This window comes from Capra hircus, chromosome 5, assembly GCF_001704415.2.
Source record: "Capra hircus breed San Clemente chromosome 5, ASM170441v1, whole genome shotgun sequence".
Taxonomy (NCBI): Eukaryota; Metazoa; Chordata; class Mammalia; order Artiodactyla; family Bovidae; genus Capra; species Capra hircus.
This window is the reverse complement of record NC_030812.1, coordinates 64,035,150-64,157,045: the sequence shown is the minus strand read 5'-3', so window position 1 is coordinate 64,157,045 and position 121,896 is coordinate 64,035,150. Positions and strand designations below refer to the sequence as shown.

General features: G+C 38.2%; 1 protein-coding gene across 12 annotated transcripts; it reads right to left on the bottom strand.

The window, feature by feature from the left end:
* On the bottom strand, positions 254–101,495 carry MYBPC1 (myosin binding protein C, slow type). 12 transcript variants are annotated; one of them, XM_018048164.1, is made up of 35 exons: positions 101,346–101,495; positions 81,697–81,738; positions 79,300–79,341; positions 78,175–78,216; positions 77,335–77,376; positions 67,793–67,831; positions 67,234–67,269; positions 65,467–65,577; positions 62,764–62,912; positions 62,307–62,424; positions 61,019–61,070; positions 58,890–58,946; positions 52,838–53,004; positions 51,769–51,901; positions 49,744–49,868; positions 48,665–48,770; positions 47,012–47,178; positions 44,798–44,960; positions 43,599–43,705; positions 43,136–43,269; positions 36,839–36,998; positions 34,871–34,975; positions 33,948–34,136; positions 32,965–33,099; positions 29,752–29,805; positions 28,437–28,604; positions 24,439–24,527; positions 21,606–21,801; positions 16,997–17,136; positions 14,077–14,236; positions 12,941–13,077; positions 11,065–11,251; positions 9,163–9,230; positions 7,599–7,641; positions 254–560 (listed from the first exon to the last, which is right to left on the bottom strand). In XM_018048164.1, exons 1-34 carry the CDS (start codon positions 101,368–101,370, stop codon positions 7,636–7,638), a joined length of 3,651 nt encoding a protein of 1,216 aa, XP_017903653.1. In that variant the 5' UTR covers positions 101,371–101,495; the 3' UTR covers positions 254–560; positions 7,599–7,635. The 12 variants fall into 12 exon arrangements, with proteins under 12 accessions (XP_017903653.1, XP_017903654.1, XP_017903657.1 ...); XM_018048165.1 differs by having other exon boundaries at positions 9,172–9,230; XM_013964021.2 differs by lacking the exon at positions 254–560 and adding an exon at positions 5,727–6,416.

Here is a 121,896-nt window from a genome sequence, read left to right as displayed (position 1 = left end):
TATTAAGTACATAAAAATAACCCCACATAGAGAGGCTCTGCCCCTTCTTGGCAACCTCCACCATTACCCCACCTGCCTCCAACTCAGCGGTATTGCCCCACACAGGAATGAGAACTGAATTTTCAGTGACCCCCCAGTGGACATGCAGGAATGAGGCTAGGATGATCACCCCAGGGGCACTTTATCCCATATCCTGCAGGGGATACATTATTTGGCTCTCTAGTGCTTGGAATTTTCCAAATGACCACAAGACTCCAAATCAGCTTTGGTTTATTTTGAAACATGGCTCCCTTCCAATCACTCCTTGTCCCAGTTGTCCAAAAGGGATGCCTTGCAGAGTTGGAAGAGTGGCTCTTTCTTTGTCACAGTGTTGCTGGTAACTCCTGTTTATTTTTCCTTTCTTCTTTGTGTTTTTTTCCCATTAACTTAAAAAATATTAAGCCAACATTTTTAAATTTATATGTAATGTCTTTAAGATATTTTCTTGGTCTCCAAGACTAGGATGAAGATGAGAGGAGAAGGCTGGAAGGAAGAAATCTCTTGCCTATGTAACTGCTTACCTACAAAGAACAGAAAGATTTCTCTAAAGCTATTGCTTGAGAGAAAAAGAAGCTATGGTCAATCATGCACTTGAGGGGAAAGTTTTTGCCTTTAAAGACATGAGTCCACCAATGCCCCAAGCCACATGCTGAGTGACCCCTTTGGGAGTGTTTAACTCCTGCCACCTGCCTGTCCCTAGCAATCAACTCCAGATAGAAGAAAAATCTTTATCTAGGCCAAAAGTTTCTCAAGTCAGGGCATTTAAGGACAGAGAGAGATCATCAGGTGAATTTAAGAGGGTGATGACTGCCCCCAGAATCAGGAGAATTGGTCATTCCATTAGTGGGTTTGTTTCTCTAATCCAGTGTAAGTTATCAAAATTCAATTATTGATACAAAAGTGAAAGTGAAACTCGCTCAGCTGTGTCAAACTCTTTGTGACTCCATGGTGTATACAGTCCATGGAATTCTCCAGGCCAGAATACTGGAGTGGATAGCCTTTCCCTTCTCCAGGGTATCTTCTCAGTCCAGGGATCGAACCCAGGTTTCCCACATTGCAGGCGGATTCTTTACCAGCTGAGCCACAAAGGAATTTTATAAATAGCTACGCATAGCAATCAGCCGACTCTTTGGTACAAGGATGGTAATTAGTGCTCCAGATAAAACAAGGAAATAAAGGCAGAGCGCAGTTTAGGGTCGAGGAATGTTATAAGAGAGGGTTGGTGACAAGACCGTCTGGTTTTCTTACTCCTTATTCTACTCCTGGGCTACCCTCGTAGCTCCATCAGTAAAAACTCTGCCTGCAATGCAGGAGACCCAGGTTCGGTTCCTGGGTCGGGAAGATCCCCTGGAGAAGGACATGGCAACCCATTCTAGTATTCTTGCCTGGAGAATCCCATGGACAGAGAAGCCTGGCAGGCCACAGTCCATGGGGTCGCAAGAGTGGGATGTGACTTAGCGACTAAACAATGAAACAATTCTACTCCTACTCCTAGGAAAAGAAAGCCAAATTTGTGTTTTGAGGATTCTATTCAAAGGAGCTGAAGTGAGGAAGGAGATGGGTGGTTAGGCCTGGAGTCGGGAGGGAACTGGTGATAGTGGGGAGGTAGGAGTGATGTGGGTGGTGGGGAGAGGGAAGAGGGGACACAGGAAAGGGAACGAAGGGGGCTGGGGGCAGGCTGACCCCTCATTTTTATAGCTCATATCCATGAATATAAATCTAATGAATGGTTAATAAAATGGTTGTATCCTCCAGTTTTCTCAGGGGGATACCCTCATAATGACCTGGAAGTCTAGATTGTTTTAAAAAAATTAACCTTATTAAATTATGACAATTGGGTACACGTCCTTGTTTGCATTTATCCATTTATTTATTTGGCTGGGCTGCACAGCATGCAGGATCTTAGTTCCCTGACCAGGGATCAAACCCATTCTCTCTGCAGTGGAAGCATGGAGTCACAACCACTGGGTCACCAGGGAAGTGTCAGAAGGCTAAACTGCATGTTGGATTATCAGTCTTCAAAGATACTTGCCAGGATGTTGTGTGCTTTCCACCCTGCTCTCCCCTGCACCACGAGGGGTCTCAGGGACACACATGCAGATGCCCTGCCTCATGTGCAGCCTCAGTCACACCCTCCACATCCCAACTCCCTGAAAAATAAGCGTCCCTAGGCTCAGACGGTAAAGAATTCGCCTGCATTGCAGGACACCTGGGTTTGATCCCTGGGTCAGGAAGAACCCCTGGATAAGGAAATGGCAACTCACTCCAGTATTCTTGCCTGGAGAATCCCATGGAGGTGGGCTCCAGTCCATGGGATCACAAAGAGACAGACAAGACTGAGTGACTTCACTTCACTAGGCCACCCGTTGGGCCTCAGGATATATATGCTTGCCAGTTCATTATTCCTTGGGAGTAGAAAAGGAAAAGGCCCACAAAGTCCTTAAAACTGGACCTGGGTGCAGGCTACAGGGAGGGAGGAAGGCTTGTAAGGTTTTAGGTATGCATGCCCCCTTGGGTCCGTGGCCTCCCTGCTGTGTGGAGGGAGATACGGCTGGAGGAGGGTCAGAGGGAGAGGCTTGAGCATAGACGGTCCTCTTGCCCAGGTCCAAGTCTAATATTAAGTGGTAGAACTGTCCAGTCTCCCCACAAACAACGTCTTTAAAAGTAGCAGGTAAAGGGAATTCTGTGGTGGTCCAGTGATTAGGACTCAGTGCTTTCACTGCCAGGAGCCTGGGTTCTGTCCCTGGTCAAGAAACTAAGGTTCTGCAAGCAGACGGTGTGGCAAAAAAAAAAAAAAAAAAAGATAGCAGGTAAATAGCCAAGCTCTGGCCTTGGAGGTCAAAAGACCCAGGTCCACACTTGTCAGGAAGTTTCTGCATCACTTGTCCTTGGCTGGACTATACTGGGTTGGACCATAGGCATCTCTGCCATCACCAGTGTAGCCTGAAGACCAGAGGCCTTGCCTTCTCTCCATCTTCTAGGCACCGAAAGTCAGTTGACCCAGACCCAGAAGGAAGACAGAGAGATCCTCTCAATCTCTCTGGCTAGTGGGGAGATTAGAGTCTTATTTAATTTGATTTAGAAAAATAAAATCATGTGGCATGTCCTGCATGCCATCCTAATGTGATACATACATTGATAATAACAATTACCTAAATACATTATTTGACTTCTGAATCCTTATAGTATTCTCTTATACCTACAGTCTGCCCTGTTTATGTGCTTCCCTTTGGTTACCAGTCTTGTACATTATAAATTTCTTGAAGGCAGGAAGTGGCTTATTTCTCGTTGAATTCCTAGCTGAGTCCAAAACAATGCCATGCACACATCAGACATTCAAAAACTCATTCACTGAGCTAACGAGAATGTTTCAGGTATCAATTTAAAAATAAGTGGTTAAGCAGTATGGTACTGACGCAAATACAGAATTATAGATCAGTGGAACAGAATTAGAAAGCCCAAAAATAAGCTCATGCACTTATAGTCAATTAATCTATGACAGAGGAAACAAGGCTATACAATACAGAAAAGACAGTCTCTTCAATGAGCAGTGCTGGGAAAACTGGCAAGCTATATGTTCAAGAATGAAATTAGAACATTTTCTAACACCATACACAAAAATAAACTCAAAATGGATCAAAGACCTAAATATAAGACTTGGCACTATAGGCAGAACACATTTTTGACATAAATAGCAGCAATATCTTCTTTGACCCACCTCCTAGAGTAATGAATTTACATTAAAATTAAAATTTCATTTTAATGAAATTAAAAACAAAAACAAACAAATGGGACCTAAATTAAACTTAAAAGCTTCAGCATAGTAAAGGAAACCATAAACCAAATGAAAGCCAACCCACAGAATGGGAGAAAATACTTACAAATGAAGTGACCGACAAGGGATTCATCTCCAAAATATTCAAACAGCTCATGCATCTCAGTATCAACAAACAAATAATCCAATTTAAAAATGGGCAGAAGGTCTAAATAGACATTTCTCCAAAGAAGACATACAAATGGCCAACAAGCACATAAAAGGATGTTCAACATCACTAATTATCAGAGAAATAAATGCAAATCAAAACTGTAAGAAAGTATCATCTTAAACCAGTCAGAACAACCATCATCAAAAAGTCCACAAACCGTAAGTGCTGGGGAGGGTGTGGAGGAAAAGGAACTCTCTTACACTGTTTGTAGGAATGTAAATTGGTCCAACACTATGGAGAACAGTAAGGAGGTTCCTTAAAAAACTGAAAATAGAACTATCATATGATCTAGCTATCCCACTCCTGGGTACATATCTGAGCATGCCCCCTAATGTTCATTTCAGCACTATTTAGAAGGAAACTAAATGTCCATCAACAGAGAAATGGATAAAGAAGTTGTGGTATGTACATGCAATGGAATATTACTCAGCCATAAAAAGGATAAAATAATGTTATTTTCAGCAACATGGATGGACCTAGTCATTATCATACCAAGTTAAGTAAATAAGACAAAGACAAATATCATATGTTATGACTTGCATGTGGAATTTTAAAAATGATACAAATGAACTATTTACAAAACAGATATAGACTTACAGATATCAAAACCAAACTTATGATTATCAAAAGGGAACTATCAGGAGGGTGTGGGGAGGGATCAATCAGGGGTTTGGGATTAACACACACACACTATATATATAAGAAGGATAATCAGCAAGGACCTACAGTATAGCACAGGGATTCTACTCTATATTCTGTGGTAGTATATATGAGAAAAGAATCTGAAAAAGAATAAATATGTGTATATACATAACTGAATCACTTTGCTATACACCTGAAACTAATACAACATTGTAAATCACTATACTCCAATGAAATTAAAACAAAAATAAAAGTGAGTGTTTAAGATTATATTGCCTTATTCCAATGTTTCTTGGAACTAGAAGGGTTTTTTCCTACTTCTGCATTAATCTAGATATAAACATTCATCAAGCTTTCTTTTAAAGTGACTAAATAAAAATAAAGTGAATCAATAGTGTAATTCTTTAAAAAATTTTAATGAATGTTTCATTTCCCAAAAGAATTTTTTGTAAATTCCTGTGGTATATCATTTTTCTTTAATGGAAATTTAAACAAACTTATTTAATGGAATTTAAACAAATTCAATGGAAATTTAAACAAACTTACAGGAAAGTTAATAGCAATGACAGCTTCTGATACTCTGTTCTTTGCAGTTTCAAAATGGACATATTCTTCCTTTTGGGAACTTTGCAGTGTATAAGTACTCTTAATATGAGGAGATACCATGTGTAGGAAACAGTAACAGTGTGGTACCTTATCCCCCTCCACTCCACTCCCCGAAGTGAAAATTTCTCTGCAGTATCAGGAAAGTGAAGGACATTGTGTATAATGCAAATGTTTCTTGGCATCTAGATTTTGGAAAAGGCTTTCATCAATTTGAATAGATGCCATTAGCAAACTCTGAATCTGTAACTGCTCTGTCGTCTACAACAGCTCTGCATCACTGTGACGAAAATGCATCACTGAGGCATTTTGGCAGGAACCCTGGTGCATTTGGCCAGGATGCTGTGCCAGAGACATGACTTGGGTCAGGCCTGAGTTTGGCAGCTTCCTGACCCGTAGCCTGTGTCCTTAGGTCTGTCTGATCATGCAACCCCAAACACATAAACGAATACTGTATCATTTCATCATAAATAGTTCAGATTTATTGTACCATTTATTGAATACATTTTCCCTTCTGTTGAGAAAACTTGTCTGAAAGACTTTAACAATGTCTCGTAGTGAATTTAAATAGGGAAAAGGGCACAGATCCACTGGAATTAAGTAGGGTTGTGGGAAATAAACAACTCTTCTTTGCTTAGAAAAATTTCTTAGATCTAGAGAAAGATGGGTTTTAAGGTTACATTGCTGTTTATTGTGTGTGTATATATATATATATATATATATATATATATTTTACTCTAAGGGAAAGAAAAGCTTTCAGAGTCTATTATGTTAAGCTAAAATAACTGTTTCTGCTTATTCTATAGCTTGCATTTTTTGGAAAGTACAGTGACCAAGCAAAGACAACAATGACCAAAATGCTAACTTCAAATGAGATTTTGTTTGCAATTTTTAATTAAGCAATCCGTGCAAACATTTTTTTTTTCTTCAGCATCAGAAGGGAAAAAACCGACCACACTTGGGAGCCTGGTGGAAAAACAGAAATGCTTTCTCATTGCAACCCAATTTCAAAGCAGTGGCGTGCAGAGAGGCAATGCCCAGGCCCTTAGTATTCCTCAGGGTTGCTTGAGTGCAAGTCTCGCAAATATGAATCAATTATGTTAGGAGGCACACCTTGCAAGAGGAGCCTGCAGAAGGAAAGGCCACCTAGAAAGGATAAGAAGGAAAAAGCAAAGTCAAAACTGTCTACACGTGAAAAATCCCTGAAACAAGACCTCTTGACTAGCTGTCTGCAAATGTGACTAATTATGTTTCAGTTAGTTACAAAGATTCATTCAGTCCCTACTTGGAAATCTCTCCGGTTTAGTACATTTAGAATCTAAAACACTCTGCATTGAGAAGGAAAAGCAAGTTCCCTGCAGACGCATAGCAGTTTTTTTGTTCCCTACTTGGTTTAAATTCCTAACTAGTTGGAGAGTGTTTATTGCCCTTTGCAAGGTTTTGAGATTCCTCTATATAATTTCAGTGTTCAGAATGAATGGCAGAATAAATGCAAATCATGTTATAAGTCAGTAGGAAGAACCTTTTCCAGTTTGTTAATGTTCTTTTTAATTAAGCACAAAGAGTTCCCATTGAAGCACATGGGATAAGAAAAAAGGGACTACTCTTTTAACTTTGGCTATTCACACATTGTCAAAAGTGCAAAAATTGGAAATATAGTAAAATCTGTCCAAGAGTAAAATCTGTAAAATAATAAAATAAAAATTAACAAAATAGTAAAATCTGTCCAGTACATCTGAAGGTGAGAGAAACACCACTTAATATTTCATACTTACCATCCATGGTTCTGAATTGCATTTGAAAACTAAAAGTACCTTTCATGAGAGACCCCATGAAACCACGAAAATTCATGGTCCTTTAGAAAAGTGTTTTACTACTTGCTAATAAATTCACGTCCAGACAAAAACAGCATGCCATTTGAACATTCTTAAAACTCCTTTAATGCAAATTTGGAAAAAATCATTCTCCTTTTAAAAAAAAATCAAGTCACATATTGGTAGAAATGATGCCACTTATGTACATGTCCATTCCTTGATGCAAAGCATTCAGAATGCTTGGGTATCACTCATTTTCATCTACATTAAATGCTTTAATTCATGCTCTACTGCATTCAACAACTTGCTTCATGTCAACAGAAGATTGTTGTGATGAATAAGTACTAGCCGTTAATGTCAAGATACTGAAATGCACATTACAGCTACAATGTTAGAGATTTTAAAGAGTCTGTTTTCATTGGATTACATAATGAAAATCATGCCATACTCCACAGGCTTTGTATGGCTTATGACAGTCATAAGCTTCATATGCCAAAATCATATGAAAGCTTACCTTAGATGATAATATACATTCAAAAATCCTTACTGTGCTACAACTAAGGAAAAGAGAGAGAAAGAGAGAGAGAGACGTTGTAAGCATTAATAAAGTGCTAATACCAAAGTTGAGTACTTGTTGGAGGAAATTATGGTCACGATTATGATGAGGTGATTTCATTAATCCTTAGTCAGGTGAAAAGTACAGGAAAATAGAAGCGCACGGAATGAAGGGCAGGGATCCAGTCACTTCAAAAGGATCATTAATAGGTAAAACATTTATTAATAGGCACAACCACTTTGCCTGAACAGGTGGCAAAGCCAGTTTGACTGTAATGTGAATAATTATAGGAACAGCTTCCAAACCATTAGCTAAAAAAATTTAAAAACCCTACAACATATATATATTGTGTTTTTCAACAAAAGAAAAACAGGGACAATAGACAAAGTATTAGTGTACATATATATATGTTGAAATTCTAAAAGGCAAAATTATCAAGTGGATTTTAAAATTATTCTATAACACTATTCTGAACTGACTATATATTGGTTTGGACAAAAAGTTCATTGGGTTTTTCCATAACAGCTTAGGGAAAAATCTGAACAAACTTGTTGGCCAACCCAATATGACTGCTCTAAATAAACACAAGGCTTAAAAAAAAAAAAAAAAAAAAAAAACAGGCTAGAAAGTGACTATACGTGCAATCTACAAAACTTTAAAGAAAGAATCCTAATTCTTTCCTCTTTTGAAAGCTGACATTATCTCTAGGAATTCAGAAAGCTAACACTGTAAACTCAGGCATGGGTCGATGTCATCAGAGTTTACATCACATTGCTCATCTAGCCCTGGAGAATTCCTTGATTCACTCTTCCAAATGGGGCCCAATCTATATATATACTGCAGGACCCATTTACCACTTAATATATTAAGTAATGGGGTCTAGAATTTTCTTTCCTAAATTCATGAATATATGAAATAATCTTGGTCCCATGAAAATATACAAAATGTTCAACAGGTAGATGGATTACAGATACTCTACTAGTATCTAGAAGTTTTCATTGGACAATCTTAAATATGGAAGTTTCCAAATATTGGATCCTAATATTCCAAACATTTTTTATTTGTGTCCTTTCCCCATCGCAAATACACAGAACACTTTTTCTACAGCCTAGCAACAGAAAAATGTTCAGTTTTCTGAACTTCAACATGAATCTAACAGACCTACACTGGATGCTATCTTAAAGGAAGAACATATCTCTCTGCACTTGAAAGTATTAAAGAAACGTCATTGGTTCCTGAATTCTGGTACCATTTAAAATGAGGACATCATCTAATGTGGCTTTTTGGCTTTATTTATGGGAACCTGTAGTATGGTACTTGGTTTTCCGACAAAACATATTCCTACATTACCTAATATCCTTGAATAATTTGGCCTTCCTTGTTCATGGCATAACCACTGTATGCCATGAGCTGCTAAGAAATATAATTAAAAGCAAAAGAGAAAGACAAGCTTTACATGCAAAGTGCGATTTCATGTAAGAGGAATGGAACAGAAGGAAGAAATATCCAGTGGGATATGAACTTGTAAAACCTGTTGCTGCCCCTCCAGGAAGACTGGTTGTCCAGGGGAATTTACTCCTTGATATATCACTGCAGAATTAGAATATTTGCACCAGTATTTATTTATTCTCAGTTGACATTCTTACCTTTTTTTTTGTTTTTTTTTTTTCACAGCTTAATTTGATTCAAGTCACATATTATCAGATAACAATCTGATGACAAACAATCTTGGCTTTACTTTTAGGACCAAAAGCTTTTGCCAATATATCACAGTTGATAGCTTATTATGAATTTATATACTAGAACATTATTTATGTTACAATTTATTATACAATTAGCATAAAATATAGCATTTATAGATGCATAAAATTATTCACTTATGGGGGACCCCAAATGTTGAACCATTTATGAAACCATCATTTTATATCATTAGCAACATTCAGCTATTTTCAGAGCATGCAAATGTAGTCTCAGGTTTTTGATTTTTAAGTTCTTGTTTTTTGGGCATTGGAATGTAAGTAGCAATAATACCTTGGAACTAATTAGGAGTTTAGAAATCAGATGTGTTTGCATTGTGACCTTCATTTGCATTTAAAGCTAATAAATAGCTAAAAGAACATTTATCCACCATCTCAATAGAAAAGTTTAAAATTTTCTAAGAATATTATATGTTTTACATTTGAGAGGAAAAAAAGTTTTTTTTTTTAATTTCTATCAATTGTGCATCTACTCTCCTGTATTATCTGAGGATGGACAGAAGTCAGAAGAGAAAGAACACTGATTTTTTTTAAAGTTAGAGAAAGAAAAAAGTGTTTCAAGAAGTTTTTCCACTATATTTACACTAGATTTAGGAATTAAAAAACTCTTTCATTGTTGCTATTATTTACATAAATACCTTAAATATTTACTAACATTTTTTCTAAAACATATTTATAAAGTCATATCTGACTTTTAGATTATAATTTCTCCATTATAGAGAGGTAGGAAAAGTAAAGACTTTGGTTGTTATAAAGCAGCAATATAATACAAGAATGAAAGAAAAGACATTAGCATCATGTCACCCATTAACTCCTAACAGTGACTCTGACAGGTATATGAGTCTTCATGGTGTCCCAAAATAGATACTGATTGTCAAGAAAAAAATTTCAGCATAAAACTTATCTTCAATTAATATAAAAATTGATTAAGATGACAATTACACTGAGACTGTTCTACGACATCAATTTTTATGTCTTTTCTTGGCTTACAATTAGTTGCAACACTTTTGAAAACTAGTATAAATGAAATATATACCTCCAAACGGAAATTCTCTAGTGAGATTTTAAAAGAAGTGGATTATGTGTATGCTGAATTCTACATATGGAGAAGGAAATGGCAACCTATTCCAGTATTCTTGCCTAGAGAATCCCATGGACAGAGGAGCCTGGTGGGCTACAGTCCATGGGATCTTAAAGAGTTGGACACGACTGAAGCGACAGAGCAAGCACATTTGTAATATTAATTACTAAACTAGCAAATTTACACATATAGTTTCACAAACATAGTAAACTAGCTAAAAATAGTGTAAATTCCTTCATTGCTTCTTATCAGTGATTTTTCACATTTATCTAAGATGGACTACATCACGAAAGTAATACCCCTTGACTTGAGTCATTGTTACCATGCTGTGCACATAACACAGTTCACTGAAATTAACAGTCCTTTAGATAACAAGAATTTCAAGAGATGAAAATAAGTCTACTTAAAAAATCAAGTAGCCATCACAAATAAAGTGAATGCAGAATGTAAAAATGTCCTCTCCTTGAATCTTATCCCCCCCTTCCTAACCTATTCCCAAAATGCTAGCAAGCAATTTGGATTAGGTAGTAAAGATAGTAATTAAATTATTTTCATTTCGGTCTACATGAGATCTGGGATGTCCTACCTTTCACCTCCAGTTTGCATTCGATCTCCACTGTCCCAAGGTCATTGACGGCTTGGCAGCAGTAAGTGCCCCCGTCATAGGGGCTGGGCTTGCGAATCTCCAGAGTACAGACCCCTTGGTTGCTGAACATCCTGTATCTTGGATCATCCTTAATAGCAACTTTGTTCTTCATCCAGGTAATTTTGGGCTGAAGATGGAAACAAACTAGGTCAAAACATATCTGTACTCGGCCTGGGGTAATAGACGATCCAAGCCAGTGACAGAATGTTAAAATGTGGCTTAGAAAGAAAACACTACATCTAAGAAGAATCCATGTCAATTTAGGCACTAATTCTCTTCAAATTAAGTTCTACGTAATGCTTGGCCAGGAAGCAAATGAGCAGTTTCGAAGAAACAGCCAGATTTGTTTAGAGGACAGCCCTGGGGCGATCTTCCCAAACAGATTCAATTACATTTAAATTCCATCTACATGTCTATGAGATTGACTCATCCAGGAGCATGTATATCGCTCAATGTTTTTCAAAGAATCCCTGTAAAGTGTCATCACCGGTCAATTTTATTTACGTTTTCCCTGATACGCTATTCTAACTTGTTACGGGCTGCTTAACCCTCCTCACTATTTAATCTCTTCTGACATCTGTTTTCATCATCTGGTGGCAATGGATGGACCTGCTCCAATCAGCTAATCCCAGATCAATAATGATCCAATCACCCAGGAAGGCTACTCCATTCTGCTGCACCAACACTAACTCTCCTTTCCATTCTCACACTGTCTCTTCTTCCTTTCTGTAAACACACACTCTTGCCTCTATCTCTTAAATGATTCTGTCTTGCTCAAACCCAAAAGATGGCACTTCTCAGTGTCCTCACTGTCCTCTTTCTCCTTCCACCTTTCAAATGGGCATATTCCCTGAGGCTCACATCTTGGTCCTTGACACTTCACTTCACTTCTCTCTTTCTTCTGATATTCCTTTCTAGAGTTTCAGCTCCAAAGGGTGGGATGCAGCAATTCCATGCTTGGGGCACCCAAACCAAGAGACACAGCCCCTCGCCTTTCTCCCAAGCTCCGGTGATGTTCTTCTCTCCTCCTGGTCATTCCCACTTGCACGTACTAACATCACCTCCAATTAAATATAGATTTAGCATCTTCTTTGCATCCTCAGTTTGGCTTATCCCTTTCACTTCTCTATTTCTGCTCTTGGTATATGCTGGAAAAATATCACCGTTTGCAATTTTTCCAAATTCTAGGGCACATTCTTTCAGCACTACCCAGGGATAGACAGCTCTGTGGGCAACATTCATTAATGTGTTGTTCTTTTCAAATGCCGACAACATGTAACCTGTTCAGTCAGATGCCATCTCTCCTTCCTGGTGCTCTGTACCTTTATCACCGAACATTTTGTATTCTGCCTTGCATCATAGTGTCATCATTTGCTTTACACTATTACAGGAAACTTAATAAATCAGTGTCACCTGATTTTTCAGATGACACAATATTACTTCCATCTCCTTACCTCTCAGTTCTTTTTAAAATAAGTGGTTTGTTTTTTCCTTAGAAAATATTCCTTAGTTAGTAAAGAAATATTTTATACATTTAAATAGTGTCCTTTATTACCCACCAACATCATCACCCTGCATGTCCCATCTCTCTATCCCAAAAAATACACACACATTGAGCAGTTGGAAAGTCAGCTAATATTACTGTAGGGTTGGCCAAAGCGTTCGTTTGGGTTTTGCCATAAGATGTCATGGAAAAACCTGAATAAACTTTTTGACCAACCCAATACTTACAATTATAACATAGCAAATATAAAAGATGGAGTTTGGAATTAATTCTTAAATTTAATTTAGTGTGATTAAAGAAAAAAAATGGTACCTTAGGATTTCCTCTCACACTGCAGTTCAGGGTAGCATTGTAACCCGCTACAGCATAGGTGTTGACCAATGGCTGAGTAAACATAGGTGCCTCTGTGAAATCGAAGTCTTCATACACTGGATTTTTGTAGATTTTGCCTTAAAAACCAGCATTAAAAATAGGTTAAAAATAAAAATATTATTCTTGGCATAGTTGACTACAATAAAAACTTCCTTCAGTTTACTGCATGCTCACGCTCCCAGTCACTCAATTATGTCTGACTCTTTGCGATCCCAAGAAGTGTAGCCCACCAGGCTCCTCTGTCCATGAAATTTTCCAGGCAAGAATGCTGAAGTGGGTTTTTCTTTGCTATTGTAATATTATTTGCTAATTAAATGTTTTAGTGAAAAAAAAAAAAAAGGAAAAGAATACAGGTGTGGGTTGCCATTTTCTTCTCCAGGGGATCTTCCCTACCAGGGATCGAACCCAAGTCTCCAGCATCTCGTGCATTGGCAACTGGATTCTTTTCCCACTGTGCAACCTGGGAAGCCCCTCTGAGCTTAGAAAAACATGTAAAAACATGAACAAAGGCATTCATTTGGGAAGGTACCAATTACAACCAATCTCACATGGGACAGAAAGCCATAGAGCCATCTGGAACCCAAATAAATATTGGGAAGAATTCAGTGTCTGGGTGTCTTGCTCAACAATGTGTTTTAACCTGAATGCAATGCGGAAAGGCTGGAAGGACATGATTTATGAGGAAACGAAATGACAGGGGTGGAATCCAACTTCTCCTTTCATTACAAAATGGCTCTCATAAGTAGCATCCTCGAAGGCGTCCAGGAATAGAATAACCCAAGCTCTAGAAGTAAATGGCGACTTTTTCCTATCCCTGTGATGCTAGTCACTGAGAGACCCACTGTCCAGACGTTGGAATGAATGAAATTATGTACGTTAAAAAATATAATCATAGTACAGTTTCCCTTAAGATATTTTACGTGTAAGATTAAAATTTCAGTTGGACATTCCTACCACAGGTTTGAACGGGTGTTTATGATTTCTCATTCATTTTGCCCCATCTCTTTTTCCTTCTGTCTTCGCTGCCTCATCACTTAGAACTAGGCTCACGGATGTCCAGCCCTCTCCCAGCTCACCGTCCTTGGCAATCACGGCACTCTCTTTTGTCATTGTTGCATCTTCGCTGAGGCCACACATGTTTTCAGCAAAGACCCGGAAGTAATACTCGTTTCCAATGACCAGTTCAGTAATGGTGGCACTGGTTCGGTGATAATGCTCAATAACAGTGAACCACTCCTAAAGAACAAACCAAGATAATTTAAGGAAAATCACTTCAAAATACACAGCTACTTCAACTGTTAATTAGAATAAACAACAGGGATGTTTCATTAACTAAAAGGAAAAAAAAGCACTAATTTTTACATTGAGGGTAACAGAAATGTATATTTAATTTAATACTTTATAATTAATTTATACCTGATGATGTAATTTAATATTCGTCTATACATTAGATTCATTTACCCGAGATGATGATGGAAGAAACTTTCACATAATGAGCTGTGGGGATGTCATTCTGGCTTCTATGTGGTTTAACTTAAAATTTATACTAACTAGAACAGTCTGTTTTGTGGCCTATTAAACATACATTGTACACCTGCTTTAACCATTTAAAGAAAAGCATGTATTGCCTGGAAGTAACGAGTGTCTCTTTTGAAAATCCAGATAAATGCCTCCCTTCCTGGGACATTAATGCTGGTATACGTTCCATGATAAAGCTCCCTTCCCAAGCAGAGTCATACTGATGCTAAATCACGAGAGAAAAGTTAACATCACCCAATCAATTTGCCTATTATCATTATCATAGGTTCTTTCAATTCTTTGTTCAATTATTAATTATTACCTCCTCCCTGTTTACCCTCCCACCACTCCACTCAGGTCATAGTTTTCCACCTTGACCTGGCTTGGTTTTCTTCACAGCACTTGTTACCTTAAATATATCATGTACTTACTATTTTACTTGCTTTTTCGCTACTTTCCCCATTGCAATGGGTGTACAGTGATGGTTAAAAATGTACTTTTCTTCTCACCCCTTGTGTCTCCAGGGCCTTATCGCAACACCTGGTATATTGTGGGTAGCATGAACAAAACTGAATACTTGAATGACTGAGTGAGTTAAAGTTATGTTATTCTTTCTTTTTTTTTAAAATTTTTCCTTCACCATGTCAAGAAATAAAGTGGCTTCAAAGTTTATCTTGCCACTAGTAAAAAACCACATTGTACTACATATATTTAGTACCACTAATTGAGAAAATACATTTCCTGACCAAAAAAATCTTAATGGAAAAGGATTTTTCTTGCAATGTTTAGGTCCTCTGACCTCTGTTTTAAAGACACCCAGCAACTGTAGTTATGTCCTCCTTAATTTCCAAAGCACTTCATGCACACCTTAATTCCAACATTTATTATATATATATATTTTTAACATTTGGTTTATGCCTTTCTTCTTGCTTATACTATGAGTGCTCCCAGAGCATGAGTTGTCTATTTGTTTTTGATCCAGCAGCTAGAACAGCACTCAACAAATAGGAAATGAATGAATACATGAATGTCTTGGCATACATCATGGAAACAATGTTTATGGAAGGTATAAAGGACTACAGGAACTTAAGTGAAAACAGCATCTGTAGACACAGTGAGACAGTGGTGTGGTGAGCTCCTGGGAAGTGCACTGGGCACAGTGAGCATCTTCAGGTCTGCAGGTCTGCTGAAATGCACCAGAAACACAGCGGTGCGGTGTTGGGTTCCTCCCCTGTCAGCAGGCAGAGCTAAGACACGTGAAGCAGCAGCAAACTCCTGGCTCACCTGGACTTGACTAGATATCTAAGACAAATGCTGGGCAGTGCGGTAGGGATGGGGCACCGGAGGCAATGCAGTGCCCCTGGATTCACTACCAGTATCCAGACAAAGGTCCAGGGAAGAGCCCTTTTTGCTAAGGAAATCCAAAATATTCAATACTTTCCTTGCAAAGTCGCCCATTGATCTAGCTCTCAAGCTGTCCGGGTTTGGCTAAAAGATGTTTCTTTAAATGCCAAGTCTTATTTTGTCATGTAGCACCCACCCAGGAGTGTGGGGAAAGACAGGATAGAAAAAGTTTATGAAAAGGAAAGACTTGAAACCCATTCCTGTTACTTAGGCTGCTCTTTTCATCCCTCTCCCCTTCTATGAATCCAGTGTAACCTTATAACCTGAGTTCTTACTGAAATCTACTAGGATAAATGCCTAAAGGCTTCCTGTCAAAATCATTCAGTATGATGTTCTACTCGTCCTATGAGAATGGATAGTGGCTCTGTGACATTCCGTGTGAAACTTTCACTTATTCATTCACCGACTTACAGGCAGGGGAATGGTGGGTGTAGTGGGTGTAGTGGATTGATTCTGGTCAGAATGACCTAGGTTTTAACATTTTAAATCTGGTGATTTCCAGCAATTCATTTACTCTTTTGAGCCTTAATATCCTCATTTATAAAGCGTAGGTAATAATAATTCATATTCCAGTTGATCTGCTTCTTGAATACTCTAAGCTCTTTCCCTCCTCAGGACCTTTGCATATGCTGTTCTTTCTTTTCTAACTGGCATCTTTTTTTTTTTTTTTTAAGACATCAGTCTACAAAGAGAAAGAAGTTGCATGGGTGCAAATCTGAGCCAGAATTCAGAGTGAGTAAATATTTGCTGAATGAATAAATTTAGTGAATTCTATTGAGCATTCTATTGTCTTAGCCTCTTGAAAAACAAGCAAGGTAAAGTTCACTGTCTTTATTTTACATATGAGGGAAATGGAAATCAAAGAGGTCAAGTGACTGTTCATGTATATGTGGTCTTAGGTGGAAATTCAAGTCCAACTCTCCATGGCTCCTAAGGCCTTACCTTTCCCACTGTGCCGTGTCACTTCTCCATGACCCTCATGAGTTCCTCACCAAAGGGGACTTCATGCCTCCCCCTTAGCTTCTGATGAACTATGATTTTGCTGCTGCTGTACCAGAGAAAGCCAGACCTTACCATGCTCTTCTTATCAGCCTTCTGGATCGTGTACCCTGTAATGGCAGTATTTCCATCATCCCTTGGTGGGGTCCATGATAGAGCAACATTCTCTCCCCAGACATCCTCGATCTTCACAAGTTGGGGTGGACCTGGACGGTCTGTAGGATAAATTCATGGTGTCACTGTGAGGTCACTTTCCCCCTAATCTAGACCTTGTTGTAGGAGGGTATTTAAAATGTCCTTTCCTTCCCATCCCAGAGAATAGCAAGGAGAGATAAGAAAGCCTTCCTCAGTGATCAATGCAAAGAAACAGAGGAAAACAATAGAATGGGAAAGACTAGAGATCTCTTTGAGAAAATTAGAGATACCATGGGAGCATTTCATGCAAAGATGGGCAGAATAAAGGACAGAAATGGCATGAACCTAATAGAAGCAGAAGATATTAAGAAGAGGTGGCAAGAATACACAGAAGAACTATACAAAAAAGATCTTCATGACCCAGATAACCATGATGGTGTGATCACTCACCTAGAGCCAGACATCCTGGAATGTGAAGTCAAGTACCTTAGGAAGCATCACTACAAACAAAGCTAGTGGAGATGATAGAATTTCAGTTGAGCTATTTCAAAGCCTAAAAGATGATGCTGTGAAAATGCTGCACTCAATATGCCAGCAAATTTGGAAACCTCAGCAGTGGCCACAGGACTGGAAAAGGTCAGTTTTCATTCCAATCCCAAAGAAAGGCAATGCCAAAGAATGCTCAAACTACTGCACAGTTGCACTCATCTCACACACTAGCAATGTAATGCTCAAAATTCTCCAAGCTAGGCTTCAATAGTACGTGAACCATGAAGTTCCAGATGTTCAAGATGGTTTTAGAAAAAACAGAGGAACCAGAGATCAAATCGCCAACATTTGTTGGATCATAGAAAAAGTATTCCAGAAAAACATCTATTTCTGCTTTATTTACTACACCAAAGCCTTTGACTGTGTGGGTCACAACAAACTGTGGAAAATTCTTCAAGAGATGGGAATACCAGTCCACCTGAACTGCCTCCTGGGAAATCTGTATGCAGGTCAAGAAGCAACAGTTAGAACTGGACATGGAACAACAGACTGGTTCCAAATTAGGAAAGGAGTATATCAAGGCTTTATATTGCCACCTGCTTATTTAACTTACATGCAGCTTACATCATGTGAAATGCCGGGCTAGATGAAGCAGAAGCAGGAATCAAGATTGCAGGAGAAACATCAATAACCTCAGTTAGTCAGATGACACCACTCTTATGGCAGAAAGCGAAGAAGAACTAAAAAGCCTCTTGATGAAAGTGAAAGAGGAGAGTGAAAAAGTTGGCTTAAAACTCAACATTCAGGAAACTGAGATCATGGCATCTGGTCCCATCACTTCATGGCAAATAAATGGGGAAACAATGGAAACAGTGACAGATTTTATTTTCGGGGGCTCCAAAGTCACTTCAGATGGTGACTGCAGCCATGAAATTAAAAGACACTTGCTCCTTGGAAGAAAAGCTATGACCAACCTAGAGAGCATATTAAAAAGCAGAGACATTACTTTGCCAACAAAGGTCTGTCTTGCCAAAGCTATGGTTTTTCCAGTAGTCATGTATGGATGTGAGAGTTGGACTATAAAGAAAGCTGAGCACCGAAGAATGGATGCTTTTGAACTGTGGTGTTGGAGAAGAGTCTTGGGAGTCCCTTGGACTGCAAGGAGATCAAACCAGTCAACCCGAAAGGAAATCACTTCTGAATGTTCATTGAAAGGACTGATGCTGAAGCTGAAACTTCAATACTCTGGCTACCTGATGCAAAGAACTTACTCATTGGAAAAGACTCTTTTCCTGGGAAAGATTGAAGGCAGGAGGAGAAGGGGATGACAGAGGATGAGATGGCTGGATGGCATCACTGACTTGATGGACATGAGTTTGAGCAAGCTCCAGGAGCTGGTGATGGACAGGGAAGCCTGGCGTGCTGCAGTCCATGGGGTCACAAAGAGTTGGACACGACTGAGTGACTGAACTTCCTTCCTTCCCATATTTCCACCCACAATTCTGTATTCTTCTTCTCCAGAGAAGTGCAATGCACTCCAGCTTAGCTTATCTACAAATGCTTGACTTTCATCTTCATGGAAAGAAAAAGTGTTTGTAAAGAAAACTTAAATGAACCTTCAAACCTCATTAACCATCCTCCAGGGGCTGAAGACTGGCGATGAATCACAGGCTACTCTGCCTAATGGAATGGTAAGCTGACACTGGACTTGAAATCTTAGAGTCTACCTGGGCTGTGAAAGGCCCAAAACCCACAGCCTGTGAGAGGGGTTTCCTGCTGTACTAAAAAGGCATCTTTAATGGGAATGAGGAAAACATGCTTCCTCTGCCATCTCTCCCTTCAAGATTCATTGGTATTTATCAAGTGTTTCCATTTTATGGAAGTAAAATGCATTCATGAGGAAGTACAGTCTTTCTTCACTTTATTTCTGCATCATGAATTTCTGTGACCTCTGACCTTCCAGTAAATGGCAGTAACGTTCAGAAAGGCCAAAAGTTAAGAAAACTAAGCTTTTTTTTTCCCTTTGAGGCCCCCTAAAAAAAAAAAAATCTTGCACAGAAGTGCAAGAAAAGACAATAATAATATGTCTTTTTAAAGACATAATTTCTTCATTTTTTTTAGGGAAATTTCACATCTGTTATCCTCTGCAATACAAGCATGATCCTTTCTGTCCTGAAATATTCTTCAGGTATTAAAATGCAATTATAGTTATTTCTGTTTGTTTTTAGTTGCTAAGTCATGTCCAGCTCTTTTGTAACTCAATGGACTATAGCCTCTGTCCATGGAATATCCCAGGCAAGCATACTGGAGCAAATATTTACCATTTCCTTCTCCAGAGGATCTTCCTAACCCAGGGATCAAACCTGTATCTCCTGCATTGCAGGGGGATTCTTAACATTGAGCCACCAGTGAGCTGAACTTCCTTCCCATATTCCCTATAGTTATTTTTACATGAAATGTCAGACTGAAAAGAGTAAATATCAGAGTGTTTCCTGGTCATGTTTTTCTCTTTTAATCAACATTTAACAAGCAGTCTTCATGGGCTCCAGGAAGGAAACCACAGTGACAATCCCTGCTTTCTTTCTACAATTACCAAAGACAAGCCTCTACAAGCACAGTCTTTGACCTCCTGTTTTCACCCACTTGACCTACAGACAGCCGGCTTCTCTAAGTTCAACCTCCCATGTGTACTCATCTGCTTTGTCTTCAGAATTGGCGCTGACTTTTCAAACACTTGCTCCCCAAGAATAAATGGCATTGTTAGATTTTTATGGCCATGGCAGAAACATAAATTTGGGGCTAAAAAAAGTAAGTAGGATAATCATTGTTACTATTTACACTCTGAATGTGTGAGTGATGTGCCAGGCACTTTTAACTACCCGGTAAAGTAACTACCTGTCAAAGTAGGAAAAATTAAAAAGTCCTTCCCCAAGTTTCAGAGGGTAAGCCTCTTCCAGATCCAACTACAAGAGCTTCTATTAAAATGGAGCCAGGCCAGACCCAACGGCACACACAGCATCCTCCATACTCTCTTCTACTTAACAAAAATCAAGACAATTTAGTCAGTGGGAAAAGAACGTTTAGTTTAAAGGACATGACCTAAGGGAAGGCTTGCCATAGGAAGTTGCTCTTTTGGTTAGAGAAACTGTTGTTCTAGCACATTTGCTAAACTGTACTAATAAAAATGATTGGAGACAAGGATTCTCCTAACTTTGCTCTTAAATTCATTTCTTGACACTGCAAAAATTATAGAACAATTCAAGCAAAAAGAGTCTATTTATAAGAAATCCTTTCTCTATCACCCTGACTATGGAAAGAAGCAAGAACTAACCTTATCTGGACAGGTAAATATCTAACTAGCCCTGCACGACCAACCACAGTTCAGTCTTTAATTGTTTAACTCTGTTTGGGTACACCTTTCTTACATTTAATAAAAATCTTTCATTCTCCATTAACTTTGTGCTAAATCACTTCAGTCGTGGCTGGCTCCTTGTGACCCTATGGACTGTAGCCCATCAGGCTCCTCTGTACATGAGATTCTCCAGGAAAGAATATTGGAGTGGGTTGCCATGTCCTCCTCCAGGGGATCTTGACGAGCCAGGGATCGAAGTTGCATCTGCATTAACTTTACTATTAGCCAATTGTAAATGAAGTAAGAAACATGTTATATCTACATGTTTTCTTGTAGAAAAAAATCTAAAATCGACAATGTTTTCTTAATGCAAGAATTCAACACAAGAAGTAGTTTTACCATCAAAGAGTTAAGAAACAGAGTAAGAGAGACCTAGATTGTCAAACAGTACAGAGGGCTTTCACTAGAAAGTACATATATTTATTTTATTTAATATATCTGCCCTGTTTCTCATGATTAGTCCTTTTAATCAGTGAAAAGTTACTCTAACAAGCTAACCAATTTTACTAATTTATCTTTTTTCTTAATTCTAAAAAAAAGAATTTTTTGTAGAGCCAACCTAACAGAAATTCTGACTCTTTCCTTATTGACAAGGACAATTTGTCTCCATACTGCATAGAATATTCTAGTTTCTTCCTCCAAACCTACCAATAACCCGGATATCGATGGACGCAGTTTCCACAAATTTTTCCACTTTGACCTGCAGATCATATTTCCCAGAATGGCTCCTCTCTGCTTTTCTGATAAATACGATTGTATCAGTCTCAGAGTTGCGAATGTTGATCTGATTCTTATCGATAGGTGCACCATCTTTTGTCCAAATTAATTCTGGTCTTGGCTTTCCCTTAAAAAAGAAGACAAAAAGTAGAGGTGGAAAGGGATCAGATTGTCTCCAGATTTTCTCAGCATTAATAAAATGGTCAGTGGCTTACCCTATCATTGGCAAGATTGGAAAACTCTCTGATGCTGGGCAGTTATAGCAGTAATGTAATATTCACTATTGCCCATCAATTGCACTGGGTATGCAAAGCACTGTTAGGTACATGATATTTATAACTTCCTTTAATCTTCATTTCACAGTAAGTATCATTATCTTCATTTATTTATTTTTGGATAAAGGTATCAAATGACTTGCACAAGGCCTTGCAGCTTAAGTGCTGGAACCTGATCTTCAAGCCAGGTGTCTTCAGCTCCAAGTCCTGTACATCCCAGCCTAATGGTTCAGAACATAGGCCCCGAGGCCCCAAAATCTGTATTTGGATCCTGGCTCCGCTGCTTGAGAGCTATGTGACTTTGGGCAAGTTACTTAAACTCTCTGCTTCAGTTTCCTAATCTGTAAAATGGAATGAGAGTAGTACCTATCTCACATTGTGGTTACCAAGACTGAAGTTCTAAGCTTCTGCGCATTGCCTAAGTGTTTCATTGACCATCTCCATGTTAATGATTATTATTCCACTGTAAAATGTTGCTCATTTTAGATTTGTCTGTAATTCTCTCTCTGATAACAGCTGAAACTATTTTTTAAGAGCAGACATTGGTAATTATAATGTCATTCGAGGACGTGAGTTTCAGTTTACATTACAAAGGAACTTCGTAGGATTCCTGAGCCTCCAGGCTCAATCCACAGATAAGAACCAAGTGTCTGGTAAGGCACAACCTTCCCGAGGGATCCTAATGTAGCTTGTTGATAGGTTCTGTTAAGGAATGTGAGAGACACATATCAAACCCCTGCCCACAGGCCTTGAAAAAATGGACAGGGTGCTCAGATGTGCTAGTAGGAAGTTTAACAATATTGTTAAAGATGGAAAGTAGTTCCAGGTCTCATTTCCTTAAACTGCAATTTATTACCAACTACTAGGGGAAAAAATTGAGTTCTCTGATAAAACATGAAGTGAAAAAAGCACTGGATTTAGTGTCTGGAGACCTAGACAGTATTCATGGCACTACTATTTTCTTGCTGTGTGACTTTGAGCAAATCACTTAACTTCTCTGAATATCAGTTCCTTCCTTTCTCAAAGTGGGTAAGGAAATCTGCCATTCCTGCCTCTCACATGGGGCTCACATGAGGTCTCAGAACTCCAGAGGCTACATAAATAAATAAACATGACATACTAGTCTCACCATCCCTCTCCTGGTAGATGACCAGCCCCTAGGGATGCCATACACGTGAGGCCCCTGTTCTCATGCTCTTTCCTCCCCAAGACCCAGTGACAGAAGCTGAATCCACTGCCTCCCCCTACAAGATCCAGAACTGGAATTAGCCCCAGTTGTCAACATGGTGTGGAGACTAGAGGGTTAATTCAGTCCTGGTGCAGAGCAGGGTCTTAGGTGCCTGCCTTGTGCAAACTCCTAGTTTTATTTAAGGCTGAGGAAGGAGAGAAGTGGGAGGAATCTTGCCAAGCCATCTCCTTCCTCCTCTGCCATGTTTACACTCACTTCCTCCTTGACTTCCGTTCTGACTTCACATACTATATAGAAAATAACTTCTAAGGCTGGGCCCCAAGCGCAATGAGAATGGCCCGAACTGACTGTCCCTTTAGGTTAATTTTCATGGAAGCCTGAGTTTGAAACAGCTGTGGGTGTATGTGTGTATTCAAATGTGTGCAGAGACCTAAATTTTAGTTCTAAGGCTGTCTGATATAACAGCCACAAGCTAAATGTGACCATTTAAGCTAAAACTAAGTAAAATTAAGGAAAATAAAAAATTCCTCCATCACCCTAGTTCCTAGCTGCTCTTTTTAAGTTAATAGCCTCATCTGGCTACTGGCTACCATATTGGACATTGCATTTACAGAATATGTCTATCGTCACAGAAAGTTCTATTGAACAGCATTGTCTAAGGCATAAAAGGAATCAAATGAGTAAGGAGGTAATGGTGCAGTGTGTGTGTGTATGTGTGTGTGTGTGTATGTGTGTGAGAGAGAGAGTGCAAAAATGATTATTGTATGCAAAACCTGGTTAAACTTATAAACGACAGATTCTTCTTCAGGAGCAAGGATTTAACAATATTCATATACTTCAGTTAGTGACTTCAAAATTTCAAATTTCAGTTATCCCTCATTGGAACCTGGGTAATTTGAGTGTGGTTTGGGATAACTGTGGGAAGCAAGCACATGTTGTTTTCCTGCGTGTTACAGCAATAACCTCACTTAAAAAGAAGATCATTTTTACAGATGGATAGAACCAGAGAGATCTTTAAGCATTTCTTGTTTGGTGTCTCCTTGGTATTTGCTGTCTGGCCCACTACAGTCATTGAGCTTCGGACAAGACGAAGTCTCATTTGGAAAATCTATGACAGTTTTATAGACTTCTGTACGTCTAAAGCAGGAGATTGTTAGTCATTCTCCAAATCTGGTCCATCACTTCCTACTTTTCCTCTGAGGAAATTGAATCATGAATAACATAAATGCTGAAGTATCTCCTTTTACTCCTTAAACACCCCAGCATTGTAAAGAGAAAGTGAACAACCCTGAATTATTACCTGGAAAGGAATAACCAGATTGATGGCTTCTCCAACTCTGCGGATATAGGTTTGCTTCAGGTGCCTTGGGATGCGAATCTTTGGAGCCTCTGAGATAGAGTAGAAAAGCATAATTTTGTAGTTAGTACCATACACTGGAAGCACCCTTACATGAGTGTACCTGGCATATACTCATCAGGATTTCCCTGTGCCTATGTCTCTGCAGTAAAATCTTAGATGGGCCACTAATAGATTATATATGGTAACTTTGGTTCCAAATGTTACCTTCAAGAAGAGATGTTTAACAGTTTAACTCAACAAAATTTACCCTTGACCTCTTTCATTTTCTGCAACTTCCTATTTTTATTGTGTGAGAGTTGGACTATAAAGAAAGCTGAGCACCAAAGAATTGATGCTTTTGAACTGTAGTGTTGGAGAAGATTCTTGAGAGTCCCTTGGACTGCAAGGAGATCCAACCAGTCCATCCTAAAGGAAATAAGTCCTGAGTGTTCATTGGAAAGACTGATGCTAAAGCTGAAACTCCAATACTTTGGCCACCTAATGCAAAGAACTGACTCATTTGAAAAGACCCTGATGCTGGGAAAGATTGAGGGCAGGAGGAGAAGGGGATGACAGAGGATGAAATGGTTAGATGGCATCACTGACTCAATGGACATGGGTTTGAATAAACTCTGGGAATTGGAGATAGACAGGGAGGCCTGGCGTGCTGCAGTCCATGGGGTCACAAAGAGTCAGACACGACTGAGTGACTGAACCGAACGAACTGAAAGCAAACACTAAAGTTTCTCCTAGGGCCTTATATATATTTTTCATAGTTTCTAAAAGTGAGTGTATTCGCCAATGAACAATCGATAAAAGATCTATAGTCACCACATTAGCTGGTAGGACTGACCATTTTTTTCTCACCAGAAAATAATAATAAAAAAAATAGCTTTATCCAGCCGAAACTAACACAACATTGTAAACCAATTATACTCCAATAAAAATTTTTTAATAATTAAAAAAATTTTTTAAAGTTTTAGTACCTAGCACTTACTGCTTATGTAATTATGTTAGAACTTGATGGTAACTTTCTCCCTCTATGGCTATGGTGAAGTATGTAACATGCAGCACTAACCCACTGAATATTGATATTCATTACACACCACAAAGGTATTAGGACATGTGGATATAAACCTATCAAAGGCAGAAGAAAATTGAGGCTCATGGCTCACAGAGATGAAGTGGGCTCAATATCATTTGAGGGCTCAGTATGGAATAGTAAATGCTTTTCATGAAGGGACCAACTTAACCCTCACAGCTACCTTTATGGCAAAGGTATTCTTTTTACTTTATAATAAAGAAACTAAAGCCAACAAGGGTTTAAGTCACTTGCCCAAGGTGACACAGCCAGGATTAGAACCTGGAGTCAGCCTCTAGTACCTACGCTCTGCTTCGACACACAGACTGCAGTGTCAGAGAGATCTGGGTTTGAGTTCTAGATCAGACAGTAGATCTGATCTCAGCCTACTCCACAAGATCTAATTCACAGCATTGTTGTGAGGATTAAATAAGGTCATCTAGATAAAGTATTTAGCATACTGGCTGAGAATAGAAAGTGCTCGATAAACTCAGGAGATGATGATGATGGTGGTAGTGGTGATTACTGAATGCTCCAGCTGGAAGAGAACTTGAGGGATCCTCTAACTCCCTAACTTCACAGAGTTAAGGAAAAAGAGACTCATTGAGGTTCCATAGCACACTAAACCATCATCGTAATAAAAGCTAGCATATACCAAGAGCTTATTGTGTGGCAAGCATTTCATTAAGCAAATAACAGGGATTAATTCATTCAGCCCTCACAAGTGCTTGAGGTGGTAAGTCCGATTATTGTCTCTGTTTTGCAGATGAAGAAATTAAGGCTCAGGAAAAGCAAGTCCCTTGCCTGAAACCACATAGCCAATAAATGAAAGAAACAGAACTCAGCTTTCATAGTCTGTCTCCAGAATCAACTAAGAAAATTTGCATTCTTCACACTTTTTTCCATTCATTCATCCCCTAACCTCCCAAAAGGTTTCAGGCAGTCACACCGTAAGTCTGTGGCTCAACACAATCCAGATCTAGATGCTCAACCACTTTCCAATATTCTTTGCCCTAGAGCAGTGATGCTCAAATTTTTGGTCTCTGTATCCCATTACACTCTTAAAAACAATCAAAGGAAGGTCCTACAAAGGTTTTGTTTATATAGGCTGTATCTATCATATTAACCATATTAGAAATTAAAACCAATATATTTTGAAATATTTATATACTTACTTGAAAATAACAACATAAATATCATTTTAATGAAAACAACCATATTTACATTAACAAAAACTTGTGATATGAGCTGCATTCTTTTCTGTTTTGGCAAATCTCTTTATTGTCTGACTTTTAATCTATTGCAGTATGTTGTTTTGCTTGAAGTACTTGAAGAAAATTTGGCTTCACACAGAATATTTTAATAAATTTTTTCAGACAATTGTGAGTATTCCTTTTTGATTCTACACTAAAACATGAATTGTAATTTCTTAAGGGTTAGCTACTTCCTGGTGGCTTAGACGGTAAAGCGTCTGCCTACAATGCGGGAGACCCGGGTTCGATCCCTGGGTCGGGAAGATCCCCTGGAGAAGGAAATGGCAACCCACTCCAGTACTCTTGCCTGGAAAAATCCCATGGACAGAGAAGCGTGGTAGGTTACAGTCCATGGGGTTGCAAAGAGTTGAACAGGACTGAGCCACTTCACTTTAAGGGTTAGCTACAGTGTGGAATCTAAAACCATCTATGAACTTTTCATATTCTGTTACATTAAAGTCCATTGATCTACCTTTCATTTTGAATGTATCTTACCCAGGCATGATTTTTAAACTTGCATTAGTCTTCTGGAAAATATAGCTTCACTGAATTATGCGGATCATTCAAATTTTGAAACACTGCATTCATTATTCAGTATCAAAAAATTGCATTTGCTAGTATAACCACCTACTTTATCAGAAAAGATCTTAAGTATTAGAAAGCTGTCAAGTCAATGATGGTGGATACCAGTTTTCCAAAATTCTAATTTTTGCTTCGAAGATTAAATTTTTTCATGGACAAATTGACAACAAATACTGTAAACTGTTTTCCCTGAAGTTACAGGTTCACTCCATTCATTTTCTAGAAAATGTCTGCCAAATACCCAAACTCGACTAGCCAGAGTTTGTCACTGTCATTCTTTCAAGGAAGAATGGAGTTTCCTGGAATAGGGCACTAGTTTAGGCTCTTAACTCAGTTGCAGAAATAGTTTTCCCTAGAGACAACAATTGTACTAGGGTACATAGCATAAAATCTTGACATATACTTTGCATTTCACTGTCACATATATAGGGAAAAAGTACTCAAGAACCAAGGTTTAAAAATGATTAATTTTTTATTATTAATCATTTAAATAATCATATTAAATGATTATCAATGACTTTTATACCTCATCAAGAACAGTCTAAGGCCCGTTTGTTTTAATTGGGAGTGCATGGTCGTAAGGAAGAAAAGACTGACCAGACAATTTGGGGGCACGAATATGATCTGTGCTAAGGCACCAGCAGTTTTACACACCATTGCTTTTGCACCACCAGTGCAAAGGTCAGACATTGAAAAGGGAAAAGAACTATGAAAATGATTTTGACCTCACAGACTCATTGGAGCCATTGTTGCTGCCATACAGATTGTTTGAACTGTTTCTTCCCCCTTTCTCTCTCTCCATTATAAAAAGGCAGCCCAATCAGATTTGGCTCATGCAACCTGGTATACTTATCTGGTCCTAATACTAGGTTAAAAACTGGGAATTGACCTCCCATACTGCCTATAAAGGGCTCTTTTGTTCATTTCTAACTCCCAGGAGATATTAATAAAATATCAAAGGAGTGACAACAAGAGAGGAGGGTTTCGGAAAGAAAGCGGTTAAAAAAACATGGAGACAAAATTTTGAAAGCGTTGCCACCTACCTATGATTTCCTTCACAAGGATGGGCTGAGAGTAGTACTTGGGCTCGCTGGCACCGGCGGCGTTCACAGCCTTCACACGCACAAAGATCCTTGAATCCGTTGGCAGACCTGTGATGGTGAACTTGGTCTTTTCGATCAGTTCTGTATTTGCAACTATCCAGTCGTCAGCTAAAATCCATTAAGGAAAAAAAGAAAAGAAAAAATAATAGTTAGTGAAAGAAATCATCTTGTTAAACAATTGACTCCAAACTAGTATTTTACTCTAAATTAAATCATTTTGAGGGAATATGACTTTGCTTTGAAATCAGACTACATGGCTGGGCTTTTATCATATTTAAATGAAAAAATGGCCTAGAATGGCTAAGGTAAAAATCAGGAATGATAGTTAGATTCTGCTATTTCTAAAAAGTCTCTTATACACGATACTAGGGTATCCTGAAGGATAGTGACTGTTCCAGGAATTTTGTAGTAATTCCAATTTGGTTTTACAGTATACATTTTTTACAATTGATATTTATCCATCAATATACATTAAAGTTCAGGGGAAAAGGAAAACGCTATTCTTATGAATGAGAGACCCTGACCTTTACAGTCATGTGAGCTCTCCATTTTATCCTGGCAGGCTTATGATATAAGACAATAATATGGCCATGGGAAGTCTGGAGTAAAGTGAAGTGAAATGAAGTGAAGTGAAGTGAAAGTTGCTCAGTTGTGTCTGACTCTGCCACCCTATGGACTGCAGCCTGCCAGGCTCCTCTGTCCACGGAATTCTCCAGGCAAGAACACTGGAATGGGCAGCCATTCTCTCCTCCAGGGGATCTTCCCAACCCAAAGATCGAACCCAGGTGTCCTGCATTGCAGGTGGATTCTTTACCATCTGTCACCAGGGAAGCCCATGGGAAGGATTATGCCCCCAAATATGAAGAAAAAAAGCTTATATCCACAGTAAAGAGGAAACACAGCTCCGGAGCCAAGACCTCATAGAGAACTGGCATAATCTTTCACTTCAGTCAAAAGTTCTGATTTTTTAAAATGTTTTTGGTAGCTTTGTCTATAACATCAAGAAAATTTAAACCCAGCATCCAGGTTTTACAAACATTTCAAGTTCTAAAAGTTTACATGCATTATTATGCCCACGGGGGAAAAACAAGAAAGAAGAAGGCTCAGTTCCCACCTTATTAACTCATGGCCCACCCTCCCCCTCCATCTCTAAGGGCGTTTTGTGTGTGGGTGTACTTCATGCTCGGTCTTGGAACATTCCCAGAAACTTTATCATACAGTAAGAAACTTTGAGATCTTTCAGAGAATACTTTACCTGGTAGATCATATGCAGCCTCCCCATTTTCATCAGACTGTTTTGCTGATGTACCTTTGAGAATCCGTCATTAAAATTAATTAAAGACACCCACTTTCACACCAGAAGAATATAGTATCAGCAGTCAGCATTCTCTGTTAGTAAAGTGTGCAAAGTATGCAAAGATATTTGTCTTCAGAACAGTGACGGAAGAGACCAAACACGTTAGAGGAGAGGGGAATTCCGCAGGAGGGGCACAGCCTGCTCTGTCCAGACTGTGTGTGTGTTGTTGTTGTTTTTTTTTTTTTTTTTTTTTGGTCCTGAGGCACCTGCCACAGAGAAGAGGAGGAGAAAGGAGGCTGGGACACCTCCAACTCTGGGAGCAAGAAGTAGAAAAGAACAAAGCAAGACCCCGAAGACAAAAGCGGAAGCGATCCTAGACTCCATAGGGGAGCAGTCTGCAGTGGAACAGTCTCCCCTTGCTCTTGTCCCTGCCACCTCAGCTGGGGAGGGTCTGGTGGGTCCTCAGGGAACGTAGTTCTCCCTCTGTGGGGCTCACACGTCAGAGCCTGGGAGTGCGGGCACTTGAGATAAGGGCAGCCCTGTCTTACCAGGAATTGGAAGTGTTCTCCATGAAAACAAAAACTGCCCTCACAGCCCAAGAGGCAGCCCCTGGTTGTCATGACAACAAGCTCTTGGTCTAGCAAACAAATTAAGCTATCCTGGGTTCCTGCATTCCACACAGGGGGAGGATGCTCCCGGCTCACAGAGGGGTTGTGGGTGTTCCCCCAATGGTTCAGAATGATGACCATCTAGGTTATGAGGAAGGGAGCAGGGGAATGGGGATTCTTCTTTCTCTTATTTCAACCCTTCTAGAGTATTAGGGAGAAGGAGCAGCAAGCCAGAATATCTTGGTGGCTAGGAGGGCATGTGAATGATACAAATTACTCAGGACTTTGAAAAAGAGAAACACCTTGAATTCAATGGTCGGTTTGGGAGCTACCATGTTGATATTTCATAATGAAGAGATAATCGATGAGAACATGAAACAGGAGACTGAGAAAACATGCATGAACGAGTGAAGAACTAGGAAAGAAGAAAATTTCAAGAGGAAACAGGACAAAGAAAGATCAGAGAGAAACAAAAACAGCTTTTCATGTTGGAACTACTTGAGGGAAACAGAGAAAGAAATTGGTGTCCAGGGGTTGGGAAAGGAATGTGAAAGTTATTTGATACATGAGGAAAAGTTTTCAGGAAGAAAAAGAACCAGGGTGAAGGAAGAAAATGAAGAGTAAAATGATGCAGGCATTACAAAATAAAAACCAAGAGAAAGACAGAGTCCAAACCAACACACGATCTTATAAAAGAAAGAATTCTCTTACAGAGTAAAACCTGACGTATCTAAAAGCATCAAACACTACAGAAATTAGTCTGGAGGACAACAGCCATTAAAAGAGAATGGAGAATAGGGCAGCCACAGAAAGGAAGTAAGAAAAGACTGCAAGAAGAAAGATAAACACGTTATGAAAGAACTTCCATAGAAAGCTAATTCCAACACATTACGTGGCAAAATATATACATAATAATGACTGTGTACTTATATATATGTATAGGGGGTATACATATATATCTACACAGACCACACACAAAATTATGTAAAATACACTTCGTTGTATTTTATCTAAGGTGGGTAACATCAAAATGACAGCCATCTATCATTTTGCTGTATCTTCTCACTTTTTAAACCTATCAGAAAGAAAAGAGTAAAGAATTTGCTCTGTTTCATACATACACAAAAGGTTCACATTCAGCAGCCCCATCACATAGAAGACTGGGAAATTCTGCCAGCGGGGCAGTATAAATAGCAGAGAGGAGGGCTTGGGGGGTGTTCCAAATAGGAGGGGAATGGAGTAGGAATAAACCATAGTCTGAAATGCTCAAGATTTTATTTGTTGCCTGAGTGACAACACCCCCTCCCACACTGGGATAACTCTGGGAACTGTTTTCCCCCCATTGTTGTTTTGGTTAGTGGATTTCTAAGCCCTGGAAAAATCAAGCACAGTGCTCTGTGAGTGAGTGCATGTGAATGGAATGGAGTGTTACCAAGATTCTCTATTTCCCCTTTCTCTTCTACCCTCCCGACCAACTCAGGTTATTTCCACAGGTGCTCCCATCCAGAGGACTGGGGCTTCTTTTTCATCCTTCTGCTCTTCAAAGTTTCTTCTTCATAGACGTTTTCCTTCTGTTCACACTCTTGTTTTCTCAAATGTGCTCTGGAGTCTCTCTTTCATTCATGTAAGAGTCATGTTAAAGTTGCAGGTCCAAAGAATTTTCTTAGAGGCTATCTTGGCCTCTCATTTGTCAAGATTTGAATAAACTTCCCTGGTGGACTGTTTACCTACCATCATCTAGAATGGAGCCTGAGTTTAGAGCTAGAGCAGTTTTATTCACCCATCTCCAAACCAAGACAAGTAGGAAATCAAAAAATACAAGAGGCTTTTAGTGAACTGTACTTTTTTTTTTGGTTTTAGATATACTCCGGCCCATATTATCTTGTGTCATTTTTTATTTTTTATTATTTCTATCAGCAAGAGGGTTTTTTTTGCCAGTTTCTAGTCACCTCCTAAATGTAAACCATGAAACCATTAACACTTTATACACTCATGTCCTGAAACAAATTACTGCCATTTGTCAAATCTATTTCTTACATTCTCTGGTGGAAGATTCTTTACTGATTCTTTAAAACACTGAAAGTTGTTCTTGATTATTCTTTTTTTTTTTTTTTTCCTGTAAGAAGGCAGGAATTGATCACCAGATAGTCAAATATATAATCTCTCCTTACCTAAAAATAGGTAGCTCTGCTGATAACTGACCTCTGCTCAGTATAGAGTTTAGCATTTCCAATTTGCTTTATCCTAACTAGACTTTTATTTTGCTTAGGCACATTTTGATTCCACCAATTCAAGAAGAAGGGATCCCTGAAGTTTGGTTAGAATCCTTCCTCCTATGTCCTAGATCTATCGTGTGGTCAGATCTGGGAGCCCATCTGGATATTTTGGAGATCTCAAATGATTAATACCAATGAAGGGCTGAATTCTTTTCCATCACAGAAGGATGACCTTTGGCTTGTCATTTTCAGTAGGCAGGAGAATTCCCAAGACAGAAACAAAAGAAAGGGGGGGCATATCTCACCTATTGATGACGATATTCGTTTGAATTATGAGTTGTACTTACTTCCTTCAAAGCAATACTCTAGCACATAGCCATCTAAACCTGCTGCTCCAATCTGGTCTGGGGGCCGCCACTTCATTGTGACTGTGGTGTCAGTTACAGAGTCAACGGTCAGAAGCGTAGGAGGGCTGGTTACAGCTTTAAAGATAAAAAAGACAGAAAAAGCAGAAACTATTACTACAGAATTATGGCACAGAAACTGTGGTAAAATGAACTAGGATACAAATAAAAATGCACACAGAAGCCCCCACATCTTAATAAAATTCGGTGAAGACTTCTTGAGTATATGCTGTGTATATGGCAAAGATTTGCCAGGCATGAAAAATATTTTAGAAATGCTGCCACACTTGCCCTCTACTTGGGAGGCTGGTGTGGGATTCTGGGAGGCCCAAGGCATTTGAAAAAAGTCAAAGTTTGAGATATAATGATCTAGTGTAAATTTCCCATAACTTCTTAATTTTCAAGTGCAAACTCTTCTTGAAAATTACATTTCTCCACTATAAGATGGCAGAGACATCTTATCTCTTTCTTTGCCTTTACTGAATTGACTTTTTTGGTTCATAGATAACATTTAAAGTGTAATTGTAAAGCAAAGAGACTAGCTTCCAAGTGTGCTTGGTTGAATAGATCTCAATTTGTTTTAGTTATGGTGTCTAAACTAAGGTGCTGGCTTACACTTTCTAAAGGTCAAATGAGGGTAGTCATGTGTCAACAGGCTCAACCATGTTTCCAGTGAGGAGGGGCAACAGAGCCACTCACAGCTGTCTTTGGAATGCCAGTAATAAATTCCAGGGCCTACATTATGAAGGCATTCACCTCTATCACATTGTTTGTAATTTCTTAGACAATTGTCCCTAACAATTTCCAGTTTCTTGCTCTGGCACCACTCCAAGAAGCTTCTAGGTCTGGTTTAGTTAGAAGTCAGAAGACAGCAGTCACAACCTGGGACAATGACTTTCATGACAAAGACACATCTCTCGACTCACCCAATGGAACAAAAGGCTTGGAGGGCATACTGGGCTTAGAGATGCCAACAGCATTGACAGCAAAGATGCGGACCTCGTAGGCCACACCTTCAATCATCTTCTTGGGCTCAAAGATCGTTTCTTTGCAGAGATCGAAATTCAGCCTCATCCATCTGGAGCTTTGTTTCTTTTTCCTCTCAATGAAGTACCCTGAAGGGGACACAAAATGAAAACAGGTTTTTCCTTGGCCTCTAAAATTAAACTTTGTCAGATATTATAATTCTCAAAAATTTATTAAATTCTCAGTACTCTAAGTGAAAAAGTCATACATATATTTTCATCTTATTCCATCAGTTGTTTGAGAGAGATTATAAGCAATACGAATATTAACATCATGGATATAGACAAAAATAAAAACACTCAAAAGTTAAAGTGGTGCTAGGAAGAGAAGAGGAAAAAGTAGACCACAGATATGTAGGCCATAGAAATTAGTACAGTGACTATGAGTCCCAGCAATGTACGTAAGAAGGCGGAAATAACCAGTTTTGTAAGTTTCATTATTAGCAAGTAAAAAAATGCTCTTGTTCCATGGGGAAGTAGATTCTTCTAAGTATTTAACCCTAAATGAAACTGCTTCATAGACATAATTCTCTGGAACTGGGCATTTACTGACCAGAACAAAGTTAGACTTATGATTGTTTCAAAATTAGATACTGAATAGAAATGTCAAAAAAAAAAGAGGACAGGAAATCAGATGATATTCATAGGAGCTATTTAAATCTCAAGTACTTACTTAAAGGACATCCCCCACTATATTTTAATTTGAATGGGTATTTAAAGATTTTCTTCTAAATTCAGTATTTTAAAATGTGTTTTGTGCTAATATGCATAAACAGCACATCAACTCCACTGGCCATTCCACAGGTGAACCAACACGCAGTTACCTAAGATCGGGGACCCTCCGTCGTAGACAGGAGGCTCCCAGGTCATGACGCACCAGTCGTCTCCCACGTCTGTCACGTTTGGTGCCACTGGAGGATCAGGGATATCTGTAACAGACAAACAGGTAGAGTAGAATAAGATAAAGTTGACCAAAAGCACAAAGAAAAGTGTTCACTGGAGAATATGTTTTGGGGTAATAATCACAGAAGCAAGGCTATTTCTGATTATTTTTCCATGTTTACTGAAATGCACTGACTAACTAGTTTAGGCATAAGGTCCTGTTCCCTGTGGAATCAGGGAAGGTGAGCCCAACACAAAGTCAAATGACGTTTCCAAGTCCTTTAAGCTGGTGTCACATTATAGGACCGCATGAAATCCAAGACTTGCTGTTTGTCTTGAAAATGGTGACTAAGAAATTAAATTATTGCCTAAATATTGGATGGGATTTTGTTTCTTAACTACAAAGTGAACTTTCAGCAGAACTAAATCAAGGACTAATTATTGTACATTTTACATCAGTTGGAAGGTTCAAGATGTTGACTGGTAGAAATCTAAGTCAAAAATGGCAAGTTAGGGATTGCCTGGTAATCTAGTGCTTAAGAATCCACTTAGCAATGCAGGAGATACAGGTTCGATTCCTGGTCAGGGAGCTAAGATCCCACAGTCCTGGGAGAAACTAAGCCTGTGTGCCACAACTACTGAGTCCACATGTCACAACTAGAGAGTCCATCCAACCACAACGAAAGATCTTGCAAGACGCAACGAAGATCTGGCATGCCGCAACAAAGACCTGACACAGCCAAATAAATATATATATATTTTTAATGTCAAGTTACCATGTCTTCTATAGTTCAATATGTAATAAAGTGACCTTAGCTTTGGATCAATTTGAAATATGTTTCTTGAGGGAAAACTAAAATGGAATGAAGAAATCATGAGATCTTGGTCTATCAGTAATTTGCTAGACTCATTTCACTTGGTTTTGGGAGCTGGAAAAAAGTATTTAGAAAGTCATCTAAGAACCAAGGCAGGTCTTATTCCTCTATGCGGAGTCCTGCCCCAAGGCCACAGGTGCTAGGCCTTGCACTAAGGCCACGGAAGTGGAGCTCAGAACCAAGGTCACCTCTGGAACTGACTGAGCCCCTTTGTAAACATTGCCAAAAGCCACCCTGATCTTTAATTATCAGCAGACTTCCTGATCCCAAATGAAGCAAAAGTGCCCACCCTGGTAGTCACCCTATGGTGCCCTAATCAATCACCTAATGCCAACCGTCCAGCGGGAATTTGCTTTGTCTTGAGGCTATAAAAATTGGCTGCTGCTGTTGCTAAGTCACTTCAGTCGTGTCCAACTCTGTGCGACCCCATAGACGGCAGCCCACCAGGCTCCCCTGTCCCTGGGATTCTCTAGGCAAGAACACCACTAACCCATAAAAAGCACTGACTCTCCCTGGTATGGTAGGAGGTTAGCCCGCTGCATTTGCAGTGCCCTCATAATCTCTGCTCTTTGTTCTTAATAAACTCACTCCCTTCTGAAAAGCTCTGAAAATTCTTTTCCAACCTGCGCTTGCACTGCCTCGGGACTCTACAATGAATGTGATGCCGGAAATTATTTAACAATTGTGTGTCAGTGACTGTGGAAGACACTGAAAGGGAGTGTGGCAGCAGAGAACTCGGTCAGCAACCCCAAAGCCTAACTTTAGCTATTCCTTCTTGCAACTAGTCCTCTAGGCAAGAAAAGAGATGAGAAGAGAAGGGAAAAAAAGAAAAGAGGAGAAAGAAAAGAAAAAGAAAGACATATAAAGAAGTGGCAAAGACAGAGAAAGAAAGGCAGTGGTTTATAAAGTACAGTTATAGTGTGAGTTTCTTTGTCAGCTACCCAGAAAAGCTGAGACACCCAAGAGCTGAGAAAGTCTACCTAGGATCTAAGCACATCAGCTTGATCCTAGAAGTTTGTTGACTTGAGGACTTACCCACAACTTTAATCTTGATGCTTGCATGTGCTTCCCCGGCTTCATTTTTCAGATTTATGTGGTAAACACCAGAATCATCTTTTTCTGCTATGTCAATAACAAGAGTGGTGCTGTCAGGGTAATTTTCAGCTCTTATCCGGCCGCTGCCCTCCATAATAGCCTAGGGAGAAAGGAAACATAATGCAGTATGATCTGTGCAAACAATGACACCTCCAGAGTGCCTGGGCACTTAAGCTGGAAATGGTGCTAATGCCTGAAATGCATGTTCCTAGTTTTATCCTCGACCAGCTCTAAGGACAAACATACTGTCATCCCATTTTACACATCAGAAACTTATGGCCCAAGGCTGCACGGCTAAGAAGTGGTAGAACTGGGATTTGACTCCCAAGTTCACTATCAGTTAACTCCTTAAAAAGAGAAAGTTGGAGGACCAAAAATATAAGCACAAAACTGTCATTCGAGGAGAAGAGTTTCTTTGTACATTAAACTAGAAATATTTACGCTCATATCAGAAACTAAATAATGATTTGTTCATTTCTCTAAATGTCTTGAAAATTTTTAAATACTGAAAGGGGTTGAAGAAGGACACAGTGGCAATTTCCCAATTTGATTTTTCCCTTCCGGTGGGACATGAAAGAATGAACATCTAATTCCTAGAGTAAAGACAGAGGGAAGCTGAGATGTCTATTATATTTTCTTTCTTTTCTCCTTCTCCCTTTTTCCCCTTCTTATTTTCCTTCATTTCTCCCCTTTCTTCTTTCTCACACCAGAAATTTAAAGTGACATTACATTTTTCTGATTTCCAGGTCATATCTTCCATGCAACAATGGGCAGCCAATACACAAAGAGGAAAAATAGAGAAGGTCCAGGCAGTTAAGAACCTGCGTAATTTGCCACTAACTATTGTCACTTCTGCTCTTTAGGGTCTGGATTAGGACTTGCAAATCTTCAATAACATAAGATTGTGACAACAGTAAGAATATTTGAAGCAGCTTTCATGATTCTTATTTTATGATAAAACAAAATATCCTCATTTTAGCCAAATCCTTACCTTAAGATTGTAAAAGATGTTCTGCTCTTTTTTTTTTAAATGTGAAAAGAAAAACGATTTACTTAGGGCAGTGTTATATTATCCATTTCATATTTCCATATTTTATTTTGTTCACTGTGCTATAATTTACATAGAGTAAAATTCATAGCTTTTAGATATATAATCCATGAATTTTGACAAATTTCTGTGATTCTGTAACCAGTACCATAATCAAGATACAGACTATTTCCATCACCTCCCATAGTGTCCTCACACTCCTTGGCATTCAACCCACTAAACCCTGGTCTCTGGAAATCACTGGTCTGCTATTTGCCACTTTAGTTTCTTCTTTTCCAGAATGTCAAATAAATGGAGTCAAACATTTCAAGTGAAATTTTTTAGATTGCTCCATTTTGCTGTGTGTATTATGAGCACATTTCTTTTAATTACTGCGCAGTTTTCCATTGCACATTCCATGTGCAGTTGGTTTATCTATGTACAAACTATATCCTTATACAATTGAACTTTTGAGTCGTTTCCAGGTTTTGACAATTATGAATAAATCTGCTATAAACATTCCTGAACAGGTTTTTATGTGGACATGTGTTTCATTTCTTTGGGAAAAATACCTAGGAATAGCTTTTAGTTGTATCAAAGTATATGCTTAACTTTATATTAAAAAACTATCAAACTCTTTTCCAAACTGGATGTACCATTTTGCATTCCGACCAGCAATGAATGAGACTTTCATTGTTCCATATCCTTGCCATTATTTGGTATTGTCAGGTTTTTTTTTTTTTAACGGCTTCTTAAAATGGTAGTTTCTTTCACTCGGCATAATTATTTTGAGATCCATCCAAGTTATTGCACTATATCACTAATCCATTCCTTTTTATTACTGAGTATTATTCCCGTGTATGAATTTTATTTATCCATTCACTCATTGATGGAATCTGCATTTTTCTCAGCTTTTGAATATTACAAATAAGGCTACCATGACTATTTGTACTAGCAGGTTTTTTTGGGTGTGTGTGTCGCTTATATTGGATTTTTATGAAAAATCCTGAATGAAATTTTTGGCCAAACCAATACACCAATGGTTATGTCAACTGTAAATAAAGAGTTCTTGTTCCTTTCCAGAATGTATGTCTTTCGCTTCTTTTTCTTGTTTGATTGCCCTGGCTATAACTTTCAGTGCAATGTTGAATAGAAGTGGTAAGAGTGAACATCTTTCTCTTCTTTCTGATCTTAGAGGAAAAGCATTCGATCTTTCACCATTATGTAGGATGATAGGATTGTTGTAGGATTTTCAAGGATGTCTTTCATCATGCTGAGGAAGTTCCTTTCATGTTCTGGTTTGCTTTGTTACTAGAAATGAGTGTTTAATTTTGTCAAATGTTTTTCTGTGTCTATTGAGATGATCACATTCTTTCCCTGGTTTGTTAATATGGTGAATTATATTTGTTTTTAAATGCTAAACCCACCTTTGCATTCCTGGGATAAGCCACCTGTGGCTATAACATATTGTTCCTTTTATGTACTTTCGGATTTGCTTTGCTAAATTCTGTTTAGAACTATTTTTGTCCTATGTTCAGGAGTGATACTGATTTGTAGTTTTCTCTTGCTGTAATGTCTTTTTCTGGTTTTGCTGTAAGAATATACTAGCCTTCAAGAATGTGTTGGGAAATATTCCTATCTTCTTTTCTTCAATTTTTTCTAGAAGTTTATATTAAATTTATATTATTTCTTTATTAAACACTTGGTGGAACTATCCAATAAAGCCATCTACATGTGAAATTTTCTTTGTGAAAGATTTTAAACTACAAATTCCATTTCTTTAATAGATGTGGATGTTTTAATAGGGATGTTTCTTTAATAGGGATGTTCAGTTCTGATTTAGTCATATTTCACAAATCCTGATATGTAGTGTGTTCATAAATATTTTCTGGAATAAGAAATGGCAACCTGCTCCAGTATTCTAGCCTGGACAATTCCATGGACAGAGGAGCCTGGAAAACAGTTAGAAGCAACTGACCACATAAATATTTTCTGATTTTCCTTGTAATTTCTTCTTTGATCCACGAGTTATGTTTTTTCTTTTCTATTTAAAGAAGCTACTCAGCTTCTAAATATTTAGAAATATTACAAATCTTTCTGTTACCGTTTTCTAATTAGTTCCATTGTGGTCAAAGAATATACCTTGCATGACCTGAGTCCTTTTACATTTATCGAGACTTATTTATGGTCTATTTTGGTAAATTTTCCTGTGGGTTTTAAAATAATGCCCATTCTGCTTTGTTTATGGAGTGTTCTATAAATGTCAACTACATCAAGATGGTGGATAGTATTTCTTAAACCTTGTATATCTTCACTGACTGCCTCTCTTCCTGTTCTATCACCTATGGAGAGAAAAGTATTAAAATCTCCAACTTAACCGTTTTTCTTTGTGATTCTGTCATCTTGGTAGCTGTTTTTTTATTGGTCCCCTTTGTTCTTTCTGCCTCTTTTTTTTTTTTTTTTTCGCCTTCTTTCAGATTCCTTAAATATGGTTCCATGATTCCATTTTATGTTCTGTGTTGGCCTATTAGCTATAACTGTTTGTTTTAGTATTTTAGTGGTTCCTTTAGGGTTTATAGTATAGTCTACTTCCATGTGGTGTTATAATATTTTATGTTTAGCAAAAGAAACTTACAACAGCCTACATCCATTTCACTCCTTCTAACCCTTACTTCTACTTCTCCCCTCCTGGTCTTATGTTTTCATCATCATAAACTTTACTTACACTGATGTTTAAAGCTCCACAGTGCATAATTATTATTTTTGTTTAAACAACCAATTATTTTTTAAGATTTAAATAATTAGAAAAAATTCTTAAATGTTTACCCATGTAGGTACCATTTCTGGCGCTCTTTGTTCCTTTGAGAAAATGCTTTCATCTTGGTATCACTTCCTTTTTCAGTATAATATTTATTTATTTTTAGCTCCGCTGAGTCTTCACTGCTGCTCGAGCTTTTTCTCTATTTGTGGTGATGGAGGCCACCCTTTAGTTGCAGTGTGTGGACTTCTCATTGCAGTGGCTTCTCTTGCTGTGGAACATGGGTTCTAGGGTGTGGGCCTCAGTAGTTGTGGCGGATGGGCTTAGTAGTGCTGTGGCATGTGGGATCTTCCCAGATCAGGGATGGAACCCATGTCTCCTGCGATGGTGGGCAGACTCTTTACCACTGGGCCACCAGGGAAGGCCAGTATCACTTCATTTTGACTTAAGGACTTCTTTAAGCATTTCTCATACTGCAAGTCTTCTGGAGATGACTTCTTTCAGCTTTTGCATATTTGAAAATAACTTTATTTTGCCTTTGTTTCTAAAAATTATTTCTACTGAGTATAGAATTCTAGCTGACAGTTTTTTCCCCCTTTAAATGTTGATCCACTGTCTTCTCACTTGCTTTGCTTCCAGAGAGATTAGCTGTCATCCTAGTCTTTGTTCCTATAGATTTAATGTGACCTTTTTCTCTGTCTCCTTTTAAGATTGTTTTCTTAACCACAGGTTTTGAGCAATTTCATTATGATAGTGTAAATTTCTTAATGTTCCTTGCGCTTGGATTTTATTGAACTTCTTGGATCTGAGATTTTATAGTTTTTATCAATTTGAAAAATTTGGGACCATTAATTCTTTATATATTTTTATGTCCTACTCTTTGGGGACTCCAATTACACATAGATTTGACTTTTTGAAGTTGTCCCATAGCTTAACAAAGCTCTTTTTTTTTCTCTCCAGAAAATAGAAAAGGAGGAAACAGACTCCGACTTCCTTAAAAAATAAATCGCTTTTGTAGAGCAGCTTTGAGTTCCCTGCAAAATTGAATGGAAAAGTACAAAGACTTCTCATATAATCCGTATTTCCACACATACACAATCTTTCCCACTATTGACACCCCCACCAGAGTAGGTACATTGTTACAATGAATGAATCTACACTGATACAAGGTTATCATTGACAATCTATTGTTTACATAGACCCTTCAGTTCAGTTCAGTCCTGTCTGACTCTGCAGCCCCATGAATCGCAGCATGCCAGGCCTCCCTGTCCATTACCGAACTCCTGGAGTTTACTCAGACTCATGTACAGTCAGTGACGCCATCCACCCATCTCATCCTCTGTCGTCCCCTTCTCCTCCTGCCCCCAATCCCTTCCAGCATCAGGGTCTTTTCCAATGAGTCAGCTCTTCACATGAGGTGGCCAAAGTACTGGAGTTTCAGCTTTAGCATCATTCCTTCCAATGAACACTCAGGACTGATCTCCTTTAGGATGGACTGGTCGGATCTCCTTGCAGTCCAAGGGACTCTCAAGAGTCTTCTCCAACATCACAGTTCAAAAGCATCAGTTCTTTGGTGCTCAGCTTTCTTCACAGTTCAACTCTCGCATCCACACATGACCACTGGGAAAACCATAGCCTTGACTAGACGGACCTTTGTTGGCAAAGTAATGTCTCTGCATTTGAATATGCTATCTAGGTTGGTCATGACTTTCCTTGGTGTTGTACATTTTATGGGTTTTGAAAAACCTATGTCATATGGGTTATGTGGGTCATAATGTCAATGTTATAATGACAGGTATCCATAATTATAGTATTATGTGGAATAGTTTCACTACCCCTAAAACATCTAATGTAGGAAGCCCCAGAATCACACTTGAGCTGGCTCCACTTGACCACTCCAATCTTATTGATTATTCTCCTTACTCACTCTGTCCTGGCCATACTGGCTTTCTTTTTATTCCTCCAGAAGGTCAAGCGTATTTTCTCTTGTTCTTTGCTCTTGCACTGGCATCACCTGGAAATTTCTTTGCTCTTATATTCACATAATGGCTCCCTGTTGTCATTCATACCGTAGACGCTCCATGCAGTCACTTACTAATCATATTACCTTTTTTTTTTTTAAACTTCATAGCACTCATTACTATCCAAAGGGACTTAATTTATTTAATAATTCATTATCTGTATCTCTTCTACTCCATTCTCTGATACCCATTAGAAGGAAAGATAGAATCTCATTCACGGCACATAATAACATTCACTTGCATATGTTCACATAGTAGGTAGTCAGAAATATGAAAAGCAAATGAACAGTTATTGTATTTGCCTAAAAATCAGTGATCTTTATTTGCTAAGGTAATTATATCTTTGCCATACATTTATCTGCTGCCTCCTTTCATCTGCCTTATGGAAGGAAGGGAGTAGGGTAGGGTGTGTGTGTGTGTGTAGAACAAACCTTATCTGCTCGGCTCCAAATGGCTTTAGGAGGTGGTTCCCCACTGATGGGAATCTCTAGACGAAGCTTGTTTCCTGCAATCACCGTCACTGTATTGTCATCACCAAGACCATCCAGGTTGATCTTAGGTGGATCTAGAATATTAAACATGGCCTTTGTTATCAGACATTTATTTCCATGTGATTATATGGGTTAGGTCTTGTCTAGTGTTAAACACTGGTAATAACCAATATTTTATTTGGTCAAAAAAGATGTAAGAGGAGTCAAAGCAGTCGGTGCCAGTACATTGCAAAACTATTTTATTGTTAGGACCTCTTAAGAATCAACTATTAATATTATGCCTAGTGATTAATACCAATTCATGTATTTTTCTTTACATATCACATTTTGAATATAATTCCAAGGTAAGCAAAACCAGAAAAACAAGAATACAACTCTGAAATGATTTCTTTTATCTACTCACCAATAACATGAACTTTGGCAGGCAAAGTAACAGAATAGGCATCTGGTGTGAATACATAATCACCTTCATCCTCAACGAGAGCATTGGCTATCACTAATTTGTGGATTCTAAGGAAATGAAAAAACATATTTCTAAGACTGTGCAAAGATTTAGACTGTATAAGACTCAAACTGAGGAGACACATGGTTTTTATCTTAACTTGCTTAGTGCAGCCTGCAGAGAGAGTGAGAATAATGTGAATACTTAATTAGCCTATTTTTTGATCCACATTCAGTATTTATTTTGAGCTATATGGAACCATCTCTACAAATACAGCTTATTTACTATGCAAGAATCTCTTCTGCCTTTTAAGAATCTCATAGCTTAAGAAAAGAATAGAAGATAACACCTCACTGATGCCACTCTTTAAGATTCAAGAAATTACCAAGAATAACCTTGACCTTGTTTTTTTTATGCAAACCTAAAAGCAATAGTTCTTTAAAAAAAGAAAAAACAACTGAGGCATAGTTGATATACAGTATTCTATGTTTCCCATATAAAACATAGTGATTCATGTTTTTACTCCAATGATATTTAAAAATATTGGCATAAGGACAGTAGTTCTTAACTTCATTGGCTTCATGCATCAGTGAATATCTGATGGACACAATGGCACCTCAATCTGGAGAAAAACAAGTATTTTTGTATACAGAGAATCTGCTTACAATTTCAGAGGACTTGGGGCGGGGGGGCCTGAAGTTCATGGGTCTCCTAAGAATCCATGGATCCAAGTTTAAGAACTCTTGGACTTGCCCTGCATCTTTGCTAGATTCTAGTATATTAAGCAACCTCCCCAGTAGTGGGAAAAAAAAAATGGAAAGATCATGTGACATTTATTAGTTAGGGACAGTGAATCTAATTTGACCAGTTCTTCAACTTAAGTATCATTCCGCTAAGTTCATGTTTATATGGAAAGACTCAATCAATGGATTCCAAAATAACATAGCACCTCATTGTAAGGTCCAGGTACCAGGTCACAAGTATGACATGATGTACAGCAGAGAAATCACCTATTCTTGCTATTTGGAAGCAAAACACCAGAAATAGATACTCTCCTTATGACTGCTCTCCAAACATCCTTACCAATCATCTAATTTAGGAAGTAGAAGAAGCCAATATGGGGACCAGCCCTCACTCAAGGATTGCCCTAGCTTGCTTACCTTCCTTTGTGAACAATCTTTAGACGGTCACTCTCCTGAACAGGTAGGCCATTTTTAGTCCATTTTCCTGTTATGTTCTCAGATACTTCACACTTCAAGCAGATTTCTTTCCCAAGGTTTACAGTCTGATCAGTCAGAGGTGTCAATATCTTCAGAGGTTTTACTGCAGAAATAATAGATAGTTATAAGCGCCAAATCCAAATTTAAGGCAGGCCAAGATGGTGTTGTTTCACAATGATACTGTTTCACTATAATGTTTGTTTTGAAAATGAGCATTTGTTCCAATGCAACTGAAATATTCCAAGACAATTAGAGCATAACATACATTTCATGTTTGATTATCCATTATTTTATTCATGAGAAAGACTAGAAGAATCCAGAAAACTGCACCCAGTTGAACTGAGCCAGGTAGGATTGTGCAGAACACATGCATACACCTGAAATATCGACCAGTTACTTTAGTTCACCCTGTTAAATGAGCCACAGCCATGCACATCTGAGACTACAACTCTCCCAATGTCAAATAACCTCCTTCCACTGATTCCAATAGATCACAAGCTGCAATGTTTTTAATCCCACTTTCACAAGCAAATTTCAGATCTTTTTCAAGGTCAAGTGCCATATTCATTGCAGTATTTACTAGACATGTATAAAACTGTGCTGCTGATTTTTTTATTAGGTTCTTATCATTTTATGTATTTATTTATTTTTGGCTGCACAATGCAGCATGTAGGTATTTGGCTCCTAGACCAGGGATTGAACTTATGTCCCTGCATTGGATGTAGGAAGTCTTAGCCACTGGACCATCAGGGAAGTCCCTCACTTCACTTTTTAAAAACTGGGTCCCTGAAAAAATTACTGAGTATTGTGTCTTTAACCCACATTCCCCATTGGACCTATGATTTTCACTGCATGACTTTGTACAGCATAGTAATTTTTAAAAATGCATATGTTAATATTATAGCAGGACTAACTGTAATTGCTTAAAGGAATGTAAATATCAGTAAGGAACTGCCTATGGTTGAAAAAACTTTTTTGATATTACACTATAATGACCATTATTCTACAAAACGTAAGGAGTGTACTGCGATTACTTCCAAATAATTCAATGGTCATATGAATTGCAACTGGACTAAGAAATAAGAACAAGATTTTGCCTTCCACCTATTACCAATCTTCTTGTGAAGTTTGCTATTCTAATTTTCATGGCTAACTGGAAGGGACAGGCTCTGTCATTAAGAACTTAGTACCATCATGGGGCATTTGAGGAAGGCCGTGAATTCTCTCACACCTCTAAAGCCTATCAGCGAATTAGCTCTTACAGTCTTCTGAATTGAGGCCCACTAGTTTGAGTAACTTCTCAACCCAAATGTAATCATAGAATGTTGAATGTTTATTGAATAGATAGCAAATTCACCTAGGGATTAAGCAAACAGGATATCTGCATTTCAGACTCTTTTGTTGACAATGATGGCTACTCCATTTCTTCTAAGGGATTCTTGCCCACGGTAGTAGATATAATGGTCATCTGAGTTAAATTCACCCATTCTAGTCCATTTTAGTTCACTGATTCCTAAAATGTTGATATTCACTCTTGCCATCTCCTGTTTGAGCACTTCTAATGTGCCTTGATTCATGAACCTAACATTCCAGGTTCCTATGCAACACTGCTCTTGACAGCACTGGACTTTACTTCCATCGCCTCAACTTCCAACATCCACAACTGGGTGTTTTTGCTTTGGCTCTGTCTCTTCATTTTTTCTGGAGTTATTTCTCCACTGATTTCCAGTAGCATATTTAGCACCTACTGACCTGGGGAGTTCATCTTTCAGAGTCCTATCTTTTTGCCTTTTCATATTGTTCATGGGGTTCTCAAGGCAGGAATACTGTAGTGGTTTGCCATTCCCTTCTCCAGTGCACCACGTTTTGTCAGAACTCTCCAGCCATGCCCTGTAGGGCCACTCAAGACAGGCGGGTCATGGTGGAGAGATCCTTCTAAATACTGGTACTCTATTAAACTGAGTAGTGAGTAGTAAGTTCTTAGAGACTCTGATTGATATGATATAGACACTCAGCTAGAATGGAATCTAAGTTTACAAATATAAAATTGTCACAGGTCGAAGTCAAACAGATTGAAACTTTTCTAAAGCTGAATTAACAAACACAACACACTAGCAAAACAAGCTGGGAGACATACAAGGAAGTCTTACTTACAGTCCACACTGAGTTTAGCAGATGACTGTCCTCCTGTTGTCATTACAGAATATTCTGCAGTATCAGCCTTTGTTGCTCCTTCTATGACCAAAATGTGCTTTTTGCCTTCAACTCTAATGTGGTATCTTGATTTTGGACCAGGGATGATTTCCTCACCATTCTTAAACCTGAGTTAAATAGATGATTTGAAAAAAAAAGGTTTATAAAAAATGCTTCAAGAGGTAGTCACCAGACACTCAAGAACTGCTTGTTGAATTAAAGAATGTATGGATCAGTCTCTATCAATAGATGAATACTGTAACAAGTATTATCTGAAAATTACATTAAAAAAAAAACAAAATTCCATTCCTTTCATTTAAGATCAATTAGATAAAGATGCTAAGAGTGGATATTACCCATGTTTGGGCTCTTGGTGCACACTACTGAGAACAGCATTCTGATTCATTTTAAAGACAGCTACGATTCTAGGTTACAATGAACAATCTATTCTAAACCAAATTACTAGCGATTCCTACTGCAGAATTTACTCTCTCAATTAAGATTTTAAGATTCCGGATCTTCTAGTCTTTAACTTTGAGGTTACTCCCAGTGAACTTGAGAAAACACATCCCACCTGACCCCCAAAATACGCTTTTTATTTTTAAGAAATGTTCAAGTAATTTGGTGATTCTCAGTCTAAAATATCTTTCTGAGATACTGTGACAATAAAGTGACTAGGAGTAACATAAAAAAAGTATTCAGTTCAGTTCAGTTGCTCAGTTGTGTCTGACTCCTTGCAACCCCATGCCAGGCCTCCTTGTCCATCACCAACTCCCGGAGTTTACTCAAACTCGTGTCCATTGGGTTGGTGATGCCATCCAGCCATCTCATCCTCTGTCGTCCCCTTCTCCCCCTGACTCCAATCCCTCCCAGCATCAGAGTCTTTTCCAATGAGTCAACTCTTAGCATGAGGTGGTCAAAGTATTGGAATTTCAGCTTTAGCATCAGTCCTTTCAAAGAACACTCAGGACTGATCTCCTTTAGGATGGACTGGTTGGATCTCCTTGCAGTCTAAGGGACTCTCAAGAGTCTTCTCCAACACCACAGTTCAAAAGCATCAATTCTTTGGCTCTCAGCTTTCTTCAGAGCCCAACTCTCATATCCATACATGACCACTGGAAAAACCATAGCCTTGACTAGATGGACCTTTGTTGGCAAAGTAATGTCTCTGCTTTTGAATATGCTATCTAGGTTGGTCATAACTTTCCTTCACCATCTTCAATGATTTTGGAGACCAAAAAATAAAGATTGACACTGTTTCCACTGTTTCTCCATCTATTCCATAAAACTTGCCATCATGGCATAGTGAGAGCATACATCGGAAAGAGCACCCATGGGCTTTGGAGTCAAATAGACATGAGGAGCCTTGAAACATTCATTTACTAGTAAGTGCCTACTTCCTTATATCCTTATCAATATAGATATCTGGATCTTGTTTTTCAGTCTCACAGGTGAAAAAAGCCAATATCTTAGGATAGTTTTAGTTACATTTTCTACTAACACAAATGAGGTTGAGATCCCTTTCATATGTGTAAAAGCAATTTCCTATTCTCCAAAGTATGAAGGCACTTTTTAGTTTATTAAAAATGGACGGACCTCAGGATATCTATTTACCATTTTACATTGGCATCATCTTCAGACACTTCACATTCTAATTCCACTCTCTCCCCACAATAAGCTTTTGTATCTTCCAGCTGTTTGGTCACCATAACTGGAGGCTCTATTGTGGAAAAAAAAAAAAAAAAGAAAATCAGAATCATTAAATGCCCCCAAATCTGCTCATGACCCTGGGTTTGTTCACAGATGAAAAACCAACAATAAGAAAGTGTGGTTGATCACAGAGTGATGGTTAGATGGTGGTAGTCAGAAGGTGGATTTTTAAATGACTTTTCAAGGCAAAATAAACAGTTGGCAGCCCTGGGTAAGTTTTACATAATTTTGCAAGAACTCTTCAAATCAAATAAATGATAGTTTTAGAGAGCAGACAAATTGTATCAAATAATCTTCTTTGGGCAAATAAGAAAGCAGAAGATAGACATTTCTGAGGAAGGGAAATATCTAACACTAAAAATTTCTACTTATGGTTTTAGACAGATGATAGAGATTATAGAATTGTCTTTAAACTTTTTTGAATTGAAGTATAGTTGATGTGCAAGTTTACAAAGCTGTCAGCCGCAGGTCCTCATAAAGAAAATAGATGCTTCATGGCTTCACTGACACCCTCCAGCTTTTTCACTAGTAAATGATGGTCTTCAGCGATCATTGTGCCAACCACTGATGAAGTTTACTAACGAAGCTGTTTTAAGGGAAATCGATTTGTGATGAGCTGAATGTGTGAAATGTTTATCCAGTAGACTTTGTTGGGTTTCAAAAGCTATCACTAGAGCAATTAAATCGCAAAATGCTGCTTACATGAGCCAAAACTACAAGGCATTTTTACTCAACAGTTTTTGTTCTCCTGTCAGCTTTTCTAGTCTTCAACAAACCTGAAGATTAACTAGGATACCCAATAAACACCAGTACAAAGATGCTTCAAACCAGAGCCAATCTAACACTCAAGCTAAACCGTCTCGAGAGGTACTATATCTCTGCTCTGGAGCTCAAGAGCTCACTTCACCATTTTCAGTTTTGATTATTACCCCTGAGAGGAGAGCCATTGGCTCTTAATGGTTATGTTAGAGGTTTCACTTTACCTCTCACAAAGAGCTCAGTGGAACATTTCTCATCACCAGCTGTCACATAATACTCCGAATCGTCTGTTAGCACACAGTTATTGATAAACATTATTCTTTCACATCCTTTATGTTCAAAGATGTATCTGTTTTAAACAGGAGGAAGATAAACAGAGTCCGTGAACCCAATTTTATTCTTTTCTTTATTGCCAGCAAATTTGGCTTATAATTCCATAATATCTGAAAGTCAGAAATAGTCATTTTGATCTGCAATTTATTAGCTATATCTTGCATAGTTTGCTAAACATTAAACATGAAGCCAATTTCTATCTTTATAACACAAAATGTAATACATATGCATGCTGCTAAGTCACTTCAGTCGTGTCCGGCTCTGTGCAACCCCATAGACGGCAGCCCACCAGGCCACCCCGTCCCTGGGATTCTCCAGGCAAGAACACTGGAGTGGGCTGCCATTTCCTTCTCCAATACATATGCATATGCATATGTGCATATAATATTTGTCACTATTTTCTTTTATATATGACTTTTGGGCTTCCTAGGTGGCGCTAGTAGTAAAGAACATGCCTGCCAGTGCAGAAGACATAAGAGATGCGGGATCGATCCTTGGGTTGGGAAAATCCCCTGGAGAGGAGAATGGCAACTCACTCCAGTATTCTTGCCTGGAGAATCCCATGGACAGAGGAACCTGGCAGGCTACAGTATATAGGGTCGCAAAAAGTCAGACACAACTGAAGCAACTTAGCACACATATTTTTCATTCCAAACATAAAATCAGTACTCACATATTTACCAATGAACAATTTTTAACCTGTTGTTGGAAAATACGGTAGGCTAAGATTTTTAACTCTTTACATTTTTTAAAGTGATCAATTCATCTACTCTATTGTGGGAGAGAAAGTTTATATTTTTCATTGGTTTATTGAATTCATTCCTTGCTAGCCCAGTGACATTTGATTTGGTGAATAAATGATTACACAATTTAAGCAATAATATGAATCGAATCATTAATATAGATGGTAATTCTATACAATGTGATATTATCTTAAATGAGCTTAATAACTAGTATTATCATATATATCGTAGTTATCATCTACTGAAAAAGAACTTAAGTGGAAACAAAAACCTGAAATCCAGAAGACTGCAAAATTTGATTATCTGTGATCTTGATTATGCATGGGCATATTAGGGCATTGTAACAGATGAAAAAGTTCTTACTTGGGAAATTCTCAAAGACTTTAAGAACAAAACACTAAGCAACATTTTTCGAGATAAAAATAGCCAAGTAAAATTATGTTTTTGGTAAATTCAGGCTGCGTTCAAGAGACTTTTACCAGATATAAACATTATTATCACAAAGTCACTCTGAGAGCAGGACCACATTAAGAAATTGGAAACTACCTAATTGTTCCACAGAAGTGACAGATTTTCAGGATTAAAGCCCTTTATAAATATACACATGGTTCCTGTTAACTTGAAAAAATATGTTGGAGTTGAAAATCTCTCAGACTGAGAAGGATCTCTGTAAAGTAGTTTCCTAATTGCCTAGCAATATCATCAGATATCAGGGATTAGTTTCTTTCCTTCATTTGGGAAAAGGGTCAAAAATAATAAAACATAGGCTTTAGATGCTATTCTGGAAGAACGAAAGTTATTTACTTATAAGGTGTGATTCCCATTACAAGCTGGTATATCAAATACATATTTCAATTTTTCTGAAATTTTTTTAAAAAAAATTGGGCGAAGTTTGGCAATGCTCTGAAGTAATCACATATAACCTACAATGACACAAAATCATAATTACAAGTACTTAAAATAGTTTATATATAATTAAAACATGAGGCAAGGTCTAATTTATATAGCACCATACTTCAATGGTTCCAAAATACATAAAAAGTTTTTGCCGTCCCCTCATATGATTTTGCATTATACAAATATAACTAAAAAGTACTTTCAGGCATAGAATATCAAATCAAATTACTCTTTGATTTATACAGTTACTACTGATTATTTGCAAATTTGACTTACTTTGTACTGGGTCGAATTTCTTGACCATTTTTATACCATTTCACCTCCAGCTTTGGATCTGCCAGTTCCACGACAAATCTTACCCTGCCTCCTTTATCAACCTGATATGCAGGATCAAGAATTCTTGCAAAAGCTAGTAGAGAGAAGACACAAAACTATGTTAATATGTAGATGCATATGATATGAATTTAAATAGTTAATCTGAAAACCTAAAATTGAATAAATTGAGACAAAAAGAATAGGAAACTTTTGAATTATCCCTCATATTTTAGAAATCTGCATCGATTTATAAATAATAAGATGATTTAAAAATTTTAAGAGAGTCCATATGCTTTTGGAAGAAACATAAGTAAAGAATTATTGAAGAGGCTTTAAAAATGATTGTCTTCATTCTTTGGGCAATGTATAATACAAAAATGAAATTTGTACTTGAAGCACATGCTTATTCTCCTAAAATGATTATTTTCAGTTTCATTGGCATTATCTGTGTACATCTATCTCACAGACAGTTTTTTTAATCATAGAATTTATGAGATACTTCCAATGACTCATGAGCTTAAATGGAACGCCTACGACTGATTGAAACAGTAAGCTTATCATAGTTTTTGTACTGTGGAAATCTGCGCAAATATTGACATGCTTAAACACTGGGGTTACCTTAGCAGGTGTGAGACATGAATTCCCCACGACGCATCAAATGGGTGGAAGAATGTAACCGTAAAACAAACACAGAATCTACTCTACCTAAATAACAATCAGGAATCTGAGAGGGACGGAGAGATGCGGCGGATGGAGAAGGGCTGCTGAGAAATTCCCCAGTAACACAGGAATATTTAATACTCCAGTGTACATTGTCACTGTAATGTACTTTTGTTACCTTAAACCTTCAGCAGCTGTCCACTACCTACTTTGCTGGAGATGTGCGGGGCAGTGAACTATTTCACCCGAAGCCAAGTTAACCAAGAGAAGCGTAACCCCTGCAAATTCCACTACAGCTAGTCAGACCTATAAACCCAGTACGAAATGGGGAGAATTATCGTCTCCCCTAGGAGTGCTCCGACGTCCTCACCTGCACTCTTCTTTTCCACTCTGCGCATGCGCTTGAGCCGCTTGAGCATACCACGCAGGTCGGTGATACCGTACTGGAAGGCGATTTTCTCGTACTCGCTGGGTTTCGCATTCTTCAGCAGCTCCCACACGTCTACCTCGGGTTGTTCCTCCTGCTGCTTCACCTCCCTAACCGGGGAGAACCATTGCCTGGTTTAATAGCTGCCCACTGGCCTTTAAAAACCAGGAAAGTCGGAGTATGGTACCGATTTTTTGGTTCAGCGCTAAAAGCTCTGTTTAAAGCCTGAGTATTTAAATAGCCAAGGAGAAAGTCTACTTTGCATGAAGTTTCAGCGCAACTTCTAGATAGTCAAAGGTCAGATCCATGCACCTGCATTAACGCTTTCGTTTTTCTAGTTAAAAATACAGTATTAAGGAGATAGAAGGATTTCAGGAAATATCCTCAAGCTATTTTTACTTATTTTAAACCTGAAAATCCAAATAGGAGATGAGATTTTGAGAAACTTAAAAGGTCAGTTTTCATCTAGGATTTAGATATTGAAATAAGGTTTAAGAACCAGAGATTTTAGGTGTTGGTCCATGAAAGAACAATGCTCTCTGCCTTCATTTGTGTGCATACCCTAACTCTGCATGGAGACGGTACAAATAGCAGTATTTCAAATCTTCAGATTTTGCAAATAGCATTTTCCCTACCACGTTAGTAAATGTGTACATTAACGATTTTTTGCTGTTTTTTAATACAAAAAATATTTGAAACTGTGACTAAGCATTTGTTCTTAGTTTCTGTTTTTTTGGTTTGGTGGTTTTTCATATGATTTTTGTGTATACATATAATTTTTTTTCCCTAAATTGTCAGAATGAAAATTCTCAAAATTCTCTCATATTTCATCTTAAAGTACTGTCCAGAACTTTTTTGGAAGCAGAAACTGCTTCGAATCATAAAAATATAAATGTGAAACTATAAAGCAAGTCATAAAGGGTTCCATGAACAAGCTGATAGTAACTTAGTGTGATTATCAAAATCATGACTCTAAATTTTGACCACTGGCAAAAGAACGTATACAATATATAAAGAACATATATAACTACTGTATACCACACATACATAGGATTTAAAGTACATACACTTATCTGTATTCTAAAACCTAAAAGTGAAATAAAACTCAGGAATAAACACTCTTCAGGGAAAGAACCTTAGTTGCAAATGCTAAATATAATTTAAATTGATTTCCTTAACTAGCTAAGAAGTTCTAATTCAGTTTAAGTTTAGTTGACTGTTTTTATTGACTAAGGTTAAACTGGAAATATTTTAGTGACTACTTACTGTGAATAATGCTGGTTTGGGTATGATTTTTCCAGGAAAACTGGTCAACACATCTTAAACATCAGTGTGAAAACAGATGCATGCTATCATGATAGCAAATAATGAGTTACATATGTTTGTACTGTCATATTAATTATACCCATTTCAGAATTTCTTGAGGAAATACTGGGTTATAATCATAGGGAAGGGTAGGAGAATATAAACATAACTTAGAGTTTAGGGTGGCATTAGGCAAGGATGGCTTCTGCATATCTAATTTCTGTTGTCATGTAAGTCTTTTGCACAGTAAATGATGTTGAGGCACATCTGGATAATGGAAGAAAGTGAAAGGTCATTGGTCCCTCAGCGACCTTTGTGGGAAGGACTAGAAACACCCTTAGGAAAATGTACTTCTTAAAAATTCGAGATGCAACTCTTCATTTCACTGAAATGGTAACTAGGCCCTCTAATGACATAGGGAAATTGAAAAGCTTAAGAAAAGTGTCCTGAAGTTGAAATATCAGTAATAATTTGTCTGGTCTACTATATCTATTGCCTGAAAGCAGTCTACATTTCAAATTTAATATTTAAATATTTTGTAGGGAGTCTTGGAGAATTGCCATTAAATGTATATCTGGGTATATACATTTTTTCCCCCTGTGAGACTTTCCTCAATCCACTTTATTATTGCTTTATTTTTGTCATATTAGCCTGAATCCCCACACTGTAAAATTATCCCATTCCACATTTTGTTTCATTTGTATCTCAACCAAGAATTACCCACATATTTCAAATATCCTCTTGACATTGGCGAAAAGATTTAAAAGATATCAATGATAAAGACAGATTAAAAGAGCTAACAAGAGGCACAAAGCAAACACTGAGAATACCCAGATGTATAGGTGAATGTTTACATGAGGAAGTCACTAAGTAATAAAGACCATTTTCAGCGTGATTTCTTGAATCAGTTTTGTTGATAGATTCATAAAACTGATCATCCTCACCATTTTTTCATTAACACCAAAATACATCCCACTCTACCATAACCTTAATCCTATCACGCTTTGTATACAAACACAAGTAACCTCTTGCCTCTTCCTTTCTTTCCTCGCCACTACTCAGTTAAACCCCAAATTGCAAGGAGATGGATTCCTCATTTTGTACTGGAATATGAGGTCAGGCGCCCATCTGTAGTATTTCCTTAACTCATTCAGAACACATCTTTACTTACCATGGTGGCTGCACATGACCATATCTGTATGGCTACATTAAATTTCAGCAGGGAGAAAAATCCAAATTTCTATAGGCACTACTGATTCCTTTCCAAGAATTGGCAGAGACCTATATAACATTTACAGTACTTCCATCTACATCAAAATTTCTATAACTTAACAATCCTAGTGAAATACAAAGCTGTTATAGAAATTTTATGTACAATAAAACTTTAAAGTATTTATATAGGTCAGGTCTCATAACAAGATACTGCCCAAAGACTAACTAATGTCTATTTGGAATATGCTAACTTTGTTCAGGGCAGAGAGATATTTCATTGTATAAAGATGTTGGTGGTAATGATATTTATTCTCATGAGGATTTTGCCACACACTCTTGGAGGAGTAGAAATGTTATTACCACATGTTATTACTATCGTGAAAACACATGCAATTCACAAATTAGTAGTAAAACACAATGATTTCCAAAGTTATACTGGTGGATTAGTACATAGTATATTAAATGAATATAGTCTCATGGTGACAACAATCTAATTATGAGTCAAAATCATAATTAGGGGATGTAAAGAAAATGAGAAGTAGAGACATGTTGACTGCTCATTTTTTCTAATAATTTTTTTCTTTAGTCATTTTGACCATTAATTAGATTTCTTTTACTCTGAAAACTACTGATAGAATTAGTGTATTCTTTTTTGTTTCCTTTTCCTCTTAATCAGACTTGGCACTTAATAATCTATTACATTTTTATTGATTGATTATGTGTGTGTATATGTATTTTGTCACTTTACTAATGTCAACTTAAAGAAAATTGCACGGTGTGAGAGCTATGAATTAAGTTTTATTTGGAACAAAATGAGGATGGCAGCCTGGAAGACAGTACCTCAGATAGCTCTGAGAAACTGTTCCTGAGAGGCAGTCAGGAAGGTCAGTATATATGTGATTTTGGTGAAGGGGGAATACAAGCAATCAAGCACATATTTTTCTGGAAGATTTCTGCTAGTCTCATGAAGCTTTTGCTAGTTATGAGGAATAGTTGTTATCATGAAGGATTTTAGTGCTTTCTAGATATAAGGAGATATGAGAACTGGGCTCATAAAATCAGCTCCTGAAAATATCTGAATATAACTATCTGAAGACCTGTCCTTTCAGTTTTTCTTCCAAGCACAGAGTGCCTCATTTCTGCTCTCCACCCTGAACTCCTTTCACGGAGTATTGAAAATCAGCACATGATTCAACCTTTGTAGAGGAAGATGGCAAGTACAAATTAAATAGTTGACACTAATGTAAGTTCTTCAAGGGAAAATGTCACATTTTGGGGGGAAGTGGATACTTATTTGACACCTGCATGAATCTGGTCTCTTACACTTAATTCTCACAATAATACTCAAGTAGTTTTTATTCTCTGCATTTACAGTTGTGGAAAGCGAGTCTCAGAGAGGACATATCACTTGACCAAAGTCATGTCCAGTAAATGGGAAAGCTGAGACTCAAATCCATCTTTTAACCACTACCTTTTTCTTCCCACGAGTATGTATTTATATCTTTCCATGTACCAGGTGCTGGAAGGCATTGGATTTCTTTTCCTCACCTCAACTAGTGTTATAGTCTACACAAAGAAAGCATTTAGCATTTTCCTGGTTGAGTAAATGACTGCAGAAAAAAACAACAATCCAAAACCTCTTGTCTTCCTAAAGTTTTAACTTGTTATAAATGTACAAGGTGCCAACTTCCCAGGCAGATTCAGAGTGATGTTTCTTATGTGGAATCATAGGAAGTGTGCTGATTCAGAAAAGGGAACTTGTATGTAGGTCCCTGTCCTCCCTCAAGTTAACTGTATGACTTGGGGGAAGTCACTCAACTTCTCTGGTCTTTGGTCTCTCACTTGTAGAACAGGAAGAGTGCAGCTCATTTAAGGTCACTTCATATTCTGTTGCTCTAAAATACTTTGGGGAGATTAATAAATAATATTGAGACTAGTGATTATTTGAAGTATCCAGAGAAGGAATGATGTTTTTTGATACTGCCAAAGTCTGTTGATTGACTAATGTCCATTTGGTTATTAATAAATGGCAGCTGTTAATGTTTCTGTTCTCAGCCTAAATGTTTAGAGCTGAGGGTGAATATTTCATTCACAGAGGTTTGAATAATGCCACCGAACTAACCTGAGAATGAACCCAAGCCTATTTATTACCATTTGTAATTTGTTTTGAAGCATATCTATACCTATGATTTTCAGTAGACATAGAAGGCAGTAAGAATAATAAGAAGTGAACCTAAAAAACTAAATGAAGTCCAATATCAATATTATATATCATTAATTTAGAGTTGTAGTTTTACTGTTTATTCACAAATTTGGTACATAAACACCATCCTAGCAAAAGTCATTTTCTTTATATTTCTTCTGTGCTATAGTAACTATCTATATATGTATATCTTTATATATAACATATATATAATATAGCATATTTATGATTATGCATATGCATATATGGGCTTCCCAAGTGGTAAAGAATCCACCTGCCAATATAGGAGATGCAGGCTTGAGCCTTGGGTTGGGAAGATTCCCTAGAGAAGGAAATGGCAACCCACTCCACTATTCTTGCCTGGGAAATCCCATGGACAGAGGAACCTGGTGGGCTACAGTCCATGGTTTTGCACAGAATTGGACACGACTAAGTGACTAAAAACAAAAAACAAATATGCATATATAGGGCAGAAATTCTATAAAATTGTTGTGTACTAAATATCTATAATGAAAAGTTATAAATTTTATTGCCAGAGAGTACAAAGTTAAAGAAACATGAGTGATGATACTAAACACTTATCTCCATTTCACTACTATTTTATCCCATCAAAAAATGCAAACTTGGGGCATTTTAAATATCTCTGAAATAAGGAGGTACCTTATAATCAGCAGTATATCACAATAAGCTATTTGGACAATTTTTTTCATTGCTTAGTGGTTTATAATACAGCTATATATTAGCATGGTGGCTTAGATTTGGTGAAATACAGTAATTCATCAATACTATGTTAAAGTAGGTGTGTGTATATATATATATACACGTAAATATATACATTTGCTGAGACTTCTACCAAAATTTTGAAATTGCCTTTTCAGTCAAATATCAAAAGCAGGAGAATGGAGGCTTTATTTATTCAATCATGATGAGGGATCATGATTGAAATAATAGAAATCATGAGAGAAATAAGACATTTTCAGGCTTTTAAGTCTTCTGTCTCAGTTTTCAAATTTCCTCATCCCCTACTAAGAAAATATGTGAAGACTCATGAAACATTTAAAAAGAAAGTAAAAGCATCAGCTAAAATATTTAGCAGATTAGTAGGCAGTTATTTCACTGTTGCTTAGTCAACACTATTATAATATTTCATAAGCAAAACACATCTTAAGAAATGAAAGGATCTTTGAAAAAGATCCACTTTAAACTTGACTTCTCTGAGTGGGTATCTAAAAGATTTCCAGGCCAAAGCGCCTCACTCCATCAGTGGGTTCTCACCTACGTTTCAGGAGACCACTAAAGTCAAGTTCCCCTGCATCCTCTTGACCTTCTCCACTGTCATTAACAAAAGAAAAGCAAATCTGGGTTTAATGCTGAGACACAGATACAACAATTCCCCCAAACACTCTATGTATAATGTATATGCAATGTTGTTCTAGCACACAAATCATGGGACTAAATCAACACAGTTTCTTTTCACACAAGTGACATTTTAAATTTGGGAGGATGTACTTGTGGAAAAGTAAACACAAGGAACTTGTGTTACTCTACAATCTCAGAAGACACATTTTTGTAAATTGCATATGTAAAACTGCTTGGATTTGTGTTAAAACAGAGTAACACAAATGCACTTAAGCCAAACAACACAAAGTACTTTGTTTTTGCAAGTTGGGGGCTCTGGGAACGTCCGTGTGTAAAAAGCAAAGGACTTTTGCTGATCTCTGTTACTCAAGTCATACAGAGATTGGCTTGGAAGATGAAGTGGACTAGCGTCAAGTGTGTAAGTACAAAGCTTATATTCAAAGGTAACCTCTTTGTGTCCGTCAATAGATGAATCAGGTAATGTGATACCAACATAACATAAACATGGAGCTAGTGCAGAGCTTTGTAAACGATGCATTCCTTTCTCTTGAAAGGGAAAGGATTATAAGCTTTTCATTTTCTTGTTAATTATTTATACCAATTAAAATGTGTTTTCTAAAAGTTTGTCTTGGAATTGTTGAGCCCTTTGCTAGGAGTTTTTAAAAGTGTTTTCCTGTGGAGAAATGCATCTTAATTTAGGCATGCAGCCACCTTCATGATTTCATATAAACTCTAAATAGAAGCTATGAGCTGACATTTAAATGGTGCTACATAGTTACTTACATGTTTAATTTTTTAATGAAGATTTTGTTTCCTGCGCTTTACAAATGTTAGTTACGGTTTCTAAGAAAAGAGTCTGCGGGTTTAAAAACAGCGTGTATAACACGTAAGTTATCAGAACTGAAATCAAATAATGTGTTCTCAAAATTTCTTTAAAGCAGGTATTTGGAAAATCCTATTGACATAAACACAATAGGCCCCATAAGCCCAAAACTAAGTAGATGACATCTTTCTCTCTTAAAAGAGATATACGTAGTATGAACCTAGTGTGAGATCTGTACGTTTGCTAACCAGGGGGTGAAGGAAGGTAAGAGATTTTGAAAGTTATGACTTTAAAAAATACAATGGACTGATCAGGACATACCACATATCTTTTAAGAGTAATTACAGTGTTCATTACTTCATAATTTGGAAAGAAATTTTGCCTTTTATGAACAAGGCTAAATCATTGCTTTATACTAGTTTGGGATGTCTTTCCTTACTCAACAAAACTGTTATGTGGATTCAGTCTTAGGAAGAACAAAACATTTCCTCTCATTAATGAATTTCTATTTTGGAAGAATTCTAGATAAGTAAGAAGTACAGAGAAGAAAATAATACCAGGAAGAGATTGATCACATTTCTCACAGACAAGAAAATTTTTCATTTTTCTTCCTTGACTTTATGATTTTTCGGCCTTGGTGGTTGCAAAATAAATCAGGTAAGTATCTATATTTTGCCTTTCTACAATGTTCCTTATTCCAGCAGACTCAATGGTCTTTCATTTAGGATAATCCCATACTTAAATTGTGCTAACTTTAGTAAGGAGCTACTTAATTGTAGTTTTCTGGGCATATGGTTTAATAGCTCTAAATGTGATTCCTAAATAAAAGGCAATGTAAGCTTTCTGACATTACTTAACTGATGCTATATGAGATGTGTATTGTTATGTATCTTTCTGGGCCACTTGGCAGAAAATAATGCAATTCAGGAAGAAGCCGCATATGAATAGAAAGAAAACGTCTTTCTAAGGCAACTGTGAGACCTATAAAATGAGTGCTTTACTATATCAAGAATATTCTAAAAAATGATCGGCATATACACAATATGGCATTAAGCCTATGGCATCTCTTGAAAACTAACTTCTGAATATTCGGTATGTTTGACTTTAGTGAAAAGACTTGATCTCATTTGAAATATAGAGCGTGGAGGAAGGGAACATGTATTTGAAAATTCTTTACTTTCATGTTTTACAAAAGATACCTAGATCCCTCTTTTGAAGTTACCTTCTCTTGAAAGCAGATCTGATGTCAATGTTTGGAGTAGTCCCAGTAGATTCTTTGAAAGGAAAGAAGACAATAAAATAAACACCCATTAAGAACCCAGTTTTGTGTTCAGTTCCTCTCCAGGCTGTGGGGATTCTTCAGAGGGAAGGAATCAGGTGAAGGGGGTCGGGCAGGGGTGGCTCTCCTCCCGGGGGCTGAGCTGCTGAGACATCAGAGCTTATCTTCCCTCCCGCACAATCAATGATGGGACTTTAGGAGTTCCCCTATCCTGTTGTCATTCCACCTGTGTGCCCAGTAGAATTGTCCAAGGAGCTTAAACACTATCAGCTTCTTCATCTCCCTGCTGAAAATTTTGATTCACCAGATTGAGGATGGGCACCCAGAAATCAGTATTCTTGGAAAGCCCCTTAGGTGATTCTCAGATGCCTGGCCGGGTGAAGAAGCAGTGCTCAGGACCAGAGTCCCACTTAATACTGACATCTCGACAGCAACTCAACCCGTGGTCATTCAGCCTCTTGACAATTCTCAGACTAGGACTCTCACAGCCATCTGTGGTGTCTATATGGCTTTAAATAAAGAGCTAGTGCTAACGTGAATGCAAAATTCACCTTCTCATAATTTCCACCTTTTGATGCTTATCTGCCTTTCCCTCTTTCTGTGTCAGCCCTTCTGTGATTTATTACAATGAATCATAAATGCTGGACCTTCTTCACCTACGCATTCAAGGTGAATGGACTATGGTTCCTGGATTCTTTATCCTCCCAGTTATCCTACTCCAGGAGGGATCCCAGTGGTGATACAGTGCCTATGGCCAAAGGCATGACCCCCAAACACAGAACAAGTAACATGTTACAGAGAGCAGTAGCACTTCCTAAACCTAGATGCTGTAACATTTGTAATGCTCTGGTTTTAGATTGCATCAGCTTTGTCTAAAAATACAAAGCTATGTTACACTTTTGATTTGTTACCAAGTCAACTTTCCCTTTGTTTACTTATCGAAGTATTGCTTTTCCCCCCCTAATCTACATATATACCTTTAATTTATTCTTATCAAATTCACTCTTGGCAGTACACAGAACATATAGATGAAGAATGTCCATATCTGACATTAGTCCTTATAAGAGAAAATCCTCCCTTCTACCTGGATTTCCTGACATCCTTGTTCCAGGAAACTTCATTTTCAAAATCTCATACTAATAAATGACCTTATTCTCCTCTATCCTCTCACACCCCATTAAAAAATAAATAAATAAACATCACGCTTATCCAGACTAGAAGCCTCTCTTACCATGTACTTCAAGATCGAATGAACAGCTGTCAAACTTATCCTTATAGGTGACCTCACATCTGTAGTTTCCTGCGTAGTTCTCTTTGGCTTTGATGATCTGCATCTCGAATGTGTACACCTGCAATGAAATGCATCCGAACACATTTCAGCCCTACCCTGCTAGCAAAAAAAAAGACACCACATTGCAGTTATTTCCCCAATTCCACAGCATTGGCTTAAAGATGTGTCTGCATCTGGGGATTCTGGTACAATGTTCTCAATACAGGAGGGGTCAGCGCAGTGCTCTGAAGCCCCTGGGCACAGCAGGGCCACCACACTGGAGTATAAACACCGGGAATGATAACTCCAGTGGATTTTCTGGAACTGACGTCCCTCAAAGCTGAACCTGAAAATGGCCTCTGACGCACACAGAGGAACCAGCCGGTCAGGTCCCTGCAGCAGGAGCTCAGGGTCATACCCGGCTATGCCTTTCGAAAGTTTCCTTCAGCTGGAGGTGCTTTCCAGCTTTGCTGGCCAGGTCCATCCATTTCCCTTTGAACCATTTGATGGTGGGCTTTCTGAGAAGATCTTCAGCCTTGACTTTGGCTATAAAGGTGATATTTTCACCTAGGGAAAAAACACAGGTAGTTCACACTGTGGTTTTAAAATTGCCATTTGGGGCTTCCCAGGTGGCGCTCGTGGTAAAGAGCCTGCCTGCCAATGCAGGAGACAAAGGAGACGTAGGTTTGATCCCTAGGTCAGGAAGATCCCTGGAGGAGGGCATGGCAACCCACTCCAGTGTTCCTGTCTGGAGAATTCCATGGACAGAAGAGCTTGGTGGGCTACAGTCCATGGAGTCTCAAAGAGCCGGACACAACTTGAAGTAACTTAGCATGCACGAAAGGAGTTAGACAGGACTACTATGATGTGACTGACACAGCTGGAATTGAACAATGGAAGGGCCCTGACTGTTTTAATGAGAACTCTAGTTTCTAGGATACTCTAACTGCTTCTGCTTTTGAGGTTTATGAAGCAGAAAAGGAGCAATGGGGAAATTAGTGGAAATAATTTTTATTTGGAATCCAAGCACATGTAATGTGTATAAAACAATCTATTCAGGCATACCTCTTTTTATTGCACTTTGCTTTATTGTACTTCAAATTTATTGCTTTTTTAAAAAACCAATTGAAGGTTTGTGGCACCCCTGCATCAAGCAAGTCATTTTTCAAATAGCATTTGCTCACTTCATGCTTCTGTGTCACATTTTGGCAATATTTCAAACTTCTCATTATTGTTATGTTTGGTATGGTGATCTGTGATCAGTAATCTTTTATGTTAGTATTACAAAAAGATTATGACTCACGGAAGGTTCAGATAATGGTTAGCATTTTTTAGCAATAAAGCATTTTTAACGAAGGTAAGTACATCGTTTTTTAAAATATAACACTCAGTTCAGTTCAGTCGTTCAGTTGTGTCCAACTGTTTGTGACCCCATGGACTGCAATACATCAGGTTTCCCTGTCCATTACCAACTCCCAGAGCTTACTCAAACTGTCCATTGAGTTGGTGATGCCATCCAACCGTCCAACCAACCATCTATTGCATACTTAGTAGACTATAGTGTGAACATAACTTTCATATGCATTGGGAGAAAAAAATTTCTTGGGACTTGCTTTATAATGATATTTACTTTATTGTGGTGGTCTAAAGCCAAATGCACAATATCTCTATGAGTATGCATAAATATGAAAAAATGAAAGAAAAAATGAGAAAACACACACATACCATGTATTAATATATATATATATATGCATATATATGTATATGGATTTTTCTCATCCTTTTTATTAGGCAAGATGATGCTAAGACTGGAGTTATAAGAATATGACTAAATGAAACTGATCTTTTTGAGGTAAAGTCTCCTATTTGTTTGTATTGACTCATTAGGCCTAAAGGACATCAAAATTCTAGCCCAGTGGCCAGTCCAGCATTTTGGTGTCTTCCAGAAACACAAGGAGAGCAAGCATTTCTATTCATATACAGTGTGCTTCTGTATTCCAGACTTAAAAGAAGTAATTTTAGACTGTAGTCAGCTGTGTGTTCATTTGCAAAACATTTGGTGTCAAAGACTAGTTCTGATCATAATATATTCCTTATAAAAATTCATTTAGGTAAAATTCCTGGACCTCCTGGTCACTCTCTGGCTGACCACTTTGTTTCCTTCATGGCATTTGCTATGGCTTCTGTGATTATTTGTTTGTTTAATTTCTTCTTGTTTGCTCATCCCATTAAGTCTATAAATTCTGAGTGCTCACATATTTTACTCAGTGTTTAGCACAATGTCTAAAACAGGAGGTGAATAGTCAATATTTTTTAATGAATATCTCCAGAATTAAACCATCTGTCTGATCAGCTTCCTCTGAGACATTGCAACTCTTGATCCAGCATGTGTGCAGATTTATAATCATTTTATGAAATGAGATGTGTTGTAATGACAGCAAACATCAGCTCACCAACTTTCACAGTTCCACCTTGAGGCACCTTGAGGCTTCCACTTGAAGATACTTCAGGGACTATTCAGAGTACTTCATGGGTAGTATTATCTCCATTTTACAGATGAAGAAACTGATTTGAACCTACCCTGGCAGGGGTCCAGGCACTCAACACTCTGTGCTACAGATTATTGAAACGATAACTCTCACTCAATAGAATATTTTTCAGCCATAAGAAGGAATAAAACACTGATTCATGCCACAACTTGGATAGACCTTGAAAACATTATGCTAAGTGAAAGAAACCAGACACAAAAGGTCCCATCTTATTGTATGATTCCACTTATATTAAATATCCAGAATAGGGACATTCATAGAGATAAAGAGATTATTGGTTGTCAGGGTTAGAGGAGGGAGAAAGAGGGATAAACCTGGACAGGATTTAAGGTTTCTTTTTGGGGAGTGTGTGTACTCAGTTGTGTCCAACTCTTTGTGACCCTAAGGACTGTAAGCCCACCAGCTTCCTCTGTCCATGGATTTTGGGGTGATGAATATATTTTGGTACTTGGTTATACAGTCGAGTGTACTAATAGCTACTGATCACTCACTTTTAAATGCTTAATTTTATGTTATTTGAATTTAATCTTTATCTTAAAAAAAAAGACAAGGATTTAATGCTTGGAACTCACCAACTTTCACACTTCCGCCTTGAGGCTTTTCCACGAATAGGGTGGACAGCTGACTGTTGGCATTCTGCTTGTCCTGTTCCTCCCCAGCTGGTGATTCACCAATAGACCATTCTAATGAGCAGAAAGGAGGAAAAGGATCATTTCATGGCTAGGTTCTTTTTAGGCAGACTTACCTGGGTTTGTTTTTCTTGTCAACACGGAAGCTTCTCTTTGTCTAATTAACCTAGATAAATATAACATCATTCTTTCCATCCACCTCCCCACAGCCATTAGTAGAGACTGAGCAATTCCCATTCTTAAAGGGCTATGTCTTCCAGGTGGAATCTAATTTCTAGGAATAGCAAAACTTCTCAGAAAGTTTGTTACTCTTTCCTGGCAGCCAAGTTTCCTTTGTTTCCTAATTCTGCCTATCCTCTAACTGATAAATACCCGTCGGAAGGCTATGAAAGCAGAGCCTTAGTGTTTTTCCAGGTGACAGGCTATAAAGCCTTGTCTATACAACGGCTGAGTTGAAAAAGACTAACGGGATGGATCAGTTTGCAGGTCAAGTGGGAAAGGTCAGACTACCAAGCCTGGCCTCATATGTCTAGATTCTTCACTGTTGTATGATTAGATAATTCCATGATGGTTGTATGATGTGGCCTTAGTTTGACAATTAAGTAACAGATAGTGACCTGCAGGCACAGATTTTAAGAACTCTAGGATCGTCCTGAAAGAGAGGGGGAAAAACTAGAAAAACAGAAAGAGAAATAATCTCTTTGAGGCTTTCCCATGAAGACAGACAACCTGGAAATGAAGCTTATTTTGCATTTTCTAGTTTGCACTCCAGGTGCTTAGGAGGTATCAATCAGCTGTCCAGTGAGGAGAGCAGGAGAGAGGACTGTAGAAAGTTCTTCTGTCTCTGAGAGCTGAATGAAAGGAAGTTCAGTTTCAGCCACTAATAACTGGAAAAAAAAGTGCATGGGCTGCCAACACTCAACCTGTTAATGTGTCTTGAAAAGGAGGAAATGTAGATTTAGTTATTTTAGTTCCCATGTGTCAATCATGCTTAGTATTCTTATCCATAGACCATCATTTTCACAGTGAAGTTGTTGTCACGTGATTGTACAATTTTAAAAAATACCCAAGTTGATGTTAAAATTATATGTTGTGTATATTTGTAATAGTGCAGAGTGGCCATTAATATTTGAAATGTGAGGACTTGGATATTCTGTTTTGCTCATTTTTATCTCAGAAAGAGTCTGCAAAAATGCCCCACCCACAAAGAGGTCCATAGCAGAATCAGTCTGCATTCAAACACACTTGTTGGATAAATGAAAGAATAAATAACCATCTGGAATTGTGGCTACAGCAGGTTACATTTGATATTATTCTTTTTAAGTGTATGTAAATTTCTATAAAAATAGGAATTATTATCTAATGTCAATACATCCCAGGAATGGTGATTTTAAAAGTCTCTTCATCTCTATGTATTTGCCAAATGTTAAAAAGATAGTGATAATGAAACAAAGGAACCTGTGGTGTATGTGGCTAGATTTCTGAATTCATGTGTGTGTGTGTGCGTGCGTGTGTGTGTGTATCATGCAAAATTAATTGTTTCTTAATGCATTAGTTTTCTAGTCAGAGGAATGTAATAAAAGATTGCTATAAAAGCTACAAACTGAATAAAACCAAGATTAGAATCAAATACAGGTTCAAGAAATGAGGTCATTAGTGATTACTATATTAGGATGAGGTCGAGACACCTTGCTTCCGGTGTGTGCTCACCTGAATCTTTTCTTTCCAGGGCCCGACTACCCAAACCTGAAAGGAAAGTGTGATTTGGATGACACAAGGGGGAGGGGAGAAAATGGAATGCTGGCTTTAACCTTCTCAGATCCCCCAAATCCTGTCTCTTTTGATGATGGGGAGAAAAGACACTACAAGTTGGTCTGGAATGGAAAACCAGTAGAGCTTCAGCTTTGAAAACATCTATAAAAGGTATATGTCCTATTTAAAAAACAAGAATAAAGTTTTACAAGTCCACATATCTAAAGAACAAGGGAAAAGAGTATACAGCTGGAGATGAAACATTTTTTTGCCCCTTAAATTTATATCCAAGAGTTAATACTTTTATTTATTTCACAAAGAAAGCCTCTTTTTAAAAAGTTTCTGATGTTAAAAAAACAATTGCCATCAAAGCCAACATTTTCCCTCTTTGGCACTGGCAAGAAGGGGGTACCCCGTTCTGAGTTTGGTCTCATTGAGCAGCTCTGTCAACCCATCACCTTTACTGTCAATCAATAATGCATTACAAAGTGGGGAAAGGAGTTGGAATCATCCTAACCTGGAGGCAGGGCAACAGGAGGGGAGGCGTCCTCTTCATCTGAAATAAGAAAGAGGAATCAAAAGTCAAGGAGAAAAGAACTTCATCCTGAGTATCCTGAGAAAAGAGAAATCTGCAAAGGAAGAAGAGAAACTACACAAAACTCTCAACTGATGAGTAAGCCTTAGAGGACTTGGCACCTGAAAGACTAAACTGTAAGCAAAAGAGAAAAATAAACAAATGTAAAAGAGTGAGAGATTTGGATAATCCCAATGAAAGTAGCTTTAAAAATGGTATTCTATGCAAACTTTTTATGTACTTGTAAATTAGAAACAAAATTAATGCAAATAACCTACCTTCAATGAAATCAACAATGGAGGTGCGTTTTGAGTTCTTATTTTGTAGCAAAAGTCACTGACAGCATAACTCATATACCACATTCATTTGAACACAGACATAAAATCATATATGTTTTTATATAGTTTGATAACTCAATGGCCTCAGAAAGCCTTATAATTAATTCTCCTTCTATATTTACGAAACAAAAGTCAACAATAACTAGTATGTATCAATTTGTTATACTTACTAAGTTCACCAGTAGTTATTTTAGAAATTTTATCTATCTTTTCCCAAGATTGTATTGGTGTTGGACAATATAATCTGAAAAATATTTACCAATTTTTAAACTATTTATGGATACTTTATATATATTTATAAGATAAGATTGGGCAAAAAAAAATTTTTCTTTCTGTAACATCTTACAGAAAAACACGAATGAATTTTTTGGCCAACCCAATATTTACCCATTTAAAAAATTCAAAATATCCCTTGTAGTGTTTGTACAAAGACACTGAATATTCCCTTTTCTAAAATGTCTGAATTTCAAAGTGTCTTACATTTTAGATGGTTAAATAGGTATTTGGTGTTTATCTAAACTTCTACTCCTTTCCTTCCAAAGCATAAAGACTAGTGTTAGTATAAATAATAATAATCTTTTACTTAAATTACTAGAATAATTGTGGGCTTCAAAATACGAACTTAAATGACTATATAAAATAGAGAACAGAAAACAAACGCATGAGACTATTGGTTTACAAAGTGCTTTAAAAAGTCCTGACAAAAAGTAAGTAGCAATATTACAAAAAGTAATATTAGTATATTTACAACATATATTATTTACTCGCCTGAAATTTCTTAAACGGTCAACCAAAGATGTGTTTTATTACTTTTTTAACAAAATAACTAATGTAATGTATAGAAAACCTTAATGTCATATCTTCAGAACCCAAAAGGTGATTCACTGGGTATTGTGGGATTGAAGATTCTTCAGAAGAAGATATCTTTGGTCAAAGAAGCTTGGGAAACACTAGGCTAAATAAAGTTTCATGTTTGTGTTTGATAGTGTTGTTTGTATGCAGTTACTGAAAGGTATCTCAGAGTCTTCAGTGCTCATGAGGATGGAGATCAGAAATGATACAGTATTAGCATTTCCCAAACTTAGTTCATGTTTGAATCTTTTCTCCTGGAATATCCATGTACTTTCCACAAACTTTTTGCATTTGGGGAAGTCTAGGTATTTCTGCAAGTTTGAGCAAGCTCCAGGAGTTGGTGATCGACTGGGAAGCCTGGTGTGCTACAGTCCATGGGGTCACAAAGAGGCAGACATGACTGAGCAACTGAACTGAACTGAGATATTTCTGAGCTCTTAGGGTAATTCTGCATTTCAGAAAACTTATATAATTAAAATTTTACATAGCAAAAAATAAAATGCCTTGCAATGTCTCTATATTATTTGCCATACATTTAACTCAGTATGCAGTATTTTATTCGTGTAACTTATTTGAAAGCCTGTATTTACTAAAATACATAAAGAATCTTGATTTAAAGTCCTGTAAAAATTCTTAAAAATGAAGTTTTAAAGTGCAACCAAATCCTAGAAAGCAGCTTCCTTTATTATATATTAACTAGGAAATAGAACTATTTTCAGTCAAATGAACACTGCATTTTATACAGGTGTGGTTGTTGTTTGTATACTTTGTGCACAGTGCCTGATGAACCCTAATGAACTGTTGAATTAATTGTTTAGAATGCAAGTGATTGGGAAAAGAATACACACTTTCGTAAAACTAAAATGAAAACAGAAGCCACATTTGAAGCAAAAATTTGATGGGTGAGTAGTTTCAAGCCCACTAAATTATAAGACTATTTGAGGAACATGCAAAACTATTTTAGACTATTAAGATGATGCTATGAAAGTGCTGCACTCAGTATGCCAGCAAATTTGGAAAACTCAGCAGTGGCCACAGGACTGGGAAGGGTCAGTTTTCATTCCACTCCCTAAGAAAGGCAATGCCAAAGAATGCTCAAACTACCACACAATTGCACTCATCTCACATGTTAGTAAAGTAATGCTCAAAATTCTCCAAGCCAGGCTTCAGCAATATGTGAACCACGAACTTCCAGATGTTCAAGCTGGTTTTAGAAAAGGCAGAGGAACCAGAGATCAAATTGCCAACATCTGCTAGATCATGGAATAAGCAAGAGAGTTCCAGAAAAACATCTATTTCTGCTTTATTGACTATGCCAAAGCCTTTGACTGTGTGGACCACAGTCAATTGTGGAAAATTCTGAAAGAGATGGGAATACAGACCACCTGACCTGCCTCTTGAGAAACCTATATGCAGGTCAGGAAGCAACAGTTAGAACTGGACATGGAACAACAGACTTGTTCCAAATAGGAAAAGGAGTACATCAAGGCTGTATATTGTCACCCTGCTTATTTAACTTCTATGCAGAGTACATCATGAGAAACGCTGGGCTGGAAGAAGCACAAGCTGGAATCAAGGTTGCCGGGAGAAATGTCAATCACCTCAGATATGCAGATGACACCACCCTTATGCCAGAAAGTGAAGAGGAACTAAAAAGCCTCTTGCTGAAAGTGACAGAGGAGAGTGAAAAAGTTGGCTTAAAGCTCAACATTCAGAAAACGAAGATCATGGCATCTGGTCCCATCACTTCATGGGAAATAGATGGGGAAACAGTGGAAACAGTGTCAGACTTTATTTTTGGGGGCTCCAAAATCACTGCAGATGGTGATTGCATCCATGAAATTAAAAGACGCTTCCTCCTGGAAGGAAAGTTATGACCAACCTAGATAGCATATTGAAAAGCAGAGACTTTACTTTGCCAATAAAGGTCCGTCTAGTTAAGGCTATGGTTTTTCCAGTAGTCATGTATGGATGCGAGAGTTGGACTGTGAAGAAGGCTGAGCGCCGAAGAATTGATGCTTTTGAACAGTGATGTTGGAGAAGACTCTTGTGAGTCCCTTGGACTGCAAGGAGTTACAACCAGTCCATTCTAAAGGAGATCAGTCCTGGGTGTTCTTTGGAAGGAGTGATGCTGAAGCTGAAACTCCAGTACTTTGGCCACCTCATGCGAAGAGTTGACTCATTGGAAAAGACTCTGATGCTGGGAGGGATTGGGGGCAGGAGGAAAAGGGGACAACAGAGGATGAGATGGCTGGATGGCATCACGGACTCGATGGACGTGAGTCTGAGTGAACTCCAGGAGTTGGTGATGGACAGAGAGGCCTGGCGTGCTGGGATTCATGGGGTCGCAAAGAGTCGGAACCACTGAGTGACTGAACTGAACTGAACTGAAGGCACCACGTAGAAAGCATCACAGCCTTTCATTGCTGTGGCCTGGATTTAACCTGTGGTCGGGAAACAGATCCTGCAAGCCATGTGGCATGGTCAAAATAAATAAAGCAGAACCCAAAGCTGCTGTCCTGTGACAACTTAGTGATGTAGGTTGGGGAGGGCGGTGAGAGGGAGGGTATATGGGTGTGCCTTTGGCTGATTTATGTTGAAGTATGGCAAAAACCATCACAGCATTGTAAAGTAATTATCCTCCAATTAAAAATGAGATGGAATTTTAAAATAAATAAATAAAATTAAAATGTTGACATTAAAAAAAAAAAGTAGTTTTGTTCCTGTCATCTTTTAGATTGGGAAATAAAATGAAGACGTTGGGATTCTGACCTGAACTCCTTTAAAAAATTGCCTGGTTGAATTTTTTCTTATGTACCGTAGAAAAACAGGTTCTACAGCTTGGAGGAAAATTGAACATCCAACTCTTTTGGGCTCTGCCTAATCCAACATCACACATATGAAAGGTGTGTCATTATACAAAGACCATTTGCAAATAAAAAATGCAAAATATGTCATATTTTCTTATTTCTATTTAAAAGCAACTACCATGGTGATGGAAACTTAAACATCTGTTTTTGGCTAAAGATATGGCCTATATGACATCACAAACTGAAAGCAACAGAACTATCTTCCTGAGCTGCATAGAAGAGAAAGTTACCAAAGTTGAATTTTATGTATCTTTAAGTAATGGGAAAACAGCATTTGTAAAATCATAAAAATAATTCTTTCAACATTGAAGTTGCTGATGAAGAACACCTGGAAAATGGAGAAAGAACTCACATTACAAGCCTGGAATTTTCAGGGAGTCCATATGAAAAATCTGGAAAGTGAGAGAGAGAACCCCAGAAATGTAGAAGGTGTCCATTCCTGTAATTCTTCAAGCCCTCTTGGGCATAAAATAACTCCTATCTATGTTTAACTTAAATTGCCTTTTTAAAATTAATTTTTAAAGTATACATACCTAGGACAATGTACTGTAAACAAACCTAAATTAAACACAGGTATAATACTTTGTTTCATACAGATGAATTTATGAATTCCTCTAGCAGGAGAGTCAGTTGTAGTAAATATTGGCATATGTTACCAAAATAACAACAGCAACAATAACAATCAATATGGAAGTCAATAACAAAAACAGTTAACATTAATTCATCATGTTTTGAGACATTTGATTAATTTATGGTATTTTCTGAATGAGACACCTGTCTTCACACTTTGGTGCTTTTGAAATCAGGATTCACTGTACTATAATTGCATTTATTTAGTGAGTTTCCCCCAAAATCTATTAAATCAACGTTTCATTTTATAATGGCTGTGTTTTAAGATGTTGAAGTATAGTCATATTAACTTTTAACAAAATTCATTATAAATAAATCATGTAGTTAGAATATACAGACCAAGACAATGTTATTGCAGATGTAAACGGACCTAAATGAAAAAAAAAATCATTTCATTTAAGAAATCATATCATTTAGGAGAAATTTGCTGGAACTTCTGCTGATTCACTTCCTCATCCTGTAACCACATTCACGCTAAAAGAAAGACTCTTCATCTCAAGTTACGAGACAGTAAATACACACAGGGTTCATTCGTGATAGTTCGTGGTAATGTTAATGAAAATGCCTGGGAAAAAAAAGTTTTCATCTCTGTTGCAGCAATAACCAAGGGCAGTTTTTTCTCTGGAAGGAAAATAAAGAGTGGCATTAACGATCACAGCTGGGCTTACCAAAAAATATACTGGCTATAAAATGATAAGTTTCAAAATTGAAAAATATATATCAGAACTTAGGCATTAGGATGAGTACTGATCAGCAAGCTGATCTCTGATTCTACTGCTACTGACAGATTCGGAACCATTTATAGGACCAGATTTGAAATGCCCCACAGGGCTAATCGTTTCAGCACAGAAGAGACTCAGTCTCATTAGACTAAGTTCACACATATGATGTTGATTGATCAAAAGAAAAAAAACAGTATGACCCCACTTGCGCACCCACATTATTCTCCACCCATGGCCCTCCATCACAGTCGTCTACTGTGACCATAGCTGAAATCTACTGTCCTCTACTAATGGTATTCTCCTCTCTGAAAAGTGAAAATGTGAGTTGCTTGGTTCTATCTGACTCTTTGCGACCCCAGGTTGCATGGACCCCATGCGATCCCATGTTGCCCACCAAGCTTCTCTGTCCATGGAATTCTCCAGGCAAGAATACTGGAGTGGGTAGCCATTCCCTTCTCCAAGGGATCTTCTCTGCCCAGAGATCAAACCTGGGTCTCCCACATTGCAGGGCAGATTATTTACCATCTGAGCCATCAAGGAAGCCCATTCTTCCTTCTAAAGCTCCCGAAAATTGGCTCTAAGAGAGCAAGACCCAGTTCCCAGACTTGCCCCTGGCACATAGCCAATACTCAGTGGACACTTGAGATGAATAAATGAATATTGGAATAGAAGGCAGATCTCTGGCCCCACTGAGGATATAGATACTATACTTAGCTTTCCATTGATTTGCTACCTGTGATTATTTCGGAAGAATTCTAAGCCACAGCAGCATTATTTTTTCAAGGACATTATCTTCCAGTACAATCACTCTGAAAGGGATATCTAAATTCCAATGTTGCTGTTTGATTAAACCCCTTTCTTTTTTGTCATCTTGATCGTTTCAATTCCAAGACAGTGAGCACTATTAGGGAACAGGATACCTAGATAGGCAAGTCTAGGGGCAAACAAGCAAATATAAACAAATAATAAACCACTTCCTGAGAAATTAGCTGTTTACCAGAGACTCCGTAGATGTGAAAAGTTGGCACATCTAGTCACAAACACTACCGGTAAGATCAACATCAGAACCAAACAACATTCTGCGACTACAAAAAAACACAAAAATTCAGAACATCGCCAGCTTGTCACAGAATGATAGTCAATCTGGAAAAGATATTAAGATGGCTTTGCTATGGATGTTGTTCTCTTTTTTAAAATTAATTTAGATTAATATCAGAGAGAGCCATGATTAATGACATGCTCTCTATGACTCTGTTTCTATAAATGAAGGTCAGGTTAAGCCCAGAATATGTCACGTATGTGGCATAAAGGGAGATTGATGGCTATTTGTTCTCTCTTTGTCCTGATGGAACTACAATCAGTCTAATGAATGTTCTTAATAGTGAGCATCTTGGAGCTATTAATTGAATATACTTCAACTAATTAGATAGTACACTAAAGTGCAAGAAATGTTCTAATCCAGATGTGACTATTTCCAGTAATGTTAAATGGGCTGATCTTATATCATCCATGTTGTCTTAGGATGAGCATACATAATACACAGCACTGGTATCCCATTCCAAACCTTACTAAGAGCATGCATGGGATGGATGTTCATCCTCCTGCCCAGCAAATGGAAATAAAAATCTATCTAGATTACCATTGTCTGTATGCTCAGCAGCTAAGTCAGCATGGAAATTCAACTGATCATTCATTCTACAGGTATTTATTAGGAGATCGCCATATGCAGCTCTCTGCCAGATGCTGGAAGAAATGAGATGAGAGGTCCAAAGAGGTGTTAAGACTTGGTGCCTGACCATCACAAAGCTTACAGCCTGTTAGGAAAAGGAGTGAACAATTAATACAAGATTAAGTGGAGAAAAGGGTGATTTAATGACACACACAATCAGTCCAAGAAAAATCAGGAGAAGGAAGAGGAAGTGAAAGTAAGTTAGGATGGTCATGGGAAAAAGTAGCAACTGCCTTGAATGGTTAAAAACAATTAGATGGGGGAGGGAGGTGGGAGGGGGGTTCATGTTTGGGAACGCATGTACACCCGTGGTGGATTCATGTCAATGTATGGCAAAACAAATACAGTATTGTAAAATAAAATAAAGTAAAATAAATAAATAAATAATAAAAATAAAAACAATTAGATGGACTGAGGGTTGGGGGAGGGTGAAGGACAGGGATTCTAGCATAAACTGGAAGGCAGGTCTGTTGCACCTGTCAGTCTTGCTCACTTTCATGCAAGAATTCTTTCTCAGCCAGGGCTATATATGTAGCAATGATTATTGTGTTTACTTTTTACTTGAGTATTTTCTTTGAAATTTCTCTGTCCTTGATCAAAGTAAATAATAGTTGAAGGGGACTGGATATTTAGAAATAACTTCCACCACCTACCTTCTTTATTTAGGGATGTCACTTTCTATCCTAAATCGATTTGCTTTCTAGGCATGTAGAGCAAACACATACATGGCAGTTTATGTTCCTGAGCATGTGACTGCATGTGGCCATGACCTTGTTTAACTTCTGCAAATGTCAGAAAAAAAATGTTACTAATTTCAAAATGCGCTTCTTGGTCATAATGACCTTGCTCTTTCATCATATTGCGTTCTACATAAAGAGCTTTTTGGATTGGTAGACTGGTTGGTTGGTTGATTTTAACTTAAAGGTAGGCATTTTCTCATTTAAACACACAAATATAATATGGTTTTTCAGATTAAGGGTCAGGGACAGGCTTTGTTAAAACTTTGACAGTTTGCCTTCTGGGATTACATCATCTGCTCTGTTGGTTAAGCCTTACAGCCTGGTCCAAGCACCTTTCCAAATCTGGAAACAGAGGTGTACACCATCAGCCTTGTAAAGAATAATGTTACAATAACTTCAGCCAGGATGTCCAAACCTCCTTGAACCCATCTCATGGAAGGTGTTCTAGGAGTTTGCACTCTCTGCATTCCATAAGCAAATAACCTTCAGACTGGTCCATGTGGCCGGGATTAGCATTCATGTTACTATCCATGGAAGCCACTGAAGGTCAAGGACAAAGTGAGTGTACTAACATTAGGTATTCATTTATGAGAGCTGTAAATTCAAGTTAGCTGAAGAAAAGTAATCCAATGTACTGAAAGAAAGAAAAAAAAGTATGTTACTAATGTATAGAAGATAATAATATTATAGGAATTCGTTAATGAAATTTAATATAGTAAGAACAAACAGAAGGGGTTTCCAGAATAAAAGAGAAATAATGGATTATTCCAGAATTTAAACTATGTTTTTCATTGCACAAATACCAAATAAAAATTTTAAATGGTGATGTGGATGTACAAAGCAAAATTGTCATCTACCTCAGTGGAAACTTTCTTCTATAGCAGACTAATGTCCCTTGACTTGAGACAAATGGTCAGGAATGACAACAACTTCCTCCATGAAGAAACAAAGGAATTAGCATTTCATGGATCCATGAAAAAGTATATGATAAAGATTATTCATTTTCTAAAACTAGACTACCCCCATATAAAGTGAGACTAGAATAATAGTACAGAAATGAATGCTTCCAATTCATTAAGGAGTAACAGGATGCTTGCTTAGACTTATATTATCCCTCTATATAACTCATTCTATAAATCTACATGAATGCAAAGTGTTACAAAACGGGATGCTAGTTTTCAAAATTACTAGTGAACCCTGGAACAGTTTACATACTAATATGAAAACATTCAATTTTTTAAAAATCTGGGTAATCAGGAAAGCTTTCCAAATTGGTGTAATCCCAAGAAGACCAGACATCTCTTTCCCTTCACATGCACATGGGAACTTGGAAACTACTATTAAATTTGCTGGCATCACAGCAAGTTCTTGTGATAGTATCATTGCTGCTTTTCTTTTGAAAATGTGATGAAAACTGATCAAAGCACCATTTGTCATTAATGTTGATTAGGTTGTGCGGATAAAATGCCAAGGAAGAACTCTAAACCACACTGATGAAACATACTGCAGAGAAATTCTTTGGAGCCTCCATGGTAATCATTGCTGAGCTCTTTCTGCTTCTAGCTTTGTTGAATTCAGCTTCACTCTCCCTCCCTCTAACTCACCTTTTCCCGGTGAAGTTCCGGCCTCCTTTTCTTTATTTGGTTCTGTGTGGAAAGTACAAGCACACTTTAAAAAATACGTTAATGAGAGTATTTTATTGTGTGATAAGCAATGGGGTGGAGGTGGGGAGAGAAGAATTAAGGACCTCAGAATAGAGCATAAATGATGCTATATACTCCTTTAATATGCTATACATGAATTGCAAATTGGGGAATTATAGAATCACATATAAACTTAATAAAAACAGCTAATAAATCTGATCATCATGGGGAGAAAGTGTTCACAAAATCATGCAAAACGGATTTTGCTAAAACAGCTTAGCTATGCTGAGACCATATTATAACATATTGGTTTGATAATAGTATAAAGTTTGATCACTTCGTTTTAGACTCCAACAAGAGACAGAGTTTTAAAGAAAGTTTGAAGTCCAATAGTTTGGACCTCAGATAATATTAAAAAGTCAGGGATAAAATCTGCAATTGTACAATGGTTTCAAAGAGAATATTTGGGTGCCTGTATTAATCTTCTCAGTTGAGCTGAGTGGCAATAAATACAATGCAAGAGCAAGAACATCAGATTGCATCAGTTGAGACCCTCTGGTTTGTATCTCTCCATTTAGAATGACATGAGTCTAGAATCCTGCAGTGTCTGACTTGTGGTATATGTAAGGAAAGAATTGTTTCAACCGTGAATTCTCTCTCTCTCTCTTTAAATATTGATGAATAGACATCTGAATCATAGCTAACTAATAAGGACGCATTCTATGGGGCCCCCTAGTAATCATGACCAAACTCTTTCTGCTTCTAACTTTGTTGAATTCTCACTCTCCTCCCCCAACTCACCTTTTGCTGGTGCAGTTCCAGCCTCCTTCTCTTTGTTTGGTTCTGTGTGGAAAGTACAAGCACATTTTATAAAGTATCTTAAAGAAAGCATTTCATTTCAATGAGGTGGAGGTGGGGAGAGAAGAATTAATGATAACAGAGTAGAGCATAAATGATGCTATGTACTCCTTTATTATACATGAATTACAAATTGGTAAATTACAATAGAGCGTCACATTAAACATGATTAAAGCAGCTAATAAATCTGATCACCTTGGGGGAAAAGTGTACATAAAATCATGCAAAATAGATTTTGCTAAAATAGCTTAGCTATGCTGAGACCATATTACAACATGCTGCTGCTGCTGCTGCTAAGTCGCTTCAGTCCTGTCCGACTGTGCGACGCCATAGATGGCACCCTACCAGGCTCCCCCGTCCCTGGGACTCTCCAGGCAAGAACACTGGAGTGGGTTGCTATTTCCTTCTCCAATGCATGCAAGTGAAAAGTGAAAGTGAAGTTCCTCAGTTGTGTCCTACTTATAGGACCCCATGGACTGCAGCCTACCAGGCTCCTCCGTCCATGGGATTTTCCAGGCAAGAGTACTGGAGGGGGTTGCCATTGCCTTCTCTGATATTACAACATACTGGTGTGGAAATAGCATAATGTACGGATCACCTCATTTTAGACTCCAATAATAGACAGACATTTTAAGAAAGTTTGAAGTCCAGTAGTTCAGACCTCTAGATAATATTAAAAAGTCGGGGATAAAATCTACAACTGTACAGTGGTTTCAAAGAAATATTTGGGTGCCCATATTAATCTTCTCAGTTGAGCTGAGTGGCAATAAATACAAGAGCAAGAAATAAAATTGTATCAGTTGAGACCCTCTGGTTTGCATCTCTCCATTTAGAATCATATGAGTTTAGAATTCTGCAGACAGTGACTGACTTATGGTATATGTAAGAAAAGAATTGTTTCAACTATAAATTCTCTCTCTCTCTCTTTAAAAATTGATGAATAGACATCTGGAATCATAGTTAACTAATTTGGACACATTCTATGGGGCCTCCTTGGCAATCATGACCAAGCTCTTTCTGCTTCTAACTTTGTTGAATTCATCCTCACTCTTCCTCTCTTCAACTCACCTTTTGCTGGTGCAGTTCCAGCTTCCTTCTCTTTATTTGGTTCTGTGTGGAAAAGTACAAGCACATTTTATAAAGTATTTTAAATAAAGCATTTAATTGTGTGATGAGCAATGAGGTGAAGAGGGGAATCAAGAAATTAATGGTAACAGAACAGAGCAGAAATGATGCTGCATACTCCTTTATTACACTATATGTGAATTATTATGAATTGAAGAATGATAATGTAGAGTCACATTAAACTTTTAATAAAAACAGTTAATAAATCTGATCATGTTGAAAAAAGTACACATAGAAACATGCAATACAGATTTCTTTAAAATAGCTTAGCTATGCTGAGACCATGTTATAACATGCTGGTGTGGAATGAGTATAACATGTTGATCACTTCATTTTAGACCCCAAAAAGGGATAGACTTTTTGAAGAACCTTCTTCGAATCTTTTTGGTTAATTTGTGTGGCAAAAAAAATGTAACACAAGAGCCGAAACATCAGATTTTATCAGTTGAGACCCTCTGGCTTGCATCTCTAATTAAAATTGTATATCAATAGTTTAGATACCTACAAATGGTGTCTGACTTATGGTTTATGCAAGAAAAGAATTGTTTCAACCATGAATTCTCTCTCTCTCTCTTTTTTGATTGATGAATAGACATCTGAATCTGAATGAACTAATACGGATAATTTTAGCAGAGTTTGGGAGAAGACTTGTTTTAGGAAGAGGGGGTCAGTATTACACAATAAATACGAAACACGGCATAACAAGGGAAGCTTTACAGTGGTCCAGTGACAGCTGCTGATCTGAAGAAGAGAAAGGAAAGGTTATATCTGTATTGGCCTGCAGGTTCTCAGCGTCCTCAGTGCTGGCAAAATAAATAAAACATAAATCTGTATGTGCAAGGAGAAAACATACCAAAGAACTTCCTAAGAAGACTGTCACACGTAAGTTTGAGAGAAAACTAAACTTGAGCTTGCCCCTGTTTGAACTAAATGGCACTGAAGCTGTTTCATTTATTTGTCATGAATGCTAAGACACTTCAGTCGTGTCCAGCTGTTTATGACTCCATGGATTGTAGCCTACCAGGCTTCTCTTTCCATGGGATTCTCCAGGCAAGAATACAGGAGTGGGTTGCCAGTTCCTTCTCCAGGGTATCTTTCTGACTCAGGGATTGAACCTGCATCTCCTGCATTGGCAGGAGAATTCTCTATCACTGAGCCACCAGTATATCTTACTTAATTGTTCTCTGGGCCATATTTTATTATCTAATTGGCTGTAAGCAAACTGAATACAGGGAAATGTTTCCTATTAAGATTTCTTCCACTCTAAATACAGTATATTTGCACACAGCTATCAGTAAGCTCTGTATCCTTCTAAAGGGCTAGGGCACATGGATAATATCCTGTGATAATTATTTACTGGATTCCAGTTTCTCATCTTGTGAGAGAGAGCACTTTGGTGCCTTGATGATAAAGATAAGCGAAAGTGTTGTTGCTCAATCATGTCCGACTCTTTGCAACCCTGTGGACTATAACCTGCCAGGCTCCTCTGTCCATGGGATTTCCCAGGCAAGAATACTGGAGTGGGTAGCCACTTCAGTGGATCTTCTCCACCCAGAGGATCTTCCCGAGCCAAGGACTGAACCCAGGTCTCCCATATTGTAGGCAGATTCTTTACCGTCTGAGCCACCAGGGAGGCCCATCTTGGTAGGAAAATGCATGCAATTCTGGTTGCCTCCACCGTGGGGGCCATTTGAGTAGGCAGACAAATGGTCCTGGAGATTCCATTTGAACTTGCCATTCTTCCAATCTCATTCTCTTCCTTGGGTGTTGGATAAAAAAAAGCAGGCTTCACTTGTGTTGCTAGACACTCCCTCTACCTGCCAAATTCACCGGAACTCTTTATTGCTTGTTATCTGTTGCCACCTGCTGGACAACAGAGTACTAGGGACTGGAGCAGCTTTTTCTGTTGAGCCTTCGAGGCCACCAAGTTTCCTTCCTGGAAACTCCCCTGGGAGTTTCTGGAGGTTCTTGATGGTGACACAGTTCAAGTAAGGAGAGGGCTGCTCATCTTCCAGGGCTAAGGGAGAAATATATGTTTACCTTTAGCTATGTGTGAAAAAGCACTGTCAACCCTTCAGCCCCTTGGAGACTCAGCCTCCACGAGAAGGCATGAGCATAAGAACTTGGGCTTAACTTCATAAGTTTTATAAGTGTATGATGTGCCATCCAAACCAGATTAACATAAGAAAGTTATATAAACACAAGGTACAGTTATGATTACAAACCCGTGACAGCCAGGAGTTAGCTTAATACTCACAGCTTCCATGGAGGACAAATCACGCTGGGATGGACGTTCTGTGTTTGCAGACTAAACATGCAAGACTGTAATTTTTTACTCACCTTCTGGGGTTGGAGCTGGAGCTGGGGCCAGCACTTCATTTTCTAGAAATGAAAGGAGTAATGGAAGTGTCAGTCTCTGTTATTCTGAGAAAAGTTACTTTCCACAGCTCCAGGCTCTGCTCCACTCCGTCTTCCAGAGACTGACAAGGGAGGAAATGCATCAACCCAAGGCACACTGTCTTTTGGTGTATGGCATGAGGTGAGGACCTAAATGTGGCTTGGAGATATGTAGACTTCCAGGAGAGGCAGAGTGTAGTAATGGACAGAGACTGGGTGAAATGGGCATCCAGAAGTCCTTGTACTTAGTTATGTTCTTGGGCAGCAGGCAGAGCATTTAATGGCGCTGAGCCGGTTTCCCTTCCCTGGAAAAATGGACACGATACCTATCTCATATGTTTAGGGTTGCTGTGAGGCTGAAATGAGACACAGTGAGTACCAAGCATGTCCCTTAGAACCTCAGGTGTTCAGAAAACGAGACCCCAGATTCCCCAGACAGCAAGAGCACTACAGCATCACCACCAGCAGCATCTCTTTCTGAATGATGATGGGAACAAAGTCCTCTGGCTTTGCAGCACTTCCTCTTATCATAAAGTAAACCACTGTTCACGGGGAAAGAGAACTAGCCTCCCTCATAGTCACAGTCATTCTTGGAAGTTTGTATGCCTGGAGATATTTTGCCTATACTTATCCAAAGTTCTCGGGACTCTGGTTTTGAGCTTTTGTACTTGGCTTTGGGTACCCAGGATTATAGCAATCTGGCAGTAAAGTATGTTAAAGAAACTTCTACTGAAGAATATATGTCCAGGGTTATGGGAAGGAGATCCAAGAGGGAGAGGGTATATGCATACATGTAGCTGATTCTCTTCATTGTACAGCAGAAACTAACACAACATTGTAAAGCAATTATATTCCAGTAAAGTAAAAGAATATATATCCAAGTAGCTAAAGGCATATCTTATGAACAGTGTGGATAGAATTTCCCCTGCTAAATCCCTATGGATGCCCAGAACAGGGAATTAGTGATGGGTATCTGAATCAGCTGCTCCTACTTTAGGGCAGGAAAAGAGTTAATGAAGGTGATCTTTTTTTAAAAAAATACTTTTTGTTTAATAAATAAACATCGAAGAAAAATTTTTGTAGTAGAAGCATATTGTGGGATTCCAGGAGTTTTAGCTTTGTCCAGATCTATGATTTTCCACATTGTTTCCCCACAAGTAGCTCTTTCCAAGCAAAGAGGACAATACCTCACAACAAGCATCTTGGTCTGAGAATCATCGGTGCCCCATTTTAGTATAGGCAGGCTGGGAAGAGACAGAAGAAGGAGCCTGCATTGCAAGAGCAGCAAATGAAGAGAGGAGGATCGCAGGGCTGCCAGGAGACAGCAACGTCTTTTTTCATCACTAATGTTTTGTGCCAGGTATAAATTCCAACTTACTGCTTAAAATACACAATTACTGCATTTTCATCCAAATGATCATAAGCAAGTATATTACAATTTACTATTGGGGAAATATAACCAAAGGAGAAAAGACGTATCACTGTACAGACAGACAGAAGATAACGTGCAGGATGTGACATGGTTTGGCGATACGGTGAAAGCACAAGCGTCCCATAGATGGCACACCAGAAACGCTTTCGTTTCTTTGCCACGTCATGGAAAGGATCTTTCCTGCCAGTGTCAACCCGGAGATGAAACCCTCCGTCAAAGGATTTTATTTTCAGAGCTCTGACTGTGGCAATGGAAATCTAATATTGACCTCTGAGCTTTGGGTGAGCTGAAGCTGCACATGGATATCAGAATACCGAGAGTGAGGAGCCAACGTCTTTGACACTCTATCTTTTGGACGGTGCCATTGTCATCCAATGCCCATGGACCTCTTCCTGGCTCCCTTTAAGACAAGTTTCTCCGAGAGGGAGGGGATATGTGTAATCCTATGGCTGATTCATGTTGTATGGTGGAAACTAGCACAACATTGTAAAGCAATTATACTCTGATTAAAAAATACATGAAGAGATAAAAACAAGTTTCCCTGCCTTCTAATCTATTTTCCCCATGATGGCAGGTTCACCTATGCTCTCACTGTCTTTCAGCCTGTTTCTCTACTCATGAAGGCGCCGGTTACCTACTAGGTTGGGTCTACACTCCTCAGGTTAAAGGTCAAAGCCATTGCTGGCAGGCACCTCCTAACACTCCCTCTTCTCATTACACTCTGGTGGCCCCTCTGTTCTACAGCTGGTTTCTTTTTTCACCTTCTGACCTTTCTGCCACTGGAAAGAGTGATGATCTTCTCCCCAACTGACCTTTTGTTTTTCTCTCTACGTGTGACTGTGTCAGACAGACCTAGGTTCGAACCCTGACTCTACATCTTAGGAGCTGTATAATCGAGGACAATTCCTTAATCTCTGTCAGTCTTGGCATGCTCATCTATGAAATAGGGATAATAAGATAAATGAGCTCTTAGGGTGCTAATCCTATGTAAAATGCACAGCACAGTTTCTGGCATGTAGAGAGAGCCCTACAACTTGCAGCAGTGACTATTACCATTATTATTCTTTGGCAATCTTGGTCTGCTTTTTTTTGGCATTTCTCTTAAAGACTCTCAGAGCTGGTTATACCATTCTGTTCCCCTTCTTTATTCTGGAGGCATTCTGGACCACCTCATAATACACTCTTTATTCCTTAATTATAGAACAGTTTCTAAATCATGCAGTAAGATATGAAAAAAATATGTGGAAGGATTACAATGGAGGAAAAATTATTTTATTATTTCTCAGATGGAATTATTACACACAAAAAAATTCAACTGAATCTATAAACAAATATTTTAAAATAATGTTACCTTAATAAGGTTGCTAGGCTGGAGGTAGTTAGAAAATAATGTTAAAAAAAAAACACCATTATTTTACTATAGAATAAAATCCACAAAGTAAAATATCTAGGAATAAACCTAATTAAAAATGTGCAAAATTCTTACGCAGAACTTTATAAAACACTATTGAGAGAAATTAAGGGAAATCTAAATAAATATTTATGAACTGGAAAAAAATTATTTTCCAGCTGCTTCCATATATTTGTGTTTCTTTTTTTTTGCCGGGGGTGGGGGGGTGGTGTGTTTAGCCTCACTTCACTACATGCAGAATTTTAGCTCCCCAGCCACTGATTGAACCTGCACTTGTCGCGTTGGAAGTGCAGTATTTCAATCACTAGATCACCAGGGAAGTCCCATATATTTATGTTTCCTGTTCCTCTCAACTAAACAAAAACAGGGATCTTTGATTCCTTTCCTATCTCCCTAGTACCTCTTCTTATTGCTAAAACCACTTTAAATGAATTGATTTTTAAAAATTAACAAGGGAGTCTTCTGTCACTGTGTGAACTATCAAATTGGCCATGCTTTCTCAACATCTTTGTAAACAAAGGCCCATTTTGTAAGGAAAGCTGTGGTTGCTTAAAATCTTATTTTGGAAAAAAGGCCAAAGGTGAATTCTAATTAAATAAAAGAGAACGTTTCTTGACACTGAAACTGTAAAAATGCCCTGACTCTGTATTCTTCATTTTTGTGATGTCTATAGCCCCAGTGTTCTATGTAACAGCCTCCAAAACAAACCAAAATGACAGTTTAAAGGGCTTAGTTCAACTTCCAACAAATCCACATTTCATCCATCACTGACAGTCAACTATGTCAGATACTTAGAACTACAGAAACATTATAGGGTATTACTGCTCGTGCATTTTTAGGGTAAGGTGAAGTCACTCAGTCATGTCCAACTCTTTGCGACCCCATGGATGGTAACCTACTAGGCTTCTCTGTCCATGGGATTCTCCAGGCAAGAACACTGGAGTGGGTTGCCATTTCCTTCTCCAGGGGATCTTCCCGACCCAGGGATCGAACCCCGGGGCTCCCGCATTGGAGGCAGATGCTTTAACCTCTGAGCCACATTTTTAGGGTAGTGGTGGCAAACAGAAGTAGGAAAACGCATGTCTGCCTGGTGAGTAGGCAGAGCCAGAGTGTTTCCTTCTTAAAATCATAGAAACCCCATTATTTTACAGCCAGTGAAGGAATAAATAAATAACAACCATGCATTGGCCACTCACTGCATGCAGGACCTAGTGTATATTACTTCCTACCAACCTTACAACACTCTGCAGTCAGTATTGTCATTATACTCATTTTACAGATGGGAACTGAGGCCTTGTGGGGTCCCACAGCCCCTGAAGTGTAGAACCGGGCTCTGACCCAGGTCTGCTTGAGTCGGTGAAAGCGAAAGTGAAGTCGCTCAGTCGTGTCCGACTCTTTGCAACCCCACGGACCGTAGCCTATCAGGCTCCTCTGTCCATGGGATTTTCCAGGCAAGAGTGCTAGAGTGGATTGCCATTTCCTTCTCCAGGGGATCTTCCCAACCCAGGAATAGAACCCGGGTCTCCCACATTGCAGGCAGACGCTTTACCGTCTGATCCACTAGGAAGCCTGGCCTCTTCACGATGAATGTGAACTTCCCTTCTCAGCTGGTCACTCTTGTGGAGGCAGAAACGGGCTGATGGACTTTGCAGAGATTTCACTGCGTTTTCCCCTGCTGAACTGATTGGTCTGATGGTCAAGGCCACATCACTTCATTTACATGTTGCCCCAGGGAGTAGAATATGCCTCAGTTTCCTCATCTGAGTAATGGAAATAGCAACAGAACTCATCTCAAGGGTTGCTGGCAGGAATGAAGGGGTTCCTGCAGGGACAGGGAATGCAATAAACATCATAGATACTTTCTCTCTCTTTTCATAGTTCTCACAATATGATCATGATTTCATCATGACACACCTGGGAGAAGGACACTCCTGTCTTTCCTCACATGCTTCCTCCTGAGATTTGCCTTATTTCATGGGCTACATCACTTTTGACCACGTTTGGGATTGGAGTGGCATCTGAGGAAGCATCTGAGAATTAAACGAAGGAGGGAGGCCCCTCACTCTTCTACTGTAAAATGGTAATAATTAATATTTTGATGAGTTCTACAAGTGGCGCTAGAGGTAAAGAACCTGCCTGCCAATGCAGGAAATGTAAGAGGCTCAAGTTTGATCCCTGGGTCAGGAAGATCCCCTGGAAAAGGAAACGGCAACCCACTCCAGTATTCTTTCCTGGAGAATGCCATGGATAGAGGGGCCTGGAGGACTGTAGTCCATGGGGTCGCAAAGAGTCAGACATGACTTAAAAGACAACACACACACATATGCATTACAGAGTTTGCACAATTAAGTAAATTGATCAATCAAATCAATCCTGATGGAACAAAAAGCATAAGAAGATGAACTCTCAATAGATTTCAAGGCATTTAAAACAAAGAATTCCAGCTGTTCTAAACCTGAAGGGATGAGGAACCAGGAATGGTGAGAGCCAAGTAGCACATGACTTAGTCTGAAAATAAGCCACTACAGGTATATTTTGGGGCCTTGAGACATCTCCGCTTTTGCCTTAAAAAAAAAAAAAAAAAAAAACCCACAACTTTTCATGTATCTCTCCTACTCATATGTCTGTCTCTGACAGGCTTTGTCATGCCCTGTTTTGTCCACACCTCCAGAAATCATTTGCACGTTCCCCAAATCCATTAGCTGCCTCTATAACAATAATTCATTCACAACGATTTCCACTGTACTCCCACTGACTAGGGACTGTAGAAAGAAGCTCCCACACAAGTGGAATTTATTGAGCCGCATTATGAATTTAACAAGGATGGGGTTTATAAAGGTAGCTAAGATGAGATGCCCGTGTTTAAGAATCTCAGAGGTAAATTAAGTGGCTTTTCTACCGGTTTAGTCACCAAGCCAGAAGGCTTTTCTCTCCCAAAATATTTGAGACTCAGCACTTCCATAGTCCTTCTGGTGCTCCTGACACTGCTATGAGCACCCGGATCACCTTGGGGTTTGGTCAAGTGCAGGTTCTGATTCTGGGGATCTGTGGGGGGTTTCCAGATTCTGCATGTTTAACTGGCCCCCCACTGATGCTAGTGCTGCTGGTCCTTGACACACACTTTGAATAAGGAGGCTCAGACTGTGCCGTTAAGTATCACTGAATCCTCTCCCATTCCAAACAAGACTGTGAGTGGTAATGGGTTCACAGTACATGCACTTCTTTGATCACAAGCTTCTTGAGGACAAGGCCTGTCTCCTCCTCCTTTTCAAATTCCGCACAGCAGGTGCTCTATAAATATAGTTGACTGGCACGCTGTTTCTACCCACACAAAAGCCCCTTCTGCTCACTGCCAAGAAATCAAGAACCATCCCCTGGCACTCCAAGGGCAGCTTTCTTCGTCTGCCTTACCCGCAGGGTACACTATGTCTCCCGCTGGTGACCCTTCCGCTGGCTGACTTCTCCCAGGCACACACCCAGCTTCATCATTTAGACTCTTCTTATTGTCAACATACCTTCTATCTTGAAAGAGCAATTAGGACCAGAGTTTTGACCTCCAAAACACCCTTTGGGGACTTCCCTGATGGTTCAGTGGCAAAGACTCTGACCTCCCAATGCTGGGGGCCCAGGTTCAATCCCTGGTCTAGAAGCTTGATCCCGTGTGATACAACTAAGACCCAGTGAAGTCAAATAAATGAATAAATAAAATTACCACCTCTTGCCTTTCTAAGGATTCCCTGTTTCAAAATGTAGGCTAGTTTTCTCAGCAAATAACCCTCAGCCAACTATGCCAATCCCATCATCACCCAGCTTTACCATGTTGCAACAGTCAGGAAACACAGGCCTGGGAACCTCCCTAATTTCTGAGATCTGAGCAAATGGGCATCTGTTGAGGTTGTTGTCTGCTGTTTATGCAGTTGTGTCTGACTCTTTGTGACTGTAAAGAGGAGCCCACCAGGCGTCTCTGTCCATGGAATTCTTCAGGCAAGAATACTGGAGTGGGCTGCCATTTCCTTCTCCAGTGGCTGCTATATTTCTGCTTATTCAGAAACCAAAGGGCAGGGACTTCCCTGGCTGCCCAGTGGTTAAGACTTCACCTTCCAACGCAGGGGGTGTGGGTTCAGTCCCTGGTTGGTGAGCTGAGATCCTACAAGTGGCCAAAATTATCTTGTGGCCAAAGATCCTATCTTGTGGCCCAAATAACCAAAACATTAAAACAAACGAACAAAAAGAAGCAATATTGTAAAAAATTCAATTTTTTTTAAAAAAAGGCAAATTCTGTGGGACTTTGCTTCCAGGTGAATAAAGTTGGCTTTTTGTCCCCCTCATCCATCCGTCCCCATTGTCTCCACTGGAAAACAGACCAACAGGATGGACTCAAGAAGGAGGGTTAAGTAAGTTGTTGTCTTTAAATAATTTTGAATTGAAAGAAAGAGAGAAATCTGTATATTCTGAAAAATTAAACCCAGGAAACATTTTCATGGACAACACAAAAATCAACCAGACTCTGACCCAGCAACTAAGGCTCCTTCAGCAAGGGCGGCTGTCCTTGATCCTCCCTAATTCACGGATATAGCCTTTCTTTCCCTCTGCGACACTGACATGCTTTCAAAGGGCTTGATCTATTTATGGTGGATTTTTCCTATGACCACCTACTGTAAGAAGCACAGGTATGCCGCCAATGGCAGGCCCGCACAGTTAGTGCCAGGGCCTTCTAATTGACGGGCACTGGTGGCCGCTATGAAAGAGACAGCCCATATGTGGTTCTTGTCTCTGCTGAAAGACTAGGCACCCAGTACTCCATAAATGGTTGGCTCCCTCCAGTGCAGTCTATTTCTATTTTCCATAATCAAGGGTTCCATGGTCAATACATTAAAGAGGAAAAAATGCTAAGTTTTAATAAGAGGCATTAATCTGCCTCTCTTTCTGTGTCTATACACCAAAATGATATAAACAACCCAGGTCTCTTCCTCCCATGGGCTCACTGCTTAAATAATATACTGTTTGATTTACTTAAAAATTACTTTATAGGTCCTCATGTGCAATTTAATTTAGGCTTTTAACAGCACAGAGAGCATAATTACATTATATGAATATGCTAATAGGCATAGAAAAGATAATAAGAACACATAATAACAGTTGTTATCATTAAACATCTATTTTTGTGTTTATGTGGCTTTCTGTCACTTTTTTGGGATAAAACAAATGTGCTAAAACCATCCTTTGGTAACCTGGGGTGCAGTAGAAAATTGCATGCTATCCTTAATTATTATTTCTTATTCTCAAAGTCAAATTCTTTTTTTTTCCTCTTAATTTTGATTTACTTTTGGCCACCCTACATGGCATGTGGGATCTTAATTCCCCAACCAGGGATCAAACTCACATCCTCTGCAGTGGAAGTATGGAGTCTTAACCACTGGACCACCAGGAAATTCCCTAAAAGTCAAATTCTTGGTTTGAAATAAAATATGTGAATGCTTTATATATTGCAAACATTGTGGTAAATAAGGTTTTATCTGCCAACTCTTGCAACTTTTGGTACTATAGCATTGTCTTCTCTTTTGGATTAAATATACAATAAACACTGTTGATAGTGACGTCTGGCACAAGTCATGTCACAGCCCATCTCTCATATGCCTAGATAACAGCACAATGGAAACCACTATAATATAAAATATTGTCTGCATGGGGACATTCATTGCACTTAGAGAAGTTTTGATTATATGAATCATAAAAGCCACCAAAAAATTAGCAAACAGGAATGATAGTGGATTTGCACTGACCATGCTGCTTATGCATCAGAGATCAAGATTTTCATACACAAATTAGATGTAATTTAATGTTTTCACAATTATATGATTGTTTTGTCTCTTGTTCTATTCACTATGGGCCACAGGTCTGGATTTTATACCTTGGAATTTAAGGGGGGATTATATATGAGCTCTGAAGAACTGATGCTTTTGAACTGTGGTGTTGGAGACTATTGAGAATCCCTTGGACTGCAAGGTGATCCAACCAGTCCATCCTAAAGGAAATCAATCCTGAATATTCATTGGAAGGACTGATGCTGAAGCTGAAATTCCAATACTTTGGCCACCTGATGTGAAGAGCTGACTCATTTGAAAAGACCTTAGTACTAGGAAAGATTGAGGTAGGAAGAGAAGGGGACGACAGAGGATGGGATGGTTGGATGGCATCATTGACTCAGTGGACGTGGGTTTGGTTGAACTCCGGGAGTTGGTGATGGACAGGGAGGCCTGGTGTGCTGCGGTTCATGGGGTTGCAAAGAGTCAGACATGACTGAGCAACTGAGCTGAACTGATACATTTTTTAGAGGCAATTATATACTGACTTACAACAGAAATTCTCAAAGTATGATCTGGGATCCCCAAGAGCCCCTGAAATCCTCTTGAGGAGTCCACGTGGTCAAAACTATTTTCATAATAATGCTCAGACACTTTATGCCTTTTTTACTCATTCTTTCACAAACAGGCAGTGGAGTTCTCCAAAAGACATATAATGTGTGATGGTGTTAACACTCTGACGGCTAATAGAACGTGTGCTTTGTACTCTTATGCTTTAAAAGTTCATCCATTTTAATTTCAAATTCAGTGAATATTAATAGAGTGCACATAAACAAATGCTTTTTAATGTCATCAGCAATTACTGAAGGCCAATTGATCTGAGACTGAAAAGTTTGAGAATTATTTAGAATTTATGGTAAATCTTTGAAAATGATTTTGTGTGTGTATACTTAAAAAAAATAAACTCATGTCATATGCATCATTTAGGAAAAATCCATAGCCTTGCTTAATAAAAATGAGTGAATAAGTCAAAACAAAAGCCACAGAGTGATTTGGAGGCAGTAACTTATTCTACAGTGTACATAATTAACAGGAACAAAAGAGTGATATTGTCTAGTATCACCTCCCTTATTTAGAATTCAGCTATCTAACAACCTACTTATCCAGATAACAGCTGCTGATCAGCAAATAATAAGGGCTTCTGAAGAGCAAAATGAATTGTCTCAAGCTCCTCCCCCCTGGCACTCAGAGCTCAAATGCTTTACTCCCAAGAGAAGACCTCTCACCTGGGTCCCCAGCCCTGGAACTGGAACTAGGGTGAGGGGAGCCAGGTGACTAGGGCGTATCACTTACAGAGGCACTGACACTCAGGTCTGGACCTTACATTTGCACGACCTTGAGAATGAGTTCCTCCTTAAATGGGGTACTCTGCAGTGTAGTCCTGCTCAACTAGATTATTGACCTGGCCAGGATCCAAAGCAAACAACAGAGGGAAGAGAAGGGGACAGCTTCACACACTGACTAGTAAGAGTAATTAAAGAAGACAGCAGCCTTCTGGCAAGGGATGAAACAGGAAAGCCATCCAAAGTTGGACACAAATTCAGAATACAAACCAATGTGGCCTCATTAACAAAAGACAAATAATTTGAGCTCTGTGGATATCATGTGGTAAGATAACTGATATCTATAAATAATGACAAAGTTAAATTATATCCACTGTTCTTTGTTTTTCAAAACAAGGAGTAACACATTACATCTTAAGTCTGTTTATATCCAAATTGGTCGAAATAATAAGATTCAAGAACAAAATGAGATATTTACTATCCATCAACTCCAGCTATTCAAAATTTGATTCAGTCAATTTAATATTTATTAATATCTACTGTAGCCGAATATCCCCAAAGACTATATTTTAAGGTTGTGAATAGGTGGAGTCTATTTGTACATCACGTAGTAAATTTTCAATGACTCATTTGTTAACTTGATGGAAATTCCCTGAATCCACAGGGTTTTTTCCCTTTCCTAGTTAACTTGCTCTTCCATTGTTCAAATTACATGGTTTTAACTTAAGATATCATTCCACACAGGAAGATTAAAGTCTGGTGATTATCACAGAGCAACAAATTGCTTCTCGCTCTTAACATGGGGCTGGATAAAAATGAGATCTTTTGCTAAGATCTGATTACTTGTCTCTTTATTGTTCTTCTTAATATATTTTAAAGTAAGAACAAAGTGATGTTGGGAGTAACTTAGGTGGGTATAGTGGTATAGAAGAAGCTTTCCTTAAGCTGAAGTTTAAAAATTTATCACAGGTCAAAAGGGACTTGAATCATTAACAATTTCTCCCTTTCATCCCATTTTGTCTTTCCCTGACGAGTCTGCTCCTGAGTAGACCATCCCTACAATCATATCACTCTTCTGTGGTTATAGGGTTATCAGAATAAACCACTTACAGGCCTTTCCCAAGCCATTGCTGGGCCTCACATTGGGTGACTTTTTAAAAATAGAGGAACGACAGGCCTGATGCCAGGTGGGGTCATAAAAATAAAATTCCACAGCAGTAAACACAGCCACTCAATCAATCACCCACTATATTCATACACGCTCATGGAGAGTTCTTTATGTGGCTATCTCAGAAATGTTCAGACCAGAGGAAAACTCCCCACCTGCCAATAGCACCCTGGGTGGGAAGAGAAATCTTACTGCCCACCCCCCACACCCAAGCCTCATAGCCCTTCGTGGAGGATACAGTTACATGTTCAACTGTGCAGGGTGACTCTTTCATCTAAGTGGGAAAGGCCATGCCCCCACAGTGGTTATCACCACCTCACTAACAACTGGGGACCCCCAGCTGGACATGACACATTTCAGCGTGAACACCATAGACGCTCTAAAGTGTAGGCCTCTGATCTGAGCCTCCATGGGTGAAAGCACAGATATTTTACTTCAAGTCTAAAAAGAGAGAAATACTTATGGTGGTGGCAATGATGGCTATGATTGTAACCACGGCTGTTTGGGACTATATTATAGATATTAATACCAGGCAGAGAGGTGAACTGTGGTTGTAACATACCTTACAGTGTTTGATATGTGTTGGCAGAAATGCCCTCAAAGTTTATATTAAACTTTAGGCATTTAATACCTTAGGCTTGACAAAATTTTTGAGTTTGCTGCTTTAGAAGGAAAGGACTTAAGTTCTTATTACATGCTGATGGTTTACTCTCAGCTTTTCACCTAATTTATTTAATTCTTACAAAAAAACAGTGAGCTAGTTACTATTATTATTCACATTTAACAGATGAAGAAACTGAGACATGTGAAATGTAACTAACTCAATTCATGATATAGCAGGAATCTGAGCTGTCTAGAATGTTCTGTGAATAGTTAACTTTGTGTCACTGTGCTTAATGATGAATATTACCTAGTATACATAAGAAAAAAGCCAAAATACATACTGGATGAAGAATAAGTCTAGAGACATGTAACTTAAAAAATAAGAAATTAAATTGTAGAATTATATAATAAGGTGAATTTTTAGTTAAAAGCAGAACATTCTGTTCCAAGAGATATAAAATTTTATAGAAGGCGAAAGCTAATACTTGCTGCAAGCAAAGAATTCCTGAGGAACTTAGAGATTTGATGCTATTTAGAGGAAAAACTGGGTTTCTTTGGTGGCTCAGACGTTAAAGAATCTGCCTGCAATGCGGGAGACCTGGTTCAGTCCTTGGGTTGGGAAGACCCTATAGAGAAGGGAATAGCAACCCACTCCAGTATTATTGTTTGGAGAATTCCATAGACAGAGGAGCTTGGCGAGCTACAGTCCCTGGGGTCTCAAGGAGTTGGACACAAATGAGTGACTACAACATACACACACACAGAGAGGAAAAACTGGATGATTTGAAGAAAAAGAAAAAAAAATTGAACCCCAAGCTCTTGTAAATATCTAAAGTAAAAGTCAAAAAACAAAATTAAAAGATTTGACATATAGATAAACATAATTTGGGGTGTTGTATTGATGTGCCAAACTGGTCCATAAAAAGATTTCTTAGGCAGTATAAAAGGGCAAAAATCTTATCAAAGTGGAGTTCAGACTTGAAAGGCATAATGAATGTCAGATTTCAGTTACCTTATTGGGAACTCAATTTAGAGAGAAAAATACACGTGGGATTAAATGATTCTGGTCTTTTTTTCTTTGCCAAATAAACCACTTCATGCCCCAGTTGGATAGAATCTAAAACTTTACTCTGAAAATGCATGTAAAAGTGCATAATTAATCTGCCCCTTGCATGGGAACATCCTGAAAATTTGGCTTATTTTCTATCTGAGTGGCTGTCCAAAACAAACATACTTTGTAAATTATAATTGGGCCTATCCACAAAGAAGAGATTTGGGTGTGACAGTGTCATCACTTTGATATTTGGGGGCTGTCTTTATAAAAAGCTGTGGGGACAGATTCTTCCTCTCCAATACGAGACAATTTGCATGCATGTAGGAAATTAAGGGGTTTCCCCAGTGGCTCAGTGGTAAAGAATCTGCCTGTAATCAGGAGCCTCAGGAAATGCAGGTTTGATCCCTGGGTCAGGAAGATTCCCTTGAAGAGGGCACAGCAACCCACTCCAGTATTCTTGCCTGGAGAATTCCGTGGACAGAGGAACCTGGTGGGCTACAGTCCGTAGGGTCACAAAGAGTAGGACACAGCTTAAGTGACTTAGCAGGCACACGCACAGGAAATTAACTGACGAAGTCTTTTCTTCTTTTTCATAGTTTCGTTTTCCTTAATCACTACGCTTTTAAATTTTAGGAAACTGCTCTTGAATAAGCGATACCTACTTCGTGATTAACCTAACTCAAAAACACTGTATTTCAATAACTACCTTTCTGCGTATTAGTCGGGCTTCCCTACATGCGCTACAGTCCATGGAGTCACGAAGAGTTGGACATGACTCAGTGACTGAACACACAGCAATATTCTGAACAAGCTAAGGACTCCAGAAAAGACATCTGTCCCCCTCAAGAACTGATATGGGGGACATTCCTGGTGGCCCAAATGGTTAAGAATTCTCCTTCTAGCGCAGAGGATGCCAGTTTGACCCCTGGCCAGGGAACTAAGATCCCACAAGCCGTGGGGCAGCTGAGTCCATGGGCCACAACTACTGAGCCCACATGCTCTGGAGCCTGCATGCTGCAACCAAGATCCAACACAGCCATAAATAAATAAAGATTTTTTAAAAAAAGAAGAAGGAAAGAGACATGGTCATATCTCTGCAGGAACACACATGAAATTAGAAGTTTTCTGCTTATTTTTTATTGCTAGAACTTTAATTCTGTTCTTTATTATCTAACACACCCAAGTATGTCTAGAAATGAGGTCTAGAATTACCACCGAAGTCATGGGCTGCCAAGAGTATTTTGTGTCTCTTAATATAGGTTTCATAGATTAATTAAGGAGGCAAGCAGATAAAATTGTAATTATTAACAATAAAAATTCCTCTGTTTGGCCATAAAGAGTTGAAAAGTAAATTTTAAATTAAACAATCATAAGAGACTTCAGCAAAAGTAACAAAACTGCTTTCTAGGGCTGTAAAACAACAGCATTCGATTTCCTTTCATGGCAGCCTCTTTCCATAGTTCTCTCTAAAAGGAAGAATCTATGAGTTTCCAGAAAGATTACAAAAACATCATTTTATGTTCACTCAAGCTTTTTAAAAGATGGTTTATTTATTTATTTTTAAGTCCAAGCATTTCTTTATAGTAACTTCAGCCTGGGCAGTTTATTCTAACATTCATGTCAAATTCAGGAATATTTCTAAATTGCTAAAAATAAGAGAACTCTGTGAAGTGTGTGTCCACGAGGAATCTAAAATGTTTCAAGGCTATATCGCAGGCCAGAATAAAGTGTGGCGTTGAGAGAACAAAGATTATGTTTTTCTCTTTTTCCTTTCTCTTGGGATCCAGACTAGCCAGGAAGCCTAACCTTTGTTCATCTCAGGAACTCCTTTACCCCTGCTCTTTGCAAGGCCTAGAGGAGACTTCTTCAAACTTACTGGATGAGAAACAAAGATACAGCTTGTTTTTTCAAAGTTTTTTTTTTTTTTTAAGAGATATATTTAGGGCGCTTGAGAGGAAAGAATTGGCCAGTCCTTTATTTATCTTCCTAACAGGTGCAGTCGGACAGCCATAAAAGCATGCTACTGAAAAAGGATGATTTTGCCAAGTATTAAGCCCCTCTAGCGTGCGTTAGCCCAAGAGAATTCCTTCTTACAGCAGATAGCTCAAATCTACACTGTGCATGGCCAGTACAGCCTGGCAAAGTTTTTTCGGGGTGCGGGTGGGGGGAAACATTGGCATTCATTCATGCAACTTCTTTATTCTTCATCCAAATCTTCAATGTGGGCTAAATGAACCACATTAAGTTTGGAGGAAAATAGCCGCCCTCAATCAAATACCTCCTCCCTCTTCTCCCTTTCTTTTCATTACTTTCAACAAATGCACTTTTCCCTAATTAAAAAAATATATATTTATTCATTGTTTTGGTTGCGCTAGGTCCTGTTTGCTGCATGTGGGATCTAGTTCCCTAACCAGGGATGGAACCCAGGCCCCCTGCCTTAGGAGCACAGTCTTAACCACTGGACCACCAGAGGAGTCCCTACTTTTCTCTGATTTGAGAGGAAAATAATATTCTATATGTAATACGACTTCTCCAAAGACAAATTTACTTTGGTGTTTGAAACAGACCATCCAGTCTCATCCAGGTGGAAACTGAAGGTCGAGGAGTATATATGAGAGGGAGGTTTCCCGTCACCAAGGCTCCTTTTCTGATGATGACTAAGCCTTGAGTGATGCTGGGAAATAGGTAAGAGGTAATGAATGCTGCTTTGCATTCAGAAGGGTTTGGGGTTTAGCAGAACCTTAAAATGTAGTGAAATTTCTAGTGACCAAGAAAAAGAAGTAGCAAAGGAAAAGCTCCTATGGACTGGAAAAGTTATTCTCCATGACCATGTTCCCACCTAAGCTTACTGAAATAGGCCAAGATAGGATAGATAGATATTGCATGTTGAAGTAGCAAATGAATCTGTAGCAACAATGCCATACTTTTGATTCTTGGAGTTATTAGAATGGTCCCTAAAGCGTATCATCAATGAAAGTATGTTTTGCCATACGTTTGAGTTTTCAACAAAAGATCTTACAAGGAAGATGAGAAATCTACTACGACACTCACGAAGTGTTTTAAATGACCCGCAAGCACCAATAAGGAATTTTTGCCTTTTTCCTACAAGTTAAGTGCATGAAATATAAGAGGGCCTAATATATTACAAAAAGTGATATTCACATTAACACCTTAACTTGGTGTTTTAGAAAAGAATTTTTCTAGGTTCTATAGGGTCTGACAGTTAATGATTTGTTTAAATATATTAAAGAACCAGACTTTATGGTTTTAATCATTACATTGAACAGAGCGAAAATTCTTAAGAAATGATTTGTAGGCAAAACTGTTATTAATAGCATAAGATTCTTGCATGTTTCTAACTTCATGTTGATAAAACCACTTTTTGACAGGAGAAGAGAGTTTCAGCAAAAGATGACTTCTTTACTCAGTGAGACCCAGGGGCAATTCACCATAAGGGTTTTTAGAGCAGAGACCACGTTGCATGTATCTCTGAAATCCCAGCAACCAGCTCATAGTAAGCGCTCAATTAACTGATGACAGGTAAATGAATGTATCAGCAAGACATCCTGGGAGATTCCCGCAAATCTGAAACTTCCTTCTCACTATTTGATTAGAACACCTAACTTTTACTGGGTGTCAGATCTGCATCAATCTAAAATGTAAGAGATATTTTCTTTGGAACTGGCAGTACAAATAGTATAGTTCTACAATGAGTAAACATACAACATAGAGGTGGAGAGGACAAAGGGAAGTGAAGCGAAAGTGTTAGTTGCTGAGTCATGTCCACCGCTTTGTGACCCCATGGACTGTAGCCCACCAGGCTCCTCTGTCCATGGGATTCTCCAGGCAAGAATACTGGAGTGGGTTGCCATTCCCTTCTCCAGGGGACCTTCCCAACCCAGAGATCAAACCTGGGTCTCCCACATTGCAGGCAGATTCTTTACTGTCTGAGCCACCAAGGAAGCTATTCCTTAAAAATATTTCTTTCTCAGAAAGAGCTTACTGAGCCATCTAGAATATTCTGAAGGGTCTAAGTAAGGGCTGTTGACTAATTACTTCCATTAGAGTCCCTCCATGAGGTTTAAAGGTACAACCATACTTCCCCCTTCTCCTTAGAAGGACCAACTCTCCCAAGACCAAACCTGAAGCTCCTAGAATTAGGCCGCTGCAGGTTGGGAGGCATTTGAGAGAGACATCTTTTGCACTTTCAGGTGCTGAAAACCCGGCCTCTTTTGAAGAGTTGTCAAGTGCTCCTAGATCCTGGGAAGGTCAAAGCAGCTCATGTGTCATCAAGATTTACAGCAGGCAGTCATGCTCTGCCTGGGGATGGTTCTTCCAGCTAAGGAAGAGATGTAAGGAGATCCATAGGGGCTGGAGAAACCTGCTTGATGGGCGTGATTCTGCAGATAGTTTGAAAGGATTCTGTAGAACTGATTTGGTGGCACATTTTATTCTTGAGCCTGTCTTTCAGAGGCATGCGTATATGGAACAAAACCAACCCCAGTAAGTAGTAAAGTGAAGTTGCTCAGTCGTGTCCGACTATTTGCGACCCCATGGACTGTAGCCTACCAGGCTCCTCTATCCATGGGATTTTCCAGGCAAGAATACTGTAGTGGGTTGCCATTTCCTTCTCCAGGAGATCTTTCTGACCCAGGGATTGAACCCGGGTCTCCTGCATTACCATCTGAGCCAAGGTAGTTCAACCTCAGTAAAAATGACATCAATTGGGAGAAGGTGCAAGGACCAGAATAGTCCCTGACTTGCCATACTCCTTACGTTTCTGATGTAAACAACAGAAAAAAGCAATGATTTCATTAAGAAAACTCTTCAAGGTGTAGTTCCTTTAAAAATCAGTTCTGCTGGTAAGGAAACCAAAAAAATCCCTGTACTTCCTCAAAGGATTTTAAATATATCAGTAACCTTCTTTTTATCCCTACTCCCCACCATCCAAATTTAAACTAACCAAAGAATCTGAGTATAAAATTACTGTGCTGGGGGCAACTCCTACACAGAATATCCCCAGTGCTTTTATAGCAAAAGATTATGGGCACTTTGGTATGTATGTTGATTTATAACCAAAATTTATACATGGTTTTTTGGGGGGTGGGGTGGGGAAAGGGCTGAAGTTAAAGATATATTTTTCTCCTGTCTTGCTAGTTTCATTGTCTTTAAAAGTAAAATAGATCAGATTGAGTTGTCAGATAAAAAGTAAAACTTTATCACATCTAGCAATCCAAATAATTTAATTGGCTTTATAGGCTCTACAGCTCTTCATATTACCTCTTAGTTTCTCAGCTTTTCTTGTCATTTTCCAATAGGCTTTAAAATAACACATGCAAATTCATCCACTAAATACAGGATAATTAGAACAATATTCTATCCTCAGTCAGGAAACATAGAATGCATTTCATCCAAATAAGCCTTGAAGAGGCTAGTCAAGTGACAGATCAGATGAAAAGGACACTTAATACACAAGTAAATCATTTGCATTACAAATAAGACACTTCAGCAGGGACTGGACTCGCTGCTTGATAGTCAGGATTAAGTTCCCATATTAATGCATGCATTTGGTGCGGTTATTTCGGGTAGAAGACTTCATCCATCAATGCCCTCCGCCACTAAGTAAAGCCAACCTGTAAACTGATCACCACAGCCTGTCAACACTGGTTACTTAATTACATAAAGAAAATATATTTCAAAACTTTTGGTAATTTGGTTAGTATTTCAACTTTGGATTCAACATCTAGCATTTTTTTCAAGGTTCTTCAAAATAATAGTTAAAAGCAGTTTCTAGAATTAAAAATGAAAAAAAAAAGCTAAATACCATTTTTATGCTCTCTAGCTCTCTGCTAATGTTTGTCAGTTTGTTGCTTTTATTTGCAAAAGTGAAAAACAAAGATTTAGTAGGCATTAATGAAGACTAAAACAAATGAAAAAAGTATTTTTAAAAGATGTTACCATTTAAAATTAAATTCAATGTATTTCTGCTGTTAGTCTTTTTCATCAGTTATTTTAGTAATTTTGAATTTCAGCTTATTTATATTATTAATAAGTAGTTTTAAGATATTGATTTTTCATAGATAGGAGAAGCTGTTTACTGGAGGAAGCATTTTTCCTAATGAAGATTATTTTCATCTTAATTATTTTTAAACAATTACTATGAAATTACCTACAATAAATCTCATTAAAGAACACAGTCTGTCATTGACATTCAAAGATATTCTTTAACCCAGGTGTTTTATTTTTTTCCCATGCAAGATCACAATAATGTCATACATAATTAATAAAGCTCCAAACTGATAAAACCAAAAAATAACTGCATCTGCATATTTTAAATGTCTTTCTAGGAGAAAAATATAGCAAATTGGGAAATGTCACAAATTCTTTTTTGAAATCTTGAACAAATTTGTTAACTATTTAAGAAAACATCCCAAGTTCCTCCCACTCCCCACAAACTGTAAATACAGGTGAAAAATTTGTGACTGAACCTAAGAAAATTAAACTTTAAGGATTCTTTGCAACTAATGATAAAATTCTAATTTGATCATTTTAGTTAATGTTCCTTCATAAATGATCATTATCAGATATTTTTTAATTGGTTATACTCTTCCTGTATTTACCCTCTGGTCTTCTTACTCTAAAGGTTCTTTTCCTTAAGTCACAGTGTTCTATTATCTTATAGTCTCTTTAAGAAATTAGATATTTTTTGAAGATAGCAAAAATAAAAAACATGCTTTATTAAAAAGTACAACATAAAGATCTAGGGATGAATCTTACCCTCTTTCTTAGTGGGTTCTGGCATGGTCACAATTGAGTGTTATTCTCCAAACAGTTTGTCCTTTCCAGTACTAGTTGACAGAAACCCCACGAGCAGTCGAGAGATGGTGCAGGTCAGTGTGACAAGCAGCTGGGGAGAAGTCCGGTGCTTTCATATTCCCTGTGAACGTCAATCATGTTTGCACCGCCCCTTCTTCAGCACAAGGATGCTGGAACTCAACAGCTATGAGCACCTTCTCACATCTGTTGTCTGCACTCTGCTCTCTTGCCTACTGGAAGGAATCTTCTGTTCATCTCATGTGGCTATGAGAGCACCTCTGACTTTCTAAATTCAGCTGCAGCCTCGTGCTCCTTCTTGCTCTTCTCTTTCTGTCTGACAGAGGCATGTGTCAACTCAGAAAAGCAAAAAGTTTGCCTGATAATAAAAAATTAAATCAAATTAAAAATCATAACATGTTAATTCAACATATACCTTAATTTTCACTAAGATTATAAAGAAAAACCTCTGTATTGATGATAATGTCATGTTCCCATTAGCTTTTTGTTGTCTGTTCTTAATTATTGGGTTTAAATTTTTTCTTACTTTTCATCAATATACTAATATTTATTTGTCAAGCCAAATCTCTATGTTGAATATTTTGTCTCATTTTCTCCTCCAAGAATAGCAAAATTTTCTATTAACGAATATTTAGCTTTTATCTTTGTTTCAAGAAACATCCTTTAAAAAATTACAGTGCATACAAAAAGATGAAGTAATGATACATGCTACAACATGCATGAAGCCTGGGAACATTATGCTTAGCGAAAGATGCCAGACACAAAAGACCATATATTGTATGATTCCATTCATATGAAATACCCAGGATAGGCAAATCTATTGCATCAGAAACTCAATTAGTGGTTGCCTGGGGTTGAGGGGAGGTGGGACTAGGAGTGACTGCTAGTAAATATGAAGTTTCTTTAGGTTATGATGAAAATGCTCTGGAATTAGGTAGTGGTAATGGATGCTCAACTTTGTGAATATATTAAAAACCAGTGAATTATATATTTTAAAATATATGGGGCATGGGCAAGAAAAGTCAGACCATTAGCCATTGTTTTGTTTCAACATGGCAAACATGTACACAAATCTAACTTAAAATATTAATAGACTGTTAGCCACTTTCTCCCCAAATTCTCATAGAACTGACGGAGAAATATGAATTACCAACTGGTCAACCTAAGAAAAACATCTTATTGGGTTGGCCCAAAAGTTCATTCACAGTTTGTGGAAAAACCCGAATGAAAATTTTGGCCAAAACAATCATTTCTTTGTCCACATCCATGGCATCTTATGGATGAGGACTAAAATTAGTTTATATGAAAAGACAACTACCTGTGTGCTTTTATTGATATGTGTTTTCAAGACCATTTTCAAAAGACTTTGATTGATTTGTACAGAACCAGCCATACTGTCTCACTTAATTTCCCCTGTGGCTAAGAGCACAGCTGGTCAGACTTAGCTCTGCCACGCTCTGTGCCAAGCTAACTTTTCATATAAGGATGGAAACTCAACTTAGAATCAATATCATCATGCTTTAGCTATTTGGTGGGGAGGAGGTGGAAAACCAGTCAAGAAGGTTAATGAACATCTTCTACAAAGAAAGCCTTTTCTCAATCACATAGTGCTACTGGGCATATTGTTTTGCTTTCTAAAATATTCGTTTGCTCTTAGATGCTAAACAGCTAAATGTCAGCTAGAATACAGTATATTCTGTAATACAAAGTTAGATGTATTGAAAGAAAAAAACAGTAACTGTCTCCTCCCCACCCAGTCTATCATTAGAGTATCCATTAATAGATGAAACAAATTAAAAAACCTAGAATTTGAAGTCGGACTCTTGGTTTCTATTTCAGGACCTATCATTAACCAGAAGAGTTTAAGAAAATCAAATGACCTTTCTGGGCCTCTGATTCCTTTTGTGTAAAATGAGGGGTCTGAAAAAATGACCTCTGAAGCCCCTTCTAGGTTTAACATTGTGATTCTATATGACTAGTCCTTAAAAAAAAGAATCATTTTTCCCCCAGCTTTCCCATCACACTGAACACCACATATGAAATGGACATAAGGGCAGAGTGTCATGTTGCAAAGAATGTTTATAGTGATGGGCAGATTTCACACATGCCACAGAAGAGGTGCCATGCCATCACTGGCTTCTGCAGACACTTGGTTGGGTTTTTAATACACTGATCATTTTACTCAAGTGAACATGTGCCAGGACATACTGCAATCCATGGAGAAGACATTTTATAGCCCAGGGAACTTTTTGGTAATTAAGGACTCGATTTTAAAAACACAAAACATTATTTAAGGAATTGGAAGTATGAACAGATCCCAAGATAAATAGTTGTAGAGTGCATTATATGGTTAAAGTAAGATTCCAAGTTAGAAGAATAAGTAGACATGTGTAATTTTCCCAGGACTGTATTTTTTTTTTTTAAGAACTGTTTTGTTTTAAAACATGTAACCTCTATTTCTGATGGTATATATTCAGCTGGATGTTTTCAGATTCCTTATCTCCATCAGGAAAGGGAAAATTGGCCAACAGGATTCTTTTTATTTTAGTTTATTAAATCCTTTACTGGGTTTTCCTTTTCGTATTATTTAGGATGAGATTAGGCAGAATATAACACAAAATCACAAAATAATGTCAATTGAACCAAGACAGAAGTATTTCTCACTCACTTAAAGCAAGTCCAAAAGTAATTAGAGTCATTGTTGTGACTCCACACTGTCATCAGGAATCTAGACTCCTTTCTGGTCTGTCATCCCAGGTAACTTCACGATCCAAAATGGCTGCTAGTGCTCTAGTCATTACATCTACATTCCAGGCAGCAGGAAAAAAGGACTCACTTTCTAAATATCTTTGTGATTTCTTTGAAGTCCCACATAAAACATCTAATACATCCCACTGGCCATAACTTGATTACATGGTCATATCTGACTATAGAAGAAGCTGAGTGGCATTCTCAGTGGTAATAAGCTTCTTTTATTAAAGAGAATGAGAATGAATGGTAGATAGGTAAATATCAATCTCTGCCACATCTTTCAGAATAAGAGCAGTAATGTTCCCTGCACCAACCAAAGAGTGCAGAGAAATATAAATAAGTTATAAGCATATATTGTACAGCACAGGAAATATAGCCAATATTTTATAATAATTACCAATGGAGTATAACCTTTACAAATTGTGAGTCACTCTGTTTTACACCTGAAATTTATGATATTGTATATCAATTATGCCTCAATTTTAAAAAATTATTTAAAATCCTATATCCTTCATGTTAAGTTTGTGCCTAGACATTTTAGTTGCTTCAGTCATGTCCAACTTTTTGCAACTCTAAGGACTGTAACCCACCAGCCTCCTATGCCCATGGGATTGTCCTAGAAAGAATACGGGGTGGGTTGCCATGCCCTCCTCCAGGGAATATTCCTGACCTAGGGGTCAGGAATATTCCTGACCCACGTCTCCTATGTCTCCTGTACTGGCAGGCAGGCTCTTTACCACTAGCGCCGCCTAGGAAGTCCTTGCAGCTGGTTGTTGTGCAGTTGCTCAGTCTTGTCCAACTCTTTGTGACCCCATGGACTGCAGCACGCCAGGCTTCCCTGTCCTTCACCATCACCCAGAGCTTGCTCAAACTCATCTCCATTGAGCTGGTGATGCCATTCAACCATCTCATCCTCTGCCGTCTCCTTCTCCTCCTGCCCTCAATCTTTCACAGCATCAGGGTCTTTTCTGATGAGTTGTCTCTTTGCATCAGGTGGCTGAAGTATTGTAACTGGTTACTGAGAGTATAAAGAAAAGCTATGAAGTTATTCTTATAATTTTTTTGTATTCCCAGGTGGCCCAGTGGTAAAAGAATCCACTTGCTAAGCAGGAGACATGGTCAAACCATGTGTTGGGAAGATCCCCTGGAGAAGGAAATGACAACCCACTCCAGTATTCTTGCCTGGAAAATCCCATGGACAGAGGAGCCTGGCTGGCTACAGTCATGGGGTCACAAAAAGTTGGACATGACTGAGCGACTGAGCACAGTACATGACAATTATATAATATGCAAAATGATAATTTTGTTTAATTTTCGATTTTTATTTATTTTATTTTCTTATTACATTAGTTAGAAGCCCAAATGTAATGTTATAATAGTGCAGAAGGTGAGTCTTCCTCTCTTATTTTTTATTTTAATAGAAATGGATCTAGATTTTGAACTATGACATTTGCTATTTGTAGTAAATAGGCTATTATTTTTATGTAGTTTCCCTTTTTTCCTATTCACTTAACTGTTAGTAATGACTATTGATTTTTATCAAATGTATTTTGGTATTCATTGTTGTAGTTACATGTTTTTCTTCTTTAATTTGTTTATAGAATGAGTTCTATATTTTGAAAAATTGCCTAATGTTGGACAAGCCTTGCCTTTCTGGTAGTAGTAATCCTATTTCATTATGGTGTATTATTCTATTAATACAATTCTGGATCCATTTTCTAGTATTTTGTTTTAGATATATTTGAATTTGTTAATGAAATTACTCTAAAAGTTCTTTTTGCGCTATTTTTATCAATGTTATATCAGCAACAAAAAATTAATTTAGACATGTATCTTTTCTGACATTTAAAATAGTATAAATAACAGGAAAATGTGTTCACTGAAAATAGATGATATTTGGTTATAAAACAGTCTGGCCTGGTGCCCATTTAAATGGTAAATCTTTGACAATAATAATTCAATGTCTTCTATGGACTTTGAAACAATGTACAATGTTATGTTAGTTTCAGGAGTATCTCCTTTTTAAATTAACTTTTTTGCTTTACAAAACCTTTTAATTTTTCTAGATTAAAGAAAATTTTATGTACAATGTTTTATTGGTAATATCTTGCCATTTTTCTGATCCTTAATTACTAATCTATATTTTTACTTTTCCTCTCTCCATTTATATGTTTTTCTAGTGTATAACTATTTTTGTTGGTGCTTTGAAAAAAATAGTTTACGGTTTTACTCTATTTTCTTCTCCTAACTTCTTTTGGTCCAGCTTGTTTTGTTGTTGCTTTCTATGTTGAGAATTTGATTTAGACTTTATTTACAGCCTAGGTCTTTAGTTATATCACTCATATTTTGATTTAGAGTACTTACTTTTTCATTAATTTCTGAATAATCAAATTTTGGTTTTAATTTTATCATTGATTCAGAAGTTATTTGAAAGGGCGTTTGTAAATTTCTAAGGAATTAAGGGGTTTGTTACTTTTTAAATAAATTTTTTATTGAGGTAAAATTCACATCACAAATAATTAACCACTTAAAGAGAAAAATTGAGTTGCATTTAGAACATTCAGAATGTTGTGTAATCACCTCTATCTAGTTCCAAACGAATTCATCTTCCTAAAAGGAAACCTGGTACCCACTGAGCAGTTACTTCCCATTCACCTCTGTTCATTCTTGGGCAACCAGTGGTATGTTTTCTGTCCCTATCAATTTATTTGTTCTATATATTTTTTACAAATGGGGTCATACAATATGTGACCTTTCGTGTCTGACTTTTTTATGTAACATAATGTTTTCAAGGTCCATTCACACTGTGTTATATAAAAAAGAATATTTAACTCCTTTTTATGACAGTAATATTCTAGCATATGAATATACCACAATTTACTTATCCATTCATTCCTAATGGATATTTAGGCCATTTCCACCTTTTGTGACTAATGCTGCTGGGAATATATGTGTATGCATACTTCATTGAATACTCAATTTCAGTTTTTTTGGATATATACTTAGGAGCAATTGGTGGATCATGTGGTGATTCTATATTTAACTTTTTGAGGAAGCACCAACTGTTTTCCTTAGTAGCTGCACTATGTACATTCCCAGCGGCAATGTACAAAGGTTCAATTTGTTCATATCTTTGTCACCACTTATTATTTTCGTGTTTAAGAATGATAGCCATTCTGGGAGTTCCTTCGTGGTCCAGTGGTTAGGACTCCATGATTTCACTGCCAAGGGCTTGGGTTCAATCGTCTGTCAGGGAACTAAGATCCTAAAAGCTGCAGGGTGTGGCCAAAACAAAAATAACCATCCTGGAAGGTGAGTTATATCTCACTGTTGGTTTTGATTTGCATTTCACTGATAACTAATGATGTTTAGCACTTTTTATGTGCTTGTTGGCTATTTGGATATTTTCTTTGGAGGAATGTATATGCAAGTCCTTTACCCATTTTTCAAGTGGGTTGTTTTTGTTTTGAGTAATAAGAGTTCTATGTATTCTGCGGTGCTGGGAAAGCTAAACAGATTCATGTAAAGAATGAAATTAGAACATGCCCCAGCACCATAAACAAAAATAAACTCAAAATGGATTGAAGACCTAAATGTAAGGCCTGACACTATAAAATTCTTAGAGGAAAACATAAGCAGAACATTCTTTGACATAAATAGCAGCAAAATCTTTTTTGATGCACCTCCTTGAGTAATCACTACAGACAGTAACTGGAGCCATGAAATTAAAAGATGTTTGCTCCTTGGAAGAAAAGCTATGACCAACCTAGACAGCATATTAAAAGGCAGAGACATTACTCTGCCCACAAATGTCCATCTAGTCAAAGCTCTGATTTTTCCAGTAGTCATGTACAGATGTGAGAGTTGGACTATAAAGAAGGCTGAGTGCCAAAGAAATGATGCTTTTGAACTGTGGTGTTGGAGAAGACTCTTGAGAGTCCCTTGGACTGCAAGGTCAAACCAGTCAATCCTACAGGAAATCAATCCTGAATATTCATTGGAAGGACTGATGCTGAAGCTGAAACTCCAATACTTTGGCCACCTGATGTGAAGAGCCGACTCACTGGAAAATACCCTGATGCTGGGAAAGATTGAAGGCAGGAGGAGAAGGGAATAACAGAGGTTGAGATGGTTGGATGGATGGCATCACTGACTCAACAGAAATGAGTCTGAGCAAACTCTGGGAGGTGGTGAAGGACAGGGCGATCTGTTGTGGAGTCCATGGGGTCACAAAGAGTTGGATGTTATTGAGTGACTGAACAACAACAACCTATAGTAAAGAAAATAAAAGCAAAAATAAACAAATGGGATCTAATTAAACTTAAAAGCTTTAGCACAGCAAAGGAAACCATAAACAAAATGAAAAGGCAATCTTCAGAATGGGAGAAAACATTTGCCAATGAAGCAATAGATAAGGGGTTAATCTCCAAAATGTATACACAGCTCATGAAGCTCAATAACAACAACAACAAAAGCCAAACAACCCAGTCCAAAAAATGGGCAGAAGATCTAAGTAGACATTTCTCCAAAGAAGACATACAGATGGCCTCACTTATATATTTTCCTTTGAAGCCAACTTAAGCCATTTTGTAAAATGGCAAATTTAAATTAAATAAATATAAGAAATGATGTTTGTTCTTCAGGTTTAAACATATTTTCTTTAACTTAATTTGATAATAAAATTATCTGTCAAAAAATTTTAAAATGTCATATTAAATAAAAGTAGACTACATATTATCATAAAGTAGACTACATAGCCCAGGAAATCTTGTAACGATAATTAAGGACATATATTTCAAAGTATTGTTACATTTTGTCGGCATGAATGTATCATGAAGGAAAATGTTACATATTAAATAAATGTAGAATTATTTTTACAAAAAAAGTTTTATATATGTTTTGAATACTAAATACTTATCAAATAGATGATCTGCAAATATTTTCTCCTATTCTGTAGGTTACCTTTTCACTTTGATTATGCACAAACTTTGATGCACCAAAGTTTTTAGTTTTGATGAAGTCTGATTTTTCTCTTGATGTTCAAGCTGTTGGTGTCATGAACATTTCACTCTGTTTTCTTCTAAAATTTTTATGGTTTTAACTCATATTTAGGTTGTTAATGCTTTCCTTCCTTCCATTCTTTTTGTTGTTTTTGTTAATACATTTCGAGTTTACTTTTTATCAGTGTGATGTTCGGGCCTAAATTCATTCTTTTGTATGTGGATATCCTGCAAAGCAGGAGACCTGGGTTCAATACCTGGGTTGGGAAGATCCTCTGGAGAAGGGAACGCTACCCACTTCTGTATTCTGGCTTGGAGAATTCCATGGGCAGAGGAGCCTGGCGGGTTACAGTCCATGCAGTTGCAAAAAGTCGGACACAACTGAGAGACCTTCACTTCACTTTCATCCAGTTGTCCCAGCAGCATTTGTTGAAGAAACTATTCATTTCTCATTGAATGGTCTTGGCACTCTAGTTGAAAATCATTTGGCTGTAGATGTGAGGGTTTATTTCTAGTCTTTCAGTTCCATTCCATTGGCCTATATGTCTCTCTCTTATGTCAGTACCACCCTGTTTTTATTACTATAGCTTTATAGTAAGTTTTAGGATTGGTAAGTGTAACCTCCAACTTTGTTCTTCTCTTTTAGTATTATTTTGGCTATTCAGGGTTCCTTGATATTTCATTTAAGCTTTTCAGGACCTAAAGTGGGTGCTTTAGTTGCTAAGTCACATCTTACTCTTGCAAACTCATGGACTGTAGCCTGCCAGGCTTCTCTATGCATGGGATTCTCCAGGCAAGAAAACTGGAGTGCGTTGCCATTTTCTTCTGCAGGGGATAGTCCTGACCCAGGAATTGGACCCCAGTCTCCTGCATTGTAGGCAGATTCTTTACCAAATGAGCTATAAGGGAAGCCCCAAGGACCTAAAGTTAGTGTTTTCAAAAAAAGAAAAGAAAAAAAAGTATAAATATGTATAACTGAGTCACTTTGCTGTACACCTGGAATAAACACAACATTATAAATTAACTATAATTCAATTTTTTTAATGAAAATGTATAAAGATTATCCCCCAAAAATTGTTTTTGAAGGTAGATTAGTCAACTCAGGCTGCCATAACAAAATACCACAGACTGGGTGTCATAACGGTAAGTTATTTCTCACAGTTCTGAGGCTGGAAGCCTGAGTTCTGAGTGCCTGGTCAAATTATAGTGAGAGCTCCTTTCCTGGTTTGTAGCTGGCTGCTTTCTCATATGTCCTCCAGGACACAAAGACAAAGAGCAAGCTCTCTGCTGACTCTCCTTATAAGGACACCCATCTCATTGTGATGATCACACCCTTATGACCTCATTTAAACTTAATTACATCTCAAAGGCCTTATCTCCAAATGCCATCCTATGCAGCAGCAGGGCGGGGTTGGGGGGAAGGGGTAGGATTCAACAGGAATTGGAAGGGGAGTGGGACCACAATTCAGTCCATAGCAAAAGATATGTGTAGAGCTAAAGGACTGTTTAGATGACTGAAAAGCGATCAGGAGGAAAGGGCTTATGGCAGTAGATGATAGACCCTACATCTCCCCCCAGGTGGCACTAGTGGTGAAGAACACACCTGCCAATGCAGGAGACATAAGAGATATGGGTTCAGTCTCTGGGTTGGGAAAATCCCATGGAGGAGGGCTTGGCAACCCACTCTAGTATGCTTGCCGGGAGAAGCCTATGAACAGAGGAGCCTGGGGGGCTACAGGTGGTCCATAATGTTACAAAGAGTTGGACACGACTGAAATGATTTAGTATGCACACATGCACATCTCCCCCAGCTCTCCCTCTTTTCCTTGCTAGGCCCCTGGCCAGGAGTGAGGTAGGGAACTTAGTCTAAGCTTCTGCCTCCAGACCCCTTTCTCTCTGTCTACATTCTCCACCTGGATAAGCTCATCCCTTCTCACATCCTCAACTATTACTGTGTGAACACATTTCGGAACTCATCTGTATTCTTGATCCTGAGTCCTGCTTCTAAACTTACAATTATATTAAATATTAAAAATTTAACCAATTAGAGATTAAAATCGCTAAAATTGTTGCATTTACTTCCAGTTTTTCCTATGCAAGTTTTGTGATGATTTATGAGCTTTAACTAAGTCACTGGGGAAGCAATGGAAACAGTGACAGACTTCATTTGGGGGGGGACTCCAAAATCACTGCAGATGGTGACTGCAGCCATGAAATTAAAAGACGCTTACTCCTTGGAAGGAAAGTTATGACCAACCGAGACAGCATATTAAAAAGCAGAGACATTACTTTGTCAACAAATGTCCATCTAGCCAAGGCTATGGTTTTTCCAGTAGTCATGTATGGATGTGAGAGTGGGACTATAAAGAAAGCTGAGCACCAAAGAATTGATGCTTTTGAACTGTGGTGTTGGAGAAGACTCTTGAGAGTCCCTTGGACTGCAAGGAGATCCAACCAGTCCATCCTAAAGGAGATCAGTCCTGGGTGTTCATTGGAAGGTCTGATGTTGAAGCTGAAAGTCCAATACTTTGGCCACCTGATGCGAAGAGCTGACTCATTTGAAAAGACTCTGATGCTGGGAAAGGTTGAGGGCCGGAGGAGAAGGGGATGACAGAGGATAAGATGGTTGGATGGCATCACCGACTCAATGGACGTGGGTTTGGGTGGACTCTGGGAGTTGGTGTTGGACAGGGAGGCATGGCGTGCTGTGGTTCATGGGGTTGCAAAGAGTCAGACACGACTGAGTGACTAAACTGAACTGAGTGGCTTAGTAAAACAGAGAGGAAAGGAGACTTTCTCTCTCTCTCTCTCATTTCTACCTGTATCTGTATGTGTGTCTCAGATTTACTCTGCGTGCACTTGAAGCTACCAGGACACTGATGTCTCGACTCACAACATCATAAATTGCTGTTATGAATAACTGACCTTTAAATTTAGCACTCCAGTGAATGGATGGTGATAAAACTGAAGCTGTTCCCCCAAATACTTATGGAAGTCCATTCCATTTAGAAAACAAACAAACAAAAAAAGCTTTTTTGCACAAAATGTTCCTGGACTCAACCAGGAAAAAAGAAAGGAACCCGCTTTCTTGACATTCCTTAGTGTGACTTTGGATTTTATCTCACACCAAGTACAAGTTCATACTGGAAGCCTTGCAGGCTATCAATAGAACTCTGCTCACCCGCCTTATTTTAAAGCTGAAGCATGTTAAGCCCTCTAAGCCTCTCCTCCTAAGACATACCCTTCATCTCCCAAATTAGTCCCGGTGCCTTTGCTGGATCCTTTCCAAGATTCGGATGGTCTTTTAAGTTTCATGTCCTGCCGCACACTATGTGAGAGTTCCATTGCCTTAAAATCTCTTTTAATTTATGAACCCTAATGATTTTCAGTCTCCATATCTTCTCCATGCTTTTAGTGTTTATTGCCAACACACAGACATTTTTCTAATTCTGATGACTATGGGTTACATGGGCAGTAAATATATTTTTAGTAAGAAACTAAAAAACAAACCAAAATGAAACAAATAAACAAGAATATCAAAGTACAGTGTAGCTCAGAGGCCCCTGACTTATGGTTTCCCATCCGCAGGTCTTAGCTGGTACTATTTCCTGCAGCTGAAGCAGTGTTCATTCCCACTGTAGCGGTTCCAAAGCTGATGCATTTCAGAAGGATAAACTGAAAGGTGACATCCTTCACAAAGTCTTCTCTAATGCTCCTGCTGAATATTATCTCTGACTTTTCTGAATACTTTACATATGTTCCTCGTGCACCAATTACAGTCTAGCTCCTATTCTCCATATTTATGTGTCTTACTGTTTAAACCAGAGGTCTCAACCTGGTAGCCTGTGACCTGTAAAACCAGTCTGCAAGTTAATTTTGCCTGGCCCACACACTTGTTTCATGTAAAAACTATAAAAAGCATTCAAATCATGAATTTTTGGCTTATCTTGGAAATACTGGGTGTAGGTAGAAACAATCGGCTGGAGCTCAGGGGGAGTCACCCAAGTTGCTTCTTAGGCGACTTCACTCATTTGCATTAAGTACCAAGCCCAGGTGGGCATTTCAGTGTGCAAAACCTAGTCAAAACTTCGGTATTCTTGAGGTAGCATCTTGTCTTATCTTAATAGTTTGTAACCAGCATTTAGGCTTCCCAGGTGGCGCTAGTGGTAAAGAACCCACCTGCCAGTGCAGGAGACACAAGAGACACAGGTTCGATCCCTGGGTGGGGAAGATCACCTAGAGGAGGGCATGGCAGCCCACTCCAGTATTCTTGCCTGGAGAATCCCATGAACAGAAGAGCCTGGCAGGCTACAGTCCATAGGGTCACAAAGAGCCGAACACGACTGCAGTGACTTAGCACGTGCACACAGCTGAACAAAAAAAAATGTAAACAGATTGACAGGTAAGTCTTCTTTTTTCTTTAAGTAACTTTGAGGTAATGTCAGTGAGATCTGACCAACTTCTCCCATTCCCCTCTTCCATCATAACATCTTATCTATCAATAAGTATCCACTCACTTCTTAGTAAGAATTGAAAGCTTAGAGATACAAAACAAGTGTGGCACCTTGCCCCTTTTCTGAGGTAACAAGAAACAAGCACAGGAAATAATTTGTGAGCAAGACATCATTGTCATTTCAAGGAAGCACAGCAAAGTTTTAACAATAAGACACTGGAGTTGGGTTTTTATCTTGGCTCTGTATTTAGAATCTTTCAGTGTTCAGTCAAGTATCTAACGTGAGCCTTAGCTGCTTTGTCTTTTGCTGGTCCCTTTTCAAGGTCTGGTGAAGTCGCTCAGTCGTGTCCGACTCTTTGCGACCCCATGGACTGTAGCCTACCAAGCTCCTCTGTCCATGGGATTTTCTAGGCCAATAGTACTGGAGTGGATTGCCATTTCCTTCTCCAGGGGATCTGCCTGACCCAGGGATAGAACCCGGGTGTCTCGCGTTGTAGACAGACGCTTTACCATCTGAGCCACTCACACCCACCCCATAGAGATGCTAACACATGTGAAGTCCTTGGCATACTGTCTGAACCTGGTAAATGTCTTACAGGTGGAAAGAGTTACTATTGGCAGCTAAACAATCCAGAATCCTCTGTACTGCATATGAGAACATCTAGGCAGCATACAAAATTCACCAAGCCCTCTCTGTCATATACATAATCTGTATTCTCAGTTAGTCTGCTGTTCTCTACTTAAAGAAAAAAATATATATATATATATATTTATATATATATATAGCTGCTAAACATTCAGAGTTTACTCCTATGTATGATTGCTGGCTTTGTGTGGGTGTGATGGAAATGACCGGTTTGTCACAATGAATCTTTTCACACTGTGGACATGTAAAGACCAGCCGTTAGTCTGCAGCTGCAGCTGCTATTTGCAGCACTGGGGCCTCTGTGATGGGATTCTGCAGCTCAGATTTATTTTCTGCCTGCTGCCTTTGTTTGCAAAGACTCTGGTCCTGCTCAGCTGCCCTGACCACTGCTGCTGTCACACATTGCCCTCGTTTTCCTCGCTGGCTGAAGACATGCTTTTCTTCTCTCTTCTGATGCCCAGAAAATTCAGGGAAGTGACCATCATCATTCAGTAAACATTTCCAGAGCTTCCCTGGTAGCTCAGAGAGTAAAGGGTCCGCCTGCAATGCAGGAGACCTGGGTTCAGTCTCTGGGTCAGGAAGATCCCCTGGAGAAAGGAATGGCTACCCACTCCAGTATTCTTGCCTGGAGAATCCCATGGACAGAGGAGCCTGGCGGGCTCCATAGGGTTGCAGAGTCAGACATGACTGAGCGGCTAACACTTTCACTTTCACACTTTCCAATATCCCAGGCAATCTGCTCAGCATTTTACATAAATTATCTCATTTCACACATAAAATGCTGCATTCTATCCACATTTTAAGATGAGAAAATTATGGTACAAGGAGGTTGGATAATTTTCCAAAGCTCACAGTTAGGATGGACCCTATATTTGAAAGAAGGTATGTTTTTTGTAACCCAAGGTCTTAACCATTAAACTGTACTTCCTCAAATAAATTTAGGTGAATATCTTTCCTTTGAAAACACATGTCTCCTGATCCTGAGATGTTTACTGCTCCCTTAGCATGACGAAGAAGGTGGCAAAGAGGTGTCCTGTTTAGGCTCAGTCCATAGATCTCTGTAGTGCCATCTGCAATGCTACTTTTTAAGGGCACAGGGAAAATGAGGAAAATGAAGTGATCAACTAGCAAAGTCTGCAAAGGACTGTCATTCATAATGTCTGTCTATTGATTATGAAGGGGCCAGTTTGACATATAAGACTTTCAGTGTTTTACTTTTGACGGATATAGCAATAGAATGATTTCATGACTTAGGACTACAAGTCAGACAAAGTCATAAACATCATATAAAATATTCCTGAAAGTTACACTAGCCTTAGCTTCCATTAAGTAAAATAGAAAAACTTTTTTATATCTTAAGATTTAGTCCAGCTCAAAGTCTTTTAAGAGGAAAAAACATTTATGTATCTTCCAATTCTGTTAAGTCCTCAGATCTTTAGATATAAATGAGAAATCTAGCCACATATCTTAAAAGCTAAAGGAACATGAAATGAAAGGAAGTGGTCAGCTGGGTGTGGGATTGGTCCAGAGTTACAGATACTTGACAGATACTTGATAGAAAATCAGGTAAAACAGTGGGTAACAGGGGCAAAGAGGTGGTAGGATAAGATTGATAGTGTTTAAGGGTACAAACTTGTAACAAATACTAAAATAGAGATAGGGGATTTAATGTACAGTTTACTGGACACAGACAATAATATTGTACTTTAAGTATGTATTATGGTAAATATTATTACAATGTCAACCATATTAAAAAATATAAATGTTGTCAAAGTAACATGATGTATACCTTAAATTTACACTATGTTACATATCAAATTTATCCAATAAAACCATGGATATCTTAATATCTTCATTTACCATTTGACATGTGTACTGTGCTGTTTAGGAAACAGCCTGGTAATTCCAATTTGAAATATATAATTGAATAATTGATTTAGATTTGTGGTCTTAAGCTGAAATCTCTTAGACTTTATGGGTAATATTAGCATATCTCAGAGAATTTTATTTTATACACACCCATGGGTTTACTTAAGTATTTTAAGTTTTACTTAATTCATAAAAATAAAATATTTTTTACCAAATATATTAAATTTATGAAATCTGGCCTTTTAGAGCAATGTGCTGTTTAGAAAGAAAATTTAACCAGATTCATAAATGGAACAATCTAATTATGCTATCTCCTTAAAAGTGCTGACTAAATTTTGCCAGAGGTAAAAATATAATTATTAGATTTGTAAGCTCAATTAAAAAGCTTTTAAAAAAACAGGTTTATGAATGTATGATTATAATCAATTTAATACCAATTGTTTATTCCAAAGCAAATTCTGAATAATCTTTCAGAAAAAGCTTTCAGCACCACCCTAAACCTTCCTGTCATTCAATTCAACAACAGTCTGGAGATAAACAAGACTCCCATTTCTTAAAGGGACCTCAGTTCAGTTTAGCTTAGCATCCATTTATGGAGTGTGTCCTCTGGGGCTAGCACAATGTTAGCACTGGATATTCAACAATGAAAAGACCCACCGTCTGCCCTCAATAGTTTGCTGGGGAGACAGACATAGACACCCACAGTTCACCTTACAGTTCACTGCACTGTGAAACTCAAAGTACTTGAGGGATGAGTTGACACCTTTCTATGCCACCCAGTGGACTAGAACTCATGGTTGCTGATGCCATCTTGCAATTGCTGGCTTAAAATGTTTTTTTTTTTTTAATCTATTTATTTTTTAATTGAAGGATAGTTGCTTTACAGAATTTTGTTTCCTGTCAAACATCAACATGAACCAGCCATAGGTATACATTTGTCCCCTCCTTCTTGAACCTCCCTCCCATCTCCCTCCCCATCCCACCCCTCTAGGTTGACACAGAGCCCCTGTTTGAGTTCCCTGAGCCATACAGCAAATTCCCATTGGCTATCTATTTTACATATGGTAATGTAAGTTTCCATGTTACTCTCTATAAATCTCACCCTCTCCTCCCCTGCCCCTCACCCCCCATGTCCTAGTATAGTTTATTGGTAAAACCTAGGAACTATTTAAGAGGCCAGACTCCTTTCACTGGTTAAAGAATTTGTTCCCACCAACGTAGAAAGACTTCTTGGCGTCAGAGCTGCATTAGCCACACAGCATGACTTGCTTCTCCTATATTTTTATCAGGATGAATAAACCCATCATTAACCCAATCATCTGAGCCAGAAACTTTGACTCCTCTTCGACCCCACAGTTCTCCAAGATCTATTAAGTCTATTTCCACCATAATACTGTGATCATTTCCCTTCTCAGAGACAAGAGAGATTATCATAACTACACATAGAGATCAAGTCTTCTGTTACATTCAAATATCTTTGCTTGTGTATAACTTGCCTCCTGTGACATATTCCCAAGTAGAATATCAACAGAGTCACATCGCAAACTAATTTTGCAGTAATTACCTAAATCTCCAACAGTACCTTTAAAATTCTGCAGTTTGGATACATCTTGGGCTCTCCACACAGAATGCTGGCCATCTCCCTTGAAGTGTGATCTGTTCTATAATCCCAATTGATGGTGATGGTTAGTTGCTAAGTCTTGTCTGACTCTTACGACCCCATGGACTGTAGCCTTCCAGGCTCCTCTGTCCATGGGATTCTCCAGGCAAAAATACTGGAGTGGGTTGCCATTCTCTTCTCCAGGGGATCTTCCTGACCCAGGAATTGAACCCAGGTCTCTTGCATTGCAGGAACTACAGGGAAGCCAACTAGGGAATTTAAGTTTTTCTCCAGAAATGTCTCAAAGAAAGAAGAGTTTCAGGCATGCTATCTAAGAGCCTCTTAGATGAAGAACTTTCAAACAGAGGTTCTTCTGACCTTCATGTGCTGTCTGAACCTCACAGGCTAACACAACAAAACAAATATTTTAAAACTGAAACTAGAACAACCAGCCTGAAAAAAAATGCACGGCGTCATTTACAGAAGCTGATTATGACCCAGCAATGTCACTCCTAGCAACCCAAAGAAATACAGTCACATGAGATAAATAACAGCAATATTCATAACATAAGAAAAACTGGAAATAACCCAATTGTTCAACACTATAATGGATAAATTGTGATATACTTACACAAGAGAATATTAGATAGGAATGGGAATAAATAATATGGATGAATCTCACAAACTTAGTGCTAAACAAAAGCTACTGGATACATAGAGGACACATATATACTTCCATCTTGCAAAGAACGGAGTAGGTTAAAAAAATAATCTATGCTATTAAAAGTTGTAATATTCTGCATCTCAGTCAAGATGCTGCCTACACAATTGAGCCTGTATGATACATCATTACACCTGTAGAATGGAGATTCATTATAATATTCTTTAAAAACTTGGGTAATAAAATGCAAAGACAGGAGAAAAACATCTTCTCATCTGTCTCATGTTAATTTTAAAGAGTCTACTGTGAAGGAACAAATTCATCTTTTCTCCTTTCCTCCCAGTGTGAAATCTTTGGAATGTGATTCAGTGAATTTCCCTTAATCTGATATGACAAGATGGCGGGTTAATCAAAAAAAGATCTGATAATTTTTGAAAATGGTGTGTACCAATATTTTAAGATAAATTCTCTAAGTGCATTCAATCATCAACTTTTTGATGTAAGACCAAGTCTTTTTTCCTTATTAGTTAGACTGACTAGAGATCCTTATCATTATTACTTAAATGATATTCATATGACTGCCAATATTTGTTTTTCAAAAGCAGAGCCAAAACTTGAGGTCATTTAAAAGTCAAATTGTGCCTAAATTGCTTCTAGATTTCTACCATTTTCTAAGTCCATTATAGTTAGTTGTTTTACCACAATTACTGTTTTTCTTTGCAATGTGAATTTACTTATGTATTCAACCTAGTTTTCATAGAAATAACTCTTCATATTCATATTTCATCTGTTTACTTAATATTTAATTAAATTCCAATAACAAGAATAACTGGCATTAACAGGTTTGGGAACAAATAATACTCTTGATAAGTCTATAACTCAGCTGGTAAAAGAAGTAAGCCTGTGTGCTTAAGAGTATTTCAGGGTGCTTGGGGCATGGGTCAGTATGTTTTTTTAGAGAGAGAGGTGGTTAATTTTTCCAGTCAGTTAAGTGGAGGTGGATAAAGACAGTTAAGATAATAATACCTGTTATTTCTTGGCTACTAATTCTGAATCAAATGCTATGCTTAGCATTTTGCATACATGATTTCATTTAATCCTTACATTCTGTATTCATTATTCCATTTAATTCTTATAATATCCCTGAAAATTAATATCACTATTTCACAGATAAGGAAAACAAACTTCAGAGAAATTGAGTAATTTGATCTAATATTTAAATATTCAGCAAGTACAAGAGTCAGAATTTGAATCTGGTTGGTCTCTAACCACCCTAACTCCCATGGTATACTGCTTCTCATGCTGACAAAAGCTGGGAAGAAATGTTAAGATGTTTTCCCATTACCTAAAGCGAGAGGACTATGTTTGATCAGAAACGTTCTTCACTTGAAAGTTTCACAGGCTCAAGTCATCTTTAGAGTTTACTAAATAGGGTATAAGACAAGATCCTGGAGGAAGCCAACTGTCTGGGTTCATCCTTTCTAAGGAAACTGTCTCTGAAAGGAGAAAAATATCTTGGCAAGCATGATATAATAAATAGTAGCTATGAGGCACCCTGGGCCAGAAAAGCTTACTTTCTTTAAATAATTTCTGTGGGTATCTTTGGACCTTCCCATAAGTCACATTCTCTTCTCTCCCCAACTTAGTTATATCATTAGCACAGTCCAGTTGCCTTCTCCTAAGAAAGGGAGGAAAAAACTTCAAATGTTAACCAGATGCTTGTAAGTTTTCCAGAGAATGTGAAATGGAAAATTTATTTTAGATTTAGATGGGTAGTTTGTGGGGCTTCCCAGCTGGCGCTAGTGGTAAAGAACCCACCTGCCAAAGCAGGAGACATAAGAGATGTGGTTCAGTCCCTGGGTCTCAAAGATCCCCTGGAGGAGGGCAAGGCGACTCACTCCAGTATTCTCGCCTGGAGAAGTCCATGGACAGAAGGGCCTGGCAGGCCACAGTCCATAGGATCTCAAAAGAGCTGGACTCAGCTGAAGCGACTTGGCCCACAAGAAGGCAGGTAGATTGCTAACCCTGATAGACGTCAAACTCTTCTGTTCAGTTCAGTTCAGTTCAGTTCAGTTCAGTTCATTCGCTCAGTCGTGTCCGACTCTGCAACACCATGAATCGCAGCACGCCAGGCCTCCCTGTCCATCACCAACTCCCGGAGTTTACTCAAACTCATGTCCATCAGGTCAGTGATGTCATCCAGCCATCTCATCCTCTGTCGTCCCCTTCTCCTCCTGCCCCCAATCCCTCCCAGCATCAGAGTCTTTTCCAGTGAGTCAACTCTTGGGACTATGAAAAAATGCCCATATTAGCACTTTCACTGCCTTGTCCAGACCCACATTCAGATTTAATTGGGGTGGATGGGATAGGGCTAGGAGTCAGTCTTTTTTTTAAATTAATGTTTCCCCCAGTGATTAAAATGTACAGCCAAGATTGTAACCATAGGTCTCAACAGTCAGACTTTTAAGGACCTAATGGTGTAGTTGATTGATTCAGAGGAAAGATGTCTGCAGGCATCGCTGACTTGATACAATGGAAGTATTTCTGAAAGGTCACTGGACTAGAGCACGCCCCTCACTCCTTATAATTTCAAAGGCTTATTTTTTTCATTTGTGGTGGTTTGTTGATGCTTCAGCTTCTTTGTCAAGTAGCTTTTTGACCTAATAACCATGACTAAATTCACCAAGAAAGAGGATATAAAAGGAATCTTTTAGTGAACAGTTTTGTGATTATTTTTAGAAAGCTTAATGCTGAGCTGAGTATAAAAGGCTATATTCTGTTCATGTCACATTTAAAAAAAAAAAGTGTTCTTCCCCATTTCATACCAAAGTTATCACTTACTTTTCCTTTAAAAACTCAAGTTATGCTAAGATGGGATTTTGATGTATCAGACTTAGACTGCACAGGAGTGTTTAAAAACACAATGTTGTCACCCATAAAGAATGTTACATGAACATTGGAGCAAATACTTTTACATTTTATCATTTTCAAGTTGAAAATTCCCCACTTTTTTTTTTTTTCCTGAATGTCATTATCAGGATATTCCCAGGGAAGAGGCATCCACCTAATGATGTGTTCAGCTAACTTAGAACAGAACACATCTTGGTATTTTACTGGGTCATTTCACCTAATCATTAATGAAATATTCTATTAGAAAAGAACCTAGCTTTACATTCTCTATCTGGATTTGAAAGGGAAAAGGGAAGAGGGGAGGAAGAAGATCTGGGTATATTTTTAAGGACTAAAATTTTTCAAGTTATGGTGACAATAAGTAAATTCTGTGTGTCATAGTGCAAAATGGTCCCCAGAGGGCTCAATGTGGAATTTTTATAGTACTCAAGGTACAATTAGTCAAATACATCATAATTCCTAATTTTCTTCTCCTACCAAACCCAAAACTCATCTTTCTTATTTTTCTGAGAAAACTCATGTGTTTGAATCGTTTTTCAGGAGAGACAGGAACTCTGTCAAGACATTTCCATATTTATAGAACAGGCAAATCATGAATTTCCAA

Coding starts and splice junctions, on each gene's coding strand:
- MYBPC1 (XM_018048164.1), bottom strand. CDS start 101,370: ATGCCAGAACCCACTAAGAAAGAGG. Junction 79,342..81,696: donor TCCAGCTCCAACCCCAGAAG/GTGAGTAAAAAA, acceptor TTTTCCACACAG/AACCAAATAAAGAGAAGGAA. Junction 47,179..48,664: donor GATGATGCCAATGTAAAATG/GTAAATAGATAT, acceptor TATTTAACTCAG/GTTTAAGAATGGTGAGGAAA.